A 144,179-nucleotide genomic window follows, 5' to 3' on the forward strand; every position below is an offset into this window, starting at 1 on the left:
GCTGACAATGTTCAGTGGGTGGAAGGGGCTGGGAGGGAGTAAACTGACAACGGAGGTTGGGCAGGCGGGGCTGGCGGGGCAAGCTGATAACAGAAATTCGAGGGTCTGTGAGAGGAGCTGGGGAGCACGTGGACAACAAAGGATGGGTGGGCAAGGAAACTGGGAGCACTTGGACAGCGGAGAATGGGTGGGGGATTTTCAGTTACTGTTATATTATTGCTTAAGTTGCACAGATGTATCTGCACAATTGACCTTTTGTCCTAAATTTTCGTCATGAATTTTGGCCCTTTGTCTTGAATTTTTAAAGTCCCTGCCGAGAATTTGCGTCAATGTCAATTGGTCACCTTACCACCCACCAGTGGCGTAGCGTGGGGGGTGCAGGGGGGGCCGGCCGCACCGGGCGCAACATCTGGGGGGGGGGGGGGGGGGCGCGCTCGCACTCGCGAGTGCTAAAATCCACGGGTTAGTGGGCGCAAATTACTTGCCTTGCCCCGGGTGCTGACAACCCACGCTACGCCACTGCCACCCACTCCCTCCCTCCCTCACGATGTAGCATGAATGTCATAGTTTAAGCTCTTCGGCGCCTCAAATATAGCGCCAAGCACTACAAAAATGCTTATTTGAAATACAATGGAGGAAGTTAGACGCGGTAAAATAAGCATGGACTTATATGGCAGATTTATGCTGAAATTCGATTTCGGTTGTTGGTGCACATCAGTCCTCTTATGACACAGTTTAGACGTGCAGGCTTCTTTCAGATGGGCCCTTGGATCTGAAATGTTTAAGTCCTCGGCGCCCAGGTGAGAAATATCAGGCATGCCTTTCTGTGAGGCGCAGCGTATCTCTGCACCCTCCTAGTGGCGAAATTCAAGTTCAAGGCGCCTCAAGAAAGGTGTGAGTTGACCTCGTAGCTCGAAAAGTTCATGTTCAATGAAAAATAACTGAAGTGATGATCAGGCTAGGAGCAGCAGGTGCTTTCACTTCTAGGGAAAGACAAGATACGCCTTTGAACGCAAGGTGAATAATAGTCCCCGCTTTAAATAATCAACGCGTGAGAAAATGGCGTAAATGCTGTTTACACACTGGAAGTGCACAGGAGGCGGAAGTTCACATTTACTTTCTAGGAACACTTCAAAATTTCCAATGGCCTTTACTCCACCATTAGTTTGTAGTATGGCCTCGTGCTGGCGGGGTTTGGGTTCGCTTTCCAGGAGTGTAGGAAGCTGCTCATATTATGTCTTTGAATGGTCAGTGTAGGATGCATGCTTCGACGCCATTGAGGCGAGGCTACGTTTACCCAAGGACAGCATGATTCTGGCTTGGCTACCTTCATTGCACACTATCTCGCGCAGCCCACAAGGATGGACAGGCCTGCTTGATGAGGCCAATTAAGGTTCACACCTGTATGAGCCCTAGGCACACATTACTTATGGATTCTACTCCTGCTTCTGAGGTATATATGTCACAGAGAATTGTGATTCGGTTAGATTGCGAGGGCTGCATATGATAATCTGATTTGCCAAGATGCAACTCTTTATCCATATCAGATGATGTGACTGGCCTTGCATTCACTATAACTCAGACAGAAGAGCCAAGATTCAGAGCCAATGTCCAAAGCTGGACAGTACAGAATCGTGAACATTGGGCACAATCAGTGTGCTAAGGGACAGTTTAATGGATGACTTCTTATGCATTTATAACATGTTTTTGAACACACAAAACCATGGAGGTAAATTACCTGTTGCACAAAAAGCTTGCTAGCAAAATGTTTGGACAAAATAGTTTGAGAACTTGAGTGATTACTAAAATGATACTTTGGGCAACCAGTCATAGTTTACCAAGAAAAGTTGTGTTTTTTATGTCCTGCTTTATGATGTTTCATCTATCCTAAGTATGATTTTGCTAAAATGGAGTCTAATAAAGAATTTACTTATAGGGGAACTTAGCTTGCCCTCTTCTTCCATTTGTCTGTTGTTGTCATTCACATTTTTCTTCTGCCCACTACAGCATACAAATCTGAGAAGTGGGTAAGACCACATCAGCCATTGGTTAAATTCATTGTAAGTGACAGCATTCTGCTCTTTCGCAAGAACACTTCTACATGCAAAGCAGCTCCCTTCAGTGCCAGGAACTACAACAACAATTTATGCTGTTTTGACAATAAAAAAAATGTAGGTTTTAGCCATTTTTGAAAAAACATTTGAAAGGGACTGACTGCTCCCTAACAATAGCAGTTTATAAAAAATAAAAATAAAAACTCAAGGCAAAACATACATTGACAAAGCCAATAAACTGGAAGCCATTGCCAGACCTTCTGGCTTGCAATGTTTATTTTCATTCTGTGTTCTATCGCTTTTTCCTGTTCCTCATCAACACATAGGCCCTCATTATGACATTGGCGGTAAATCCCACTTACCGCCACGCTGACTGCTGCCAACATATCGCCGCAGCAGCGGATATCCGTTCACCATATTATGACACACACCAATCCATCACTAATCAGCCAAATATACAATTCCACCAGCCCAAAGGTCAGTGATAAACTGGCGGTATCAAAACCCACACTGTTACGCCAACAGAACTATGCCCACCACATTATGACCTACGAGTCACCACGGCGGACATTCAATGGCGGTAAACCATTGGCGGTACATACCGCTGCGCTCAAAATACACACACAAACAAAACACCATTATATTGGTCAATTTAAATAACACACACCTGACACCCATACACACACCATACCCATGCACCCAAACCACTATAAAAACACACACCCACATTACCCACAACCGTTTACGACTACAAATAAATGCCAACAGACTGACATCACGACCACAAACAAGACCAGACCCACACACCACCATCACCTATACGCCACCTACGCACCTTACATCACACACCCTAACACATCACCCTACAAAACCTCCCCCACATCACTCAACACCCATGGCACCACAACGACACCCCAGATTCTCTGAGGAGGAGCTAAGGGTCACGGTGGAAGAATTCATCTGGGTAGAGCCCCAGGTGGTTGGAGCACAGGTCTAGTAAATATCCATTGCTAGGAAGATGGCGCTATGGCAGAGGATCGTGGACAGGGTCAATGCCGTGGGACAGCACCCAAGAACCAGGGACGACATCAGGAAGCAGAGGAACGACCTACAGGGGAAGTACGATCCTTTGCAGCAAGACACCAACTAGCTGTACAGAGGACTGGCGGTGGACCCCCGCCTCCTCCACCACAACTAACAACATGGGAGGAGCAAGTCTTTGCAATCATGCATCCTGAGGTACTGGCTGGAGGACTGGACTCTGGTAAGCCAACTCTCTATTTCTATTACCCCCCTACCTGCATGCCATCACATACCCCACCCTCACTCCCATCACATCATCACATACCACACTCCCCACCATCACATCTCACTCATCCCAATGCCAAGCCCTACATGTCATACCATTGCATGGACATCACTCACAGACCTGCATGGACACCTATCACTGAAACATGCACACTAGAGATAATCAGCTAGCCCACCACATAACTCACACAAGTGAAAGCTGCCAGGGCAAATACAACCAAACAGGGCAAGCCACCCATGCATCATGTGTCACGCACAGAAACAATAACACTGCATTTACAGCGCCAATGACACTGGAGAAAAGGTGCCAGCAACTTCCAGTCCCCCCAAAGAAGAGGCCCACAGTGATGACAGCAACTCTGGTTGCATGGATCTGATGATCAACCTTGCCAATCAGGGACCTCTGAACAGTCGGTTACCCAGCCACAGTCACACACCACCACAGAGCTTCCCACCTGAGGAAACACCACCACAGCACCTACCCAGCATACCCATGCCTCTGTCCCCAGGACACGTCAATCAGCAGTGTGTCCACCACTACAGGGACCCCAGGGCACACCTCTCACCCAAGACAATCAGGGACCTGGGGTCAGTGGGCACACGGTTCAGGGGACAGATGCACAGGACAACAGGGAAACTGGGAGGAGTGCTGTGCGCCAGGGGGAGGACAGACCCAGGGAACCAACTCTCCAGAAGGCACTCACCGAGACCCTGGGAGTACACCAACATTCCCAGGATACGCTGGGCCAGATCCTGTTAGCAGACGTGGCCAACATTATGAGGGAGGCAGTCTTACAGCAGTGGGCCCCTGCCACTAGCCAGAATACTAAACTGCCCTCCACCTCCGCTGCCGCTAGTGGACAGGAGGCCCGGCCACAGGACCAACAGGCCACCAGCAGCCCTCCACCTGCAGAAGGAGGACCACCCCGCAAACATTCCCTGCGATCCAGGCAGAAGCCAAAGACTATTGCCAAGGCCCCGCCAGGAAATAAGACTCTCCTGATTGTCACCCTGTCCACATTGAACTGCCATTGCCCCCCTCCCCATGTCCCCTTGGACAATGCACCTGTGCTACAAATAGACATCATCACCCCAGCCAAGTATGGAGTATGTCAAATGATTTAAGTAGGTACTCGTTTAACAAGGTTCAAACATTGTAAATCAACTGTACTGTAACGTGCACATAGGACAGACCTGTAGTTGGCTGCAGTGAACACACCAGGAGAGATAGTGGGGCACCAACGTTTTGAGTATTCAAAAGGGTACAGTGAGTGGGCATAGAAGTGGGAAATCACAGTCTGCCAGGGACAATGTGAAACAAACAATAACATTGAAATGTGAAGTTACACTGTCTTACCTGTGTGTCATTGGACGTATTGTTGAATCACTGCAGTTCTGTTGTCCTCATCCTCTGCCTCCTCATCCTCACTGTCCACAGGGTCCACTGCTGCCACACGGCCACTTACAGCCTCCTCCTCCTGCAGGAAAGGCACATGGCATCTCAAGGCAAGGTTATGCAACACGCCACAATTATCTGTAGACCTTCTTGGGTGAGTAGCAGCCATGGAGGCACCGAAACCTGGCCTTCAGGAAGCCAAAGATACGTTCTATAATTCTTCTTGTACGCCCATGTGCCTCATTGTAACATTCCTCTGCCCTTGTCCTGGGAATCCTCACAGGGGTCAGTAGCCATGATAAGTTAGGGTAACCCAAGTCACCTGCAAATATTGAGGGATAACATTTAGCAACACACTATCCTATATGGCCCTCACCATACCCATACAGCAACATCCATTGGGTAGGAACCAGGGCTCACCTATTAGCCACACCCTGTGCCTCTGCAGTTGGGCCATCACATTTAGGATGCTGCTATTCCTCAGGATAAAGGCATCATGCAAAGACCCAGGATACTTAGCATTGATGTGGGAGATGTACTGGTCCGCCAGGCACACCCTCTGGACATTCATTGAGTGAAAAGTCTTTCGATTTCTGAACACCTGTTCATTTTGCCGGGGTTGGGGGGCAAATGCAATATGTGTTCCATCAATTGCCCCATTGATGTTGGGGATATGTCTCATTGCATAGAAGTCAGCCTTCATTGTGGCCATATCCTCCACCTGGGGGAAAACAATGTAGCTGCACATTTGTTTAATCAGGGCATCTAACACTCGTCACCACTATTGAGAACATTGGCTGTGAAACTCCTGCTGCCAAGCCCACTGTCACTTGGAAAGAACCAGTTGCCAAGAAATGGAGCACAGATAGCACTTGCACAAGAGGGGGGATCCCAGTGGGGTGACGGATAGCAGATATCTGGTCAGGCTCCATTTCGGCACACAGCTCTGTGATTGTGGCCCTGTCAAGTCTATAGGTGAGGATAACGTGCCTGTCCTCCAGTGTTGCAATTCCACCAGGGGTCTGTACACAGGGGTATGTCTCCATCTTCTATTCAACTGCAGCGGTAGCAATCTATGGGGCAAAAGAGTAAGGAGCCGGTCACATACTGTACATTGTATCTACAACAGTACAATGCATGAAGTTAATTTGAAATGTATAAGTGGCATCTGTCCTGTATGTACAATTGTGAACTGTGACACAGTTATAATACAGAGCCTGCCTCACCGCCCCCCCCCCCCTGAAATGGCGTTCGCCTGTCCTGTGTGGAGGGACAGGTGGAAGTGAGGTAATTCCGCTGACGTTGTGCGCCATTGTGGGAGCCAGTCGGGAACCGCTGTGCAATACCTCGTTTGATAATATTGGGCCCTATGGGGCAGAGTGGCCAATGGTGATGTACACCAGTGATGAGGGTATACATCGCTGCGGACGTCACCGACATTTTCTATTTGTTCACTCACTTGCTACCTGACCTTCAACAGGAGAGAACCTACACTGCATGTGCTGCTGTGACCTGTGTCTGGAACCTACCATGGTGCGTGTGACTGGGGAAAGGGCCCCTGCCTTCACCTCAGAGGAGTTGGAGAGACTGGTGGATGGGGTCCTACCCCAGTACGGACTGCTGTATGGGCCTCCAGACCAACAGGCGAGTACACTGTGAGCACAATGCATAGGGCATGAATGCATAGAGTGGTGTGTGTGAAGGCCTCGTGTTGGGGGGGTTAGTTGATGTCACCAGGGCGGCGTGCTGCTTGTGTGCTGGGCCAGGTCTGTGCAAATGGGGATTGGAAGGGGTATGGTGGGCCACGAGTGTAAACAGCAAGATGGTCTGACTAATACCGTTCCCTGTGTGTATTTCCTCTGCAGGTCAGCGCCCATCAAAAGAAGGGTATATGGCGTACCATTGCCAAGGGCGTGCGGAACCTGGGGGGTCTACAGCAGGCAGAGCACCCACTGTCGGAAACGGTGCGAGGACTGGAGACGCTGGGCACGGCAGATGCCCAGCTGGGATGGCCTCCCAACGAGGAAGGGGTGCCCGTTGAAACCTGACCTCCCCTAATGGCCCGCATACTGGCAGTGGCCTATCCAGAGCTGGATGGGCGGTTGAGGGCATCACAGCAGCCACAAGGGGGTGAGTACAGTGCCCATCATTACTATCTACGCCTGGTGGGGTGGTATCCGGGTGGGGGATGTGTGTCTGTGGGTGCCCCTAGGCCAGGCCTGAGGTTGCAGAGTAGGTCCCATGTTGGCCAGGGTTCTGATGTGATAGTCCTCCTACCTAGCTTGTAGGCATCTGATAGTCCATCTACCTAGCTTGTAGGCATCCACTACTGGGCAGGGCTGAGTGGGTCCCAGGTATGCTGCAGTTGGCGGTATGTGTCCCTCCCCATGCCCTGATGACTAGCATTGTTACTGGTAGTGCATTGCATAGTGTGTAGGCCTATTCCCTGTGTGTGAGGGTGCTGTGTACGCCAATGGTGGTGTTGGTGCAGCCATTGACCAAGTGTATCCTTTGTCTCTCTCTCCCCTCTTTGTTTGGTCATCCAGTCTTTACGTGTATTTGCATCATCTGGCAGAGGAGCAGAGGCACCAGCGACGGAGGGAGCTGCACTCCACAGGACTCAAGAGGCAGAGTCCACCGACGCTTAGGGCACCAGTGGGACGGAGGGTGAGGGGAGCACTACGGTGGAGACTGGAGGGGACAGTTCAGGCAAAGATACCTCCTCCAATGGAAGCTCCCTAGTGGGGGCAGGCACCTCTGTGACCACCTCAGGTTAAGGTATATCCGCCACCCCCGTACCAGAACTGCCCTCCCAGCAGCCCCTCATTGAGTTGGCAGTGCCCACTCAGCCAGTAGGGTGGGCATCTCCTTCACCCCAGGCACCTCAGGCCCTGCACTAGTTAGCCCTGCTGCCCTACGTGAGGAAGCTATTGAGATCCATCTCTGTTGGGCAGTCAACCATTGTGAATGCTATCCAGGGGCTGGCAGCCCAAATGTAACAGACTAATGCATTTCTGGAGGGCATTCACACTGGCTTGGCGGCCCAACAGAGATCAATGCAGGCTCTGAGAGCAGCCATTGTCCCGGTTTCCACCCTCCAACTTCCTCTACCCAATCCCATTCCCCTCAACCCCAACCTATCCCAAGCACACAGGCAGACGAGCATGCACACAAGACAACACACAAGAGTGGCACAGACAAACACAAGGACAACACATCATCCCACAGGCACTCACACAAACACCATCCAGTTGTAGACATACCAACATCCACTGCCTCCACTGTGTCCCTGTTCTTCTCCTCCTCCTCCACCTCCCTCCCAGTTGTGTCTACACTCACACCTGCATGCACTACATCCACATCCACTACCGCCATAACCAGCACACCTATCAGAACACACACCTCACTGGCAGTCACCACCAAAACAGCATTGCACACGCCCCCTGTGTCCTCTCCCACTGTATCTGTCCATCCCAATCTCAAGATACACAAACGCAAGCACTCAGACACCCAACAGCCATCCACCTCACAACAGCATCCAGCCAATGCATCTGCACCCAGACACAGCAGAAAGACACCTCCCACAACCACTCACTCTTTCTCCACTCCCATACCTTCTCCCTTTCCCCGCCCCAATGTCACTAAGCAGCTTTTACTCTCCACCATCGACTTCTTACCTACCCCTCCCCACCCGAACTTCACGTCTGGCCAGGGTGGTGAAAACTCAGGCAAGCACCTCAGCCACCCAGTCCATGGGCCCAGTAGTGTCCACACCCACTTGAGTGGGAAAGGATCCGGGGCACCAGGCTGCCTCACGGAAAGGATGCCTGCCCCAAGTGCTGCTAGGAAGAGCAAGGAGCCACCCCAGCTGCTGCCAGGAAGGGCAAGGAGCCAGCCCCAGCTGCTGCCAGGAAGGGCAAGGAGCCAGCCCCAGCTGCTGCCAGGAAGGGCAAGGAGCCGGCCCCAGCTACTGCCAGGAAGGGCAAGGAGCCATCCAGGAAGGGCAAGGAGCCATCCCCAGATGTTGCCTGGAAGGGCAAGGAGCCAGCCCCAGCTGCTGCCAGGAAGGGCAAGGAGCCAGCCCCAGCTGCTGCCAGGAAGGGCAAGGGACCTGCACCAGCAGGCAGGGGGCCTGGTGCAGGGACTCACTTGGAGCCTCCACCACCAACCATGGTTGTGCAGCCATCCGAGGCTGCAGGGGATAGGCAGGAGCTTCCTCCCACAACCACCACACGCAGCAGCACCACCAGCAGCAGCGGGCAGCCATCCGAGAATGCAGGGGATGGGCAGGAGCTTCTCCCACAACCACCACCACCACCAGCAGTGGGCAGCCGTCCAAAGCTGCAGGAGATGGGCAAGAGCTTTCCCCCCACAAACACTGCCAGCAGCAGCAGCACCACCAGCAGTGGGCAGCCGTCCGAGGAGGCAGGAGATGGACATGAACTTTCTCCCACAACCACCGCCAGCAGCAGCACCACCACTGAGCAACCATCACCGCCAGCAGATATTCTGTAGACCTGCCTCCATGGGCTGTTGTGCAGCCTACCCCCTGCAAATCCTGTGGGAATGGCACCCAGTTAAGAGACTGTGACCTTGCTCTCCCCAAGATCTGCATCACAGGGCACGGTGCCCCCTCCAGAACCAGTGGGGAAGCCACCCACTCACCCCATTCTCCCCAGGATGAAAATCACAGGGTACGATGCCCCCTCCAGAACCAGCGGAGAAGCCACCCACTCACCCCACCCTCTCCAGGATGAAGATCACAGGGCACGGTGCCCTCTCCAGAACCAGTGGGGAAGCCACCCACTCACCCCATCCTCCCCAGGATGAAGATCACAGGGCAAGATGCCCTCTCCAGAACCAGTAGGGAGTCACCCACTCACCCCATCCTCCCCAGGATGAAGGTCACAGGGCACGATGCCCCCTCCAGAGCATGTGGGCAAGTCACCCACTTGAGACTGTGGCCTTGCACTCCCAAGGACAGAGCAATGAGCATTTTGCCCCTTCTAGGACCAGTGGTGGTGTTCCATCTGCCGAGGGAGGTGCCTCCCCCTTCCTCGTTCCCCGTCCCGCCGAGGTGCCTGACTATTTTCCAAATGATGCCCCTGTTCTCTCCTTGTGTTGTGGCAGGAGACTAGTGGGGCCTTGGACTTTGTCACGTGGCCCTGTAGCCCATGCACATTGAGAACTGGGCATTGTCCCTTGAATTGTACATATGTATATACGTTTAGATTTGATGTACGTATTTCTACTGTATTTATATTATTACACTAACTTTCATCTATCCTGTAGACCTTGCATTATTCCTGAGGGGTACAGGGTAAATATGTTTTCTTACTGCATCTGAAGGTGTGTTTGGGGTGGGGAGGGTGTGTTGCGTGTGTGTGTCACTCTTTTTCCTCCCCCCTCCCCTGTGTGCTAGGTGGCTGTACTCACTGTGGTCGTTGGTGTTCGTGGTGGAGCAGGACGTGTTAAAAAAAATATATATATATTTGCAGCTCGGATTCCATGGGGGTGTGGTTGTTGCCTGTGTCTCCAATGGTGAGCCCTTTCTCTTCTGTGCAGTGTTTCCACCAGGCTTTTGATGTCGTTGGTACCGCCCCAGAAAAAGTGGAAGATTGGGCTGTCATAATACGGTGGGTGAAACATGGTCTTCGGCCTGCCTGTAGGCGGCTACCACCAAGGTAGCTGTTGTTTACACCCTGGCGGTCGGTGTGGTAAAGTGGCTGTCTATCTGAGCTCTCTCTGCCATGGTCATAATTTAGCAGTAATTACTGCCGGCCTGTTGGCGGTATTACCGCCTCTCTCACCGACCGCCAGGGTTGTAATATGGGCCATAATCACTTCAATTTTCAAATCCCCTCTTTCTGTGGCACCAGAGCTGGAATTTGTCATGCAAATGGTCCTTTGTATTCCCTTTTGAGAGCATCCATCACCTCTTCTGGCTAATTGTGCCACTTTGACTGTTTCTTGGTGTTCCTAGAGTTTTACTATTTGCAGTCCTACGAACGTTATGGAAATTGACTTGATAAACCGTAACACAGTGTCTATCTTCAAATACATAGTTACTTGTCAGGTTATGTGATTAACTATGGAGATACATAAGATGGATGATAAGGCCGTCATTCTGCAGTCCATACTGCTTAACCTCAGGCATTTGTAACCTACTGCTCTTGAAAGCTGGCAGTGTGAACTTGTAAGACTCTGTCTATTGCATGACATCCAGTAGTCCCCTAAGCGTTATGACACTCATTAAGGTGGTGAATGGGTCAGGCATGCTCCGCTCCTTGAACACAATGCAGCCAATTTAAAAGGGTGTGTATGTGCGTCTTTCCTCCAGGAAATGCACCAACCAGATACTCTGGGGCAAAACAAACTAGGAGAAAGGGTAAAGAGCACCACCCGTCCCCTCTCCCCTTACACTCTATGACATTCCCACCAGCCTAGCCTAATTGCAAAAACACTGCCCTCTTCTACCTTCTTCCACAAACTCCATCGGAACAGGTATTCATCCAGTTGTAGGATCCTTCACATGTCAACGAATCTTTATTTGAGTCACTCCCATGCAAATGTATTTTTTTCTTAAAAGCAGTCCAGTTTGGCTACCAGACATTCACCTATAATGGAGCTGCTACGGCCAAGGTATACATGTGATGATCTTGCTCCTACCTACCTCACAGAGTTCTAATTAAAAAACCGTAGAATTTGTAAATAAAAGCTCTTTAAAAATAAGCACGTGGAGCAGAAGTCCGCAAGTTAAGAGGTCACATAGGGGCATTATAGAAGCAAGACTGAAAAAATATAATTGGCATGAGTAAATCATGTCTTCTAGGCCCAAAAATAAACAATGTCCAAAGGATAGTATCGGCACAATGTATAGTAAATCGTCAGATACTTCAGACTTAATAAAAGCTGCTGCGTACCATTCCGACTCCATAATATGCAGCTCCCCCGCTGTCCGATTCATTGGTCTGTGATAACCATCACTTTGAACACATTTTCTGGCGGGCAAAACATCCGATGCTCTTGCCAACGATGTCACAAATGCATTTCACAGAACATTTGACGACCTAGAGTAGAGTCGAGAAGATCGTCGAAGAATAAACAAAAGGCAATCTCCAGTCTCCGACACTAGCCCTTCAAATGTATGACACTCCTAGTAATGCTCCATGAAGGCACAAGAGGACAACCTAGAGCTCCCCAGGCCACCGGCAACGTTGGACAGGAGATGCTGTCCCAACCTACATACATCTGCTTGCTCCCCGGGGCATGATGGGCGTTTTGTCAGTTTCTGTGAGGAGAATTACACTTTGCCACTTTGTTTAGTGGTGTAGACCCGGAATGGACAGCGTGTTTTGGCGAATTCAAATGTCGTGCCACTCATTAAGATGGGGAATGGATGACTGGGGATGTCTTTTTTTTTTTTTCCACACACGTATTTTTTATTAATGTTTTGTTGTGGGTATAACCATAGCAGAATGCTACAAACGGATAAAAGAGTATCAATATAAATATGCAATGGTGGTGGTCACACACTGTCTAAATAAGAGAAAAATAGATACACGATGGAGCGAAAAGGGGAAAGTATCCCGGGCCGACATGAAGGTTGGCGATGGACAGATAGGACAGTTGACAGGGGAGAGAAGTTGAGAAATAGAATAAACACCAAAGCACCCCAGGGTTCTATAACATCTGCAAAAATATCTGCATTAATAATTGCACTGTGCAACAATAAACAAATACACAGTAACATACAAAAATATACAGGATTTATATTTCACAAACAAATTTCAATATCACACATAATAACAAGATGTCATAAACATACTGAGGATCAAGTTTGAAAAAATGGCACAACTCGTTGCTTTTTCAACAGTGTCTCACTACTTACCATTCATTTTGACCAACAGTGTGGACTCATTTCCCCTCTCACATTATTGGATGAGGATGTTGACCTTTTCAATTGTCAACTGATGAGCAATAAGAAAGGGTTAAAAATAATTTTCAGTTGGTTATAGATTTGTACATTGATTTTTAGGGTCGAGCATGCAAGTGCTCTAGCCTGCTGTAATCTCTCTGTGGGATTTTAACCATGCCCACCGCAGGCCTATCAGTTTCGTTGGTTCCTGGGCTTGCGTTTTAAAAATTGCTTGATTTAATTTGTGAAAGGCATGCATACGTCATGCCTTTTCCGGTGTTTAGCCCTCCATGAGTGCACCAGCCAACTATTGAAAACATACAAGGCTCCATGTTTTCTGCCTGGCTTCTGGACTACTTTTTCTTTGTATTTCCTACACAGCATGATCTCGCTGGGCAGAAGTTGAGCACTTTGCATGACACAGACCATGTCACATGGATAATTGCATAACTACTGATATGTTTAACTGCTTGCAAACTTCTGTTTCCTTTTGTGTATTCCTTCACTCTCATGGCGTGGCACTTTGTCGGCTAGCTAATGTACAACTGTATTACTTTTCATTTTAAATTTATGTGGCAAGAAAATTCCAGTTAGGACTTCACAACGCTAGTAGCTCCAAGTCAAGCAAATGCGAGACCCATTGGATCGCAAATGCTCGTTTTAATATGTCTGTCTCGTTAATGGTGTTTTCCCAAGTTATATTATTTGCATTTGTATAGAGCTAAGTGGACTTGTTATTACATTGCTGTGCATTCTGGTCCCGATCCACAAACGTTTACGAGTAGGTGTGACTTACTCCTGTTGTACTCCTGACAAACTACTTCATTTGAGTAGAGTAAGCCAGGAGTACCCCAACAGTACGTCACAGCCATATCCTTATGAAGCAGGCTGTATTTCTAGCCCCGTACCTACTTTACTTACTGGTTGATGCACGTAGAGGAAGTGGCCATGAGGATGGATACCACTGGGGCCCATTGAGCCCTGATAGTTGCTATAGTTTACTACCACATCAGCAATCAAACGGGCCATCTCCATTGCTGGAGCCAGTGCCCATGGCAACCTTGCTACACTACTAGCTGGGCTCCTGGTATTTGTTAGCACGTTACAAATAATAACGAGTACTTACACCTTTGAAGTTTGATGGCCTGACCCATTACAATTTCAAGCCTACTATGGTAGGAAACGGGATCTGAAATATAAGGTATGTAACCATGAACCAACAGGATACGCACATAATTTCTTCTAAATCATACACTCACAGCAACAAACACAATCGTGCAACTGTTACCGCAGCCCAGTGGTGGCATGTGACGTGAGGAACTAACGAAATGATTAACCCTCGGGTCCTAAAATGAGTAGACTGCCATAAAAGGCAGATCCCCTGGGCCTGGTCATGATTCTGAGGCATCACCATAAATGTTTTTATGGGATGCGCACAAGACGCCACGAGCATTTCATTAAACCCTCGAAGACGTGACAAAGGCCTGAAGCCTTCCTCACCCTGCCTGTGACAGCGAAACTTCGATGCAAGCAAGCTCGTGATCAGGCCTCGTGCATGCGGTCAAGTAAAAAAAAAAAAAAAAAAAAATGCAAGCAGACTCGAGTTCTGCTCTCAGAACAGCGCCACACGCGACAGTCAGGGCAAAGGGGACGCAATTTGGGTGCATATTGAATGTGAAGACGGAATCAGCAAGTTCGCGCTTTCAGGCCAAGTACTATATTAAATGTAGCAGGTATTGTATTGGTATTTATGGAGCAATGTCCCATACCTAGCTAGACCTAAAGCACTTATTGGGTGATTAAACTGTATCACTTAGCCCTTCATACCATTGGTGAAGTTGTAAGGTACTCTGATTCGCCTCAAGCTCCTGGTCTTCATTCAGAGTAGATCTCGAAGTCAACGTGGCAGTAGCGATAGGTTTCACAAATTGAGCCATGAATTCTAATAAGACATCCAGTGCCATAGGCTGGATCTTAGGGGCCACAATGCATGCAAAAAACACCCCCCGTTGGTATTAAAATAAAGATATAAATGGGGAGCAGTGGTGTTACTGCACCTGTTGCGCTAATTCTTGGCAAACTCCAGCCTATGGATCTCCAAGTTCCCATTCTACCAATATTTACTTCTCACCTCCATATCCCTGTTCCCCTCTTGTCCCTCGCTTCATGTCCTCTTTTGTTTTCACTGCCATTGTCTCTTACTTTCCCTCTTTCGGTCTCCTCTTAAGTCTGTCCTCCTTCAGTGGTGTTAATGGGGAGGGCAAGTATGGCAGAAAAAGGAATGGGAGGGCTTCGCCCCACTTGACAAGTTGGATAGCTCATGCGTCTGAAGTTGTCTTGCCATCCTTTGTGATTTTGCATCATACATGTTAACTATATGTTGAAAAGGACTTTCTAAAGCCGTTTTACAGTTGTGGTTGCCAGAGGACTGAGTAGCACGTTGTCCCTGATTCCTTGGTCTCAGAGTGCTGCAGCCGCTGCCACAAAATGGCTGAACAGATTCTTTTGTTGGTTGGGCAGTCTAGCATTGGTGATAACGAAAACCCTAAAGGTAGCCATGAAAGGAGCACAGTTGCTGAGGAAATTATCCAATAATGGCAGACAGCCCCAAGGAATGCACTTCATCTTGACTACTTAAATCATTCCAGGGCAGAGTTCACTGTTTGACCAAAAAGACAAGAGCCATCCATTGGCGTGTCCATCAAATATGCCTAAACATCTGCAGAGAAGCCCACGGACCACATCCAGGTGGGGTGCTGGGACACCAAAACCCCAATCTCATGCCCAGTCAATTGTGTTGCAACCTGACTATGACAAATTTTGCCAGATCCCATCTGTGCTGTATAGTTTGGGCTAAAGTTCCCTGCAAATCATCTACAACTGCCAGCAGCATTTAACCAACTGACACCCATAAGAAATAAGTGTAGCAGCCTAGAAGGGAGCTGGCATTAACTGAGTGCAAAGCAAGACTAACTGTAGGAAAAATGCACTTGCCAACAGTTTCCATGAACTTTGACTCAAGGTCAGGAGGAGATGTGGAAAGGCATTAGGGTTGACTCTACTAGTGGAACTTGGACAACCAAGTTTACACATAGGTTGTTGTGCCAAAAAAAGGAGGACGCAATTGGTCTGTCTATTAGCTGGAGGCCAGAACGTGGCATTGCCCAAATCCCTACAAGGATATCTATTAAGGCCTCATTAAATGGCAGCAGAAATTCAGCAGCCTCCTCGCTAGGCTAAAGACCTCCATCAAGATATTAGTTTTGACCTCCACTGTAGGTAGCTGAGGAACTCTCCTCAGTGCCATGTCTTGGGGGAAAGACAAGACCTGGGCAAGTGCTCAGACCACTGGCATGCTGTAGTCAAGCATACCACCTGTCATATTGAGTAGAAAACTCACACTTTATTGTAGTATTTTTTTTCAGAATCAGATTTAAAAAAAAAAAACGGAAATTTAAGATATGAGCTCTACTGCTTGGTAAGGGCAAGGCATTAGTCTGTAGGGTTGTTTAAAGACTGCACCCCATAGGAACTTGGACACAGTCCAGGTCGATTAGAAGCTGGCTTGCAGTCAAAGACCACTATGGGTGTTGGACCTGGCCCTTTTTGCAGGGTTATATCCAAACCTTTCACCTTCTTCCTTCTATTTTTTTTCTGACCTGTTTTTATTGGCGTCAGGGCTCTGGGTAGTTTACCACTGCTAACCAGTGCTTAAGTGCATATGACCTCTGTCTAAGGCAGAAAGCCCACAGAAGAAAAGGCAGCCCCCACAGGAGACCCACTGGAAGTGCAACCAGGAGTCACAGGAGGAGACCACGAGGCACAAATAGAGAAGGATTCTACACTGCAGGAGAAGCACACAGAGCTGTGTCGCAGGAAGGAGTACTGGGGGCTGAGGCTACACAGAGCCTGAAGATCCCTTGGAGGGGATGCCAACAAGCCTTGGTAGCTGCAAGAAACGCAGTGGACGGGGGTACTGTCTCACACACTGTCCTGTGTAAGGGCTCACTTCCACAAAGTTGGACAGCTGGCAGAGATGACTACTCTGGACCACCACCCGTGATGCAGGATCCACACAGCCTGTCATTGTTTCAGTTGGTGCAGGGGAGTGACTCCTTCACTCCAAGGGAGATTCCTTCTTCCTTCTCATGCAGACTTAAGACTTGCTGCCCTCAGAGGATGCACAGGTGGGGAAATGTTGCAGAAGCTGGAAGGAGCCGAGGAAACAATGTTGCAAGCAGAGTCTTCGTCGTGGATGCAGATTGTCGGTTTCTGGAGGGTCCAGTCACGGTTCTAGTCGCTAAAAGTAGAGGTTGTAGGGGAGTCCTGCTGGAATCTTGCAAGTCGCATCTGAGGACCCACCCAAGAGAGATACCCTAAATAGCCCAGAAAGGGGGATTGGTCCCCATGCCAGGTGACCACCTATCATGAGGGGGGCTCTGACGTCACCTGCCTGACATGGCCACTCAGGTGTTCCCAGAGGTCCCTGCCCACCTTGGATTCAAGATGGAAAAACTCAGGGACCCTCTGGAGGAGCTCTGGGCACCACTCCTGGGGTGGTTATGGACAGGGGAACAGTCACTCCCCTTTCCATTGTCCAGTTTCCCCAACAGAGCAGGGACTGGAGGCCCCTGGACAAGTGTAGGCTGATTTATGCACAGAGGGTACCAAATGCACCCTTCAAAGCATACCAGTGGCTTGGGGAGGCTACCCTCCCAAACCATGTAACCCTTATTTCTAAAAGGGAGAGGGTATTACTAACCCCCTACTCCCTCCCCGCTTCCCAAAAGAAATCCTTTGTTCGGCCTTCCAGGGCTTGAGCTGCTCAAGCTGCAGGAGGACAGAAACCTGTCTGCAGGATGGCAGCAGATTTGGCTGCCCAGAAAACCCCAGAAGGCTGGTAGGAGCGATGCTGGGGGTCCTCTAAGGTGCCCCCAGAGTGCATGGAATCATACTACCAATGCTGGCAACAGAATCAGGGTACGTTGGATACCAAACATGCCTAGTTTCGGAGTTAACATTATGTAGCTGGACATAGGTAGTGACCTAGGTCCACTACACTCATAAAATGCCATCCCCGCACTCTCAAAGCCCAGGAAAAAGGAACTGGAGTTTGTGGGGGCACCTCTACTAGTGCAGGTAGGGGTGTGTGTGGAGGGTGGTGTGTGTGTGTGTGGAGGGTGGGGTGTGTGTGTGTGTGGAGGGTGGGGTGTGTGTGGAGGGTGGGGTGTGTGTGGAGGGTGGGGGGTGTGTGTGTGTGGAGGGTGTGTGTGTGTGGAGGGTGGGGGGTGTGTGTGTGTGGGGGGTGTGTGTGTGTGTGTGGAGGGTGTGTGTGTGTGGGGGGTGTGTGTGTGTGTGGAGGGTGGGGGGTGTGTGTGTGTGGAGGGTGGGGGGTGTGTGTGTGTGGAGGGTGGGGGGTGTGTGTGTGTGTGTGTGTGGAGGGTGGGGGGTGTGTGTGTGTGGGGGGTGTGTGTGTGTGTGTGGGGGGGGTGTGTGTGTGTGTGTGTGGAGGGTGGGGGGTGTGTGTGTGTGGGGGGTGTGTGTGGAGGGTGGGGGGTGTGTGTGTGGGGTGTGTGTGGTGTGTGGGGTGTGTGTGTGTGGTGTGTGTGGTGTGTGTGGTGTGTGTGGTGTGTGTGGTGTGTGTGGTGTGTGTGGTGTGTGTGGTGTGTGTGTGTGTGGTGTGTGGTGTGTGTGTGTGTGTGTGTGTGTGTGTGTGTGTGTGTGTGTGTGTGTGTGTGTGTGTGAACCCCCCCCCCCCCCCCCCCCCCCGTGGGCTAGGAGCAAAAACAGATAGTAGCCAGAACAAATCAAACATTCACCAAGTCACAGATCTGGGTTTACTCCATAATTTTTTTTTTGATTGTCATTCCATTCCAGTTTGGACTCAGCCATATGCAAACGGGGGCGACTTACAGTGAACTGTAGTGAAAAGGGTGCATGTACCCTTTCATGCCAGCTGCAGTGGCAGGCCTGCAGGTACACTTTGCATGGGCTCCTCATGGGCTCCTCATGGGTGCCATAATACATACTGCCATCCATGGGGATCCCCTGGTACCCGAATGCCCTGGGTACCACATACCAGGGGCTTACATGGGAGCACCACTAAGCCAAATGTGGTGTTTAAGTGGTTCAAGGAACCAAGTTTGAAGGGAAAGAGCATACTCACTGGGGTCCTGGTTAGCAGGATCCCAATGAACACAGCTAAACACACTGACAACAGGCAGAAAGTGGGGACTTTCCTACACACGGCATCACCTCCTCTGCAACCGTAAGGAACAGACCTCAACTCCCCAGTAGCAGTAAGGAACAGACACCTCACTGGCTCTAGTGACTCCTCACCTCCCTGACTCCATGCAACATCTGTTTCCTCATCCTTTTTCAAGGTATGCTACCCAGGCCCCTGTGACTCTGTGACCAGCCTGCACTCTCTCGCAAGTGACAGTGTTGGAAGCGACTCAGTCAAGACTAAGTGATAGCCCCAGTAGGAGCTATTGTGTTTCTAAGCGCTATACTAAGTTTTACTCTTTGAAAATTCATATCTTTAAGTCTATATGTTGGATTTTTGTTGTTTTACTCAGATCAATATTGGGTATTTTTCCTAAACTGGTGTGGAGTACCTTTGTGGTGTTTTCATTGTTAATGTGTGTGTGTACAAATTCTTTACACAGTGCCTCTGAGATCAGCCTGACTGCTCATTCCAAGCTACAGCAGTGGTTACCTTACCTGTGTGACTCCCTTACTCTGTTTAGAGTGCGGGTCCCTACTTGGATAGGGTGTACACCACTGTCAATTAGGAATCCCATTTCTAACATTGGTGGCCAGTGGTAAGGATAGGACTTGCATTTGTACTTGACATACAGTGATTGATGTACACTACTTCCATATCACAGACCATTATACCCCAACATACTGGTTTGAATTTTTTGCAACTCTTGAGTTTTGGCCACAATCATGTCAGTCTGGTGAACCATCAGCGGTAACTGTGGATTTGGTTTTTGAGCAGGAAAGGTTGGAAACCTATACGTTGCCTCAGCTCAAAACGCTCTGCAGGAAGTTCAAATGTCCTTTTAAAGGCCTCACTAGTAAGGAGGAGCTGCAAAAGGCAATGAGGACTTGGTTGGCAGCCAGGAAGCCTGGTGAGCACACAGAGGATGGGAATGAGGTTGTGGAGGAGGAACAAAGTCTGCGCCTGAGATGGCTGGAGGAATCGGCACTGCCAGTGGGCTGGGGCAGCCTGAATAGTGGAAGAGTTCCCTCCAGAGCTAGCAGCACTGTTTCCTCATCAGGTCTGTCTCCAGAGGATCTGGAGATTAGGCAAAGAGCTAGGACGCGCCAATTGTAATTAGCCAGGATCAAAGCAGAGGCAAACAAAAATTGCCATGGCAGGAACAGAAATAATGTTACTTTCTGAGCTGAAATTGAGTCGGACCAGAAAGCCCGAGGGCTGAGCTCAGCTCAGATGGTGACAGCAAAAGTGCCATTACTGGTATTGAAGAAAAGGTCCACATACCCAGAGACTAGGCTTCTAAGGAAGGGGGGCGGGAGGGTGACATACACCAGAGGGTTTAGACATATGAGGTAACTCCAGAGGTGTGCAGGGACCCTGAGGTGGAATGGGGAACTGGCGTGGGAAGTCATATTCCTGGTGGTGGGAGGGACATTGCAGTGGCTCTAGAAGGGAGTGACAGTTAGAAGTGTACCCTCATGGAGGAAGCCCTGATTAGGGAGTATGGAGTCACCCCAGAGGAGGGTAGGTTGACTTTGAAGTGCAGTCAGATACTGTCTCATCAGATGAGGGATGATGTGGGGTAGTTTTTCAAGGCACTGGATGGTTGGGTGAAGGGCAGTATGGTTAACACTGAGGTGCTGTAAAGTTTGATTGCTGGAGAGCATTTGTTCAGTCCCAGTTTTCCAGAGCTAAGTCAGCTCCTGGTGGAGTGTGAGTTCTGACTCCAGGGAGCTCGCACTGGAGGCATACTCCTGGGTGAGTGCCAGAGTGTCTGGGATGGCATTGGGGAGTGATCCCAAGAAGAATGGCTCACGTTTTCCTCATTAGAGTGAGGGTTGCAGTGACCCAGACAGTTCCCATGGTACTGGGGGAGAGGGGGGATGGCTGTCACAAGCATCTAACCAGTTCTGGTGTCTGGTAGCACCATTCTGGAGAGGAGGGTGCAGAAGGCCAGATGGAGAGGTGAGAGGCAGAGAGAGTCCCCCAGTAGGAGGACCAGTGGTCAGGGGTTGCCCGCTCTAGTGTCAGAGCACCTCAGGAATGACCAGAGTGATGTACTTTTGACTTGATGCTCTGTCAGTTGGACAGGGGTCAGGAGCCTTGCACTAGGCAGATTCTCACACTACACATGAGGAATGTGTTTTAAGGGGGTGTAGGGGCGGGGTATTTCTCTGGAAGTCCTGGCTTGCCAGGCACATGCTCTGCCAAAGGATACAGACCCTGGGTTGGGTGACTAGTTGCAGGAGAGCACTCCTGAACTGGTGGAAGAATTGTGCAGGGCGGCTGTCATAAGCGCCCTGACGGTTCTGGATTTCTGGGGGTACCACTTCCAAAAGGAAGGTACAAAGACACAAGAAAAGGTGAAAGGGGGGGGGATGAAACAGACTCGCCTCTCCCTCCTGTCCGGTCTAGTTGAACAGATCCTGGGTTTGAGGACCAGTCTCAGGATACCACCCCTGCACCGGTGGGAGAGAGCGAGCAGACAAAAGGTGCCAGTCACCTGAGGCTACTGCCTCCCATGCTGGGAAACCCGAGGTTAGAGAGCTCTGAAAAGCCCGAGGCTTGGCTCTTCTCTGTGACAGCTGTCAGAGGCCACTGTGTTTTGCCATCCTTGTGGACAGTTGCCCTTGGGTTGGGGGATAGGAGTCACACCCTGAGGATAGAATGGGCCACACCACTACGTGGGCCATGGTGGTACTGTCTGTCTACTTTGATACATCAGTGTGCAAAGTAAGGTTAGGTGCTGCAAAGATGGAGTCCACAGACAAGGAAAAGGATTCCTCATGGGTTAGCCTAGGGGGGCTCTGAGATTATGGACACAGGAATCCAACTGGGTTCAGAAAGGCGTAGCACTGGAACGTGCCCCTTCTGTTGTGGGCCGGGGTCAATGTTCTATTGTCCTAAGCAGGGAAGTTCATCAAGGTAATGATTGATCTGCCGTGGCTTTAGGCTGGAAGGGGCTTGTGTTGGACCTGGCCCTTTTTGCAGGGTTATCCTCAATATTTTTGCCTTGCCTTCTTCCCCCATTTGTTTCTGACCCGACTTTGTTGGCTTTAGGATTCTGAGCACTTTACCACTGCCGACAGGTGCTAAAGTGCTGTCTATCTAAATTGTATTGGTTTATCCATGATTGGCATATTTGATTTACTTGTATGTCTCCAATACAGTGTGCACCCAGGGCCTGTCAATCAATCTTACAAGTGGGCCTGCATCACCTATTGTTCCCCCGAGTAGCCCTGTAAACACGTCTCAGACCTGCCACTGCAGAGTCTGAGTGAGCAGTTTCAAACTGCCATGTCGACCTAGCAAGTGAAATCACTTGCCAGGCCCAAACCTTCCCTTTTACTACATACAAGTCACCAACTCTAGAGTAGGCTCAAGGCTGCCCCATAGGCAGGTTGCAGTGTATTTAAAAGGTAGGACATCTTCTGGTGTGTTTCACGGGTCCTGATGATTAAATACTGCTAAATTCAGTTTTCACAACTGCAAGACCCATCTCTCCCACAGGGTAACACGAGACTGAAATACCTTTTACATGTAATTTCCCATAATTTAAAAAAAGTTGGTTTTTGAATTCTAAGTTGTATAATGTCACTTTTAGAAAGTGGGCATTTTCTTGCTTAACCATTCTCCTCCTCCGCCCGTCAGCTGAATATAATTCTGGGTCAGGATGACAGTTGGGCTGCTTGTGCATTCCCTCTAGACAGTCACACAAAGGGAGCTGAGGTGTGCCCTGCATATGCTGATGGCCCATCACCCAACTGATGCATCTTCCTGATCTAGAGTGATGGGAGGAGCTGACACTTGACCTGATTACGGCAGTGCCTGTCCTCACACAAAGCAGTCTCTAAACCCCTTGAGTGTGTGGGGCGAGGGCAAGGCAGAGACGTGTACGTTACAAAGGACTCTTCTTTGAAGTTTGCCTACTTTGAAGACAGAACTGAGTAGAAGTACTAGACCTCTGACACCACATAGAACACTTCTGGACTGAGGACATTCTGCCAGGAAGAAGAGCTGGATGCTGTAGGAGAGACTGCCACTCTGCCTGTTGTGTTGGCCTGCTGATTCTGTTCTACATCCTGCTTTCCAAGTTTCTCCAAGAGCTTGAACTGACTACTTCCGGTCAAGAAGTCTCAGGGCCATCACAGACTTCACCTGCCAACACCTGGGCTCTCTTGCTGAGAGTCCTGACTTGCTCCAGAGATCACTTCCAAGGGCCAAGGAACTGGGTTTTGCACCACTTGGCAACTAAGAAATTGAGCTCTTCGACTCAGTCAACTCCAGAACAACTTCAGAACCGGCGCTGCTTTCCGACTCAGTGCTGCAGCCTACATTGGAGCTATGTTCCTCACTGAGTGCACCGACAGCGACTTCCACAGCAGGTCCGCCACACCTCCAAAGTACCTCTACAGCATGAGTACCAAGTGCCATGTCACCAACACCTGACACCCGACTCAGCTGCAGCACCTGTGGCCCCATGGCGTAATCGTGACACCACAAGTTCAACACCTCACATGTTGACTTGCTGGATTAATTAACTCCCATCTTGTCATAAGGAACTGAAGCCTCACCACTGACACCGCATCACCTCCCCTGCAACCGTAAGCAACCAACAAATCCCCCCCCACCCGCTCTCTCTAGAAGTAAGAAACAGACGCCTCACGTCCCTGGTAGCCGTAAGGAACCATCCACTGATGCCTTACCTTCCCAACTCTGTGCACCATTCTGGTTTCCTCATCATTTTCCAAAGTACTGTATGTGGGACCCATGAGACTCCATGACCGGCCCGCACTCCCTCGCAAATGGTGTCGGATTGTAGGAAGTGGCTCTGTCAAAACGTAATAGCCCTAGTTGGAACTATTGTGTTTAAGCACTATACTGAGATTTAATCTTTGAAAATTAGTATCCTTACATGTGTATGTCGGATCTTTGTTGTTTTGTTCTTGTTTTAATCAGATGAATATTGGTTATTTTTCTAAACAAATACTTTACACATTACCTCTGAGATAAGCCCGACTGCTCATGCCAAGCTACCAAGGGGGTGAGCAGTGGTTATCTTAGCTGTTTGATTCCCTTACCCTGACTAGAGTGAAGGTCCGTACTTAGACAGGGTGCAAACCACTGCCGACTAGAGAGCCCATTTTGTAACAATGGGCATCAGCTTCTCTACTAGCACTTATGAGAAAGGAACCAATGCAGAGTGGGGTGCCAGAATCAAAGCCTGCACCAAGCTAGGTCGGAACCCCATGCTGGCTAAAGGGGTACAGATGGCACGAGGGCTTATCAGCTGACAGGGTCCCAACTAAAGGCCTTAGTGGACCTCTGGGGCCCAAAAGCCACACCAGAGGGAGCCGGAACATGCCAAATATAGGCAGCATGGCCTTCTTAAATGCTTCTATTTGCTGCAACATCACAGAAGGACCTGGAAACTCGGGTTGCATCAAGAGAGAACTATGAATCGGCTCCTCAGGAGTGGGACCATGAGGCACGTTCACACCCTTGTGCTCAGTCTGGAGCTGGAGAGTGGCAGATTCCTGCTTCAGTTTCTGAAGCTTCCATTTAGACTTACCCAAACACTTCGACTGTGATGAGAATCTGTCATAAGAACGACTTCAAGAGCAGAAAAGGATTTTCCCTTCAAATCTGTGAGTAGTGCCTTCTGATTGGCAACGCTGAGTTTTACCCTGCAGCCCAAAAATGTCCTTCAGATTTATCTGGGCTCATTTGCTGCAGGCTCTGGAGTTGTGCACCAGCCAAGGGTCCCACAGACCTGGAGGTGCGGGTGGGTGTGTCAAAGACAAGAGGAGTACGCGCCAAATCCACATCTGAGGGTGCTGAATGACAGGATCGGCTGTCCAGGTTTTGCCTGCCACTAATATATGTCCTTGCTAGTCACTTCCTGAGCGGAACAACGTTGGCCAAAAAACGCACACCGCCACTTATCAGCGTGCCAAAGAACTGCTTTTAAACTTACAGATCCAGTCTGACACCTTGGGAATATTCAAAATGTGAGGAATTTGTGGTTAGTAGTCATCTGGAATTTTTAGGCAGTTCCCTGTAAGAAAAAGGACTCCAAAACCATTACAAAATATTTAGCTTTTTAGTCCCATCTCTGATTTCCCCTCAACATCCACTTACCGCTATCCAACTTACACCCTCCACACCTCACAGTTCTATACTTTTTTTTTTTCTTTCCAAAATTCAATCACTGGACACAAGGAGGCTAAAAGGTGAAACCTACCATGGAGTCACTTGCTTGATGGACTGACGGTTTCTTTATCCTTCAAGAGTCTGGAACAGAATATAACGGGTGTATTAATCGGAGTAACACACTGGATAGAAGATGATCTTAGGATTCAACAGACCGTAAATAAAGGTTCCTGAAGATGACATCCCTCCTAGAGACTGCAAATGAGGATCCCTGGAGACAAGGGAATCCCAGTTACTGCGGTAAGAGAGCTCTGGAGAAAAGAGGTGGACTCAGAACAGAAGAAAGGAGTGCTGAAAAGGGTAATTGATAGAGCTAAGCTGTCATAAATCTTTAGGTGGATCCTGCTAGAGTGCCCAAGGTGTTGGGATGCAAAAGATCTATTTTCATCTGACCAATATCTTGCAATGGATTCAAAAATTGCAAATAGTCATGCAAGTGAAGATCACACTTAGTCTCTTATGATTAGGGGAGTAGGAGAGTATTATGAAGTAAAATTAAGGAACCCTAGTGTAAATAATCCTCATGCATACCAGTGTGACATGCCTCAAGTGCCTAAATCAGATCAAGTCAAGCAAAAGACTTGAATAGCGAGAACTATAGGCAGTGTCAATGCTTGCTAATACAGACAATACTTACAACAATAAATATATCAATGCAAGCTCCACTTGTCGGTCCTGAGGCGTGGTTTCAGACAGGTGCCCAGATATATATTGTAAGGAAATGGCTCCCTGTTGCAGTTACCCCACACTTTTTGCCTGATACTGATGCTAACTTGACTGATAAATGTGCTGGGACCCTGCTAACCAGGCCCCAGCACCAGTGTTCTTTCACCTAAAATGTACCATTGTCTCCACAATTGGCACAACCCTGGCACCCGGGTAAGTCCCTTGTAACTGGTACCCCTGGTACCAAGGGCCCTGATGCCAGGGAAGGTCTCTAAGGGCTGCAGCATGTCTTATGCCACCCAAGGGACCCCTCACTCAGCCCAGACACACTGCTTGCCAGCTTGTGTGTGCTGGTGGGGAGAAAATGACTAAGTCGACATGGCACTCCCCTCAGGGTGCCATGCCAACCTCACACTGCCTGTGGCATAGGTAAGTCACCCCTCTCGCAGGCCTTACAGCCCTAAGGCAGGGTGCACTATACCACAGGTGAGGGCATAGGTGCATGAGCACTATGCCCCTACAGTGTCTAAGCAAAACCTTAGACATTGTAAGTGCAGGGTAGCCATAAGAGTATATGGTCTGGGAGTCTGTCAAAAACGAACTCCACAGCTCCATAATGGCTACACTGAATACTGGGAAGTTTGGTATCAAACTTCCCAGAATAATAAACCCACACTGATGCCAGTGTTGGATTTATTAAAAAAATACACACAGAGGGCATCTTAGAGATGCCCCCTGTATTTTACCCAATTGTTCAGTGCAGGACTGACTGGTCTGTGCCAGCCTGCTGCTGAGAGACGAGTTTCTGACCCCATGCGGTGAGAGCCTTTGTGCTCTCTGAGGACAGAAACAAAGCCTGCTCTGGGTGGAGGTGCTTCACACCTCCCCCCTGCAGGAACTGTAACACCTAGCAGTGAGCCTCAAACGCTCAGGCTTCGTGATACAATGCCCCAGGGCACTCCAGCTAGTGGAGATGCCCGCCCCCTGGACACAGCCCCCACTTTTGGCGGCAAGTCCAGGAGAGATAATGAGAAAAACAAGGAGGAGTCACTGGCCAGTCAGGACAGCCCCTAAGGTGTCCTGAGCTGAGGTGACTGACTTTTAGAAATCCTCCATCTTAATTTTGGAGGATTCACCCAATAGGAATAGGGATGTGCCCCCCCTCCCCTCAGGGAGGAGGCACAAAGAGGGTGTAGCCACCCTCAAGGACAGTAGCCATTGGCTACTGCCCTCCCAGACCTAAACACACCCCTAAATTCAGTATTTAGGGACTCCCCAGAACCAAGGAACTCAGATTCCTGCAACCTAAGAAGAAGAGGACTGCTAAGCTGAAAAACCCTGCAGAGAAGACGGAGACACCAACTGCTTTGGCCCCAGATCTACCGGCCTGTCTCCCCACTTCTAAAGACACTGCTCCAGCAACGCTCTCCCCAGGGACCAGCGACCTCTGAATCCTCAGAGGACTGCCCTGCATCTAGAAGGACCAAGAACTCCAGAGGACAGCGGCCCTGTTCACCAAAGACTGCAACTTTGAAACAAAGAAGCAACTTTGAAACAACTTGCGTTTCCCGCCGGAAGCACGAGACTTGCTACTCTGCACCCGACGCCCCCGGGTCCACTTGTGGAGAACAATCACTTCAGGGAGGACTCCCCGGCAACTGCGAGACTGAGTAGCCAGAGTTGCCCCCCCTGAGCCCCCACAGCGACACCTGCAGAGGGAATCCAGAGGCTCCCCCTGACCACGACTGCCTGCTTCTAAGATCCGACGCCTGGTAAAGACTCTGCACCCGCAGCCCCCAGGGCCTGAAGGATCCAACCTCCAGTGCAGGAGCGACCCCCAGGTGGCCCTCTCCCTTGCCCGGGTGGTGGCTACCCCGAGGAGCCCTCTTCCCTGCCTGCATCGCTGAAGAGACCCCTTGGTCTCCCATTGAAACCTATTGAAACCCCGACGCGTTTGCACACTGCACCCGGCCGCCCCGTGCTGCTGAGGGTGTACTTTCTGTGTGGACTTGTGTCCCCCCCGGTGCCCTACAAAACCTCCATGGTCTGCCCCCCGAAGACGGAGGTACTTACCTGCTGGCAGACTGGAACCGGCGCACCCCCTTCTCCATTGAAGCCTATGCGTTTTGGTCACCACTTTGACCTCTGCACCTGACCGGCCCTTAGCTGCTGGTGTGGTAACTTTGGGGTTGCTCTGAACCCCCAACGGTGGGCTACCTTGGGCCCAAACTTGAACCCTGTAGGTGGTTTACTTACCTGCAAAAACTAACAAACTCTTACTCCCCCCAGGAACTGTTGAAAATTGCACTGTCTAGTTTTAAAATAGCTATATGTGAAAAGTATATATGCTATTTTGCTAATTCAAAGTTCCTAAAGTACCTACCTGCAATACCTTTCATTTAAAGTATTACATGTAAATCTTGAACCTGTGGTTCTTAAAATAAACTAAGAAAATATATTTTTCTATACAAAAACCTATTGGCCTGGAATTGTCTTTGAGTGTGTGTTCCCCATTTATTGCTTGTGTGTGTGTGTACACAACAAATGCTTAACACTACTCCTTTGATAAGCCTACTGCTCGACCACACTACCACAAAATAGAGCATTAGTATCATCTCTTTTTGCCACTATCTTACCTCTAAGGGGAACCCTTGGACTCTGTGCATACTATTCCTTACTTTGAAATAGTGCATACAGAGACAACTTCCTACATATATATTGTGCTTTGATACCACAACAATGATGGTGTGTACTGTACTAATGCAAAATAACAATGAGCAGACAAGACACGGTCACATAGGAGGTGTAACAAAGACATTTATTACAGAAGGACACCACAAATTACAGTAGTAGAGAAAATCCATGGAGGCCAGCAAGCACCTCACCAACCATGTCGCAAAACCCCAAATCACCTTCCACACTTCACATTTTCATCTGACATTTCCATCCCACCCATCCATGCTTCTGTGCACTTATACAAAAAAAGGCCAGTCAGAACAACTCAAATTGTAACAAGAACTGGGTTTGGATTCAGAAATGCATTTCCTAAAATGTAGGGGGAAAATAAAAATGAGAACTGAATAAGCATTAAAAAGGGTTACATTTCAAGGTCAACGTGGGAAAGTACTGCCTTTAATAAGCTGGGGTCCACAGTGTTTGGTTTCTCTTCTCCAAGCAAAAAAGCTGGCATACAAAATAAATCTGTACTCCAAAATGTCGCTGCTTCCGATGAGAAAGATTTCCGATAGAATTTTCTCATTAGCAAATAACCATACTCTCTTCTTTGATGCCAACATCATAAACCGATGACTGTCTAAAAAGCTTACTCCCAGGCATTGCTTTTTCAATCATCTCTACTTATCACTATCTTTTAAATGTGTTAAAAACATGGATTTCTTTTCAACAAAGATGAAGCCACATGCATGGCACTGAATTCTTGGGCACTTACACCAATCAGACTGTTTTATAGTAAAATTAAAGGGCATGCTTTTATCGTTTATTTTACTTGCAACTTATGTCCTGAAGTACTAGAAGTAGACTCTGGCTGTAGAAGAAATTTTTGAAGTAATTTGTTTAAATCACAATTTTTGATTTTTCTATCTATGATTATTCAACTTACTTTGGAACACTTCCGTTGATATATTCACAAATCCAAAAGCAACATAATCCAGTAGAATATTCCTCTCTCTTTGTGAAAAATGTATTCAAACTATCATTTGGTGCTGGTGAAGTAAGGGAGTACATTAAGTAACTTCCAAAAAAGTTAACAGAACAGCATAGCATTAAACGCCAGTAGGCTATTATGATTGTCAAAAACCCCTCTACCAGAGTGAAAGGACACAGCCACAAACAAAGACCAATTCCATTAAAGATGGCCTTAAACGACGAGGTGAGCTCAAGGCAAGAGTTCTAACGATCTTCAAACACTGCGTACACTAAGTGAAGAATGTTCTAATATTAACCGATGAAAACAGAGATGGTTGTCAAAGTGCCAATAATGGTGGTATAGATCTTTTCCTCGGACATTCCGATGCAGAATGTCAGAGCAGAAGATCTATACCACCATTATTGGCACTTTGACCCCCACTGTCTTCAAAAGGAGTAATTCAACATTCCAAAGTTATATTTGACGTTAATGCTTATTTATCTCACTGCACAGCTTGAGTTGTGCTTTTTCCCCCCATCAAAGTTAAAATCCATTATCCATATACTTAGAATCGTTTGCAATTGCTCTTAGTTCAATGTAGCACCAAGTTTTAAAATTCACCACTAAATTCAAACCACCTCCCCGCCCATAAAAAAAAAGTTTGGGTAGTAAACAGGGCTTCTTCTGCGCTTCTAGGGAGAATAGTGGTAAGCCAAGCCATCCTCCTCATGATAATTACATTTGTAACTCAAATAATCACTAATGATAATAACTTAATGACTCAATAATGAAGATGGCTCATTTATCATCCCACCCTTGAATTACAGCAGAATTTGCAAAACAATTCAATGTAGGCGCTGCTCCATGTTCATTCAAAATGGTTCAGCTATGATTTAGGAGACATTGCCAATGTATTATTTCGCAGTGTTGTCTGCTGCATTTATCATTAAAAAAGGCTCAGCACAACTCCTTTAACTGTTCCCATATATTCCAGTTATGGCACCGCAGTACATAGGCAAAAATCAATTTTCGGTTCACTACTACTTACACTGAGCAGTGTAGAAATAGATTCAAATAAGGAAAGGCAGGGTCATAAGAAACTCAAGACTTGCAATAGTCTTCGAGGCTACAACTAGAATTCAGAAAGAAAATCGTTTGCCAGAGATGCACAAGCAGAGCCTGTTCAAGAAATGAGCTTAGATCTGCTGAAGAGTGCAATTATTTGGACTACTGTTTGATTATAGTGCCCGGTGAGACTACTATACAGGATGGAGCTTCAATACACCCACGCAATTTGAAGATGGACAGAATATTTTATGAGTGCAGAATAAAGAAAGTTTGAGGCACCTTTTTACAACTTTTTAAAAGATCTCATGTGTCTGTTTTTGCAGTGTCAAACATGTCATTGTTTCTACGTAGACACTAATATACACTTTTATCGATTTTTAAAAATGAAAGCCTGCTGCATTTTTATATGTAATTAGGGCCCAGCCGTTGATGCCAAAAATAAGCAACACCCAACATTGTAGATTTAGTCCATTTCTTGGTGATAAATCTATGTGTCGCTGCTGCAGAATATTTCTCGGGTTCTGAGTGCTGTAAGAGCTCAGGAAATGCAAATGATTTAGCAGTTGGTGTGCATTTTGAAAATCTTGTCATATGCAATTATTAAAGAGAAAACAAACAGCATTATCTGACGCGTGTGTAGAGGGCTTGCTTTCACGTTTACCAGAAAGCTGTCTTTGGAACGGCTAAGGCAGTAGACCGCTAAGCCAAAAAACAGATGTATTGAGTCACTACCTGCTTATAGCTTTTTTGGAAAATACTCGTCTCTTTCTTCCGTTTTTTTTTTTTTTTTTTTTTTTTTAAAAGAACAGTAGAAGTAGTAGGATGTACATTTTAATTGATAAAAATACACAATGGCAGCCGGATCTGCTCTTGCAACTCTTAAGACAGCAAACAGTCAAAATTGCTATAGGCACAGTGATCAGACGCAGAGCATCAGAAGTCCAGCACAATGTGCCAACTCAACTGGATTGCTCAGTCCTTTTGGTTTTCTTCGGACTGGTCGCTTCTTCTGCTGACGTCTTTTCGCCACGTCTTTTCCTAAGGCCTTTTACTTTCCTTGTCTGCAATTTCGCCAGGTCCTGCTTCTGCATATGGATTCGACCATAGGTTGTTCCAAACGTGTCACGAGATATATTTTTCTTCTTCTTGGCCTGCAGCAAAAAAAAAAAAAAAAAAAAAAAGGAAAATGCGTAAGTGGCCTCAAGAGAAATTGCTTTGTAGAGCTGACACAGGCTACACGCCTCAAAGTGATGCATTTGAAACATGCAGATACGTATAGCGGTTATGGTAAGGATACTTTATAAGTGTTTGAACTACGTAACAGCCTAGGGAGAATTGAGGAGTCTCGAAGTGGGGAAAGCATGAATGTGGCATGGCTGCTAAAACATTTTACTTGACAGGTGCTTGTGACACTAGGGGGCAGTCATTCCACATCTGGGAATTTACCATCAAATCCTCTTTCACAAATACACAGCACCTTTCGGTAGCATGCCTAGAACTTTCCATTACTTGACTGACAATATGCCAGCCAGGAAACTTCCACTAATGAGCATTTTGTTGCGATGTGCATTGTAAAGTTTGTTTCCTGACTAATTTATTTTTTCATGATAAGCACTGTTCTCTAAGGCAGATTGAGCTAAATTAAAACCCACATTCATCTAAGTTTAAAACTTCTAGCTTGCAAGTGCTACAAAAGACACCTGCTAACAAGTTTGGAACAAGCCTTTGCAATGCAATGGGTCTCACATTTGCTGAAGTTAGAGCTACTGGTGTTGTAAATTCATAACAGCTTTTCTTGCCACATAAACTGGTCAACCCCGTCTCATAATTCTGTCTGTTCCTGCCGCATAATTCCAGCAGCTCTGCATATAACTTAAAGCACTTCCATTTACCTGCTTCAAAAAATGAAAATTTTCTCATTTAGCATCCTAATTTAAATCTGCCATGCTAATTCCAACAGAATACCCATTTCACCATCCCACCATCAGAGCTGCTGGCTGGCTAACACAATTACCACAAAACAAGACAGCCACTGAGGAGTAACAAGACAAACTAGAAGGGCCACTCAAACATATCAAGAGTGTTCAAACAGTTATGGTGTAATAAAAACGTTATGTTGGCCAGAATCATGGTCATAATTGCAATAAAGAGATTAATAAAACATACAATTATCATAATAGCCCCCCCCCAAAAAAAAACAGAATACACTTTTGGCATTAGGGTGTAATGCTCAGAACAGCCCCTAAAGGACACCACAATAAAAATAGCATTTGTAAGAAACATGTACATGTAACCATATATTTAGCCCCTAGAGGGCATAAACACACAAAAAGGAATTCACCAAAAGTAATGCAGTGTAACCACATATTTATCCACTAGAGGGCTTAGTGCATTATAAATGTTCAGGGTTAGCAGGTCTACTGAAATGATATTACAAACAAGACCCTTAAAACACAAACTGCTCTCAGCTGTAAAACAAAAGTTCCAGTCATGGGAGAGATTAAAGAGACACTGAATGGTGGGAGGGGTTATTATTTTGGGGTCCATACTAACCTAGTGTGGGTACTCAGATGATCGAGAGAGTATTGTGCTGAACATTTTGAAGGTGGTCCCATTGTCCTAGGACCACCACAGGCTGAGTTATGAGGAGCAAAAATGTTTTGTAAAAGTAAGCCGTGAGGAGCATCATGAGATAACAGAGTGCAACAAATGTAGAATGTTAGCTGCAATGCTCAGAGCAGCCCTAGGGGACACCACAATACAAATAGCAGTTATAAGAAGCATGGTCATGTAACCATATAATTATCCCCTAGAGGGCATAACCACATGCAAACAGAATGGCAGAAAGTAATGCAGTGCAACCATATTTTTAGTCCCTAGAGAGCATAATGTACTACACATTTTCAGGCCTAGCAAGCCTACTGCAATACTAAGGCCCTTAGAACACAAACTATCCCAAGAGGTAGAACAAAAGTTTCAGCCGTAAGAGCTTAAAAAAGGTACTGAATGGTGGAAGGGGTTATTATTTTGGGGTCCCCAGTAACCTAGTGTGGGGACCCAGAGATGGCCTAAAAAGAAAGTGTTTTGCTGAACGTTTTAGTTGTGGTCCCATTGTCCTAGGACCACCACAGGCTGAGTTGTGGTCAAGAATGTTTTGAAAAAGAATGCTTGCAATGTACTGTACTGTTGGGGGGAGTTTTTCCTAACTGCTGTAAATATTGTAGTATCAGCTCTCCCGCTTTGCCGGAAAGCCACCTTGCGGATTTCTTTTTTTTTGTTTTTTGTTTTAGCAAAGCACTTTATCAATTACAGGTGTTTTTGGGAAAGCTATGGAGAGCGAAGGGGAGAGGCAAAAGAAATGACGGTGATTAGGTAACAGTGTGACCAATGTGACCACTGCTCCAATTTCGCCAATGGAGTTTGCGCGGTTAGTGCTGTGAACGCCATGGAGCACGAAGGGGAGAGACAAAAGAAAAAATAAAATTGTCCACACTGAAGCATATTGGCGATCGTGCAATTGTCCATGTAACAGGGTCAGTCTGTAAGGCGTTAACAAAACGTAAAGCATTCACCGATGACAGAGGGAGTTTTAAAAGGCAATCCCACGAATGAGTGAAAGTGATTGGCGTGGTTAACCCACAGATAGATAACAGGTTGGAAACCGCATGTGCGCTAGACCTAAAAAGCACTGGGTCTGGGCTTAATGTGCCAACACAGAGAGCTTTAGGACATTACATCAAGAGACAGGTTGGAATCGCAGGATCAGACAGGGGCTGTAGAGTACTGCAACATGCAATTCAATTTCAGTGAAGGTTGAAGGATACACAGTGAGGGAGGAATACTCCACTCGGCTGAACCAAAACGTGAAAGTCTCAAGCCAACAGTGGAAAGAGGCTGATCAAAGAAAACTGATAGGCCAAAGAACGAAAAGTCCATCTACGTGCACTGTTAGCACTAGGTCCCCTTGATAGTTGCACGGTCAGAAGCTAGACCTTATAAAAAGCTGCGCTGTAAACAAAAATGCATGTACATTTTAAGTGTACACAACACGAGTGCGATCAAAACTGTAAAAGAATGTGTGTGATGGTCTGCCATTTAAGTCAGTTTTTTTAAACTGATGATCCATCTCTGGTCAACAGAGTTGCTGTGCACAAAACAGCAAAATTCACGATTTAAAAATAAGTTCATTTTCAATAAATAACTGGCACAATCAGAAAAATATTCTATATGGTCACCCAGATGCCAGTCGTGGTTCAGAATGCTATATTGTTTGCCTAAATGTCCGGGCTCGTGATGGTGTGATAAAGAGCAAAATCGATAGTTAAGGCAATGGTTTGCCCTTTAAATAGTTTGCATTGTTATGGTTAATGTTACAGCAATAAATATTAAAAGGTTTTAGCATAGGTTGTTTTGGATGGCTGAACATAGTTTAGAAAAGTAAACTACTATTGATTATACAGTGTGAAGCTCAAGAAATGTTTGTCACCTTATCACGATTGTTAGATTTGTTTTAATAGGTTTCATCTAAATATTTTTTTTTAAAAACACAGCTGGCCTGACTTCACTTTACAAGTTAGTAATTTTGGAGCATTTGAAGAAGAGGGTTTCATTCTGCGTATATCCAACTGATAACTAAGATCAAAAACGTAAACCATCCGTCACAAACCCTAAACCGCATATGGGGAGCACTCAAAAGCAGGGGGATACCATCAGTGGCGTAGCGTGGGGGGTGCCGGCCGCACCGGGCGCAACATCTTGGAAGAGACTCGAGTGCTAAAATCCACGGGTTAGGGGGCGCAAATTACTTGCCTTGCCCCGGGTGCTGACAACCCACGCTACGCCACTGGATACCATAAAGGAAGCCCAAGTTTCACTGTTCAAGTGATATAAATATACATGCTCTGACAAAGCCAGTGGGTCTCGTTCTACTGGGTGCTGGCCTTTTGGCTTTTTCTCCCTCAGAGGCTGCCATATATGTGAGCAAACGCATATCGACTATCTTGTAAAGGAGGGTTTGATTTTTTTTTTTTTTTTTTTTTTTACACACACAAGATAGCTGTGTTATTTATGATGGCTAGGTTGTTCTGGAGTTCCAATAAACAAAAACGACATCACAAGATGGCCGCCGCATATGAGCGTGCATGCACTGCACCTATTTTGGAATGGGTTGGTCTTTCCCAAAGCTTGAGGCACAGGAAGTTGGGAGAGGATGGGGTGCTATTCTATTTAGTACTGTGAGAGTGGAACAAATATAGTGATAGCGGAAGCGCAGTGAGGAGGTGATCAGAGATCAGCATCTAACAACAGTACTCGAAATATCCTGGCTTTAAGGGCAGCCCACCCAGCCAATGGTAACTTAAAAAATAAACAGCAGACAATAGCTGAAGGGGGCTAAACTACAGTCCACACTTTTGTACTTTATGCACGTATGTTTGTATGTGAAGGTGCACTGGTAATATCAGGTCTCCAACAAAGGGCAACAGCTGTCTTAACAAGACTTAACAAGGGATGGGAGCCCTTATATTCACCTTCTCCCTGGCATTCCAGAGATGCCCATCCAGTGCTTTGAGCCAGAGGTTTCTGGTGCACTTATTTTTGAGGACCAGCATTTTTTTTTCTGCCTCAAGCATTTACTGCAACCAAAAGACACATATGGAAAAGACAGAGGAAGAGAAAACGAAAAAGCGTCACAAAGAAAGGAGAAAGCTACAAGAGTGAGCTGAAGGGGGAAGGGAATGGCTGCAAATGGAATAAAGAGGCCCAAGACTGCTTTAGGATTACGGTACCTCAGTATTCCGTGCCTGCATATTTAATTGCAGCAGTGGCGTGTTTCAGAGGAGAGCTTTTGGCACCGGGACGTTTTTATTAACAAAATAAAAAAAACTTTTTTTTTTTTTTTAAAGCACTGGATCTATCTAAACCTATTGCACCTGCAATCCGGTTTGAGCATAAAATCACGCAGGCAAGATTTGTTTCTCAAACCTCATCAACTCACTCACGAGCAACTCGCCTCATCTCTTTCCAAATCCTTCCCTCCTATAATGCCAACACAGCAGCACGCAATCTCAAAGCATGGATCACTGAATGCACCGACACTCTAGACACCCCCCAACCCCCATCCTCCTCTGGCTGACATCGGCCAAATACATACCTAGGAAAGCAAACTGGTTTGCCACTAAACTCCAAGAATCAATGTGCACCAGCAGAGTTAGTGAAAAAAGGGGAGGAACAGCCAAACCAGCGAAGACCTCGCCTCCTTCACAGCCGCTACCACCGCTCACCATGAATCATCAAGAATGCACTCCGGGATCGCATCAAATCCTCTACACACAACTCTAAGGAACTCTTCTCAGTCATCAACGAATTCACAAACTCTCCTCTCCAAAGGCACCAGCATCCACCCCGTCACAGGACGGGTGTGAAACTCGCCACCTTTTCCACTGCAATATCCAGGATTTCTACGACAGCTTCCTCCCAGAAAATCCTGGCACTGGAACCTGCGGCCGGCCCCCCCACCCCTAGGCCATCCACAGCTGGCCCACACTTACCACTGAGGTCACAATCAGCATCATGAACAGCATCCAAGCCCCCAAAGACCCCTGCTCCCACCACATATACATCAGAGCTAGCACTTCCATCGGCCAAAGCTCCAAAACACAATGAACTACTCTACCAACACTTGGACCTTCCCAGAGGACTTGAGAAACACCAAAATATGCCCTCTCCTGAAGACCCCTTCGGCCAACCCATCAGAACGAAATAATTTCCGGCCCATCTCTCTGCTATCCTACCCCACTAAAGTACTGTAGAAAGCAATCAACGCACAGCTACGGAATTTAATCGAGGCTAACAAATCCCTGGACAGCTCCCAGTCTTGTTTCCGCAGCAACCACAGCACGGAGACAGCCCTCCTGGCAGCCACCGATGAAATCCGATTACTCCTAGACCGCAGCACTCATACTCCTTGACCTCTCAGCAGCCTTCGACATGGTCTCCCACAGCACTCTATGCACCAGAATCCACGACATAGGAATCCGCAGAAGAGCCCTGGAATGGATACACTACTTCCTCTCCAGAAGGACTCAGAGGGTCAGACTCACACCCTATAAATCCAGACCCCACAGGAGTAAACTGTGGAGTCCCCGAAGGATCCTCACTGTGTCCCACACTGTTCAATGTATACATGGCCCCTCCCGCAGCTATCGTCAGAAACCACAATATGAACATAGCGTCATATGTCGATGACGCAAAACTCATCATTTCCCTCACATGGCCAAAAGGAACTTCCACTCAGGAATGGAAGCTATCGCCACCTGGATGAGAGAAAGCTGCTTCAAGCTTAACTCCGACAAGACTGAGCTCATCATCTTAGGAAGCGCCACCTCAGCTTGAAACAACTTCTGGTGGCCCACATCCCTTAGGAAGAATCTAAAGACGTGGCTCTTCAGATGAGGGCCACTCCCCTCCAAGCACCTGGAGACCCTCACAGGTGAGTAGCCGCACTATACAATAATTAATTGAAACCAGCCGTTTGCGAGTGTTTTGTATGACCTGTCATCAAGACATGTTTTTCACAGTACTTCACAAAACAAATATTCACAGGCAGCACAATAAAATAAACTAAGATGACATATTTTCATAGGCAAATGATATATTTTGCCTAGCCGCAGGACCAGCATGTTCAGAGGTTAAGGCCATTAACCCCACCTGAGACCGACTTATTCTGGGGAAAGGTAGGGTCTGAAGACAGTCAAAGCAGAGGTGTTTTTGATCTGCACAGATGGAGAGGGTGTTCTGAAGCATAGATGCTTGGACCAAGGAAGCCGTCATTCCCAACCTAGAAATCCTAAAGGATCGCACAGCCAGTGAACAGTTTCAAGGCCTAATCAAGCTGGGGGCCCAGAATTTCTTACAGAAATTTGTACGACTGAACCACAGCTACAGTGCACTTGACGAGAGGGGCACTATTAATGGAATGTTCTTTGGCTTTCAGCACGAGTCAGATGAGCAGAAGAGGTGAGAGGCCTCTACGTTCTGAACTTCGTTGCAGGTTGAATAACTGAACTGAAGTACTAAGCAAGACAATTGAGGAAAATAGGCTATTCCCACCTTTATCAAATGGTAAAAACATTGAAGAAATGAAACAGAAAAATACAGTGTGTACAATCACCCTAAACTGGTGTTGTAAGAACAAATGAAAGCCCAGAAGACTCCACGTTTCTGACTCCGGGTCCGTAAGTCAGAAAGAGAAGAGGTTGTTGCCTCAATCATGCCAAGGATTTTTCACAGCACTGGCAGCAACTGCTCTTTTTGAAGGACTGTATTTTGTAAAGTAAGACCTCAGAAGCAGAGAACTGAGGAGTGTGTTAGGAGTGCCTCACTGTGTACAGAAGCAAATTGAACGCATGAAGTGTGGACGACCTACAATTTAGAATTCACCTTTCATAAACACACTCGCGTTTATCACTGAGCACCTCTCCAGTTTAAAATTTATTTTTAAGTCAGTTAACAGTCCTCAAAGAACCTAACACTAGCCAATGTGGTTCCTTTACTGGGTTGAGCCTGAGAGAGATTGGTTCCCTAAAATATATTATAGAATGATTAAAATCTACATTTTCAAACTCAAGCAACCAATAATTTTTCTGTTATTTGACTGTTGTTCTGAAAAGCAGCCATCTTTTCTATCCACAACTCTCCAAAATGTTTTGGAGTGTACTTTGTAAAGAAAAGGGTGCATAAATATTTGTGTTCTTTTGGGGAAGCCCACTCCTAGCACCTGATCATAACTAATTCCAAGGAAGGACTGAAATTAAAACTAAAGATTTTTAAAAATAATTAAACAGCTCAGGTATTTTGTTCCCAACACAAATTATTCAATTATCTGCACTAGGGAGAGTTTCTCAAAAATATGAACAACATAATCCTAAAAAGAAAAGTAATAAAGGGCTTGGGCCTCCGAGGGGGGTCTCTCCGTTAATTAAAATGGACCTACCAAGAATTTTAGAAGCAGAACCTACACGCTGTCAAATAAAGAAAGCCTATACTTTCAAAAAGAAGCCATGCGATAAATTTGTCTACCACACCAATTACCCTGTGAATAAACCAAAACGCTTGGCAGAAAGTGTGCTGGTGTAAATTAAGACAACCACTTCCCAAACAATCACAGTTCAAAATAAAAATCCCAAGTTTCCATCTCCATTGGTCACCTGGTCAACTGTCACAATAACACTTTACTGCTTGAATTACGGCAGTATGTGGGAACCTAAACATGATTTCCCTGTAGACAATTTACACTGAAAAAAATCCCTAAGTCAACATCCCAATTACTACTTCCCCTGCTACAACACGAGTTAAAAATAATGTTTACAATCTTCTAATTTACAAAGGAAAATGTTGTAAGGTCAGTGCAGCCTTCTTAACAGTCACTGTCACTTCAAAAGTATGAAAACACAGGCACTTCGGTGCTTGCAAACTATACCTTAAGAGTTTTCGGACGCTTCATAGCCAGTTTATAAAGATCATCTGATGCCAAATGAGTCCTTCTCATAATAAAGTCAAAGGAAGGTCCAATTTCTTCAAGTTCAATCCTCGGTGTCCTACAGCCAGATTTCTTCAACAGTACTCTAGGAGAAATATAGCAAAGAAATGATATACACACGAACAAGGACAGTTTCCAAACGAAACTATTGTCTCATGTCTTTTTCAGATTGAGTCACAAAACCCACTTTGACATAATGCACACTAGATAAACGTTGGGTTGACAAAAGTTATAGGAAAAACCGACTTAGAAGCACTGCAACTCCCAGAAGTGATTGCTTTGTTAACATAGTACATCACAAGTGGCAAATAATACCACAAGGTTGTAAAAGACAACACAATCATTTTACATTTAGACACTAAGATAAAAGATTCAAATTAACTGAAAACTGCGCATTTAATTTGAGGAATTCCAATATTGGTATCAGTTACACCCTATGAAATCAGAGGTGCTGATGTCTGCGGTTAGGTAGACAAGCGTGTTTAAGCTCTGACAAAATCAAGGTTATCCGAATACCCCTTTTACTAGTGCTCGAACTTACTGATATCAACTAACGATTAAGACCCAAAGTGAAGTCATATCATATTGGGCAAAAATGTCCATTAACAATCCGTGGTAATAGAGAAGATGTGATCAAGCCCTGAATAAATATAAACTGAAACCCAGCAGAAAAAGAACTTCAACAATTATGGCATCCTAAATTCACTGATTAAATCTGGAGGACCAACAGTTAATACCATGAGGAGATATTTACTTGTAGCTCCGCATAAAAATCTTTCCGTCCATTGCTGTGAAATGTAGAACGTGCTCTAAACCAGCCAATCGAATATTCGGAACTGTTGGACCTCTGAAGAAATCTGAAAAGAAAATTATGTAACATTGATCTCAAGTTCCTATGAAGGTCCAACAAGGTTTAACAATGCAAAGCTGGGACCCCGATTAACAGGTTAGAAATTTGTGTCAGAATACTCAGAACAATGTTAAAATCCTTTGGTGGCAGGCGTATGCCTGCAAGTGACAACAGGTGCAATAGGCCATCAAAATGACAACTACCAGATGCTTCACCCTCACAACCCGTAGGAAAGAGTAAAATTAAGTTGAAATTAATTTCAAGTAGCCACAAAACTGAGAAATAGTCTATCACATCTTGTATAGATGTTTGAGCATGCTGTCATGTCTAAAAGCCAGCTAACTGGTATCTTACCAATAAGAAGGCTTTTTAACCTTCTGTAGTCTTCGGTTGCTTCAAATGTGTCTCCAGCAAATATTAGCATGGGCTTTGTACCTTCTGGACATTTACTGTTCTGGAAGAAAATTCAAAATGTACTGAAGTAACAACTTAGTGACTTTGCACAATTTAGTTCCCAAACCACTCTGTGAAAGGTCACCCTTCTACACGGATTCCCCACGTAGTGAATGGGTTCTACACAATATTAAGCGGTCATTAGCAGGCACCTGGAAACTTCTGGCTACAAAGTGCCTCACTGGCTATCCAAATAAGCATGTGGAAAGACAGAAAGTGTTGTTTACTCTTAAATCACTAGCCTTTATCCAACTCAAGGGAACAGGGATGGAAATCCTATCGGACTAATTCAATGAGACATGAACTACTGTATTCTGGGAATTATTGAAAGCTAACTGTTTTGTTGATACCGTCCAGCAACTGACAACAGTGACTGACACGTGCACAATTCGCAGTCTGTCTTGTGGCCAATGATTTGATAGTTTGAGCTGAAAATACACCAAACCCCCTGAGAGGCTGCCTGACTAATATCCATATTTGGATGTTTCAATAATGCATTCATGTGAATGCCGGCAAGACAAAATTAAAGTAACCTGGGCAAACAGTAAAAAGAAAAAAAAAAAACACACACACACACACACACACACACACACACACTTACTTTACTACCTTCTCAAGTAAACCAGACTTCTACTACCCAACCAAATCTCTACAGGGGCATCTTAGATTTAAAACTTAGGGTTGTGCTGCAAAGCTTTACATATGCATTTTTCTAATCTCCAAATTCCTAGCAGGGGTAGAAAACTTCAATGTGTTGGCAAATTTCCTCTTCCAAATAGCATCACTAGATCTGTGATCATGTACCCGTGGAATGGTCACCAAACATGTTCAATCTGCAGCTCCCTTGACCTATTTTCCGTTGTCTGTGACTCCCCATTATGTTACTTTTTTTTGGCTGGAATGCCGGGAACGTGGGTTGGGGGGCAAGGGGGCGGGTAAGAATGTAAGCCCAGCCTAGGGAGTACTTTGTTTCTCCCTGAAAATAATTGGGATGAAGCTGATTAAGGTATTGCTATTATAGATATAACAAAATAAAAATATAAAATATGTTTAATAAAAAAAAACAAAAAAAAACACTTTAATTGGCTGAGTCAGAAACAATACTTTTCAGCACTGGGGTCTGCATGCCATATGGAATATATATATTTTTTTAATGTGTTTTAAAAAATTGCTTTTGGGGCACCGTAGTATATGCAATTAGCAGGAGGCCTCCCAGTTATGAATAGCTGCCATCCTCACCCTCCGTTACTACTACTGTATCAAAACATTCTGTTCTGTAGTAACTACTGGAAAAAAGGAAAAAAAACAAAAAAAAAAAAAAACACTTTAATTTGCCGAGTCAGAAACAATACTTTTCAGCACTGGGGTCTGCAGGCCATATGGAATATATATATTTTTTTAATGTGTTTTAAAAAATTGCTTTTGGGGCACCGTAGTATATGCAATTAGCAGGAGGCCTCCCAGTTATGAATAGCTGCCATCCTCACCCTCCGTTACTACTACTGTATCAAAACATATTCTGTTCTGTAGTAACTACTGGGAAAAAAAAAAAAAACTGGACAAGCCAGTCTTTTCTTTCACTTTGAAGATTTAAGCCATTTACTGCCACTATTTTATTTTCTGCTTTGCCACCACGATTGCATAACATAACACTGTTCATTAAGATTAAGGCCAATACTATGTGGGTGATGTGTATATGATGCTGAAGGACACCATTCACCAGTTAAAAGGTTTTCTCTGGCTATTTTATTATTATGCTGTAGGATGAAAAGACAATCACCTGCCCATTATAAGGATTATTGTATTGTAATAGTATTTATATAACGCTTACTACCTCTGACGAGGTGTCGAAGCACTTTTCGGCAAGTAGCACGCTACTCCGGAACCCAACAAGAATTAGTGATGGATTAGTATCAGGAAATAAGAGTACAGTTTTAGTATTAGTATGAGTTAATTTGAGCCGCGGATATGAGTGTGTGTGTTAGACTGACTGGAGTAATGGAAGGGTGGAGGAGGAAAGACATCCAGAAGTGTTAATTGGAAGTATATCCCTCATTTACTCATCCCAAAGGCTTGGGATGAGTAAAGGGGGATTGAGAAGGAAAGTCTGTGGAAGGGTTGGGGAGATCATGGTAGTAGAGTGAGGTTTGGTGAGTTAGATGTGGAAGCAGGGGGAAGAGCTTAGGCAGAGTTATTTAGGAGATTAAAGTAATAGAATGGATTTGGGATGAGTCAGAGTGGGAATGGAGGATAGATTGATAGAGACATGACATATGATGATGGGTAGAGAAGTGTGATAAGATGAGCAGGGATGCGTAGATATCTAGTATAACAACCCACCCAGGAGCCATGCAATGACCCACGAACATGCCAAGCACAGAACATACACACATACATATATTATACACACGCACACACGAATATACACACATGTACATACAATACATAATTGGAACCATGGGTAAATAAACTTAGTAACAATATATATTTTCTAAAGTACTAAACATAACTAGAAATATACACATAATCAGAAAAAATATTTATCAACATAGGCATATGCTGTCCATAGTTGTTTGAATATGGTAGTTATGAAGGAAAGAGCCAACTTTTGAGTAGTTTTTTTGTATAGATACAACATTGTGCCATCATTTTGCATTAAAGAGGGAGGGCGTGTTGGATTTTGTTTTAATGTTATAGCAAGACATCACTAGTGATGATTTTGCAAGGCACAATGTTCACTTTGATTGAGCTGGTATTTGCTGCGACATCTCTTCTCTCTGGACATCTGCCTAAAAGCAGTGTTCCAAATACGGAGTTCACTTAGCTTGCAAGATTTATTGCACTCCACGTTCAGCGTAATCATTTTCAAAGTGCTGTGCCTATTCTGCCATCTGGTGGCTACAGCCATATTTCCAATGTCAATAAATAACGTTCTTGTGAAACAAACAGCAGGCTAATAGAGGCAGGCCTTGAAGGCGAGAAAAGCAGGTCATACAATTGGGTGCGATTATGTTGCCTAGATCTTGTAATCACTAATTTAGGCATGGTTGTTGGCTTGTTGACTCTTGTTTTAATTATTCAATTTTTATGGCAGCGGAGAGCATGCCAAGAGGAAGTTGTTAGAAGGAAAATAAAGATAGATCTTGGTCTAATAACTGCAAAAATTAGGGAATAAAAAGTGAATGAGACATGATAGGCATGCGAGAGTTAAGAAAACAAGGGAGATGAAGGAAACAATAGCTGGAGTTCTGTCCGGGAATATACCGAGTGTGTGAATTATGCGAGATGAGTGAGTGGTGTGGGCTGCGACTTTGCAGATGGGGGAGAGAAAGCTCAATGGATCGTGGCCAGGGCAGGGGGGTTGAACATGCTAGTCTGGCGTCTGGCAAGTGAGCAGAAGGCTTGAAAACCCAAAGACGATATGAGAAACGCGACAAAAGAAAAAAACAAAACAATCTTGTGGGGGAGGGGGGTTTGGCGGGCAGATGCAAGGTGAGATAATAGACTGTAATTTTAAACAACTTTTTCCATCGTAGTTTGGGCTAATCAAAAAACAGCGGCTACCATCAACGGCCCAATCATCCCATGCTGAGTTCAAGCCACAAACTGGTGTTGTGTGAGTGCTTTTAAGTAAGGCTTACTGTGGCTCCCAAACTGTGCGCGGCACCCGGCCTAGTTTTGATGGCACAGATTGGGAACCACTATTATACATGAAAAACAACCTGATGTAGCTAACAGAGGAAGTCCCTGCAGCCAAAAAAAAAATCCAAGGCGGAACAAATCCAATGTACTAAGAATTCCTGCTTACATATAAACCCCTCTAAAGTTAGTTAAACTTGCTGATTGAACTCACCCAATTGCTTATTTCATAATTAAATACTTTTTCCTAGAAGGTTGCTGCACACTCACCACAGGCAAGACCACTACCTGCATGGAGATCGTCGAAAGGCTTGAGTGCCCTCACTAACCTTGCTGCAAGTTGATCGTGTTTAGTTGGTGGAAGGCTTGGGATAAGTGCTAGAGAACGCACCATTCCCAGGCAATGTGCTACAGTCTCAGACTCTGTTGGCCAGGTATGCGCACACAGGAACCACTTCGAAACCCCGAATTGCTTAATTGATCAGCACCAAACGTGGTGTTAAAGCGGAACGTTATTGAGAAAGCGAGTTTTTGTTGGTTTGTTGTCATCTGGTACAGTAGTTTGAGATATAAGCATGCTAGACACTTGCAGAGCGGGCTTTAAAGCAACACTTTCGGATATCTATGCTGTTTAGTGGTCACAGATATGTGAGCCCAGGAATTTAAATAAATAAAATTAACAGAAGCTAGCGATTTTGCTCCCGTTGTCCTTTTTGGTGGATATGCGGCATGAAGTATGGTACCGCAGACCGGAGAAATCTGATTGGCTGCCACCTGAGAAAACATTTGCGTATAACAGCCGTTACAAAATGTGGGGCACAGTCCTCTGTCCAACCCACTCAAAAAAGGCAATATAAGGGGTAAGACTAGACACAAGGGAATCACAAGCCAAGGCATGATTCAAATTCTGAAGCTTGCCTCAAATTCGCATATCCAAAATAAATACATAGCGAGCTGGCCACAGGTCAAGAGCTCTGTGAGTTATCCCTTAGGGAAAGCTGTTTTTGAGCATGCCATGGCTCTGCTCACAACTCCCAGATGGATTTGAAAATTAAGTACATAAAAAAAATAAAATGAAATTCATTCGAAAAAAAACTTAAAAACTGAGGTTTGGTTCTGACTCAAATGGGGACAAGCCACTGAAATTCACAAGTCATGGTTATGAACACACTACAATACTCACAGCTCCCACAATGATTAAAACACCAATTTGACAACTGCACACAAAAAAATAATAAAGGACACCTTAAAGGAACATGGTGGAAGGCAAGAGTTATGGAATGTGTTACATGCTTTGATAACCATACTGAGTGAATGTCCATGGTTTTTCACATTTGAGTCAGAAACAAACTTCGTTTCTAACTTTTTTTAACCTGTGGGAAAGGAAATGTAAAAAAAAAATAAAAAAAGAATTTTAGGGGACTATTTCTAAGCTTGCATAAAATGAGGAAAAACATACTTCTTGATTGGAAACAGCCAAGTACGAAACTAAACAGGATGTTCCACAAAACACAATCACTTACACAGAAGCAAAAAACACACTAACAACTTGTTGGTGTACCCTTTTCCTATTCACAAAAGGGGGATTTGGGTGTACGAAGGTAAACATTTAAGGTGGCGCCGGACAGTGCTTTCTTTAAATGCTAAAGAAGCAGTCTGCAGTCCTGTTATTTTGCTCCCTAGCGTTGGCTTTACAGTGGTGCTACCAGAGCAGCTGCAACTGGGGCTGTGTTTAGAAATAATATAAATAACTTACTGGTTTAGAAGCACCTGCTGCAGAGTTCGTGTGTCCAGCAGTTTTCAGGCAAAAAAAAGAAAAAAAAAAAAAAACAAGTAGTTTTATCTAGTTGCAGTTTTGCCTCATCATAAAGTAGGGCAGAGGGTTAATGTGCCTCATGCAGATCACAGAACCGTACTTTGTGGACAGCTCAGTGGGTTACTACTTGTCACAGATTTTGTTGTTACTTGCAGTTCATAAGTTACAATACTGATATAGGACAGTGACCTATGAAAAGTTAATCGAAGAGCAGCATGCAAACTGCAAGGTATAGGTCAGGACATTGTTTCTCTCCCATTCCTTCATTATCCTAATGTTTATAAAAAGAAGGTTTGAGTAGAACTACATTCTTAATCACTTCAGTATGGGTGTCGGCCACTAGCCGACACCCACACTACCTCCCTAGTGCGGGTCACGATCAGTGGCCAAGAAAAATCCTCACACCGGAGGATTTTTATTTGAAAAAACCCCGGGAGACACAGAAGATCTTCCATGTCTCCAGCCCCCCACACCCACCAGCTCGTGTGTGACTTCAGCACGTCACAAGGCGCTCTGACATCACTATCTGTTTTCACCACTGGAGCAGGAAGAGGCCTTGTGGCCGCTTCCTAGTCCAGTGCGGAAAAATGGGCCCAAACAGGCCTTCCCGACATTCAAGAAGGCCTCGTTTGAAAGGGGAGATTCTCCCATTTCAAATGAGGCCTTCCTGAACCGTTTTCCTGACCCTTGATAGAAAACTCTCAATGGGCTGGCAAGGGGGCATTTATTTAAAAAAAAAAAAAAAAAAAGTTAAAAGGTAAATTGACAGGGGGTCACCCGTGAGCAGGGTGACCTCCTGTGGGGGCATTCCTTATTTAAAATAGTTGACTGGTTTTCCTGAGGGCCACTACGGACCCTAAGGAAACCATACAGCTAGTAAAATAAATATATCTATAGATCTATCTATATAGCGAATCCTTGTCAACGCATGTGCTGTTTCCCTGGGGGCTGCGTTCGTCCCCCAGGAAAACCACACCCACCTATAAAAGTGATATCTCTATCTATTTGCCACCAGTTCACATGCAGTTGCAGTTTGCGTCTTCAAAAGCAATGCACATACTTCAACTGTTTCAGCTGTAGCTTTTAGGCAGCAATAAAGACCAAGAAAGTCTTGCTATTATATATCTGCTACAAAAGGATCTGACTTGTGTCTAGTGGCAGTTTTGATACCATAAAGTAGCGCAGAACGTTTATATGCCTACTGCAAAGATTAAATCTGTATTTTATGTAAATAGCTGATTAGTCAAGTGAGCCATAACCTGCGCTATAATGCAAATTAAATGTTATGAGCGGGTGGGGGAAGGGGTGGGGTGTTGTAGGAGCTATGGAGAGATGAAGGGCACTTTTGATGTGTGGTAGTGAGGGAATCGGAGGAGGATGTCATGGGAGTGGGAGCACCAATAATGATTGTTGGACTGGGCGCTAAAGACCAACAATTGGTATGTGACAAGGTGAAGTAGTAGTGTCTTGAAAGAATGTGCTGATTGAGGGGGAAAAGCTAAGGTAAGGTGACCTCTACTGTTGCACGCATATCTCACTCACACACACCCCCACACACACCCAACCATCAATTTGTGACTGTCTTTGTGGGCTAGTGTTTTAGAGCGACAGTTTAGCCAGTAGCAGAGATGGCATCTCATTGGATGACTGCTGCTCAAGCCCTCACTCTGGTTATACAGGACATCTCTGATGTAGGATCAGAGACTAAGACAGCAGATACTGAGACAGCATCTGAGGGATAGGACAATGGCGCAGACTCTAGGAGTGATTTTTCAGTCAGAGGAGTCCCAATCGATAACTCCTCTTCCAGTGATTATGAGGGAGGTGATTAGGACAGTCCTGCTATCCCTTCACAAGCACAGTCTGTGCAGTGGGACAATAGCAGGTTAGCCCAACCCGGAGAGCAGGTGCAAGCGGCAGCAAGCAGAGAGAAAGTGCTTTCTTGGGAGCTCCCCAATTAATTTCAGCCCCAAATTCTACCACCGAAATCGTATTGTAGAGACAACAAAATGATCTACCACAAAACGACCTGGTTTGTAAGGCAGGCACCCGCATTTGTGGTACTGGGCTTGGCAGCCATATAGGGAAACCTACCAAACACAGACATTTCTGTAAAGTAGACATCCGGGGGAGTCCAGAGGTGTGACTTATGTGGATTCCCCAAAGTTTTCTTACCCAGAACACCCTGCAAATATGAAATGTTGAACAAAAACTCAGTTTTCCCTTGTATTTCTGTCACACAAACTACATGAATATGCTGGGATCCAAAAAATTCCTACCACCCTGTGTTTCCTCTCCTGATAAAAACACTACCCCACTTAAACGCCTGTACCTAGTGCCTGTGTCAGGAATGGATCACCTCAGGGTCAACAGTCGCCCTCATGTAAGGACCAACATTGACCGTTGTGTGATCTATTCCTGTTGCGGGCACTGGGTCTACCCACACAAGTGAGGTACCATTTTTATCAGGAGACTTGGGGGAATTCTGGGTGGGAGAAAATGTGTGGCTCCCCTCAGATTCCAGAACCTTTTGTCACCGAAACGTGAGGAAAGTTATTATTTTTTTTTGTGCTAAATACTGAGGTTTGCAAGGTATTCTGGGTAACAGAACGTGGTGAAAGCACCACAAGTTACCCCATCCTGGGTTGCCCTAGGTGTCTAGTTTTTAAAAATGCACGTTTGAGAGGTTTTCCTATGTATCAGCTGAGGTAGAGACCAAATCCACAGCTAGGTACTTTCCCAAAAAAAACAGTTTTCAATGTAAAAATCTGATGTGTCTGTTGCGTTTTGGGGCACTTTTCTGCCGCGGGCACTAGGCCTACCCAAACAAGTGAGGTACCATTTTCATCAGAAGACTTTGGGGAATGCTGAGTGGAAGGAACTTTGTGCCTAATGTAGGAAGTTGGCTCTGTATGTGCTATTTCAAAGTAAGGAATAGCATGCACAGAGTCCAAGGGTTCCCCTTAGAGGTAAAATAGTGGTAAAAATAGATAATACTAATGCTCTATTTTGTGGTAGTGTGGTCGAGCAGTAGGCTTATCCAAGGAGTAGTGTTAAGCATTTGTTGTACATACACATAGACAATAAATGAGGTACACACACTCAGAGACAAATCCAGCCAATAGGTTTTTATATAGAAAAATATCTTTTCTTAATTTATTTTAAGAACCACAGGTTCAAATTCTACATGTAATATCTCATTCGAAAGGTATTGCAGGTAAGTACTTTAGGAACTTCAAATCATCAAAATTGCATGTATACTTTTCAAGTTATTCACAAATAGCTGTTTTAAAAGTGGACACTTAGTGCAATTTTCACAGTTCCTAGGGGAGGTAAGTATTTGTTAGTTTTACCAGGTAAGTAAGGCACTTACAGGGCTTAGTTCTTGGTCCAAGGTAGCCCACCGTTGGGGGTTCAGAGCAACCCCAAAGTCACCACACCAGCAGCTCAGGGCCGGTCAGGTGCAGAGTTCAAAGTGGTGCCCAAAACACATAGGCTAGAAGGGAGAGAAGGGGGGTGCCCCGGTTCCGGTCTGCTAGCAGGTGAGTACCCGCGTCTTCGGAGGGCAGACCAGGGGGGTTTTGTAGGGCACCGGGGGGGACACAAGCCCACACAGAAATTTCACCCTCAGCAGCGCGGGGGCGGCCGGGTGCAGTGTAGAAACAAGCGTCGGGTTTGTAATGGAAGTCAATGGGAGATCTCGGGATCTCTTCAGCGCTGCAGGCAGGCAAGGGGGGGGGTTCCTCGGGGAAACCTCCACTTGGGCAAGGGAGAGGGACTCCTGGGGGTCACTTCTCCAGTGAAAGTCCGGTCCTTCAGGTCCTGGGGGCTGCGGGTGCAGGGTCTCTCCCAGGTGTCGGGACTTTGGTTTCAAAGAGTCGCGGTCAGGGGAAGCCTCGGGATTCCCTCTGCAGGCGGCGCTGTGGGGGCTCAGGGGGGACAGGTTTTTGTACTCACAGTCTTAGAGTAGTCCTGGGGTCCCTCCTGAGGGGTTGGATCGCCACCAGCCGAGTCGGGGTCGCCGGGTGCAGTGTTGCAAGTCTCACGCTTCTTGCGGGGAGCTTGCAGGGTTCTTTAAAGCTGCTGGAAACAAAGTTGCAGCTTTTCTTGGAGCAGGTCCGCTGTCCTCGGGAGTTTCTTGTCTTTTCGAAGCAGGGGCAGTCCTCAGAGGATGTCGAGGTCGCTGGTCCCTTTGGAAGGCGTCGCTGGAGCAGGATCTTTGGAAGGCAGGAGACAGGCCGGTGAGTTTCTGGAGCCAAGGCAGTTGTCGTCTTCTGGTCTTCCTCTGCAGGGGTTTTCAGCTAGGCAGTCCTTCTTCTTGTAGTTGCAGGAATCTAATTTTCTAGGGTTCAGGGTAGCCCTTAAATACTAAATTTAAGGGCGTGTTTAGGTCTGGGGGGTTAGTAGCCAATGGCTACTAGCCCTGAGGGTGGGTACACCCTCTTTGTGCCCCCTCCCAAGGGGAGGGGGTCACAATCCTAACCCTATTGGGGGAATCCTCCATCTGCAAGATGGAGGATTTCTAAAAGTCAGAGTCACCTCAGCTCAGGACACCTTAGGGGCTGTCCTGACTGGCCAGTGACTCCTCCTTGTTGCTTTCTTTGTTCCCTCCAGCCTTGCCGCCAAAAGTGGGGGCCGTGGCCGGAGGGGGCGGGCAACTCCACTAAGCTGGAGTGCCCTGCTGGGCTGTGACAAAGGGGTGAGCCTTTGAGGCTCACCGCCAGGTGTTACAGCTCCTGCCTGGGGGAGGTGTTAGCATCTCCACCCAGTGCAGGCTTTGTTACTGGCCTCAGAGTGACAAAGGCACTCTCCCCATGGGGCCAGCAACATGTCTCTAGTGTGGCAGGCTGCTGGAACCAGTCAGCCTACACAGATAGTCGGATAGGTTTCAGGGGGCACCTCTAAGGTGCCCTCTGGGGTGTATTTTACAATAAAATGTACACTGGCATCAGTGTGCATTTATTGTGCTGAGAAGTTTGATACCAAACTTCCCAGTTTTCAGTGTAGCCATTATGGTGCTGTGGAGTTCGTGTTTGACAGACTCCCAGACCATATACTCTTATGGCTACCCTGCACTTACAATGTCTAAGGTTTTGTTTAGACACTGTAGGGGTACCATGCTCATGCACTGGTACCCTCACCTATGGTATAGTGCACCCTGCCTTAGGGCTGTAAGGCCTGCTAGAGGGGTGTCTTACCTATACTGCATAGGCAGTGAGAGGCTGGCATGGCACCCTGAGGGGAGTGCCATGTCGACTTACTCGTTTTGTCCTCACTAGCACACACAAGCTGGCAAGCAGTGTGTCTGTGCTGAGTGAGAGGTCTCCAGGGTGGCATAAGACATGCTGCAGCCCTTAGAGACCTTCCTTGGTATCAGGGCCCTTGGTACTAGAAGTACCAGTTACAAGGGACTTATCTGGATGCCAGGGTCTGCCAATTGTGGATACAAAAGTACAGGTTAGGGAAAGAACACTGGTGCTGGGGCCTGGTTAGCAGGCCTCAGCACACTTTCAATTGTAAACATAGCATCAGCAAAGGCAAAAAGTCAGGGGGCAACCATGCCAAGGAGGCATTTCCTTACACAACCCCCCCCCAAACGAAAGAGGATGAGACTAACCTTTCCCAAGAGAGTCTTCATTTTCTAAGTGGAAGAACCTGGAAAGGCCATCTGCATTGGCATGGGCAGTCCCAGGTCTGTGTTCCACTATAAAGTCCATTCCCTGTAGGGAGATGGACCACCTCAACAGTTTAGGATTTTCACCTTTCATTTGCATCAGCCATTTGAGAGGTCTGTGGTCAGTTTGAACTAGGAAGTGAGTCCCAAAGAGGTATGGTCTCAGCTTCTTCAGGGACCAAACCACAGCAAAGGCCTCCCTCTCAATGGCACTCCAACGCTGCTCCCTGGGGAGTAACCTCCTGCTAATGAAAGCAACAGGCTGGTCAAGGCCATCATCATTTGTTTGGGACAAAACTGCCCCTATCCCATGTTCAGAGGCATCAGTCTGCACAATGAACTGCTTAGAATAATCTGGAGCTTTGAGAACTGGTGCTGAGCACATTGCCTGTTTCAGGGTGTCAAAGGCCTGTTGGCATTCCACAGTCCAGTTCACTTTCTTGGGCATTTTCTTGGAGGTGAGTTCAGTGAGGGCTGTCACAATGGATCCATATCCCTTCACAAACCTCCTGTAATACCCAGTCAAGCCAAGGAATGCCCTGACTTGAGTCTGGGTTTTTGGAGCTACCCAGTCCAGAATAGTCTGGATCTTGGGTTGGAGTGGCTGAACTTGGCCTCCACCTACAAGGTGTCCCAAGTAAACCACAGTTCCCTGCCCTATCTGGCATTTGGATGCCTTGATAGAGAGGCCTGCAGATTGCAGAGCCTTCAAAACCTTCCTCAGGTGGACCAGGTGATCCTGCCAGGTGGAGCTAAAGACAGCAATATCATCAAGATAAGCTGTGCTAAAGGACTCCAAGCCAGCAAGGACTTGATTCACCAACCTTTGGAAGGTGGCAGGGGCATTCTTTAAACCAAAGGGCATAACAGTAAACTGATAATGCCCATCAGGTGTGGAGAATGCTGTCTTTTCTTTTGCTCCAGGTGCCATTTTTATTTGCCAGTACCCTGCTGTCAAGTCAAAGGTACTTAGAAATTTGGCAGCACCTAATTTATCAATGAGCTCATCAGCTCTTGGAATTGGATGGGCATCTGTCTTGGTGACAGAATTGAGCCCTCTGTAGTCCACACAAAACCTCATCTCTTTCTTTCCATCTTTGGTGTGAGGTTTGGGGACTAAGACCACTGGGCTAGCCCAGGGGCTGTCAGAGCGCTCAATGACTCCCAATTCCAGCATCTTGTGGACTTCCACCTTGATGCTTTCCTTAACATGGTCAGACTGTCTAAAGATTTTGTTCTTGACAGGCATGCTGTCTCCTGTGTCCACATCATGGGTACACAGGTGTGTCTGACCAGGGGTTAAGGAGAAGAGTTCAGGAAACTGTTGTAGGACTCTCCTACAATCAGCTTGCTGTTGGCCAGAGAGGGTGTCTGAGTAGATCACTCCATCTACTGTACCATCTTTTGGGTCTGATGACAGAAGATCAGGGAGAGGTTCACTCTCTGCCTCCTGATCCTCATCTGTTACCATCAACAGATTGACATCAGCCCTGTCGTGGAAGAGCTTAAGGCGGTTTACATGGATCACCCTCTTGGGGCTCCTGCTTGTGCCCAGGTCCACCAAGTAGGTGACCTGACTCTTCCTCTCTAGTACTGGGTAAGGGCCACTCCATTTGTCCTGGAGTGCCCTGGGAGCCACAGGCTCCAGAACCCAGACTTTCTGCCCTGGTTGGAACTCAACCAGTGCAGCCTTTTGGTCATACCAAAACTTCTGGAGTTGTTGGCTGGCCTCAAGGTTTTTGGTTGCCTTTTCCATGTACTCTGCCATTCTAGAGCGAAGGCCAAGTACATAGTCCACTATGTCCTGTTTAGGCTCATGGAGAGGTCTCTCCCAGCCTTCTTTAACAAGGGCAAGTGGTCCCCTTACAGGATGACCAAACAGAAGTTCAAAGGGCGAGAATCCTACTCCCTTCTGTGGTACCTCCCTGTAAGCGAAAAGCAGACATGGCAGGAGGACATCCCATCTCCTTTTGAGTTTTTCTGGGAGCCCCATGATCATGCCTTTTAATGTCTTGTTGAATCTCTCAACTAAGCCATTAGTTTGTGGATGGTAGGGTGTAGTGAATTTATAAGTCACTCCACACTCATTCCACATGTGCTTTAGGTATGCTGACATGAAGTTGGTACCTCTGTCAGACACCACCTCCTTAGGGAAACCCACTCTGGTAAAGATACCAATGAGGGCCTTGGCTACTGCAGGGGCAGTAGTCGACCTAAGGGGAATAGCTTCAGGATACCTGGTAGCATGATCCACTACTACCAGGATGTACATATTTCCTGAGGCTGTGGGAGGTTCTAGTGGACCAACTATGTCCACACCCACTCTTTCAAAGGGCACCCCCACCACAGGAAGTGGAATGAGGGGGGCCTTTGGATGCCCACCTGTCTTACCACTGGCTTGACAGGTGGGGCAGGAGAGGCAAAACTCCTTAACCATGTTGGACATATTGGGCCAGTAGAAGTGGTTGACTAACCTCTCCCACGTCTTGGTTTGTCCCAAATGTCCAGCAAGGGGAATGTCATGGGCCAATGTTAGGATGAACTCTCTGAACAGCTGAGGCACTACCACTCTCCTAGTGGCACCAGGTTTGGGGTCTCTGGCCTCAGTGTACAGGAGTCCATCTTCCCAATAGACCCTATGCGTTCCATTTTTCTTGCCTTTGGACTCTTCAGCAGCTTGCTGCCTAAGGCCTTCAAGAGAGGGACAGGTTTCTTGTCCCTTACACAGCTCCTCCCTTGAGGGTCCCCCTGGGCCTAAGAGCTCAACCTGGTAAGGTTCAAGCTCCAAAGGCCCAGTTCCCTCAGAGGGCAGAACTTCTTCCTGAGAAGAGAGGTTCCCTTTCTTTTGCTGTGTTGCAGTTGGTTTCCCAACTGACTTTCCTGTTCTCTTGGTAGGCTGGGCCATTCTTCCAGACTCCAGCTCTACTTGTTCACCCTGTGCCTTGCACTGTGCTCTTGTTTTCACACACACCAGTTCAGGGATACCCAGCATTGCTGCATGGGTTTTTAGTTCTACCTCAGCCCATGCTGAGGACTCCAGGTCATTTCCAAGCAGACAGTCCACTGGGATATTTGAGGAGACCACCACCTGTTTCAGGCCATTGACCCCTCCCCATTCTAAAGTAACCATTGCCATGGGATGTACTTTTCTCTGATTGTCAGCGTTGGTGACTGTGTAAGTTTTTCCAGTCAGGTATTGGCCAGGGGAAACCAGTTTCTCTGTCACCATGGTGACACTGGCACCTGTATCCCTCAGGCCCTCTATTCTAGTCCCATTAATTAAGAGTTGCTGTCTGTATTTTTGCATGTTAGGCGGCCAGACAGCTAGTGTGGCTAAATCCACCCCACCCTCAGAAACTAGAGTAGCTTCAGTGTGGACCCTGATTTGCTCTGGGCACACTGTTGATCCCACTTGGAGACTAGCCATACCAGTGTTACCTGGATGGGAGTTTGGAGTGGAACCTTTCTTGGGACAGGCCTTGTCTCCAGTTTGGTGTCCATGCTGTTTACAGCTATGACACCAGGCCTTTTTGGGATCAAAGTTTTTACCCTTGTACCCATTGTTTTGTGAAGAGGCTCTGGGCCCACCCTCCTGTGCAGGTTTTTGGGGGCCTGTAGAAGACTCTTTACTATTTTTAGTTTTGGTTGTCTCATCACCCTTCTGCTGGGGAGTCTTTGTGACCCCTTTCTTTTGGTCACCCCCTGTTGAAGTCTTGGACACCCTAGTCTTGACCCAATGGTCCGCCTTCTTTCCCAATTCTTGGGGAGAAATTGGTCCTAGGTCTACCAGATGCTGATGCAGTTTATCATTGAAACAATTACTTAACAGGTGTTCTTTCACAAATAAATTGTACAGCCCGTCATAATTACTTACACCACTGCCTTGAATCCAACCATCTAGTGTTTTCACTGAGTAGTCTACAAAGTCAACCCAGGTCTGGCTCGAGGATTTTTGAGCCCCCCTGAATCTAATCCTATACTCCTCAGTGGAGAATCCAAAGCCCTCAATCAGGGTACCCTTCATGAGGTCATAAGATTCTGCATCTTGTCCAGAGAGTGTGAGGAGTCTATCCCTACACTTTCCTGTGAACATTTCCCAAAGGAGAGCACCCCAGTGAGATCTGTTCACTTTTCTGGTTACACAAGCCCTCTCAAAAGCTGTGAACCATTTGGTGATGTCATCACCATCTTCATATTTAGTTACAATCCCTTTAGGGATTTTCAACATGTCAGGAGAATCTCTGACCCTATTTATGTTGCTGCCACCATTGATGGGTCCTAGGCCCATCTCTTGTCTTTCCCTCTCTATGGCTAGGATCTGTCTTTCCAAAGCCAATCTTTTGGCCATCCTGGCTAACTGGATGTCCTCTTCACTGGGGTTATCCTCAGTGATTTCAGAGGTGTTGGTCTCTCCTGTGAGGGAACCAGCATCTCTGACTATTATTTTTGGAGTCAGGGTTTGAGGGACCCTGTTCTCCCTAGATAGGACTGGTAGGGGGGAATTGTCCTCCAAGTCACTATCCTCTTCCTCTGAGTTGCCACCCTCAGAGGGGTTGGCCTTTTCAAACTCTGCCAAAAGCTCCTGGAGCTGTATTTTGGTAGGTTTGGGGCCCATTGTTATTTTCTTTATTTTACAGAGTGACCTTAGCTCCCTCATCTTAAGATGGAGGTAAGGTGTGGTGTCGAGTTCCACCACAGTCACATCTGTGCTAGACATTTTGCTTCTAAAAGTTGGAATACTTTTTAAGAATCTACAACTGGTTCTAGAATCTAATTCAAACTTTTACAAACTTTTAAACTCTAAAAGAAATGCTAAACAGGATCTAACACAAGGCCCTAGCAGGTCTTTTAAGAATTTAGAAAACTTTTCAAATTGCAAAAATCAATTTCTAATGACAATTTTGGAATTTGTCGTGTGATCAGGTATTGGCTGAGTAGTCCAGCAAATGCAAAGTCTTGTACCCCACCGCTGATCCACCAATGTAGGAAGTTGGCTCTGTATGTGCTATTTCAAAGTAAGGAATAGCATGCACAGAGTCCAAGGGTTCCCCTTAGAGGTAAAATAGTGGTAAAAATAGATAATACTAATGCTCTATTTTGTGGTAGTGTGGTCGAGCAGTAGGCTTATCCAAGGAGTAGTGTTAAGCATTTGTTGTACATACACATAGACAATAAATGAGGTACACACACTCAGAGACAAATCCAGCCAATAGGTTTTTATATAGAAAAATATCTTTTCTTAATTTATTTTAAGAACCACAGGTTCAAATTCTACATGTAATATCTCATTCGAAAGGTATTGCAGGTAAGTACTTTAGGAACTTCAAATCATCAAAATTGCATGTATACTTTTCAAGTTATTCACAAATAGCTGTTTTAAAAGTGGACACTTAGTGCAATTTTCACAGTTCCTAGGGGAGGTAAGTATTTGTTAGTTTTACCAGGTAAGTAAGGCACTTACAGGGCTTAGTTCTTGGTCCAAGGTAGCCCACCGTTGGGGGTTCAGAGCAACCCCAAAGTCACCACACCAGCAGCTCAGGGCCGGTCAGGTGCAGAGTTCAAAGTGGTGCCCAAAACACATAGGCTAGAAGGGAGAGAAGGGGGGTGCCCCGGTTCCGGTCTGCTAGCAGGTGAGTACCCGCGTCTTCGGAGGGCAGACCAGGGGGGTTTTGTAGGGCACCGGGGGGGACACAAGCCCACACAGAAATTTCACCCTCAGCAGCGCGGGGGCGGCCGGGTGCAGTGTAGAAACAAGCGTCGGGTTTGTAATGGAAGTCAATGGGAGATCTCGGGATCTCTTCAGCGCTGCAGGCAGGCAAGGGGGGGGTTCCTCGGGGAAACCTCCACTTGGGCAAGGGAGAGGGACTCCTGGGGGTCACTTCTCCAGTGAAAGTCCGGTCCTTCAGGTCCTGGGGGCTGCGGGTGCAGGGTCTCTCCCAGGTGTCGGGACTTTGGTTTCAAAGAGTCGCGGTCAGGGGAAGCCTCGGGATTCCCTCTGCAGGCGGCGCTGTGGGGGCTCAGGGGGGACAGGTTTTTGTACTCACAGTCTTAGAGTAGTCCTGGGGTCCCTCCTGAGGGGTTGGATCGCCACCAGCCGAGTCGGGGTCGCCGGGTGCAGTGTTGCAAGTCTCACGCTTCTTGCGGGGAGCTTGCAGGGTTCTTTAAAGCTGCTGGAAACAAAGTTGCAGCTTTTCTTGGAGCAGGTCCGCTGTCCTCGGGAGTTTCTTGTCTTTTCGAAGCAGGGGCAGTCCTCAGAGGATGTCGAGGTCGCTGGTCCCTTTGGAAGGCGTCGCTGGAGCAGGATCTTTGGAAGGCAGGAGACAGGCCGGTGAGTTTCTGGAGCCAAGGCAGTTGTCGTCTTCTGGTCTTCCTCTGCAGGGGTTTTCAGCTAGGCAGTCCTTCTTCTTGTAGTTGCAGGAATCTAATTTTCTAGGGTTCAGGGTAGCCCTTAAATACTAAATTTAAGGGCGTGTTTAGGTCTGGGGGGTTAGTAGCCAATGGCTACTAGCCCTGAGGGTGGGTACACCCTCTTTGTGCCCCCTCCCAAGGGGAGGGGGTCACAATCCTAACCCTATTGGGGGAATCCTCCATCTGCAAGATGGAGGATTTCTAAAAGTCAGAGTCACCTCAGCTCAGGACACCTTAGGGGCTGTCCTGACTGGCCAGTGACTCCTCCTTGTTGCTTTCTTTGTTCCCTCCAGCCTTGCCGCCAAAAGTGGGGGCCGTGGCCGGAGGGGGCGGGCAACTCCACTAAGCTGGAGTGCCCTGCTGGGCTGTGACAAAGGGGTGAGCCTTTGAGGCTCACCGCCAGGTGTTCCAGCTCCTGCCTGGGGGAGGTGTTAGCATCTCCACCCAGTGCAGGCTTTGTTACTGGCCTCAGAGTGACAAAGGCACTCTCCCCATGGGGCCAGCAACATGTCTCTAGTGTGGCAGGCTGCTGGAACCAGTCAGCCTACACAGATAGTCGGATAGGTTTCAGGGGGCACCTCTAAGGTGCCCTCTGGGGTGTATTTTACAATAAAATGTACACTGGCATCAGTGTGCATTTATTGTGCTGAGAAGTTTGATACCAAACTTCCCAGTTTTCAGTGTAGCCATTATGGTGCTGTGGAGTTCGTGTTTGACAGACTCCCAGACCATATACTCTTATGGCTACCCTGCACTTACAATGTCTAAGGTTTTGTTTAGACACTGTAGGGGTACCATGCTCATGCACTGGTACCCTCACCTATGGTATAGTGCACCCTGCCTTAGGGCTGTAAGGCCTGCTAGAGGGGTGTCTTACCTATACTGCATAGGCAGTGAGAGGCTGGCATGGCACCCTGAGGGGAGTGCCATGTCGACTTACTCGTTTTGTCCTCACTAGCACACACAAGCTGGCAAGCAGTGTGTCTGTGCTGAGTGAGAGGTCTCCAGGGTGGCATAAGACATGCTGCAGCCCTTAGAGACCTTCCTTGGTATCAGGGCCCTTGGTACTAGAAGTACCAGTTACAAGGGACTTATCTGGATGCCAGGGTCTGCCAATTGTGGATACAAAAGTACAGGTTAGGGAAAGAACACTGGTGCTGGGGCCTGGTTAGCAGGCCTCAGCACACTTTCAATTGTAAACATAGCATCAGCAAAGGCAAAAAGTCAGGGGGCAACCATGCCAAGGAGGCATTTCCTTACACTCCCCTCAGAATCCAGAACTTTGCAGCACCGAAATCTGAGGGAAGTGGTTTTTTTTGGCCAAATGTTGAGGTTTGCAAAGGATTATGGGTAACAGAACCTGGTGCGAGCCCCACAAGTCACCCCATTCTGAATTCCCCCAAGTGTTTAGTTTCCAAAAATATATAGGTTTGCTAGGTTTCTCTAGGTGCCGGCTGAGCTAGAGGCCAAAATCCACAGCTAGGCACGTCCGATTTTAATGTAAAAATCGGATGTGCCCATGTTGCGTTTCCGGTCGTTGGCATTACGCCTACCCACACAAGTGATGTACCATTTTCATGAGGAGACTTGCCCCTTGTCTTCCTCATAATTTTACCTTCCAAATATAAGAAAAGAAAAAAAAAAAAGTCTATTCGAGAAATGCCCTGTAATTCACATGTTAGAATGGGCACCCCGGAATTCAGAGTTGTGCAAATAACCACTGCTTCTCAGCACTATCTTGTACCCATTTTGGAAGTACAAAGGTACCCTTGATACCTATTATATTTCAGCAAATGAATTGCTGTATACCCAGTATAGAATGAAAACCCATTGTATGGTGCAGCTCATTTATTGGCTCTGGGTACCAAGGGTTCTTGATGAACCTACAAGCCCTATATAGCCCTGCAACTAGAAGAGTCCAGCAGACGTAACAGTATATTGCTTTAAAAAAATCTGACATCGCAGGTAAAAGAGTAAAACGTGGAGAAAAATGGCTGTTTTTTTCATCTCGACTTCAATTTTTTTTTATTTCCGCTGTTATTTTCTTAAGGAAACCAGTGTAGGATCTACACAAATGACCCCTTGCTGACTTCAGAATTGTTTCTACTTTTCAGACATGTTTAGCTTTCCAGGATCCAGAACTGGTTTCACACCCATTTCTGTCACTAACCAGAAGGAGGCTGAAACAAAAAGAAAAAAATTATATATATATATATATATATATATATATATATATATATATATATATATATATATATATATATATTTGTCTATTATTTTTAACACTATGAAGCAGATGTTTAGAAACCTTGGTATCTAAATGTTAAGTTATGTATCGGGAACAATGGTGGACTATAGTAGGCCATGGCCTATAGAAGCTATTTTTATTCTAAACTCTATTTAATGCCAGTGTGAAAGTATAATGAAACAAATGCACCTTCTTTGTATAATTTAATGTGTAACTTTTATGACCCATGGTCGAATAAAAGTATATATATATACCTTGTTGAATAATCTTTTAAAACGTTTTGTATGTCAGTAAAATGCCAGTTTTTGTATGAAAATAAAATGCCTGTTAAATATTATATATATATATAAAAAAAATCGGGTATGTCCCAGTAAAATGCCTAGATTGTTTTGAAAAAAAATGTGTTTTTCTGATTTAAGTCTGTGAAGATGGTGATTTTATCACCAGAAACCCTTTGTTGATGCCATTATCAGGGGGAAAAACCACAAGCCTTCTACTGCAGCCCTTTCCCCCCCCCCCCATTTAAAAAAAACAAAAAGAAAAAAACTTTTACAAAAACTAAATTTTCGCTGTATTTTGCCTAATTTCTTGGTCTCCTTCAGGGGAACCCTCTAGAATTCTGGGTACCTCTAGAATCCCTAGGATGTTGAAAAAAATAAAAACCCAAGTATTTGCAATGCAACGGATCTCGTATTCCTCCAAGTTAGAGCTATTAGGACTTTTCTTGCCTCATTGAATGAAAAAAAAGAAGAAAAAAAAAGTGGGATTGCCGTGCTTCAGTTCACTCGTAATTAAACCTATCGGCAAAAATGCAATTCTCTTTGTAACAGGGTCAATGTCATGCAAAGTGCTCGACTTCTGCCCAGCGAGATCACGCTGCGAAAAAAGAAAAAAAGTAGTCCACAAACAGGACTGAAAACAGCGCGCCTCAAGAAGGGCTAACCACCGGAAAAGGCACGACGTATGCATGCCTTCACTAATGAAAGCAAGCAGATTTTAAAGGGAAGCCCACGATCCAATAAAAGACACTGAGGTGACATAGACAGGGCTCCGCGCCCTTTTCTAACTACTACAACATCTCACAAGCGATATGCATGTGCAAGCGCATGCTAGTGCAGGCTCAACCCTAAAAAAGGACGCAAATTTGGCATGCGTAGCTTATGTGGACAAAAAGTTATGAGAGCATAAGCGCGAAATGCTCCAAACAGCCCAAAAAAAAAAAATTAAAAAAAATCTTGGCACATTAAGTTGGGGGGGGGGGGGGATTAGAAGGTCTGGCAGCGAAGGGGTTTGATAAAATTAAAAAATATATATATATTTTTTTAAAGTGAAAACAATTGTTAACTTACTATACTATTTTTTTGCATTTTTGTTAATGATTTTTGAAAAATGGGCATATAGGTCAACAAACAATGAATCCCATGTGCACGGAACTAGATGGGGAAATGTGTATGTATAGTGGCGCCAGTTAAAAATATTTATTCGAATTTATGAAATTTCATTTAACAATGGTTTTAGATGTAAAGTGGCAGCTGTCCCTTGAATTCCTATTTGGAGTGTTGCGAATAAGATGGGTAAAGTGTTCATGCAGAACAAAAAGGTGAGGGTTAGGAAGAAATGTAATCAACTGCTAGATGTCTTTTTTTTTTTGTTTTTCTTACGAAAAGTTGATCTTAAAAAGGGGAAGGATAAGGGTACCTACATTTTTAAACATTGTTTATGACACTGTAACCACTAGTTAAGGTCGTGTTTAATGCAAGCTTTAAAGGCCAAACCACACATTCTTTAAGAAAATAACTTCAAGTGGCCGCTTGAACTTCTAATAGTTTAGGTAAAATTTTCTTCAAGGAAATATTTTAATTACAGAACTTTATTTTCCACTTCCTTGTAACGGTGCAAATAGTAACCAGAATTTTGCAGTTCATTTTTTGCGTTGATCATATACCAACTGAAATGAAAAAAAGGTCACTCCGGTTATGTTAAATGCAGGATAACATTTGATCTATTTAGTGTAGGCTCAGACTAAATTGCCCTGCACAATATTGGAGTTATGCAATGTTTTTCGCCTCAACGGACGGCAAATGCTGATGAAGATAAAATGCAAAACGTGGCCCCAACAAAACGAACACAGTCAGGATAACAAGAAGGCCACTTAGTGCCTCAACACCACCATTACCATGGGGAAAATTAATGACTACCCTAAGTTTTACCTTAATTTCGCTTAAAGGCACAAACTTCTCAACACCAAGTTCAATCATGTCCAGGACGTGGTAATCGAACATGCGTCCTGTTGAAGGAAAGAAAACACTTATCTTACTCCGCACAACCAAATACGGACAAGCAATTCACTGTTCTCATTACAAACACGGCTTACCAATAATTACGTTGTTTGGCCGTTTCTTGTTGTGCGAACCGAACAAAAACAAGGAACAATCAGATTTCTTTGAAAAGAACTCCTACAACAAGGAAAAATGTATAACTGTTTAAAACCGCAACAAGCCACATACTTCCCAGTGAATAGTCCGTATATTTTAGTTATGCCATGCATCTCCTTGCCTTTCAAGTGAGTGCAAGACCACATCCGCAGCCGCCGTAAATACCATGTCAAAAAGTCGTATTTACCAATAACAGACAGCTGGCAACGACAAGCCATTATGTGCGGACGTAAAATTCAAGAAGGACCTCAACAACCCCCCAACTAGCATGTCTGACAAAAGGAAATTAAAAAAATAATCTGGCCACATTCCGGAGATGTTAGAAATGCAGGTTTTCTGCACGTCTACCATTCGGCCATGCTGCACGAAACTGATGGGCTCTCAGTAGGTTTCCAAGCGTCATCTTCGCATTATTGCGCATAAATCGGCACACATCTGTAAATGGCTCAGGTTTTCAGTACGGAAAAAAGAATTTAGAATATTACTTAAATCAAACTCGTTTTAGAGCTTCTAAGTAAGGCCTTTCAATTTTATAAGGTTTACATTTTTTTGGTGAGTAATCTCGATTTCTTTTTATTTTTTTTTATTTTACAAGATCATGGAATGGTCTCAATTCAATACTGCTGCACCTGTAAAATAAGCGCTTGAGCTCATAATCTAACTGCAAGACTCATTACAAGTCTGCAGCACAGTTGAAGAGTTGGAGCATTTATGGTGGTGTATGACATGCTTGTTCCAAGCAATCTCCAGCTCACACCCCAAACATTATGGTGCCTCTAGCTGCAAACTAGACTTTATGCGCTCCTAACTAATCCACAGCTCGAAACCAAGCACCACCAGTTTTCCCAGCTGATGGCTGGGTCTAAAACTATCTTGCTCAGTTCCCAGCTCTGACCCTCCATCCACTGGACTCCCAGCGTTACTGAGCTGTGACTCTAACCAGACATTTCAACTGTAATCCTGACCTTGCCAGGCTCTCTAGCCGCAATCTAGACTGGGCTGAGAATGCAAGCTGCAAACCTGACACTGAGGCTCAACTGGAATCCATACGCTGCTGCGACTCCCAGCTGCAAATCAAACACAGCAGAGGGTCCAAGCTCCAAATCGGACAATTCTGGGATTCCTGGTTCCACATAAGACACTGAGGCTCCCGGATCGAAATAAAGAAATGCTGAGACTAAGCACAACTCCAGACCCTGCAGTCTCCCAGCTCCAAATCCAAATCCAGACACTCCTGCACTCTTCCCACATGTCCATATGCTCAACTCAACACAGCAGACCTTCAAGCTGATAGTGCTAGATTCTGTCCAGAAATGATCTTTAAGCCATTACCTACTATTCAGTTGCCCACTAAACCATGTTTAACAAAACTTTACTGTGGACAAAACACCCCAAACTTACCATAGATGTTTGATCTTCAAAAGGTCTTGTGATGTTTTTTCTGGTGGAAAAGAGAGTTACATGAGATCCATCCGCAAGAACACAGAGAAGGCCATTAAAAACAATCAGTTGAAAGACTAGTTTTACAACACTATTAATCAGCTTGACAAGGTATCAAATGTTACTAATACATTAGGGGCATAGAAGTTAGCATGTGGCAACTTCCAAACCTTCATTTAAAAAACCTAACAGAGAAATGAACATGAAATTTAAACCGTGTACGTTGGAATTAAATCTGACACAGAGTTTGCCAGAAAAGATGTTGTGCATTTATATTCAAGTGAGTTATTGACATGAATTAACATTGAAAGCATTATTTAGCCCACAGGGGTGTGGAATTTATTAAAATATCTACTTGTCCAGGGGACAGGTTGCTTCTCAAATCTACTTGTCCTGTAAAAAGATCTACTTGTCCCTTTGGTGCCATGTAGTGTGGCGATAAATTATGGCAGCAATCTCATTACGTAAGAGCTCTGATAATAGCCTCTCTGATTATGCCAGGGCTACTACCATAGTAGGGCTTGAATACTTGCAGTTTCAATCCCTACTGTAGCAATTTCCTTATTTTGCCACCTTTCTGCAGATCTGCATACTGGGGCTGGAGGAAGCAGTAAGCAATAGTTCCAGGGCTGGAATGCCTTTGAGTCTGCAAACCTACTAACCTGCATGTTTTAAAGATTTTCACCAGCTTCTCTCTAATATTTTCCCATAATAAGATAGGTTGGACATTTACTCCTGACAATGGCAGAATTAGAACTTCTTCCAGGGTTGGGAAGAAAGTGGCCGGAGGGAAAATGAACTTGCAAATGCTCAATAGATTTTCACATGAGCAAATCTACACATGCGTATTTACCCATGCTAAAATACAGTTCACAAATATTTTATAGGGGTACGACATATACCATGGGTGCACTTTTGTGACTTTCTTTAAGAATTTTGGGCCACATGTAGGTAGGTTCAGATTTGCGACCCGTAAATTGCGAGTCAGAGCGACTCGCAATTTGTGAGTCGCAAATCCGAATGTAGGATGGTGTCCCTGACACTATTTGTGATTCGCAAGGGCTTCGCAAATGCCCACCTAGTGAATAATCATGAGGTGAGTCGTAATTTGCAACCCCCTTGCGAATAGCGGCCCTCACAGGGTTGGTGGCCTGCTGGAGACAGCAGACCACCATGTCTGTGACTGCTTCCTTAAAGGAAAACGAGATGCATTACAAAAACGAAAAATGAAACGTTTTCGTTTAATTTTTTCAGAGCAGGCAGTGGTCCACAGGACCACTGCCTGCTCTGAAAAAATGTTTACAGTGACATTCACAATGGAGAAGGGGTCCCATGGGGACCCCTTCCCTTTTGCGAAAGTGTTAGCACCCATTTGAAATGGTACAAACTGCGATTGGTTTGCGCCCGCGTTCACGGTCACAAAACAATCCTACATTGCACTGCGAGTCGCAATTAGGAAGGGAACACCCCTTCCTAATTGCGAGTCGCAAACCCGTTTTGCGATTCGGTAACCAAGTTACTGAATCGCAAAACTGGGTTTGTGCATCGCAATGTGCTTTTTGCACGTCGCAAACAGCGAAAGTCGCTGTTTGCAACATGCAAAAAGCTACCTACATGTGGGTCTTGGTCCCTAATTAGGTCTGGTGTTAACAAAGACATTTTGTTTTTATTAAACTTCTATTTCTCTCTCTTTCCGCTGGCTTTACTGTGAGTGATCGCATTCTGCTCTTCCACAAGGAGCATATTGGCACACAAAGTAGTTTTGTTCAGTGTCAGGAACTACAGCGGCAATCAGTGACGTAACGAAACTGGAGGGTGCCCCTTTGCAAAGAACATGGAGAAGCCCCCTCTCCAGACTCACTCAGGGCAGGTGCTGTGCTGAAGGGGCCCCCTGGAGGGTGGCTGCGGGGCCTTTGTTATGCCACTGGAGGCAACGTGTGCCAGTGTTTGTTACAATACTGAGGGCCTGGTAGCTCCCACAACAATAGTGTTACAAAAGCCATGTCAAAACAAGACACGCATTGATGAAACTAAAAGACTTATAAAAATATGTCAGACCAGTTGGCTTTGTCAGTGTTTGTTTATTTTCATGCTTCCCATATTCATTTTGAAAATGGTTACACTGATTTTCCATTAGAAATATTTTTGGGAAATATTAGCATGCATCAACACATTTTACTAAATGACACTTCATTTGCATCTAATCAGAGAGCATTCTGGGAGCATTATACTTAGCCTCATAGCCTAAACTTTTCAAACATGTGTATACACGTTTTTTTTGTTGTACTGGAACCAACGTCAGTAGTGAAGTGTGACCTTAAAACATTTATTTACGGCACTCACCCTCCGCACCCCCCACCGCCACCCTCCGCACCTGGACCCCAGTCAGCACCGAAGACACAACACGCACAATGAACACCATCCACTCCGGATCCCCTACGGACCCCTGCCCACACCACATCTTCAACACGGCTGACCACATCATCGCACCCCACCACCGTGACATCGTCAACGCCTCCTTCAACACCGCCACCTTCCCGGAGTGCTGGAAACACGCCGAGATCAGTGCCCTGCTGAAGAAACCAACTGCAGACCCCTCCGACCTCAAGAACTACCGCCCCATCTCGCTCCTCCCGTTTCCTGCCAAAGTCATCGAGAAGACCGTCAACAGACAGCTAGCTGCCTTCCTCGAGACCAACGGATCCCTCGACCACTCGCAATCCGGCTTCCGAGCCAACCACAGCACGGAGACCGCCCTCATCGCAGCCACAGACGACATCAGATCCCTAATGGACAATGGGGAAACTGCGGCCCTCATCCTCCTGGACCTCTCCGCAGCGTTCGACACTGTCTGCCACCGCACCCTGGTACAGCGCCTGAACAACACCGGCATCCAGGGGAAGGCCCTGGAGTGGATCGCCTCATTCCTCGCCGGAAGAACCCAGAGAGTCCGCCTCCCCCCGTTCCGGTCAGCGGCCACCGAAGTCATCTGCGGAGTTCCACAAGGGTCATCGCTCAGCCCCACCCTCTTCAACGTCTATACGAGCCCCCTCGCAACCATCGCACGTCAACACAACCTCAAGATCATCACCTACGCCGACGACACCCAGCTGATCCTCTCCCTCACCAGCGACCCGGACGCCGCCAGAGCCAGCCTACACGAAGGGATGAAAGACGTCGCCGAATGGATGAAGAACAGCCGCCTGAAACTGAACTCAGACAAGACGGAGGTCCTCATCCTGGGATCATCACCATCCGCCTGGGACGACTCCTGGTGGCCCCCCGCCCTGGGAGCCACCCCCAAGCCAACGGACCACGCTCGCAACCTAGGCTTCATCCTGGACTCCTCCCTCTCGATGACCAGACAAGTCAACGCCGTCTCATCTTCATGCTTCAACACCCTACGCATGCTTCGAAAGATCTTCCGGTGGATCCCCACCGAGACCAGGAAGACGGTCACCCAGGCCCTCGTCACCAGTCGGCTGGACTACGGGAACGCCCTCTACGCCGGCACCGCCGCCAAACTCCAGAAGAAACTCCAACGGATCCAGAACGCCTCAGCACGACTCATCCTGGACATCCCCCGACACAGCCACATCTCCGAACACCTGAGAGACCTGCACTGGCTCCCCGTCAACAAAAGAATCACGTTCCGACTCCTCACCCACGCACACAAGGCCCTCCACGACCTGGGCCCCAAGTTCCTCAACAGCCGCCTGACCTTCCACAAGCCCACCCGCCAGCTCCGCTCCGCCAGCCTCGCTCTCGCCACCGTCCCCCGCATCCGCAGAGCCACCGCCGGAGGAAGATCCTTCTCCTACCTGGCAGCCAAGACATGGAACTCCCTCCCCATCCACCTCCGGACAACGCAAGACCATCTCGCCTTCAGGAAGCAACTCAAGACCTGGCTGTTCGAGCAGTAGCGTTTCCCCCCCCCCCCCCAGCGCCTTGAGACCCTCCGGGTGAGCAGTGCGCTATACAAATGCCTTTGATTGATTGATTGATTGAATAATGAAGGCTTTCAAATAATGAACCATAAATACAAGTTCGAACAGCATTATCTTTTGGAAACACATTACCTCAACTGCAGAGAGTTCCACTCTCTATAAACAGGCAGCCAAAGGGTTTGTGCTGCAGATGGTTGGGCCTACTTGTCCCAAGGACAAAGTAAACATAAAAACTTGTTGCCCTTGACCCCAAACAAGATGTCCCGGGCGTCGGGCGATAGGAATTCCACATCCCTGAGGCCATCCCGTGCCAAGCTGGTCTTGTTCCAGGCACACGGTTGTAGTGTGCTGGGACAAGACCAGCTCATCATGCACCCGGCCCACACCCTTCAGTCGGGGATGGAAAGGTAATCTCTTCCTGTTCCAACCCCAACCCCCCCCACAGCAATCTGATGATGTCCATGTTTTGGCCTATCTGCCTGGTTGGGGAGGGGGGGACTTTAGGGGGATGGGGATCGAAACCCACTAGGAACCAGGGATTTCATTTTCATTATGTTTTTGGCCAGCGATGCCTTAGGCAAGGGTGGCTGCCCTAGGGGCAATATTTTTTTTATATTCTCCCCCCCCCCCCCCCAACGGGGCTAGATCACCCATGTTTTTCCACTAGGGCCCCAGGGATTGTGTGTTAGTTTGTGGGCACCCCTTGTGAAAGGGTCACGCCCCTAAAGGGGGGAAATTAGTGTTGGCCATTTCTTTTAGGCCCATCTGCCCTCAAGGAGGGGAGAAACCACCAATACGCCATGTTTTTTTTTTTTGGGCCCCTTCGTTTTTTGTGCTGAGGGGCCCCCTTTGGCAAGGGTCCCCCCCTAAAGTGGGCACTGAGCTGTTGCCAATTTCTGCCCCCCCTTGGCAGCTTTCTGGGATCCTCATTGGTTTCATACCAATTTCTGTCACTAACTGGAAGGAGGCTGAAAGCACACAAAAAAAAAAAAAAAAAAAAAGTAAGAATAAAAGGGGGTATGTCCCAGTAAAATGCCAAAATTGTGTTGAAAAATTGGGTTTTCTGATTCAAGTCTGCCTGTTCCTGAAAGCTGGTGATTTTAGCACCGCAAACCTTTTGTTGATAACATTTTCAGGGAAGGGAAAAAAAAACAAAAAAAAACAATTTCCCCTGAATTTTAGCTAATTTCTTGGTCTCCTTCAGGGGAACCCAGAAACTCTGGGTACCTCTAGAATCCCTAGGATGTTGGAAAAAAAGGATGCAAATTTGGTGTGGGTAGCTTGTGGGCAAAATGTTGAGGGTCTAAGTGCGAACTGCTCCCAAATAGCCAAAAAAAGGCCTGGCATCTGAGGGGGGGGGAAGAGGCCTGGCAGCGAAGGGGTTAGTAAAATAAATAGAGATGACAAGCATATTATGAGTATTAAATGGACTCTAGTTAACCGTACCTATATTGATTTAAATGATTTATTAATGCACATTATTTCTGTGCGGAAAAATAAATGCACGTTTAAATAGTTTCTAGTATGTTGTGAACAATATTTTCAATCTAAACAATTTGCTTTGCATATTTGATTCAAATTGTAAGGTGTGCAATAGGATTTGTGGTTATGTGTATTTAGGATTTCTGAGCTAGACTAGGCCGGAATATTCTTTTTTGAAGGAGTAGAGGACAATTGCAGGTTCTCAATGGCCTGAATTGGTGAATGTCCAATTGTTTTAAAGACCAAGAACATGTTTTGATGTTAATAAATGTAAGAGCATTTGTTCTATCTGTCGAACATGACAGGAAGCTTTATTAATTTCGTATGAAACTTTTCAGCTCATCCTGTATATTGCGGGAAAAGATCCTAAAGTTGCAGTCAACAGAAAAGTATCATATTTGGCAGAACTGTATGAATTCATTGAGATGAATATACATCTTTCCTGAGGAAATTCAGAACAGTTGCAACTTGATGGTGTCAGCGGTTATCACTGGGGGTTGGTTATCGTGCGTAAGATGAGCCCACCTGGAGGACCAATCAAAAACTAGTGGACAATTCTAGTTAAAGAGAGACTTTTGAAACAGTCAGTGTGTTAGTGTCAGAGTTCTTCTTGGGTGTCCATGCTGTCACCTCCTGTCGCTCTTCAATTCTTTTGCCATATGTAATCTTTATGTTAGGAGTTTCCTTTAGTCTTATATGCCCTATATACTTATGCTGTTTAGTACTAATATGCCTAATAATTCTGAACTGCTGACTTGTCCTCTGTGCAGCCCATGTTCCTCACTGTCCTGATGCTGCTGTCTACCGATATTCCGAAACTGAACGCTCTGCTTGATTAAACTTTCCTGTCCCATGAGGAGCGGTATAATCTTTAATGTGGTTTCTCGTTTTCTTTTCAGCTTAGATGCTTACACAAGTGTATTTTTTATAGTGACTCTAGTTAGATGATTTTTTTCAAAATTATTAGTCTCTTGTTTTGCCAGCATATGTAAGCCCGCCCCCACACATGCAAGTTCAAATTCGTGTTAGAGATAAGGATGGCCCAGTCCTGAAAACGGATTGTAAATCTGCATTTTGGTTTGGTTTTTGTGCTCGCAATATTTGTATTTAGATGTATACGCGAGAGGTGTATGAGACCGCTTTGAAGTGAGTCGTAGCTGCTGAGTGAAGTGAATGTGATGTAATTTGGTCTGCGCTGGGATTGGTCGGTTAGTGACAAAAGCCACGCACTGATTTGTGGACAAGACTGCACTGCTATACGTTGACAACAGCTTGTTAAGAGGATTGTGGGTTTCCGGTTTCACAGAATGTGTTTGTGAATTAGAATCCGGTGAAAATGAAGTTTTTCAAAACTTTAAAGGAGTACAGTGCACTGAAAGGAGATGTTTTTATTCTAGTTACAGAGGGTGAGCCTACTCCACCTGAAGGAGTGTCAGTATTTGAAATAATGGAGGGAATAGGAGTTTCGGCAAGTCTTTGGGTAAACCAGTGGTTCAAAGTAACTGAGAAGTAAGGTGTCAGCTTTTCACGGTTATGGAAATTTCAATTTAAGGATATTAGAGAATCTGAGAAGGGTGTTGTATCAATCGAACCCCTTCCCGGACCTCGACAATTTGAAGCACTTGTCATTTGGGAATTAGTTGCAAGGCAGAAAGAGGCTCAGAAATTTAAAAGGAGAATGAGGAAGGCAGAAAAGAAGTTGTCAGAAGTATATGCAGTGACATTATTCCCACCAATCACATGGGAAGGTGATGGAAGTGTTCGATCTAAAGCCAAAAAGAAATCTGCAGAAGATCCAGAACAGAAGTAAGATGTACACAAAAAGGTAGCGCCACTGAAAGTTATTCAGAGGACAAATTTGTTACTCAGCTGTTGCAGAATCCTCCCCACCGTATAATGCAGATGAATCAGTAAATCAGAATGAAGTCTGGAGTACTGCCATAGCTCCAGTTGTGGAAAGTCAGGTTCCGATAACGCCACATGTACCTGATGATACTGTAGTATAGGTGCCAGAGGTTCATCCAACAGTTTCAATTATTAATACATCCCAGAATGTCATGGTTCCAGTTATGCCACATTTACTTCAGATTTCAGGAATGACTCAATTTGAGTCAACGCCTAATGCAAAGACACCTACGCAAGTTTTGAGCCACAGACAATGCCTAAGTATTCCACAGTAACAACACAACAGAAAGTTGCCCCAAATCAGTCAAGTCAGGCTTTTGGAACAGCACTAACTGGTAAAGGTAAAGGATTAATGTTCTCACCAAGTCAAACAAATTTGTCAGGACCAGATGCATTGACCGTTACACTGACAATAGGTGCTGTTGTATGCCCAGAGTAACAACAAGAGTGGTCCACAGATTTCAAAAGAGCATCAGCAATGAATTCTCCTTTTGGAACTAATACAGCAACAGAGAGGCTGAGCACTAATGTGCCAGCCATGACCCTGATGAATTCTTTTGGTTTTAACCAGACGTGATAGGGGAGGCACACTGTTGATGTGTCATGTCCCCCATGCTCTACAGGCTCATCTGTACTAGCTCAGAAGCAAGCTATGAGAGCATCCCGTACTCATCCACAGCCTATGTCGAGGTAATAACACTAGTGCATAAGGGGTAGCAGCACAACAATTATCGGACTAGTTAGAAAATCTAAGTGAAGGGTCAGGTTTGAAAAACACACCAAAGGGGAAAAAAAGACATTGAACATGGCTAGACTAAAATTGGAATTGAATGAAATGATTGAGGGAACACTTGAATTGGACAGATTGGTTTCTTACAATGAAAATGAGTAGCACTTTATGTGCAAGGACGTTACTATCCGTGGAAGATAGATTTATGAGAAATTATCTGATTTAGCGGAAAAATATGAAAGTGAGATGAATACATCTAAACAGCTAAAGAGAAGTTATAGATTATAATTTGAGTCGAGAGACACTGCAAACCTGGAACCGCATCACCTGGAATGAAAATTCATACTAAGGAATGGATTCAGAGCATTCAAACATGCTGAGCACCAGATAAATGGTAAGGCAGATGGACAAAGAAAAAGAGAACAGAAGAGAAAGTAGACTGCAACTTCAAGTGGTGTACAGCAGGCTGAGAGCTGTAAAAATAAATAAATAAATAAATGATGCTGAGAGAAATTCCGGCGGGAATTATGTCAATGTCTCATGGAGCAGAAGTGACACTGTCATTTACTAATGATTACCCAAAGTTGAGGGAGAAACCAGTGGAAACCATAAACCAGTGGAAACATACCAGAGAGGTTTGTTTAGCTTGCTAAGTGCCTGTGGGAAGATTTAAACACTTTTTTGAAATTATGGTTCCAGCAGATTTGTAGGTTGAATGTAAGCGGAGTGTTGATTGGCCAACGTGCCAAGGGATTCAATGACAGGTGCATCGTCTGAAGAGAAGTTACTACAAGGTGAATGAATTTTTGATAAAAGTCTCCCACCCAAAGGTGTTGATTGGCAGAGAACGGACCGGACAGCTCAGGAGAAAAAAGGAGTCTGTTGATGCTTATAATGAGAGATTATTGCAAGAATTCCAACAATACAGTGGGACAGAGATTTTTGAACCAAGACATAGGATTCATTTTGCGTTAAAAAAATGTTCATGGATTGAAGCCTGAAATCAGAAATATGATTCGGAATCATTTGATTTGCTGGCAGGGAAACCGTTTGATTGTAGTACGCAAAATACTGTAGTGGCGAAATTGAATTGAAGCAGAAGACACTAAAGAAGTGATGCATAATAAATCTGCCCAAGCAGCAAGTATGCAAGGAATGGTGACTTCAGGAGAAATGCAGGTAGCACAACGGCAGGGAAATATGGTGCCCCAGTTCAGAGGTAGAGGTCGTGGAATTTGAGTAGATACGAATGTCAATGTGGCTGTTGTTCAAAACAAGAAAAGAATGCTTCCTTGTCATGAGTGCAGCAATGTGACACTGGAAATGGGAGTGTCCATATAATAGTGTAAATAATTTGGTGCAAGGTGGTGGTGTTGCGCAGATGGTGGACAGTCAATTACAAAATCAAAGATTTCAAAGGCCCTGAATTCAAAGCATGAGTGTTCCTACTAGAGCAGTAGGAATGCAAGGTCCCCCAACAACAAGTACAATTCCCCCTACAAGTTCAGTCTCCCACAGCAAATGCAGATTCCACAAGTTCTAACGGCACAGCAACAGGTAATGGTTCCTCAGCAGAAAACGAACCAAAGAGCAAATGTAAATCAGTTAACTACACAATATCCCCTGATGGATTTCAGCGATGAAGTGAGTGAGGAGTCTTATAAGTGAGAGTTCAGAAGAGGATGAATGTGTGTTGGCTGCCTCTCTGGAGGTAGTTCAGCGTGGTCCTTATGTGGATGCAAGTGTCATGGGTCACGATGTTTCATTTCCGGTTGACACTGCAAAACTCGTTCCACTGTCAGATCTGCAGAAATCCCTAATGCGCCTCTTTCTGGGAGGACAGTTCAGGTAGCAGTAGCAGCAAATTAGCATTTGGTAAACCCTATTACGGAGCTCATTCCAGTTAAAATAGGAACATTTGAGAATTTGCACCTATTCTTAGTCTGTGATTCAAGCCCAGTGAGTCGGTTAGGAAGGAATTTAATAGGTAAAATAAAATGCTCCATCACTTGTACTAATGCAGGGATAGCAAATCAAATAAACAGCGATGATTAAAACTTCCAGCCCAATTAATGACATGTATCCTCTCACTTCATTGTTTCTTGCCATGACAGTCGGAGACCTGCCTGATAAATTACAAAACAAGGTAATGTTGAGAGTTTGTGATCTCTCCAGAAAAGATACTGGACTCTTACAACGTGCTGAACCAGTCAAAGTGATTGAAGCCAAATGCAGTCTTTCCCAGAACGCCATAATATAACATGACTCCAGAAGTAACTGAAGGAATTACTCCAATAATTATAGACTTTGTCGAGCGGGAGTTCTAAAAGAAGTGATGAGTAGCCCATGCAATTCTCCTATTATGGGATTGGGAAAGCCTAGTGGGAAATATCGCATAGTCCAGGATTTGAGAAAGGTGAACAAAATTGTGGTATCCTTTTGTCCCGTGGTGCCAAATCAGGCAGTAATTTTATATCAGATCCTGTGCGAAGCAGAATGGTTTTCGGTTATTGATTTGTCCAAAGCGTTCTTCTCAGTGCCCTTGCAAGAAGATAGTCCGTTCCTTTTTTTCATTCAAATTTGACAACCGTGTGTATTCCTGGTGGTGTACTCCAGAGACTTTCAAAATCTCCTTCAATGTTTAAATCAGATCTTGAAGAAGAACTTATAGTTCTTAAGTATGCCATTTATGTCTGTTTGGGTACAGTACATTGATGATTTGATGGTTGCATCCATTACACATAAAGCCTGCAGACAAGAAATAATAGCATTATTCAATTAGTTGGGCAGAATCTGAAATAAGATTCCCCCAACCAAATTACAGTATTGCCAGAAGGAAGTTAAGTATTTGGGTCACCAAACTGAGAAAGGTGCAAAGAAAGTGTCCAGAGAGAGAGGTGTGCCTTTTATGCAGATGAATCCCCTAGCTACACACAGAGGTCAGAATGTTTTTGGGCACGGTGAGCTACTGTCACCAACAGATCCCAAATGTTTTCAATAATTTATAAGCCACTGCAGAAGCTAACGCACAAGAAGTTACAGACCCAGTTCAACTTATTGAAGAATGCATGAAAGCTTTCACAGAGTTGAGAGTTTGTGTAGAGCTCTGGCCTTGGGAATGCCCGATTAGACAAAAAGTTTTTCACTGATCTGTCATGAACGTGATGGTTGTGCTCTTTTCGTTTTAACACAGTTGCATTGAGGAACGAACAGACCTGTGGTATATTTTTCCAACACATTGGATCCTGTTGCTGCAGCTTTGCCCTGCTGTTAGGGAACAAAAACAAAAAAAAAACAACAAAAAAAAAGTGCCTTCTACTGGTATAAGTATCGGTTAATGCGGAGGAATTGCAATGGGACACCCTTTAACTTTTTATGTCCCACATTCGGTTGAGGTCCATATGACCCAAACCAAAACCCAATATTTGACTAGTGCCCATCTTACTCGTTAAGGTTTGAATCTTGGCTCTTCCACTGTGACGATCAAAAGGTATTCGGTGTTGAACCCCCTACACTGTTACCCGTTAATGAGCCAAATAATGTTAATGAAATGGAACATGACTGCCATGATGTCACTAAACTATGTACCAAACCCAGACCTGATATTCAGGATACTCCTTTATAGGAGAATGATCAAGTTGTATTTGTTGATGGCTCCCATTTAGGAGACAGATAAGGTATTCTGAGGGCTAGTTAAGAAATTTGCACCATATCAGGAGTAATCAAAGCTTTGTGGCTTCAAGGAGTCGTTTCTGCCCTAATAGCTGAATTGGTTGCCCTTACAAGAGCATGCTGCATATCTGAGCAGCTCAAGGTGACAATATTCACGGATGGCCTCTATGAATTTGGTATTGTCCATGACTTTGGGCAGTTATGTCACCAGCGAGGTTTTATTACCTCTTCAGCATCACCAATTCAAAATGGTGAAAGAATTCACAGTTTATTAAATGCTTTGCACTTACCTAAGAAAATTGTGGTTGTAAAGTGCACTGCACAACAAAGATTAAATGATTACGTCTCGTTGGGCAATGCCTATGCTGACACAATTGCTAGATGCTGTGTGCTCCACTGCATCACCTTCAATGAAGAATGGAGTGGTGGAATTGACACCAGTGAGACAAATCAAAGTTTCCAAATGTCTGTTGGTGCTACCTGGGATTAAATTCAGAGATTACAGGAAGAGGTAACTGAGGAAGAACACAGAGGTTGGAGTAGAGCAGGTTGTGTCCACAGAAGATGATGATGTCTGGATTTCAAATGAAGGGAAAGTAGGGTTGTCAGATTGTTGACCTCGATGGCTAGATACTACCATGGTCAAGTTCATCTCGGCAGAGATGCAATGATTCGCACATTCAAACAGACATGGTAAAACCCCAGATTTAGGTTCATTGCAGAAGCGGTATGTCACAGATGTGTTACATGTCAACAAATTAATGTAGTAAAATGCAGTGAGCCGCATTATGAGGTCTATTTAACAGAAGGCAGTTTGATTTTGTTGAGATTCCTTTTTGTAATGGACTGAAATATGTGCTAGTTATTGTGTGCGTGTTTTCTCACTAGATAGAAGCCTAACACGTAGGAATGACAGTCTTACTGTAGCCAAGCTGCTGCTCAGGGAACTAATACCAAGGTTTGGCTTCCCGACTTCTTTGGAATCAGATCTAGGAACTCATTTTAATAATGAGATCATAAAATTGTTGTGTGCGGCACTGAACACAGAGCAAAAATTGCACTGCAGTTACAGACCAGAGGCATCTGGATTGGTGGAACAAATAAATGGAACACTGAAAGCTCAACTGGCAGAGGTTTGAGCTTCTACAACGTTAAAATGGACTGATGCATTGCTACTTGTCCTGATGAGCATGTGTAACACTCCTGACAGGATGACAGGACTGTCACCACATGAAATCCTAATGGGGCGTGCAATGAGGTTACCAGCAGTACCTGCCAATGCACTTGTGAGCATACCAAATGACTTGGTGCTGTATTTCTGCAAAGATCTGACAGATGTGGTTCACTCCGTCTCATCAGGATGAAGTAGCAACAGTTCAAATGGCTCAAGAACAGTGTCACAGCTTGAAGGCTGGCGAGGGGGTATAAAAAACATGCAAGGAAGAAGTGCCTAGAACAAAGGTGGAAAGAACCGTGTCAAGCTATGTTGGTGACACCACCTATGAAGTGTGCTGGTGTTCCGAACTGGATCCATGGAAGCTGCACACAAAGTTGTGTCCTTTTAAAAACAGAGTCTGATTCTATAAGAGTGAATGCAGAAGAAGTGGTTCAGATTGATCAAGCTGTAAGGACTGAACAAGTGGCTGAAACAGAACTTGTGCAAGATGGTAAAAATACAAGCATTCCAAATGCAGATAGAGATGCAGTAGAGCAAAGCCAACTGACTCCTGCCAAAGCAGCAAACGTTGTGAATCCAACTGCACCCGAATAGAGAACTTTAAGATGAGATTGATGGTCTGCACCCATACATGAACTGGTTGCTGATCAACTCCAAACTATAAAAGGAGCAGTTGAAGAGTCGAATCAAAGTGAAGATGGAGCTGCTGCGAAAAGAACAACATTGAAAAAAAAAAGGGCAAAGCCACAAATACTCTTCGCCTGAATGGATCTATCTAATTGCAAATGAATGGAAGAACAAGTTTATGGCCTTTTGTTTGCGGGAATGAGTGAATGAAAGGAGATAAGCAAAGCACAGCAACTCCAGTGTAGGGAATAACACCATCTAATTAGGATAAATGTCATAAGGATGAGGGATTGCTTCATTTACATGACACAAAGGGAGATTATGTGAATTCAATGAATGTGCGTGATTATTACGTATGTACACAAATTCCTTCATCAGTACAAGAAGGGATCACCTATCACAGCTTACCACTGACCTATGGCATTAGTTGCAACTTACTGTTAACATGCTTGTACAATCAAGAGATTTTCAGGTTGAGCATAGCAGCGGACAATCACTTCTTTTCCGATGCGTTGGTATCTATGTGGGCTTTTAACCACACCCATCACTATCACTCATTGATGGGCTTGTCTTACAAAAATTATTTTATGACATTGGTAAACTCTTTACCTTTGTCCCACTTTGGGGCGGTTTTGTTACCGCCTTTGGGACCGAACCTGTTGAATGGATAATCGCACGTTTGCCAATACGTTTGACTGCAAGCTAACTTTTTTCCTTGATGCTCTCTTTCGCGTTCACACTCATGACGGCTGTGGGACTTTGAATGCGCTTGTTTTTAATGCACTTTGATCGCTGGTTTTAACACCAACTACTCATGCAGAGAGGTGAGTATGTTGCTGGACAGAGGGACGCCTGCCCTGCTCCCAGCATGCATTGCAGACCCAGATGAAGTCTTAAAACAATCCAGCAGTCCAGGGGGGCTAGGGCCCTTCTATATCCTACTCTAGCTGTACACTTTAGCTTCTCTGAAGCCTTACCAATTGCATTGTGGTAGTCTTTCATGGTGAATTTACAGCTGCTAGTATTAACCATCGCAATGCTACACAGTTTGCAGACACTAGAGGGATGCAAGTCTGGGGTGACCTTGCTGGAATTCCAGCTTGCCAGCTGTGAGTGATTAACTGCCTGAACCCATTCTCAGCTCCAGCTAGCCTTTCAATGCTGCTGTTTCACGCTTTGTGCCGACTCTTAATATGTCCACGTGCCTCCTCAACGCTTTACACCTGCTCTGCATTTACTATTATACCAGCACAGGCGCAGTCTCCAGTTATACACCACTACTGCTTCTAGTGGTACACAAGTCCTGCCCCTACATCTAGACTCAGTCCTTAGCCGTAAGCAAACAGTCCCTCGGCATCCATGCTTCACTAACTCCACCTTTTTGCTAATGCAGCATTTCATCTACACAGTCGTATTATTTATAGTGATGCTGCACTGGAACTGTCTCCAGCTCTACCCTGTCCCTGGCCTTTGCCCTGGATTTGCACAGTGCCCAGCTCTGCACTGACATGCTCAGTTGTCCTGCACTGCATACTTCCTCCAGCTCTACCTGGGCAGCATCTCTCTGCCCTCTCTTGTTATCCTGTGTGCAGGGGGCTAATCTCCAGCAGCTGGCCAAGTCCATGCCCATTCCGCACGTCCTGCAATTAGGGCCTCTACAGCTGTGGGCGCTGCTGGCAGCAGGCCGCTTCCCACCCATGGAAGGGGCCCAGTGGCACTTGACGCCGTCCCAGCACAATCCGATTAATAGAGCATCACGGTCTCATTTCATCGTCTTGTGAGCCACCCCCACCATCATTAAATGGCACAAGGGAAAGCTTGCACTAGCCAGCAGCCCTGCCCATAGGCACCACGAAGAGTGCCTGCCAGAATCCCATGGCCAGACTCCCTTGTCCCAAGCCGTGTGCTGGGCGACAAAGCTTCACATCCCACCATCATATACTGCTTTTTTAAAAGGGGTTATTGCAGTCTATTTTTGGGGGTAAGGATTATTTGTGTGTGGAGAAAACTATTGCTCAAAAAGGAGGTGAAGTAGTTATGTTACGGTTTGAGCTTTTGTCTAGCGCCGTATGGCATCACAGCATAACGCTTAAAACAAGATAATGTGTGATGTATTATTAGAATTTAGCCTATTTCCATTTTTTTTTTTTTACAAGCCTGCTTTTAACAACTGGAGAACAGACAGACCTTCATTTGTGGGCCTGGATGAAGACAGTTTTAGCTGTTTAGGAGACCCCACGTCATCAGTTCCTCAAGAAAGCATAATTTTAAAAAAAAGTGCAGAAAAAAGGACCAGCTTTGGGGCACACCAGTTCAGCCATTGGCCTGCATGTTTGCCAATGCTTGAATACGCTGTCCATCAAAACAGTGGCATTTTCAGGAAAGTTTATTTATACCGTTTGCGTTCCCATTAAGAGGCTGATTTTAAAGTTTGGTGGAGAGGGTATTCCATCGCAACAGAGACCAAACTCACAGTTCACCTACCTAATTTAGCAGCGGGAAGACCTTAAGTATGGTGACAAACAGAACCTACTCCAGCTCCATTGCCAGCATATTCCTCTGACAGTCCTGCGGAGTACAGGCCACTGAAATGTAGCCATTCGACTGTCCGTCAAATTTAGAGTTATCGGTCAGATGGCTTTTTTTTTTTTTTTTTTGCAGTCTGACCGCCGGATAAAACCGGACAGTGAGGGACTATAAAAATGTTAAAATGACCCCCACACCATGCAAGAAAACGTTCATGCTGCGTGGGGGACGTTAGTTTTTACTTTTTTCACAAACAAAACCATGATGGCAGTTCCTCCCAATGTTAGCACATGTTTGCAAGACAGACTGACAGACACACACAACTACACCTGGGGGACAAGATGTCCACCAGGGTGACAGAGTGATTTACTCCATTGCCATGACTGACATTACCCCGTCCTCCACACTTTAAATCAGGCTTTTTTTTTTTTTTTTTTGGTCAAACGTGTTGTGGGCTTTTAACCACACCCGTCACTTTCACTCGTTCATGGGTTGGGATTTAAAAAAAAAATCTTTGTCATAATGCTTGTCTGTCCCTTCTTTGGTGGTTTTGTTGCAGACTGTCCCTGTTACATGGATAATTGCACGACTGCAGATACGTTTGACTGCAAGCAAACTTTCTCTGTCCTTCGTGCTAATGCTCATAATGGCCATAGCACTTTGAATCGGCTCGCTTATGTCAACTGTTTTACTTTTCATCTTTAAGTTAAGTGGCAAGAAAAGTCCAATTAGGAAATTACAACGCTAATAGCTCTAACTCAAGCAAATGCGAAACCCACTGCATTGTAAATGCTTGTTATTCTAACTGATTTAGTTTTCTTTTGTTTCCATTAATCAGCATTTCAGCAGCATTACAAAGGATAAGAACAGATATAGTAGGTGGGTTCTTTGAACTTACACTAACTTCTTGCACAGCATATGCACACTGGAATAATTTAATGTCTTCTCACACAAGTAGAAAAAGTGTTCATTAATCAAGTTGATGACACCAAATACACAAGGACCATTAGCTTTAGACTGGCAACATGTAGGGAAGCTTTGTATATACAGGCCACAATCGAAAACGGACGATAAGTTTGTAGGAACGAGTAAATGCAGACATGTGTTTTTGTTTAAGAATGTATGGGATTTTATGCTAAATGGACAAGACCCCACTGTGCCTGGTGTATATTACATTTGTGGAAACAATGCTTACAACAAGTTGCCATAAGATTGGTATGGCACATGCTATTTAGGAGGGTTTTTGTCCAAAAATATACACCTAAACATTGACAATCCAGCAAGGATTGAGAGACTTAAAATGATGTTTAGAAGAGAAGTGAGTAGTTCAGAGATTACTGGAGATAATCGTTTAGCTTTTATTCCATGAGTAGGTGTGATATTGAATGACAGAGAAGGAAGTTATCAACGATTGTAGATAAGATGTCAACTGATTTTTCAGGTGCAATGCTCCTAATGGACATGGAAATGGTTGCAGTAAGGTCAATAGCCTTGCGTTAGACATTTTTTTGACAAAAGAAGGCAGATTGTCGAATTTTGAAGTCGCAATATTGTTGCACGTACATACCTGACAAACGAGAATTCTAATCTGACAAGTGTGAAAAATGACTTGAATGACCTGAAACATTTGGGTAACAATAGGTGAGACATTTTCAAAAAGTAGGATCCTGGGTTGGAGATTTGGATGCGAGAAAGACCCTGAAACCTTTATTGAGTTTGACTGTGTGTAATTTGAATTTTACAAGATTTCTGGTAAGTGCAAAACAGCAAAAGATAGACAGAGGAGGGAAGGGATTGAAATGGAGAATATGAGAAACCTATTATAAGACTTTGAAGAGAAGTAAAAATTACTGCAGACCCAGACTTGTGTTATTAGACTATAAGATTTTGATTTGTTTCATTGAATATGAGAATGTTCTTTTGTGACTGCATAAATTGCCGTCACAGGAGGGACCGATGGAGATCAAATGCTACTAATACGTTAGTGGCATAGAAGTTAGCAAGTGGCAAATTAAAAACCTTCAATTAAAAAGCCTAAGAGAAATCAACACGAAATGCAAAATGTGTCCATTAGAAAAATGGAGGACAATGTGGCCTCCATTCGTATTTGACATGTTTGCCAGAAAAGGTGTTGTGCATTTATATTCAAGTGAGTTACTGACATGAATAAAAGCATTATTTAGTGAAATAAACAGAGATGACAAGCATATTATGAGTATTAAATGAACCTGAATCAATTGGGCGCAATAGGATTTAAGTGTATTAATTGCATTAATAGGTATTTAGACTTTCTTAGCTCAACTAGGCAGGAAGATTAATTTTTGCAGCAGTAGAGGAAAAATGCATGTTCCCTCTGCCCTGAATTAATTCTTAGGTTGTGGACATATTGGTGAATGTCCAATTGTATTAAAGACCAAGAACATGTTTCGATGTTAATAAATAGAACATTTGTTCTCGCTGTCAAACAAGATAGGAAGCTTTATTACTGTCGTATGAAAATTGTTCAACTCATCCTGTGTACTGTGGGAAAGGATCCTGCAGTTGCAATCAACAGAAAAGTATCATATTTGGCGGAACTGTATGAATTAATCGAGCTGATTTACATCTTCCCTTAGAAAATCCAGAACAGTTGCAACTTTGATGGTGTCAACAGTTACCACTGGGTGCTGGTTATTGTGTGCAAGATGAGCCCACCTGGAGGATCAATCAAAAGCTAGTGGACAATCCTACTTAGAGAGAGACTTTTGAAACAGTCAGGCAGTCGGTCAGAGTCTGGCAGAGCTCTTCTTCGGAGTCCATGCGATCACCTCCTGTCGCTCTTCAAGTCTTCGACCATATTTAATCTTTGAGTTTCCTTTAGTCTTATATGTCCCTTTTATTTCTGCTGTTCCATACTAATATGCCCAATAATTCTGAACTGCTGACTTTCCCTATGCACAGCCTATGCTCTGCACTTTCCTTGTGCTGCTGTCTAATAATGCTTCGAAACTGAATGCGCTGCTTGATGAAACTTTCCTGTCTGCTGTCTCATGAGGAGAGGTATAATCTCTAAAGTGGTTTCTCATTTCCTTTTCAGCTTTGATGATTACACCGGTGTATTTTATTTTATAGTGAGTCACCCTAATTAGATGTTTTTTTACAAATTATTTTTGTCTCTTCTTTTGTTTTGTTCGTGTGCATTAGTCCGTCTCCACACATGCAAGTCCAAATTTGTGTTAGTGATAAGGATGGCCCAGTCCTGAAAACCGATTGTAAATTTGAATTTTGTCTATTTACTGTTGCCACTGCTCTTTGCTTTGGCCACTGAACCCCTGGCTTGGGCCTGCTCGGGCATCCACTTACCTGGCCTGAAGGTAGGAGGGCACTGTCATAGGACAGCTCTGTATGTTGATGATCTTTTAATCTTCCTGAAGGATGCACATAATGAGCTAGAGGGGGCCAAGGCCATGCTAGAATACTTATGAAGGTTGTCCGTGTTATGTAGAATGTTGGGAAGTTGCTTGGCAACAGGTAGTAGAATGTAGAATTATAGTAGTATGTAAGGCAGAAGGCAGCTGCTGCTGTGATCTGCCAGGGCTGGATGTATTTATCTTCTGTCAAGAATAAAGCAGAAAACAAGAAAGGAGAAGTGTGCTTTTTATTGGCGACGAGGATGGGATTCGAACCCACGCGTGCAAAGCACAAGAGATTATGTTTCAATAATGCCAATTTCCTTTTTGCTGTAAAAATAGCTCCAACCAATGCCTCTAAATAGGTTTCAAAAGCCTCTTGCCAGTCCTCCCAAGACATACATGGTTCACCAGGAACAGGTAGAAATGTGGCTGGAGGTGCTGTAGCCTGCATTGTCAAATTCCACAGTACCTAAAATAATACACTTGTTCCTTCAAACCACCCCACAATTTACCAAAATAACAAATTAAAACAATAAAAGTAGTCGTTGTCGTCTAAGTGCTTCCACTTTGAAGAAAAAAAAAAAAAAAAAAAAAAAAAAACACCTATTGGAGAGAAAAAAAAACAAAAAAAAAAACACTTCAAAATGTAAATGTCCACAAAAAAAATTAAAAAATAATTAAAGTACAATTACCCACCACACATCGATTTCAGGAAGAGAAACAGCAAACAGAAAAAATGCTTTCTTCTTTTTCATTTGTTCCCTTCTGTAAAACACCTGTTCCAACGCTGATATGAGACCGTGCCACCATGATGTTCTTATAACGTTAATAAATCGCGCACCACACTTCCTCGTTCTCAATCGTAACGTGTTTGCGCAAACACGTTACAGCCAAACCTACGCGCAAATATGCCAACACGTTGCTATGGGTATAGCCACGTCAACACTAATAAGTTATTTCAGTGCCGACACATTGCCCTGGTGCCGAAGCATGCATACGTCACTTCCTCGTGGCTGCGGCAGACGTACGAGCGTACGTGCTAATTGACGGGGGGAAAAAAAAAAATATATCGTGCTAGCTCGCCGCTAGTTGAATTACGCCTCTGGAATCCTCACGATCTTCAAAGTACAGCAGCGTTGGCAGAGCTAACGCACGGTAAGCGACGTGCACGCTGCCAATCTCCGTGATGAAAGGCATAACAGTCTTCAGAACAAACAAAAAAAAAATTACAGCAAAATATCCTTCCTTTGTGTCCATCCAATCGATAGTATGTATGTCCTTGTCTTGGCACTCGGAAATACCACCACCTTAGATGGTCACGCCACCACAGGTACAAATTCTTGCAAAAGATGTCCAGTCCTCAAACAACCAGACTATCTCAACCGAGTGCCACTGTCCGCGTCCATATGCTGTTCTTGCTGCTGTTACACACGTCTCCTCTTCTGGACACTGCCTCAACAGCTCGTGGCCTTCACTTGTATTGTGCCAGGGCACTCACACAATTGTATCCCATCCTCGTCGCCAATAAAAAGCACACTTCTCCTTTGTTTCTTGTTTCCTGCTATATTCTTGACAGAGGATAAAGACATCCAGCCCTGGCAGATCACAGCAGCAACTGCCTTCTGCCTTACAAACTACTACAATTCTATATTCTACTACCTGTTGCCAAGCAACTTCCCATTAGTATAATTTAATTCAATAATAGGTTATTCAATGTGGGATTCAGATTAGGTGCAGTTACTTATTTGATTGCGGTGCTCCTTCAATCTGAAAGCTCAAAATTCATTTTACGTATAAATGTGGAAGAATACAATTGGTGAGACTTTGATAGCTCCAGGCTGATGTAACATATGAATTGTGAGCAAGAGTGAAACAACTTCATTTTTGGAAGAAAAAAAATCATAAGCAGATAGAGGGCTGCCATTGACGAGTGAAGAAGTAAGTAATAAATCAATGCTCCATGATAATAATTAGAAGTCTTTCAAACTCGTATTTAAATGGACTGCGACAATACACAGATCTTATTCAGGATGTAGTTCCAGAACTAGTCCGAATATGTGGAAGAGGCAATAAAATTGTATTCTCATGATTTTGTGATACAGCTACAACAGTCTTTTTTACGGTACGCCTAGTTTACAGTCCGTTTCCTCCATAATGCTGGAAGGGATACTTGAATACATTTCCTGAGCACAAAGGAAAAACATTTTTTGTAAGTCCAGGAATAGCCCAGTCTGCCTGTGCCCTTCAGGCCACATGCCTATCAGTTTCTCTTCATGCAAGTTCATTTACTCTATAGGCATAAAGAGAAAAAAGGTGGTTTAAAAGAAGGGAGGTTGTGGGCATTAGAAAGAGGAAAGCATATTCCATTTTCGTGAATATTGTGTGCTGAAATATTCCACTTTGGCCAAAATAAAAAAATAAAATAAAAAAAAAATCTTTAGGAACGCCTATTGCAAAGGCAGCGACTCATGACACTTTATGAAGAGTGGTGAAGATAATTGTCAAAATGGCTTAATGTCTTAAGAAGTAGACGTCTGATGCAGAATGTGCACAAACACCCAGTGCTGACATTCACATGGCTGGTTTGTAGATCATACCTAGAGGAATGAATATGGTGCTGAAAAGGCAGGCACTGTAGGGCAACACTACATCATCACGACTAGCATAATTAGGATTCATCCTATGTTATCTAAAGAACATCAAAGACAGCCTACCATAAAAAATCAAAACAATATGGAGGCCGACAGCCAGTGTCAGGGCAGCCACAAGTAAACTGTCTGGGTTAAAAAAAAAAAAAAACACACAACACAATCTTTCTGAATTTCTAAATGCTTCGATTGTTAAAATATTAGATATGCAAATGTCTGCCCTCGATCTAATTAATAACAAAGAAAAACAGAACTTCGGTACTGTCCTGAAAAAGCCCAAGATTAGCTACAGGTTAGCTTCCCAGTAACCAAGCAATTAAGCTCAGCAATGTTTAGCACAAAGCTTTTCCAACGGTATGGAGGGTCATGCTTTTGTGAGGTAATGTAAATAGGAAAGGTGGCACGTATGCAATACCAGCAAAGCTCCACAGACTGCAATGTGTTGGGCAAACGGGGAGATATCAAGACTGCATTTGAGTAAATCATTTTGAGGTTAAGAGGTACTACCAGCAAAGCAAAATGATTACTTTTACCCCGTAGGATACAGAAACCACTACCAGTCACCAGATGGATGAGCTTAAAACTGTACTTGCAGTAGCCTCAGAATGATTGATTAACTTTAGGTGCTTTTCAAAGCCACCGAAAAAAAGCTATGTGATCTTTTCTTTATCGTCCCTCCCTAACTCAATCAGGCTGAGACTCCCAGGGGATAAATACACACAGAGACAACCCAAAAGAGAAAATATGATTCTACCAACTCAAAACTGAGAAAAAGAAAAACGGACAATTGAACTGGACCGAACTCAGAGCAAATCCACTAACTAGGTTAGTTTGATGGCATCCCATTACAGACTTGATTCATTAGATTCCTAGTAGCTACGATTACAACATTCCTTTGATACCCTATCAAAGTTCAGTTTCGGAAATATAAAATTGGTAACACATAAATGTGCAGAAAGGATTAGAAAAAGCAATCTGCAGCCCTTTAAAGATTAGGCCCAAGAACGACGATCTTTCTCCTGGGTATAAATACCAATATTTCCCAAATAAATAGGTTTCCACAGTTGCAAGTTTGTCTAACACTGATACTTTGCTGCCACTTCTAATTAACTGGATATCTAATGCCACAGCCAGCAGTGGAAACACATTTAAATGAAAAAAGACAATGTCTACTCAGTGAAGTGCCAGTTTGTAAAAGCCATAGTCAAAGTATCCGCTTCGGTCTTGGATGATCTCACCTTACAACTTTAGGAGGAGCCAAGTTAATACAGAGGGATTCCGTTTGGAATCAACATGAAAAGCTGATCTCTATGAAAACATACTGTCCATGGCAGCAAGTGTTTTGTGTGATTTAGGTCAGGACAGAACAAATTCTATCTAATGCAAATTTTAGTGATGATATGATAAACTCAAAGTGAAGCTGCATTACTGTTAGAAAATAATTAAAAGTGAGACTAGAAAAGAAATCAAAGCTGCTCTGTTGTGTGTAGGAGTCTTCGTATGTATAAAACATGTGGTCTTTACTGAACAGGAAGGTATGGAGCACCGTACACATGGGGTTTATACTAATAGATGACTAAGGCAGAAAGAGGAGTCGGGACACCAAGAGTGAGGTGTTAAGGTGGAGCGGTGAATGGTGAAGGGTGCCGGGGTGAGGCTGTCTGGGAGGATAAGACAATTAGGGAAGCACCAGAGCTGAGAGTTTGAAAGAAGGTGCGACGAGGTGGAACTGGACCCCTATGAACAAAATCCATCCACTCCCACTCAAGGATTATTTTTTACACATATTTGACTAATGTACTACAGATCCCACAATCAATGTACACAACACTAAAATTAGGAAGCATTACTTACTTTTTATATAGAACAGCATTGGGTTTTTTCAGAGCGTACTGCAAATAGAAATGTATGTGGTTAAAAAAAAAAAAAAAAAAAAAAAAAAAAGAGGGTGGTCACATTCCAACTATTTAGTTCATTTGAGATTCTCTCCTCTCTAAGTTCGCCAGTCATCAGACACCTTGTATTTCTAGCATGCAGATAACCAGCAGGACAGCTACGGCTACTGCTTCTGCTCTCTCAATTTGCTTAACACATGCACTTGATTTTCTGTTCATTCCAAGTTCTAGTTGCCCGTATGCTAGATTCTCAATTCGTAAGCTATCATGAGGACAAACCAATCTACTGAGTGTGGCGGTTGCTCTTTCATAATTATAAAGCAAGTCTGTAGTTGCATCCCCATGAGTTGCCCCTTAATGCTTCACTAGAACTACACATCTAATAAATAAATATTAGACTGAAAACGTATTTATTTTAACCTCTCTATAAAAAAGTATGTTCAGACCATAGAAGCATCGCCACAAAAAATATTCAACTCCTGTTGAGAGTAAACTTTAATCTTAAAACACTTATTTAACTTTGTGTGATGTGAATTCATTTGCTGGCACACCAATATATTCTTTGAAATATGAGTTTATAGGCTAGGTCTTAATAAAATTACCTGGCTGTTACATTATTCAATGTCAGGACTGGAGACGTGGATTACACTATCAATCCCTTCACTTTTATCAACAGCAGCCAAGCAAGGAGACACGTACAAAAAACAACAAAAAAAACAAAAAAAAACACTTAATTTCCCCTTTTAACATTTGGGAAAGGATAACAGTTACTCAAACATTAGTAACCAATCAACAGTCTCTAGCCCAATGATAGTTCGTTGATTTTGCCACCTCCTTTTTCTTCGCTACTCCCGAAACTAAGCTAAGTGCCCCTGGTCATTTTTACTTTCTCGTTTATTGGTCATTAATGCATGATTTGCTGTGTTTTGTTGTACCTGCTGGGTCGGTTAACAGTGCGTCCGCTGAAACGCTTTCCGCTCCTCAGCGGCAGTGCCCTTTGAAGTACTTGAGGGCTGACACGGTGTGGTCCTTGGACCACTAGTTAGGCGCATAGTGCGATCTTCGCACCCTTTGTCTATGGGCTCCCATATCAGCACGCACAGTACGAAGGTGCCCAACAGTAAAGATACCAGCACTGTCGACAGGGTGTCAGATAATGTGTTTTTGTCCCCTTATGTCTGGAGCGCTATACCCCTTATCAGGGTCTGTATTATTTGCTTACGAGATAACGCCCTAATGGTAGGTTGCAAATGACACCAGCCCAGGCGGTTAGTGCCCCCTAGAAAAGCATTTGTCGTATTTGGTTTCCTGCAGGGAATTCCGTTTGACTGCCCCCCTGGGCTGCCTGAATTACCTGGCTGGGAGACCCCCACTTATTACTGCCCTCTATAACGATCTGGAACCCCCAGGGCCTATGAATCTACACTGGTGGCCCAGTAAGTACTTACCATCTGGCTGGGAGATCTACATAGGTACTTACCTCACTATGAGTGACGCAGCGGAGACCTACACAAAGGAGGAGCATGCAACTTACCTTCAATAGATGACAACTTTTGCAGAATCATGGCTGTCTCCATTTTGACTGCGGTTAAGCAGGTTGCGACTCATGGAGTACGCATGGAGAGCCGAGTAGATCTCTCCGCCCTGAAGGAAGACACTCTTGGGCTCACGCCCCCCCATTACCTCCGGGTTCTGCTAACCATCCTGCACTACCTAATCCTAAAAAAAAAACAGAAGAGGGACCCCAGCCCAGGTGTTGACATGGACGCGTTTGATAAGTTAAAGAGTGCCTTGATGGCCTGGAGCCTTCTCTCGGATTCAGATGCCCAAGTACCTAGCCCTTTGGGGCTCCAACTCCCCAATCCACCCCCCCCCCCCCCACACCTCCAACCTACCACCCCACCCAGGTACTCCTCCTTAAGACACAGACTCCCATCTGGTTTGGATGGGGACCAAGATGTGGGGTCCTGTCCTTGGCTCCCCTCTACCCAGACTCATACCTCAGAATCCCCAGCCAATGATACCCGCCCCCAGGAGACATCGGATTTCCTCGAACCAGACTTGTTACCCCTACACCTCTGCTTGGCTGAGTTGACCCCAGCAGACAAAATCATGACTTATGTTGCGGGGTGGCTCATGAAGCATCCAGATAAGGAGGTCCACAACCGCCTACGTGCGAAAGGCCCCCGCCTGACTCATGGCGATGTCCCCTGAGATTGAGGAGTGCATGGCTACTTACTTTCCTGGGAAAGTTTATGAGTGCACCCAAGAAGGGGAAATAAACAAGTCCAGGAGGGCTTGCCAGGACAAGCTTCTGGATGTTTCAGGCCTGCTCACCCATATCCTGGATACAGTGGAAGACGCCAAAGCGCCTGGCACCCTCATCTCCCGAGACATACGATCAAGCTGGGTCAAAAAAAGCTCTTATCTTTCTGGGCAACGCAAACTGGGCCATATCAACAGAAAGACTACGTTTGCTCCTCAAAGACAGACTGCGGGATTTCACCACATCAGAGGTGGGCCCAGTCGCCCAAAGGGTTATTTGGCGACCCATTTGTCCGTGAGCTGGCTGAATCTGTGCAAACCTTGTACTTGCTGGACAAACCACAAAGTCAATTAGGCGCATCTTTACCCAAAGGATTTTCTCTGGAATTGGCTGAGACTGCAGGTGCTCGATCAGCAGCTCGCAACCAGCTTCCGGCAGAGGCTACTTTCAGAAGCAAGGACAAACCTGGAATGCGTCCAAATTCGGATCCTTCCATCCTACCAGACCATATCCTAAGCAGAGGGTGTCAAGAGATGGCCACAGTGGTGATGGCATCCACAGTTCCTCTCAAGGAGAGTGTCCAGTCATCATTCCATCACCAACTGAGACAGGTTATGGATGTTTCTTCCCAAATTGGAGTCTCTCACCTCCGATGCATGGGTGTTCCAAACTGTAAAGGGGTCCCATATTGACTTTATCGTCTCACCTACCCAAAAGGAAGCATCCTTTCCCACCGGTCTCGGCCGCGGACATGGAGCTGGTAGATCCAAGAATGTCAGAATACTGCAGCAAGGCACAAATGTAGAGACTTCTCCCCATCAGGCATGCTTTCCCGGCAATATATTCTTCGAGGACAAAAGGGACGATGGCCATAGGCTGGTCATCAACTTGAAAGAGCTCAATGAATGGCTGGTTTACTGCCACTTCAAGATGGAAGGGACCCATCTTCTACAGGACCTCCTTCAACTCAATGGCTGGATGGTACGCCTCAACCTCAAGGATGCCTAATAACGGTCCAATTGTTCCCCCCTCACCATCGGTTCCTCAAATTTCAATGGCAGGGACAGACGTTCGAGATTCCGGCATCCATTTGGCCTCTTGTCTGTCCCCTGGTGCTCTACCAAGGTAATGCGTTCAGTGATCAAATTCCTCAGGCATCCGCCTTCTTGTTTGCCTTGACGACCTCCTCTTGATGGATCAGTGCCCGCAGGTTCTGCAGTCCCACCTACAGATGGCGGTCTCCCTCTTCGAGTCTCTCGGCTTCATTATCAACGGCCATAAGTCAGTCCTTAGTACCTCCCAATCAATAGTGTTCTTGGGCTTTGTGGTGGACTCTGGGCCACACTCAGCCTTCCCTCGCAGAAGGTAAACAATATCAGACACTTGTTGCGCCTGATGACGGCCAAACCATCAACTTCCCTATGCCAGATCGCGAGGGTGGAAGGTCTGCTGTCATCTTCGATCCAAGCCATTTTCCCGGACCCTCTTCACTATCATGCCCTGCAACATCTCAAAGCTGTCCATCCCCAAAAGGCCTTACTTATTCTTAGGTAGTCTCCTTTTACAGCCGAAGCATGCGAGGAGATACAGTGGTGGCTTACAAACATGGGGGCATGGAATGGCTGGCTGATATTCAGTTCCCTCCGTGACACAGTCACGAGTCCGATGCCAGCAACTCGGGATTGGGAGCGACTTGTGGGGCCTTCCCCACCAGAGGACAATGGTCATCTCACAAAACGTCCATGCCAATCATTTGCTCCGAACTCCTAGCAGGCTTGTTCGCAGTCAAGTGCTGGACCAAAACCCAGGCAAAATACTGTGTCCTGCTAAAGACGGACAATGTTGCGGCAGTAATGTACATAAACCATCTAGGGGAGCATTCGCTCCAGAGCTCTCGGATCTGGCCAGGTTCTTCTGGTAGTAATGCCTCACGCACCAGGTTTCGATGATGGCAGAACACCTCCCGGGAAAAGCCAACCAAGCCGCCCATTGGCACTCTAGACATGAGACGCGCGAGTCTCTGGCAGCTGCACCCAGTACTCTTCCAAGCTCTTCAGGGCATCTGGGGCCAGTTCTCGGTGGACATCTTTGTGAAGCACCTGAATCACCAACTTCCCAGGTACTTCAGCTGGAGATCGGATCCCTAGGCAACGGACACTTTTCCACCATTCGCCATAACACGCCTCTCAGCCCAGGTGCAGAGACAGAAGGTGGACTTGGTGCCGATACAGACGATCTGGTATCCAGTTCTATTGCAACTTTCTTGGGATTTTCCAATCCCTCTACACCTCCTTCTGGATCTCCTCAGGGATCCGGACGGGAATCTCCATCCTCCAGTGCAAGCGGGGTCTCTATCCCTTATGGCCTGGAGGATTTTAGGGAATGCTTGAAAGTCCCAGGAATTTAGAAGCAGGCTGCATCGCTCCTCTCAAAGCGAAACAATACCATCAAACACTACCAGTCAGCATGGTCATGTTGGTTGGGCAGGTGTCACTGGCGACATTAGAATCCAGTGGGGGCAAATGTTCATGTCCTAAATTTTCTGGCCTCCTTTGCTTTGGAGGGCCTGGTGTACACATCGGGCAACACCTTCAGGTCTGCAATCTCAGCGGACACACGCCGGTAGGTGATCACCCAGTGGGAGAACATCCGCTAGCGAGGAAGCTCCTGGGTGGTATCAGATTATCCCTTCTCCCGGAACCCAGGTACTCAACTTTATGGGATGTCAAAAAGGTACTCACTCTTACTGTCATGGCAGGCCAAGAAGTATCTCTTCCAAAAAGAGCTTTCAGCCAAATTAGCCACCTTATTGTGTTTCACATCTTGAGGAAGAGTATCGGATGTCCGAGCTTGGACATTACAGGTATTCACCCCTGATGGGGTTACATTCCATATTTTGAGACAAACAAAATACAATTCACAAGTTGTCTCTTAACCTGCTTTTCCAGTTCCCATAACTGTGTGTGGTCCGAGGTATGAAGTGTTTCAAGGCTATGGTGGTGGATATCTACCCACATGGTGAGAGGAAATCATTAATTGCCCTCAGGAAGCATTTTCGGGAAGTCTCCTCTCCGACCATTACTAGAAGAGTGCGCTGGGTAACGCAAGAGGCTGGCATTGGCACAAAGATATTTGGTGCTCACTCAGTCAGAGGGGCTTTGGCTTCAAAGGCTTTCTCTCTTGGGACCCGCCTCGAAGACATCCTCGATGCTTCAGATTCGACCTTCAAGAGATTTTACTTTAAACCAGTTCATAATATGGCATCGCTTGTGGTGGGGAAGCTTTAAACTAGCATAATCCTTGCCTCTAGTCCTGACCGAACGAAAACTTTCCTAGCTACTTTAAGGGAAAGTTTAAATTCTATTGAGTTCACGGAGGGGAAAATTAACTCACCCATTATGGCATGCCTAATCCCTCCCTGGGGAGGGGGATTATCTTCGTACAGGTAGGCATCCTCTCTTTCTTTATTCTCCAAAAAAGTTGTGCTTATATGGGATCATGCTTTCGGTGTTAATCTCGTCAAGAAAGTGAGAATATGGACTGTGCTTATCTTCCTTTAGAATCTCATGGGTTAAAAAAAAGACTGAGGAAGCGTTTAGTCAACTTAGGTCGCATTAAGAAAGAGGAGACAGCAACACCTATGGTGATCTATAATGGGACTCAAGACTTGATTGGTTACGGACATTTGATTTACTGTTATCCTTTCCCAAGTGTTTATGGGAAATGAAGTTTTGCTTCACTGCTGTTGATAAAAAAGTAAAGAAAGTGAAAGCATCATCCTGCATGCATGTCCTTAATAGAATTGAAACTTTGTTACGATAGCTAGGATCTTTTTTATAGTAAGTTTTCTTTTGCTGCTATCTTGGATTCCAATGTTATGATTTTTTTAAAATTCAATTTAACATGGTAGATTAAATACTTCCAAATGAAGAATAATCATCTACACTAACTTTTAACTTAGTCAAACTGAAAAATCTTATCAGATTGAAGTGCCAGCTTTATTAGCTATGCTGGTACATATTCAGATCACCTAGCATACTTACAATGTCTTTCAGAGCTTGAGTCACTGTTGAATTTGCATTTCCACCTTTGATTAGCATGGCATTCTTGATGTTTTCTACAAGTTTGGGCTCCCTCTTCTCCAGGAATCTTTTGGCCCTTTTAGTTTTAGGTTTCCTATATGGAAAAAATAGTAACCATTAACGAAAACGTAAGTTACTCTATGAGACATTCTTGCCGCCATTACTACACCCTGGAAGGGGCGGCACACAGTTTTCAGGTAACAGAAAAGTGGTCACAAGGGTTGTATGTCCGAAAAACGCATGCCGTTACTCCAGTCATTACAATGAATGTGTCTTTAACACACATTCCTTTACCACGCATATCATTATAGTGACATGCCTTAGAGAAAGCGCTGGTCTGGGAGTGGAATAATTTACTATTCCAACACCAGTCTATACAACAGTATGGAAAGCATTGGACTTTAAAGTCCAATGCTGCTTTCCCTAAAGGCATATTGTTGTAATGACATGTATGATAAAGGGATGTGTGGTAAAGATGCATCCGATGTAATGACCGCGTTGTAAGTGCAGCGCGTGGTTTGGCCCTTGCAGTAAAGGCAGTTTCTCCTCCGAAGGTGCCTAAATTACTCCGAATTGCAATATGGAATGAATAACGAATCAAGGGCTTATGAGAAGGAAGGAGCAAGAAGCATTTTCTATTTCAATCAAATGTTTAAAAAAAACCTCAGGAGGTTTGTCAGGGTAAGCAAAAGCAAGGGTTTTACCTTCAAGAAGAGCGTGTTGGAGGGGTGTGGGCACTACAATGTGCATAGAAAAACTGAATGTGGATCACCACCAGTAACTGCATTAAGGATATATTAATTTTCTCATCTAATAACCAATAGCTTATTTAGTTTAATTTGGGGGAATTAACACATACAAATTGAACAATTCACACAAATTGCATAATAAACATTAAACGGGCGGGGTGGTACAATCTAGAAAATACATAGGAAAAAAAAAGTTAAATAACATTACTGTGCTCCCGAGCATCCCTTTCAGCCTGTGTCTTAAACACCATGCCAAATATAAAAAAAAAAAAATGTGAGCGCACAAAAACAAGCAATTCGTTGTTATCCAACTGAAAAAAAAACTTAAGGCAATTTGGTGTGGTCTAAAGGCCGGTCTACAGCAAATAGCCACAATCCATTTCCTCTCGTTTGAGTGATGCTGTGAAAGAAAAAGAAAAAAAGGAAAAAAAAAAAAAAAAAAAATCCGTTTGCCTCCGTTGCAGAATGGGCCTCATGAGAGGGACAGTAATCTGAAGTTGCTCAAGCTGGAGGCGACTTGCTACGAAAGATGTTGACTTGTAAAATTGTATGCCTGAATTTTATGAAAAGAGTTCTTCTTTTTGGATAAAAATTGCGCCACAAACATTTTCTACCCCAAACTTGGTTTAAAATCAGAAACGTCTCGGTCAAACTTCCTGGTACCATTTTACAAAAATAATATGTTATAACTTAGATTTCACACGGGGCATCCAAAAGCAATATTTTTAAACATTTCTGTAATACAGCTAAGAGCACGACGTGTCACATCTGCCTTTTCTAGTGCCTGAAACTATAGCCTAGTGAGATGTGCAGGCACAGCAGCAGAACAAATAACGGGATTACTATTTCACGTATAGTGCAAATACTTACCAAACTCTACAAAACAGGCCAATGCAAATTAAACTCAAGGAATGGTAGATAGGAGGGCAACGGAATGGTGACTATAATCTACAGCAGTGGTTCCCAACCTGTGGGCCGGGGACCCCTGGGGGTTCGCGAAGCCTCCTCAGGGGGTCCGCGGCTGCTTAAAAAAGTTAATATTAGGTCCCACCTATCAGTAATGACTCCTTGGGGGTCCCTGTGTTCCAATAATGATTCAGTGTGGGTCCCCGGGCTCCAATATTGATAAAATGGGGGTCCACAGAAGTCAAAAGGTTGGGAACCACTGATCTACAGCATGTATTCATCCTTTTAGATCCAGCCCCAAAAACCTCACCCAACGTCATGAAATGTATTTATCTCATTAGTAAGTCTGCAATCGAGGTCCTCTATGAATGCCAAACAAAAGAAGTCTTGAGTCAAGAAAAAAATATATCATCATCTTCTTTGTTTCATAAGTGCGTTGTTTAGCACACTATAGTGAAAACTGTAAAATGGAGTTCTGACGTCATGCATCTTCGGTCTGCAGAGTCAACAATCACTGGTATCTTCAGTTCTTTGTGGAGCAGTTAGTATGGCAAATCACCATTTTGACCTTAAATTCAAACACTGTGCAAAGAAACAACACACAGTCAGAGAGAACAAAGAACGTCAGACTTGGAGGCAACGGGGCAAGTCCAGGATAGAAAATCATTTGGTAACTAATGCAGAGCAGTGAGGTCTGATCCCATGAGTTGCTCAGAGGGAAAGGATGCAGCACACAGAATATCACAAGAGAGTACAGGACTTGATGTCCTCAAGACTATGGAAGCTGTTGCCATAGCACTAAAAGGCCCACACTAGCTGCAAACCAAACAATGACTGAGGAGACAAGTCCCAAACCACCATTTTAAAGACCCCCACAAAGATACACCTGTAGCACCAAAACCAGGCCACTTAGTGGAAGATACTGGAAGAGCCAGGAGAATTAAAACGTTTGCAGATATGTCAATAATAAAACTCTGAGAGCCATAGGCCAAATGTTTCAGAGGGGGAGAAAATAACAGTGTAGCAGGTAGGAGATGGTCTCTTTTAAATAAGATGCACAGACGGTGCACAAAAAAAAAAATATGTACAGAGCAAGTGGGGGTTTGGGCTGGTCGAAATGTCTTTTCCCACAAACTGTAAAATATTCCAGCAAACAACCATCAATATTCTGGTGCATGCCAATACACAACCCTGCAATACCATAAGAAAGACACTGCAGGAGGCATGTCTGATTACTCCATTAGTATGCAAGACCCCACTTTCTTCTTCCACAGCACTTGGTTTTAGTTTACACTTCACAAACTTTAAATGTCTTATCACAGATGAAAGCAATCCTTCTCGACTTTGCTGTGAACGATTCCCAACCAGTATGCTTCTTACCCATATCTTAGCTGTGAACAATAAGCCCATCCTCAGATAGTGTTCATTCCAAGAGCTGAATCACTGCATCTTTCACCTAGAGCCAGTCTCTGGATCCATGGCACCAGGGTAAGACACTAGTGGGCACCACCGACAAGGAGATACTAGAATGTACCATTATGTCTCAAAGTCAGGACCTCCCCACCCATATTCCACCAACTTAACTTACAGACAAGCTCTATGAATTGCATAGCAGAAAAAAACGGCCCCAATTCAGTTGCAATCACACATACCAAACATCAAACTGCAATAAGGTTCTTCATTGAGGTTTACATCGCAGCAGTACATAGGGAGTTTTCATTCTGGTGTATATTACCTGCATCAATTGTACTAAGGTTCTAAATGGCAATGGGTTGTATAAGGAAATGCTACACTCAAAGATGGTGCCAGCAATAACATGGAATCGAATGGTAACCTGTTACTCTACACACTAAGCCCGGGACAGGAGTATTAAGACAAGCTCTTAACCCCTTCGCTGCCAGGCCTTTTCCCCCTCCTGTGCCGAGCCTTTTTTTGGCTATTTAGGCCCTCATAACTTTTTGTTAACATAAGCTACCCACGCCAAATGTAAGTCCTTTTTTTCCAACATACTAGGGATTTTAGAGGTACCCAGACTTTGTGGGTTCCCCTGAAGGAGACCAAGAAATTAGCCAAAATACAATGAAAATTTATTTTTCTAAAAAATAAAAATAAAAAAAAATAAAATATATGGGAAAAAAGGGCTGCAGAAGGCAACTTGTGTTTTTTCCCCTGAAAATGGTATCAACAAAGGGTTTGCGGTGGCAAGATCACCATCTTCCCAGCTTTTAGGAACAGGCAGACTTGAATTGGAAAACCCAATTTTTCAATACAATTTTGACATTTTACTGGGACATACCCCATTTTTACTATTTTATGTGCTTTCAGCCTCCTTCTAGTTAGTGACCAAAATGGGTGATAAAACAATGTTGGATCCCAGAAAGCTTAACATTTCTGAAAAGTAGACAAAATTCTGAATTCAGCAAGGGGTCATTTGTGCAGATCCTACAAGTGTTTCCTACAGAAAATAACAGCTAAAATAAACAAATATTGAAATTGGAGGTGAAAACAAACAGCCATTTTTCTCCGCATTTTACTCTAACTTTTTCCTGCGATGTCAGATTTTTGAAAGCAATATACCGTTACGTCAGCTGGACTGTTCTGGTTGCGGCGATATATAGGGCTTGTAGGTTCATCAAGAACTCTAGGTACCCACAGCCAATAAATGAGGTGCCCCTTGCAATGGGTTTTTATTCTATACCGGTTATACAGCAATTCATTAGCTGAAATATAAAAAGTGAAAAATAGGTATCAAGAAAACCTTTGCATTTCCAAAATGGCCACAAGATAAGGTGTTGAGAAGCAGTTATTTGCACATCTCTGAATTCCGGGATACCCATACTAGCATGTGAATTACAGGGCATTTCTCAAATAGACATCTTTTTTTTTACACACTGCCTTACATGTGGAAGGAAAATATTTAGAGAAAGACAAGGGGCAATAACACTTGTTTTGCTATTCTGTGTTCCCCCAAGTCTCCCAATAACAATGGTACCTCACTTGTGTGGGTAGGCCTAGCGCCCACGAAAGGAAATGTCTCAAAACACAAGGTGGACACATCACATTTTTTCAAAGAACACAGAGGTGTTTTTTGCAAAGTGCCTACCTGGGGTTTTTGGCCTCTAGCTCAGTCCGCACCTGGGGAAACCTAGCAAACCAGCGCATTTTTGAAAACTAGACACCTAGGGGAATCCAAGATGGGGTGACTTGTGTGGATCTGACCAGGTTCTGTTACCCAGAATCCTTTGCAAACCTCAAACTTTGACCAAAAAAAAAAAACGAACGGTTTCCTCTCATTTCGGTGACAAAGTTCTGGAATCTGAGAGGAGTCTCCCGATAAAAATGGTACCTCACTTGTGTGGGTAGGCCTAGTGCCCACAAAAGGAAGTGTCTCAAAACAAATACAAAACTACCTGTTTTTTTGCATGGGGGCACCTGTGTTTTAGGTCCTGGGCTCAGCAGCCTACTAGGGAAACCTACCAAACCCAGACATTTCTGAAAACTAGACACCGAGGGAGTCCAGTGAGGTGTGACTTGCGTGGATCCCCCAATGTTTTCTTACCCAGAATCCTCAGCAAACCTCAAATGTAGCTTTAAAAAAAAAACATTTTCCCTACATTTCTGTGTGGGATCACCACACTGGGACACATTTCATACCACCCAATGTTCCCCTCAGTCTCCCGGTAAAAATGATACCTCATTTGTGTAGGTGGGCCAAGTGCTTGTGAAAGGGAAGAACCAAAAACATGTCGATATTGAGGGGGAACAGGGGATCCAAAGGGCAGTTTGCAAAAAAACATGTTTAGGCTGACAAGTGCAGCAGAATTTTTATCGGTATAGATGAGTCAATGCTGGGAGGTAGGAATTTTGTGTATTCCTGCAGATTCCGCAAGGTTCCATTACAAAAACGTTGCAAAAATGTGTGATTTCCAGCAAAGTTGGAGGTTTGCAGGGGATTGTGGGTACAAAAATGGTGCGGGTGTATGTGAAACACACCACCCTGGAATCACCCAGATGTTTAGTTTTCAGATGTGTCTAGGTCTTGTGGATTTTTCTACATGGCAGCGTCCCAAAGTCCATAAAGTGCAGCCCTCACCATTCCGTGGATCAGGAGTAATTGCCCATTCTGCCCACTAGTGGGCAGAACAACTTTGGCCCTATTTCTTTGGGGTGGGGGTATAGCCATACCCCCACCCTCTTATTTTTGGTGAAAAAAAAAACTTCCCTGACCTCTGGTGGTATGGCCCACAGTAATGTGCCACCATGGTGAGCAACCCTTACCCAAGGGGCTGCCTCCCTAAAGAAAACACATGCATACACACACACCAATCCCTGGTGCCTAAGTGGTTTCTGCCCCCATGGGGGGGCAGATTGCCTAACAAAAATTGGCCTATCTGCCCCCAAGGGGGGCAGAAATGGCCTAAAATAAATTTGCCCCCAGCCTGCCCCCCCCCCCTGCCTACGGGGTCGCTCCCCTTGCGTGACATTGGCGCAAAACAACAACAAAAATCCCCGGTGCCTAGTGGTTTCTGCCCCCCTTGGGGGCAGATCGGCCTAATTAAAATAGACTGATCTCCCCCCCCAGGGGGGCAGAAATGGCCTAAAATAACTTCCCCCCCCCCCCCCCCCCCCCCCCCCAGGGGAACGACCCTTGCCCAAGGGGTCGCTCCCTTATGCCAATTTCCTAATAAAAAGTAAATCCCTGGTGTCTAGTGCGCGTTTTAGCATCCGGATCGCTCAGAGGCTTCAAAGGGAAGGAAATTCCTTCCCTTTGGAGCCTCTCTGGCCTCCTCCACATGATTGTTAGAGAAATGCTTCGCATGGGAGGAGGCCTCTGTGGTTGTCAGCGCGTGATCGCGTACTGACGTCACAGGTGGGGGGGGGAGGGGAAGGGATTCCCCTTCCATCCATGACCAGGGGTGTGTGGGTGGCCCATGGGAGGAGAGCTAGGTGATCTCGTCCAAGGCACCCGGGAACCAGTGCCTTGGATGAGATCACCTCGTCCAAGGCACCCAACCGGTTAAATACCTTACATTACATACATTACAATAAAATCCAAGCTAGATTAACCATGCCCTCACCAGAAACGGTACCATGTGGAGCACCATTGGGTACATCAAGGCATTTAATTTACAATGCCTACATACAACTCCTAGCACTGGTGACCCATCAGCAGGTCAAATACCACATGATCATGGATGAGACACACATGAATGCCTGAAAAACACTCAGGGTTGGGTGAAGGAGGACTAGGTGTGCCAGAACTTAAGCTTTCCTTTAAGTTCTCCTCAAACTTCCTCAATCAGGACATCAACAACAGACACTTTCAATTAATGATGTCAAAACAGTTTCTCCTTCTCCTCCAAATACCCCAAAGAAGAATTGTAATTGTAATCGTATTTATATAGCGCTTACTAACCCTGACGAGGCGTCGAAGCGCTTTTCGATGAGTAGCACGCTACTCCGGTACCCAACAAGAATTAGTGATGGATTAGTATAATTTAATAAGGAGTACAGTTTTAGTATTATTATGAGTTAATTTGAGTTGCGGATATGAGAGTTTGTTAGTTAGATTGACTGGAGTAATGGAAGGGTGGAGGAGGAAAGAAATCCAGAAGTGTTAATTGGGAGTTTCCCCTTCATTTACTCAATCCAAAGGCTTGAGATGAATAAAAGGGGGGCGGAGGGGAAAGAGGATGTGGAAGGGTTAGGGAGAGCATAGTAGCAGGGTGAGATGAATGCAGGAGAATTTAGTAGGGTTGTGTGGGAGGTCACAGAGGTAGAGTGAGGTTTGGTGAGTTAGATGTGGGGGTGGAGGGATGAGCTTAGGCAGAGATATTTAGGAGATGAAAGTGGTCGAAGGGATTTGGGATGAGTCCGAGTGAGAATGGAGGATAGTTTGATAGAGACATGACATAAGAGTGATGAGTAGATAAGTGTGATAAAAAGAGAGCAGAAATTCATAGAAACATGCCAGGCACAGAAACAACATATACACATACATACACACATATATATATATATTTATACACACACAACTATACACACACATCTGCACATACAATACATAATTAGAATCATGGGTAAAAAATACTTAGTCGTCCATCCATCATCCTGGTAAAAGGCGGGAACTCCCCCACCTACCTCGAGGGTGGACGGGGCGTGGCCCAGCGGGCGGAGCCCACAGGTGCTCCACAAAGGGAGAAACCCTCCACTCTGTGTCTCCAGCAGAGGAAGACAGAACCCGCGCGTCCCAGTCAGACACAGACCACGCTCCAGCACATCATCAGCTCACCTCCAGGAAGGATTCCAGATCCCCTCCGCCATGGGATCTCTGAGCGCACAGCCCTGCCCCGCCCCATCCCTGCTAAGCCCAAGAGCCAGGGTGGGCCGTCCTTTCCAGAAGGTGAGCTTCAACCGCGGCATCTGCCGCGTCCACATTGTACACTAGGGGTACGTGATGGGCCACGGGGGCAAAACGTCTTCAGCAACCTTGTGTGCCTCCGGCAATGTCATTGCCACTAGTGCGTTCCAGCGGAGATGTCCTCGCGCCCCTGCGCATCAACAACTCACCACGCTAGTCGGCGGCAAACGCAGTGGGGTCGCCTTGGAAAGCTGTCCATCATCCTGGCAAGAGGCGGGAATTCCCCTACCTACTTCGAGGGTGGACGGGGCGTGGCTCAGCGGGCGGAGCTTACAGGTGCTCCACGAAGGGAGAACCTTCTACTCTGTGTCTCCAGGAGAGGAAGACAGAACCCCGCGCGTCACAGTCAGACACAGACCACGCTCCAGCACACCATCAGTTCACCTCCAGGAAGGACTCCAGATCTTCCTCTGCTATGGGATCTCTGAGCGCACAGCCGTGCTTCATCCTTGCCAAGCCCAAGAGTTAGGGTGGCTTGTCCTTTCCAGAAGCTGAGCTTCGACTGCGGCACCTGCTACGATTATGATTGTAAGTGCTTCCTTTGAGGTTTAGTTTCTGTAAAATGAGCATCGTGGCCTACACAACCGGAGTATTTTCTACGAGTATGTCAGTAAGCGTTACCTAGCATGTTTTATACGCCCCGTTTATATTCTACACTAAGGGTACGTGATGGTCCACGGGGTAAACGTCTCCAGCAACCTTGTGTGCCTTTGGCAATGTTATTGTTACTAGTGCGTCTTTGTGGAGATGTCCTCGTGCTTCTGAGCATTAACAACGCACCACCGGAATCGGCGGTAAACGCAGTGGGGTCGTTTTGGAAAGCTGTCCATCATCCTGGTAAAAGGCGGGAATTCCTTTACCTACTTCGAGGGTGGACGGGGTGTGGTTCAGCGGGCGGAGCTTACAGGTGCTTTATAAAGGGAGAACCTTCTACTCTGTGTCTCCAGGAGAGGAAGATAAAAAAAATTACCACAACTCTGAGACTGCCCCACAACCCTGTCTACGTAGGGACCCCCCAAAAAATTAATTCACAAACTAGAAATTAGGGTGCCAAAATCTGCCTGACCCTGGTGCCAGTCACCAGCAACACGATTCCAAACAATAACAAATAGATGTACCTAAGCTTCAACAAAAAGGCCGCTAGCAGGCCACAGAAAACCTCCCATCTGCTACAGACTCATAATGGAAGTAATACTAACCTACAGTATTTTCTGGGATAGACTTGGACTGCCAACAGTTATGCAAACAGCCAATATCATACAGAAAGTGCTAACCTGTGGGGAAAAGATGTCACAGTTTTCAATTTATAACAAAGGAACATGCATAACCAGACAGGCCTTGCTAACCAGACAACCTTTAAGCCGGTTATCGTCAAAGACTTGTGAACAATACCAATACTTACAGTGGGCTTTATGCCTGTGTATTGCTTACCACTGGATGACTTTGTTACTCATTTGCTTGCTCCTTATCCAAAGGCTTTTCTTCCTCTTCTTAAGTATGTCTCTTTCCAGAGGCACTGCTTTTTGAGCATCCTTTTGATTCGATGAGTTATCCTTCCACTGCTTACTTTTCAGAGAACTACTTTTTTCTTTTAGCAGTCCATGGCAGTGTATGTGTTCTTACTCTCTCCATGTACTGCTTTCCCTCTCACACCCCTTCCTCACGCTCTCTGTACTGTCCCTTCCACTCCCAAGCGCCTCCTTTTCTTCGTCCCTCTACAACTCTGTATATTATTCAGGTACATTTAAAAAATATATATATACATACACACACACACATTTATTTTTCAAATTACTGCTCGAAGATTAGCAGCCAACATCTTGGAATAGCAAATAAATAAAAAAAATTGTCAGATCTGTCATGTCATATGCCCACCAATACCAGTGGGTAAGTCAGCACACTGGGCTGCCATTACAGACACACACCAAGCATATAGTCTATCGTGCTTTTTCAGAAGGAGCCCTTATTTCTTTCACAGACAGCCACCAAGTACAGGGCGAGGGTAACTTTCTGATCCCGTGTCCTCATTGATGTCTGCAATGTTTTCTGACACATTAGACCGCATGAAAGCATTAAAAGTTCTGGAAACTCATACAGGCTTTAACTATAAACTCAGGATAGATCCCCTTACTCTTGAGAGAGTGGGTGAGCCAGCAAATTAACAGGGAAAGTAGATCCAGTCTTGCTTTGCTCTTAGAACCTGTGCATGAGCTAAGCCCTGAAACTGTTTGCTCTGTAAATCATACAATAAACATCACATAAAATATGACAGTCTTCTAAATTAAAACATTTATTTCTTCAGCATGCAGAAGCTTTGGCATTTATATGTCACATTACAGCACAGCATTAAGTACTTACTAAAAGTGAATGTTTTTAAACATGAACTTAAAACCATTCCTGCCCCCACCCTGGTAACAGGGCCATTAGTCAACTAAGAGGCAAGACAGTTGTCATGTGAACCCTGTAGGTGCCTACATTGTTAGAGTAATAGCAACATTATAGTCTAATAATTCAAACACAACAGGTTTCTGTATAGCTTGTATTCTAAACCCACATATTTGAAAGTGCCTTCATTTGCAATAATGAAAAAAAGGGGGTTCGTAAAATAAAAGATTTGCCTTTGGTTAGCCCAGAAAGCTACAATTAATCCAGGTTTTCTGGTTTCACTTTGAACAAATTTGCCTCTCCCTCTTACCTCAAATGGTAATACTTTGTTTTTACCTTTTTGTGCACAAGTATAGAGCAATGGTGAGAGGCACAAACCACATGAAAGCTCAGCTCTTTCTGGTTTTGAGATTCCAAAAGGACCTCCAGCTAAGCCAGACCCAGGTTTTAGGTTTGAGCCTGGTCTGTGCTTTAATTTCAGTGGCTCAACCACTTCCAATTCTTGACAATCGTACACATCTTATTAGGTTGGGAATTAACTACTTCGTTACAGAACTGGTCACATGTTGAGCTACCCAGGACTAAATCAAGCACAAAGTTAAAAGTGATGTCTGTGAGAGCTACATCATTCTCGTTAAAAAAAAAAAAAAGACTTAAACCCCAAACCCCTATGAGATTTCAGACAATTAGTCCAAGAAATTTGTATCTACTGAATTAAACTACAACTGAAAAATCTAAAAGTGATCTGATTTTGTTGACAGTTGACCTTACCGCAGCAAACTGACTTCCAGCTCCAAAAAATGTAGTCACATTACCCCAATATTAGCAGACCTACACAGACTACCACTGGAGACAAGAATCAAGTTCAAACTCATTAAATCAATCAAAGATTTGTAGAGCGCAGTTAATCACCTATATGGTCACAGGGTGCTGTATGTGGGTGTGCTGCTCAGTCGTAGAGCCAGATCTTGAGGTCCTTCCTGAACTGCTACAGTGATGCAGTCTGCCTGAGCTTGAGAGGTAGTGTGTTCCATGTCCGGGCTGCTAGGTAGGAGAAGAATCCTCCTCCTGCCGTACTTTTCTGGATCTTGGGGATGGCTGCAAGGGGCGAGCTGGGAGGAACAGAAACCTCTATTGGGTAAGTAGAAGGTGAGCCGCTGGTTGAGGTATGCCTGTCGTATGTTGTGCAGTGCCTTGTAGGAGTTGATCAGGAGTTTGTATGTGATGTGCTTGTTGACTGGGAGTCAGTGTAGGTCTCTTAGGTGGGAGAAGATGCGGCCATGTCGGCGATGTCCTGGATGAGTCTAGCTGCTGCATTCTGGTCTCTTTGTAGTCTTGATTGAAGTTTCTTGGTGATGGCAGCAAAGAGTGCATTGCTGTAGTCCAGTTTGCTAGTGATGAGTGCATGGGTGACTGTTTTTTCCTCATATCGGGGGAGGGGGGGAGGGGAACGCATTTGAAAATCTTCCACAGGAGTTGGAGGGCGTGGAAGCATGGCGAAGAGACGCTGTTGACTTGGCGGGTCATCAATAGAGAGGAGTCCAGTATGATGCCTAGGTTGAGTGCATGGTCAGTGGGTGTTACCCAGAGCAGTAGGCCACCAGGAGTCGTTTCAGGCAGAAAGGGTGGAGCCGATCACTAGGATCTCTGTCTTGTCTGAGTTGAGCTTAAGACAGCTGGCCTCCATCCAGGTGAAGACTGCTCTCATACTGTTGTGGGAATGCCTCTCGGCTTGAGCAGAGTCCGTGGGTAGGGAGAGGATCAGTTGGGTGTTGTCAGCATAGAAGACTATGCTTTAAGTCTATCCAACTGCAACAACTTAATCATGGAAAATCCTCAGAAGCAAAATAAATGTTAATGCCGCAAGAAGGTGAACCAGAGCAGCACCTTCAATATGGAACTAGCACTCCCGCAAACTAAGCAACCAGGAAAACATACTACAGTTCAGCAAACAATTGATTACCTTTTTGTTCAACTTTTTTTGTATTTCATAATACTCTACAAAGATTCTTCACCTTCATTACATTAAAAAAAAAAAAAAACTTTGCAGCAACAAAGTCATAATTACTATATGTACTACTGCTTCTTAACATGCTTTCGCATACAAATTTCAGTTTTCTGTAATGCGGTTCGGTTTAAACCATCTGATCTCGCACTCACCCTCTGCTAAGACAAGTGATGTGAAGAAAATATAACAGTGATAAACTAAAAACCCAGTAAAGAGTCTAAGCCTTTTAGACTTTAACAATTGTGCTGCAGATTAAGCTAAGGCTGACAGACCTAACTACTTTGACTGTAACTTCTCCTAACTTCAGTCGACTAAAGTAACTCCACATGATAAATCTATGCATTGTCCTGTTACTGCTCAAGAATTACCCTCTATTTAATCTTAGAACATTTTTATGAACTCTACCCAAACTTGCTAATGCCCTAAAGCACTAACACTGTTGATATGCACAGAAGGTCGTGGATAAATGCTTTGTTAGTGGTGAGACAACTGGGTCTTCTTTGCAACGAGAGGACAAAGAAGCAACCAGAAGTCTAAAAGGATCCAACTAAAGGAACTGACATATGTAGGTATAATCAAGTCAATGTGAGTCAACTTAAAAGACCATCCTCACACAAACTACACTTAGTCGGGCACAGGAGGGGAAGACATGGAGGAATGGGGGGGGGGGGGGGGGTTAGATAAGGGACACGACAACCATAACTAACACAAGGCAGCACCATACGACTCTAGCTCATCAGTTTTAGCCAATAATAATTGACAAACAGCACATGGGGGGAGGGAAAAAAGGAGCACAGAGGCTGGGGCCATTTCCGACCCCTAAGATATGATGGGAGCCGAACAACACCAGAACTGCCGAATATTAGGAGCCCTTAGGAAGTATGATATAACAGTTGTGAAGTTGTTAAGAAATGTATCATAAATCAAACCAATAAAAATCTGTTAAAAAAAAAGAAAAAGAAAGACCACCATCCTCACACAAGTGCACAAAACCAAGGCATGCACAGAAGGGCTCATCAAACCAACACTCACATCAGTAACACCAAACAGTCTGCAGCTTTAACTCCCAGCGTGCCTGTTACGAGCTGGTCTCGTCCTCTGCCACAGTTCCTGTGTGGAGAGGACAAGACCAGCTCGTCTTGCACCTGGCCAAGGGTGGGCCTTCCCCCCCCCCCTACACACACACACCTCTCAGTGATGTCTGATGACGACAGCACGCTATCGCACATTGAACTCAGAGGTCACCTCCCATCGGCAATCATGAACCAATCAGGCTGCAGAAATGTCCACTAAGCACCAGGGCGTGTGTGGTGTGTCTATTTGGCAAGGGGCGCTCCTGAGGGGCAGGGGGGTGGGCGGCAAATAATAATTAGGCCTTTTCTGAACCTACTAGACACCAGGAAATATATATATTTTTTTTCACATCAGTTTCACATAATGGGAGCGACCCCTTAGGCAAGAGTCGCTCCCCTGGGGGGGCAAATTTATTTTAGGCCATTTCTGTCGCCTATTTTAATTAGGCCAATCTGCTTTCAAGGGGGGGCAGAAAACACTAGGCATCTGGGATTTTTATTTTTTATGTTATGGGGAGCTGCTCCCTAGGCAAGGGTCGCTCCCCTGGGGGACAAATTTATTTTAAATCATTTCTGCCCCCATCGGCCTATTTCTACTTAGGCACCAGGGAATGGTGTGTGTTTTTTTTTTTTGGGGGGGGGGGGGGGGGGGGTGGGGGGGCCTGGACAGGGTCGCTCCCCATGGTGGCACATAAATGTTGGCCATTTCTGACCCCCTATGGGGTAGATCGGCTGATTTTTTTTAAGGCCCATCGGCCCCCACCCCAAATAAATGGGGACAAAGTTGTTCTGCCAGGGAATTAAAAAAAAAAAAAAAAAAACAAGTGGAGTGGTGGCTACCAACCAATATGGACATGGTTATGCCCCCACCCCAACTGAAGCTCTCCCCTGCAAACTAAAACATCTTATCCCATGGCAAGCAAGAGGACATTTGATTATTCTGGGCTTTGGTTTTACATTTGGGCCACGAGAGCTTGTCTAACTCTCAAAATCGTCCCACTTGGAGTGGTGAGGGCTGCACTTTTGGACTTTGGGACGCTGTGATGTAGCAAAATCTATGAGACCTAGACACATCATAAAACTTAACATCTGGGTGAGTCCAGTGTGGTGTGCTTCACACACACACCCGGCACCATTTTCCTACCCACAATTCCCTGCAAACCTCCAACTTTGCTTGAAATCACACATTTTTGCGATGAAACCTTCCAGAATATGCAGAAATCCACAAAATTCCTACCACTCAGCATTGTCGCATCTGTAACTATAGAATTCTGCCCCACTTGTCAGCTTAAAAACATTTTTTTCCAAACTGCCCTTTTGGACCCACTTTGGTTCACCCTTATTTGCAACATGTTTTTGGCTCTTCCCTGTCACAGCATTTGGCTCACCCACACAAGTGAGATATCATTGTTACTGGGAGACTGAGGGGGAACGTTGGGTGGTAGGAAATTTGTGCGGTGATCCCACACAGAAATGTGGGAAAAAGGTGATTTTATTTTAGATGGTTTGCTGAGGATTCTGGGTAAAAAATAAAAATAAAAAAAATAAATAAATAAAAAAAACACACTGGGAGATCCACGCAAATCACACCTCCGTGGACTCGCTCGGGAGTCTAGGTTTCAGAACTTTTTGGGTTTGGTAGGTTTACCTAGATGGCTGCTGAGCCCAGGACCAAAAACACAGGTGCCCCCTGCAAAAACATTTAGTTTTGCATTTGATAATTTTCATGTATCCACATTATGTTTTGGGGCATTTCCTTTACAGGGCACTGGTAGATGGAGGTTTGTGGCTCCCCTCAGATTACAGAACTTTGCAGCACTGAAATGTGAGGAAGATTTTTGCCAAGTTTTTAGGTTTGCTAAGGATTCTGGCTAACAGAACCTGGTGGGAGCCCCACAAATCACCCCATTCTGAATTCTCCTAGGTGTTTAGTATTCAAAAATGTATAGGTTGCCAGGTTTCCCTAGGTACCGGCTGAGCTAGAGGCCAAAATCCACAGCTAGGCACTTTCCAAAAAACACGCTAGATTTCAATGTAAAAATGGGATGTGTCCATGTTTTTCCTGTAGCGGGCATTAGGCTTACCTACACAAGTCATGTACCATTTTTATCGGGAGACTTGGGGGAACACAGAATAGCAGAACAAAAGTTCTTCCCCCTTCTCTTTCTCTACATTGTTTCCTAACAAATGTAAGGCAGTGTGTAACAAATATGCCTATTTGAGAAATGCCCTGTAATTCACATGGTAGTATGGGGACCCTGAAATTCAGGGATGTGCAGATAACCACTGCTACTCAACACCTTATCTTGTGCCCATTTAGGAAATACCAAGGATTCCTTGATACCTATTTTTCACTCTTTACATTTCACCAAATGAATTGCTGTATACAATGAAAACCCACTGCCAGGTGCAGATCCTTTATTGGCTCTGGGTACCTAGCGTTCTTGATGAACCTACAAGCCCTATATATCGCTGCAACCAGAAGAGTCAAGCTGACGTAATGGTATATTCCGTTTGAAAATTTGACATCGCAGTTAAAAGTTAGAGTAAAACGTGGAGAAAAATGGCTGGGTTTTTTCACCTCAATTTCAATATATATTTTTTTTTTATATCAGCTGTTATTTTCTGTAGGAAAACCTTGTAGGATCTACAAGAATGACCCCTCGCTGAATTCTGAATTTTGTCTACTTTTCAGAAATGTTTAGCTTTCCGGGATCCAGCATTGGTTTCACATTCGTTTCTGTCACTAACTGGAAGGAGGATAAAAGCACACAAAAATAGTAAAAATGAGGTATGTCCCAGTAAAACGCCAAAATAGTGTTGAAAAATGTGGTTTTCTGATTCAAGACTGCCTGTTCCTGAAAGCTGGGAAGATGGTGATTTTAGCACCGCAAACCCTCTGTTGATGCGGAGGGGGGGGGTGGGGGAGGAGAGGACACAAGCCTTTTTCTGCAGCCCTTTCGCCCCCCCACCTTTTTTTTTTTACTTTTTGCTGTATTTTGGCTAATTTCTTGGTCTCCTCAAGGGGAGCCCACAAGCTATGGGTACCTACAGAATTCCTAGGATGTTGGGAACATTAAAAAAAAAAAAAAAAAAAAGACAAATTTGGCGTGGGTAGCTTACGTGACAAAAAGTTGTGAATGCCTAAGTGCAAACCTCCCCAAATAGGCAAAAAAAAAAAAGTCCTAGCACCTGAGGGGGGTGGGAGGAAGAGGCCCCAGGCAGGGAATAGGGTTCCAAGAGATCACACAGTGAAACAAACAAAAACAACTTACTCGAGGGTGCCAACATTAGAAGTAAACACTTCTTACACAACTTTAATTTTCGCGACACATGTATTAAGTAAAACGTAAATGTTCGGGGGGGGGGGGTGGGGCAAGAATAATAGAAAAGGCATCCAACTGATGTAGAAAAATATTCGCCAAAAAAAAAAAAAAAACGCTTTCTGAAATAAGGAGTATTACCACACACCAACATTTTCCATCTCCGAATTAAGTAATTCATCCATTCTTGAGGTTTTCGTTTAAGTTGGGAATTTGTAGTAATGCATTTGTGAGCAAACAAACGGCAAGTATCCGAATGGAAAGAATACATGAGGACTGATTCGGGTACACATACCAGAATCAGACACATTTAAAGTTCTAGGTTACTCCTTAAAATTATGATGCATGAACCTTACAAACAGTGCTCCTCCCAGAAAACATGAGTTGTGACACGTTGCTGCCCAAAGCAAACATTGCACTCAAAAACACAAGGTATGTAATCGCAATAACAGCAGCCTTCCCTCCCGGACCATGTCAGTGAGCAGAGCACATAGCACTTACACTACACGGTCCAACGCTGAGGGCATGATGACAATTTAGCTTCCGTCTCGGTAGTTACTGGAGAGACCTGCGCACGTGTAGAAAACCAAAATGCAGCTTTCCGACGCTTGAAGAAAACCTGCGCGCCGTCGCTGAGCAATGACGTCAAGTCACGAATTCTTAAACCAGTCGTTTCGTTGAGGCGGCTACAGCAGCCAACAACTGCAAACCCGTTTAAAGATGGCAGTTGGTTCAGGTTGTGTTGTCAAAACTAAACTCCTTACGTTTTCTCTTCGGGAGCACTATTGCTGTGTCAATTAATTCAATAAAGCCGCATTTAGAGTAATATTACTGTTATTGCAAGCAAACGTTTTTTAATTTGTCGGGGTGGCTTTAGAACAGGCTCGTTATCTCACACAAAACGCGATTTATTTCGAATTTGTTTATAATTTTTCCTAGTTTGGGTAAAAAAATGTATTTACAAATGAGAGAAACACACTGCTTTCAATGAGTCTAGGTCGTCCTTGTTGTTAGGGGCTCTCTGAATTGGTTGGTCTACCTTTTCAAGATGGCCGTCAAAAAGATACCTTATTACTGGCGGCCACGGTGCTGAAACTGGAACTTAACCCCTTCGCTGCCAGGCATTTTCCCCCCTCCTGTGCCAGCCTTTTTTTGGGGGGCTTTTTGGGGCAGTTCGCGCTTAGGCCTTCATAACTTTTTGTTCCCATAAGCTACCCACGCCAAATTTACGTCCTTTTTTCCCCAACACCCTAGGGATTCTAGAGGTACCTAGACTTTGTGGGTTCCCCAGAAGGATGCCAATAAATTAGCCAAAATACAGTGAAAATTTCTTTTTTTCAAAAAAATGGGGAAAAGGGGCTGCAGAAGAAGGCTTGTGTTTTTTTCCCTGAAAATGGCATCAACAAAGGGTTTGCAGTGCTAAAATCACCAGCTTCCCAGCTTTCAGGAACAGGCAGACTTGAATCAGAAAACCCAATTTTTCAACACAATTTTGGCATTTTACTGGGACATACCCCATTTTTACGATTTTTTTGTGCTTTCAGCCTCCTTCCAGTCAGTGACAGAAATGGGCATGAAACCAATGCTGGATCCCAGAAGCCGCAACATTTCTGAAAAGTAGAAAAAATTCTGAATTCAGCAAGGGGTAATTTGTGTAGATCCTACAAGGGTTTCCTACAGAAAATAACAACTGGAAAAAAAAAAATTGAAATTGAGGTGAAAAAATCCGCAATTTTTCTCTACGTTTTACTCTGTAACTTTTCCCTGCAATGTCAGATTTTTTAAAGCAATATACCGTTACGTCTGCTGGACTCTTCTGGTTGTGGAGATATATAGGGCTTGTAGGTTCATCAAGAACTCTAGGTACCCAGAGCCAATAAATGACCTGCACCCTGCAGTGGGTTTTCATTCTATACCGGGTATACAGCAATTAATTTGCTGATGTATAAAGTGTAAAAAATAGCTATCAAGAAAACCTTTGTATTTCCAAAATGGGCACAAGATAAGGTGTTGAGGAGCAGTGGATATTTGCACATCTCTGAATTCCGGGGTGCCCATACTAGCATGTGAATTACAGGGCATTTCTCAAATAGACGTCTTTTTTACACACTCTTATATTTGGAAGGAAAAAATGTAGAGAAAGACAAGAGGCAATAACACTTGTTTTGCTATTCTATGTTCCCCAAAGTCTCCCGATACAAATGATACCTCACTTGTGTGGGTAGGCCTAGCGCCCGCGACAGGAAATGCCCCAAAACACAACGTGTACACATCCCATTTTTTGAAAGAAAACAGAGGTGTTTTTTGCCAAGTGTCTACCTGTAGATTTTGGCCCCTAGCTCAGCCGGCACCTTGGGAAACCTACCAAACCTGTGCATTTTTGATAACTAGAGACCTAGGGGAATCCAAGATGGGGTGACTTGTGGGGCTCTGAATAAGGTTCTGTTACCCAGAATCCTTTGCAAACCTCAAAATTTGGCTTAAAAAAACACATTTTCCTCACATTTTGGTGACAGAAAGTTCTGGAATCAGAGAGAAGCCACAAATTTCCTTCCACCCAGCGTTCCACCAAGTCTCCCGATAAAAATTATACCTCACTTGTGTGGGTAGGCCTAGCGCCCGCAACAGGAAATGCCCAAAAACGCAACGTGGACACATCAAATTTTTTTAAAGAAAACAGAGGTGTTTTTGCAAAGTGCCTACCTGTAGATTTTGGCCTCTAACTCAGCCGGCACCTAGGGAAACCTACCAAACCTGTGCATTTTTTAAAACTAGAGACCTAGGGGAATCCAAGATGGGGTGACTTGTGGGGCTCTGACCAGGTTCTGTTACCCAGAATCCTTTGCAAACCTCAAAAGTTGGCTAAAAAAACACATTTTCCTCACATTTCGGTGACAGAAAGTTCTGGAATCTGAGAGGAGCCACAAATTTCCTTCCACCCAGCGTTCCCCCAAGTCTCCCGATAAAAATGATACCTCACTTGTGTGGGTTGGCCTAGCGCCCGCAACAGGAAATGCCCCAAAACACAACGTGGACACTTCACATTTTTTGAAAGAAAACAGAGGTGTTTTTTGCAAAGTGCCTATCTGTAGATTTTGGCCTCTAGCTCAGCCGGCACCTAGGGAAACCTACCAAACCTGTGCATTTTTGAAAACTAGAGACCTAGGGGAATCCAAGATGGGGTGACTTGTGGGGCTCTGACCAGGTTCTGTTACCCAGAATCATTTGCAAACCTCAAAATGTGGCTAAAAAAACACATTTTCCTCACATTTCGGTGACAGAAAGTTCTGGAATCTGAGAGGAGCCACAAATTTCCTTCCACCCAGCGTTCCCCCAAGTCTCCCGATAAAAATGATACCTCACTTGTGTGGGTAGCCCTATCGCCCGCAACAGGAAATGCCCCAAAACGCAACGTGGACACATCACATTTTTTTAAAGAAAACAGAGGTGTTTTTTGCAAAGTGCCTATCTGTAGATTTTGGCCCCTAACTCAGCCGGCACATAGGGAAACCTACCAAACCTGTGCATTTTTTTAAACTAGAGACCTAGGGGAATCCAAGATGGGGTGACTTGTGGGGCTCTGACCAGGTTCTGTTACCCAGAATCCTTTACAAACCTCAAAATTTGGCTAAAAAAACACATTTTCCTCACATTTCGGTGACAGAAAGTTCTGGAATCTGAGAGGAGCCACAAATTTCCTTCCACCCAGCGTTCCCCCAAGTCTCCCGATAAAAATGATACCTCACTTGTGTGGGTAGGCCTAGCGCCCGCAACAGGAAATGCCCCAAAATGCAACGTGGACACATCACATTTTTTGAAAGAAAACAGAGGTGTTTTTTGCAAAGTGCCTATCTGTAGATTTTGGCCCCTAACTCAGCCGGCACCTAGGGAAACCTACCAAACCTGTGCATTTTTTTAAAACTAGAGACCTAGGGGAATCCAAGATGGGGTGACTTGTGGGGCTCTGACCAGGTTCTGTTACCCAGAATCCTTTACAAACCTCAAAATTTGGCTAAAAAAACACATTTTCCTCACATTTCGGTGACAGAAAGTTCTGGAATCTGAGAGGAGCCACAAATTTCCTTCCACCCAGCATTCCCCCAAGTCTCCCGATAGAAAATGATACCTCACTTGTGTGGGTAGGCCTAGCGCCCGCAACAGGAAATGCCCCAAAACGCAACGTGGACACATCACATTTTTTTAAAGAAAACAGAGGTGTTTTTTGCAAAGTGCCTATCTGTAGATTTTGGCCTCTAGCTCAGCCGGCACCTAGGGAAACCTACCAAACCTGTGCATTTTTGAAAACTAGAGACCTAGGGGAATCCAAGATGGGGTGACTTGTGGGGCTCTGACCAGGTTCTGTTACCCAGAATCATTTGCAAACCTCAAAATGTGGCTAAAAAAACACATTTTCCTCACATTTCGGTGACAGAAAGTTCTGGAATCTGAGAGGAGCCACAAATTTCCTTCCACCCAGCGTTCCCCCAAGTCTCCCGATAAAAATGGTACCTCACTTGTGCGGGTAGGCCTAGCGCCCACAAAAGGAAATGGCCCAAAACACAACATGGACACATCACATTTTTTCACAGAAAACAGTGCCTACCTTTGGATTTTGGCCTCTAGCTCAGCCGGCACCTGGGTAAACCTAGCAAACCAGCACATTTCTGAAAACTAGACACCTAGGGGCATCCAAGATGGGGTGACTTGTGGGGCTCTGACCAGGTTCTGTTATCCAGAATCCTTTGCAAACCTCAAATATTTGGCCAAAAAAACACTTTTTCCTCTCATTTCGGTGACAGAAAGTTCTAGAATCTGAGAGGAGCCACAAATGTCCTTCCACCCAGCGTTCCCCCAAGTCTCCCAATAAAAATGGTACCTCACTTGTGTGGATGGACCTAGCGCCCACGAAAGGAAAGGGCCCAAAACACAACGTGGACACATCACATTTTTTCACAGAAAACACGGGTGTTTTTTGCAAAGTGCCTACCTGTGGATTTTGGCCTCTAGCTCAGCCGGCCCCAGTAGGGGGCAGAAATGGCCTAAAATAAATTTGCCCCCCCACCCCCCTGGGGAGCGACCCTTTCCTACGGGGTCGCTCCCCTTGCATGATGGCGCAAAAAAAAAGATCCCTGGTGCCTAGTGGTTTCTGCCCCCCTTCGGGGCAGATTGACCTAAAATCTGCCAATCTGCCCTCAAAGCGGGCAGAAATGGCCTAAATAACATTTGCCCCTCCAGGAGAGCGACCCTTGCCTAAGAAGTCGCTCCCCATCTCTAAAAAAAAAAAAAAAAAAAAAAAAACTAAAACAAATTTGCCCTGGCGCCTAGATCTGCCTAATAACAATAGGCCGATCTGCCGCCAGGGCGGTCAGAAATGGCCTAAAATAAATGTACCCCCCCCCGGGGAGCGACCCTTGACTACAAGGTCGCTCCCCTTGCGTGACGGCGCAAAAAAAAAGTTCCATGGTGCGTAGTGGTTTCTGCCCCTAAAATCGGCCGATCTGCCCCCAAAGCGGGCAGAAATGGCCTAAATACAATTAGCCCCTCCAGGGGAGCGACCCTTGCCTAAGGGGTCGGTCCCCATCTCTAAAAAAACAAACAAACAAAAAAAAAAAAATGGACCTGGCGCCTAGAGGTTTCTGCCCCCCCTGGGGGCAGATCGGCCTAATAACCTAATAACAATAGACCGATCTGGCCCCGGGGGGCAGAAATGGCATAAAATAAATTTACCCCCCGCCCCCCCGGGTAGTGACCCTTGCCTACAATGTCGCTCCCCTTGCGTGCAGGTCGCTCCCCATCTCTAAAAAAAAAAAAAAAAAGAATTTGCCCTGGCGCCTAGAGGTTTCTGCCCCCCCTTGCCTAAGGGGACGCTCCCCATCTGTAAAACAATTACAACAAAAAAAATCCCCGGTGCCTAGTGGTTTCTGCCCCCCTTGGGGGCAGATTGACCTAATTAAAATAGGCTGATCTGCCCCCATGGGGGCAGAAATGGCCTAAAATAAATTTGCCCCCCAGGGGAACGACCCTTGCCTAAGGGGTCGCTCCCCTTACGTGAAAAACAAACAACAACAAAAAACTCTTTGGTGTCTAGTGGTTTCTGCCCCCATTGGGGGCAGATTGGCCTCATAAAAATAGGCCAATCTGCCCCCAAGGGTGGCAGAAATGGCCTAAATATAATTTGCCCCCTATGGGAGCGACCCTTGCCTAAGGGGTCGCTCCCCACACCTAGAACAAAAAACAAAACAAAAAAAACAAAATTATCCCTGGTGCCTAGAGGTTTCTGCCCCCCCCTGGGGGGGCCATGTCGGCCTGATAATAGGCTGATCTGAAGGCCTAAAAAAAAATGCCCCCCCCCCACGGGAGCGACCCTTGCCCAAGGGGTCGCTCCCTCATAACAATTTCCCAAAAAACAACAACATCCCTGGTGTCTAGTGGGCGTTTCAAAAGCCGGATTGCAAACAATCCTGCTTTTGAAACGCTTGGAGAGACTTCAAAGGGAAGGAAATACATTTCCTTCCCTTTGAAGCCTCTCCGGGCCTCCCCCACGTGATCGAAAGAGAAATGCAAAGCATTTCTCTTTCGATCGCGCTGGAAGCTGAGCTTCCAGCGCGATGGGGGAGGCTCTGTGATTGTCAGCGCGCGTTCGCACGCTGACGTCACGGGGGGGAGTCGGAGGGGATGGGCTTCCCCTTCCATCCCTGACTTGGGGGGGAACCCCACAGAGGGAGCGCTAGCGCTCCCTCTGGGCTCTGTGACCAGGACGTAATGATTACGTCCTGGGCACAGCAGCACTGTGCCTCAGGACGTAACCATTACGTCCTGGGCACAGAACCGGTTAAGGATTGTCCTCGTACACACAAGCCAGACTCTGTCTTCTAGAGAAAAAAAACATGTAAAACCCAATAGGTCTTGCTTTAATGTGATTGCAGCATTTACTTGGCACCTGCTACTCCTATGTGGGGCGATTAAGTACGTAAGTAGCACCCCACATTATACTGTATTGGCGCCGTGTGGCATACGGCACAGGTGCACAAGCTGATTAATAATGACATGGACACTCTGGCTACTGTTACACGCTAACTTTGTGTCACATGGGGGTCACTCTTTTTATTCACTCCCCTACATGGCCATGCAACCAGACTATGTCGGCTCTTTGGTGGGGTTTGCACAGTAAACATTCACTTGGGCTAAGTTGTCACAAACCTCTCCATAAATGCACCTGTTGGTGCACCTCAGCGTGTTCCACCTATTGAGCACCATGAACACTACATTGCTCCTTATTCTTGAAATGAAAACTGAACAACAGAACATAAACAGTGTGAAAGCTGAAATTATTGCTAATGATTTTTATGTGTTTTGGATTATGAATCCACATAGAATTTGACTAACATGGAAAATAATGTGTGACATGGAAAATGTGCCCACTTAAGTGGCCGTCATTTATCACACATTAATCCCTATTAAATGCTTATTAATTTTAATTGAGTTTTTCCCAGCGTTGATGTCAGAAAGTCTAGATTTTATTAAAGACACGGAGGCAAGTATTAAGCCTTACTTTTCAATGTTTATTAAATAGCAGCCAAGAACTACAGATCCCAGAAACCCTGGGACAAAAAAACTACAGAACAACATCACAATGGGGCTGACCAATCACACAACAAGCCCCCTGATAACAATCTTAACTGAGAGCATGAAGTCCTCTTTTCTTGTGAAAGTCAGTCAAAAGAAGAATCCGAGAGGAACCATAAAACCACATATAGAGTCATGATAGGGGAGAGGAAATCCTTGCAGAAATCCATGAAGAGCTGAGAGGAACCACAAGAGGGCCAGACATTCCATGCGAAGATTCCAGGCCATGAGCGGCGGGAAGACGATCAACTGGAAGCGGTGGTACTGTTTGCAGACGTGGCCACTGCAAGAAAGAACAGGGAGGGTTAAAGAGATGTGGTGGGATAATACTCACCTCCGTGTCTTTAATAAAATCTAGCCTTTCTGACACCAAGGCTAGGAAAATCTCAATTTTATTACAAGACCGGAGGCTCATATTGTGCTTGTTTAAAGCAATGAGATAACAGTGTCCAATGGATGATCAATAGGTTTACAATAGAAGGTTCTAAACGTACTAACGTTTGACCAATCTGCAGATCTGAGGATATCATGCAAACTAGCCCCTGCCCAAAAGGCACAAGAAGCCGCAGCTCCTCTTACTGAGTGGGCACCATAAGAGAGGAAAGGAACACCAGCCAAGGACATTAGCCATTGCCTAACATACATATTGCTCGTTGAGCCCAGTTTAAGAGCACAGAAAGACAAAAGCAAAAGAACTTAGGAAGAAAGTCATAGGATCAGGGCGCTCACAGTGTGTCCCAAAGTAACATTGCTACTAGTATGCGGCACGGTGCTCCTGGCAGAAGGATCTTCCCAAATCCTCCAATGTTTCCAAGGAAACTCGCAATGCTAGAGAAAAGAAGTCAGGGCACTCATGAATCCATGGTATTGTGTATAATCTTCATTTGAACAATGCCAGTTGTTACATATGAAAAACAAGTCCGTTCAATAGTCCTTCTTGTATTTACAGTTTATATGGCAATCAAAGCCTATATACTTGAAGCAGCAAATCTTGAAAATATTGAAAATACATAATATGTAGAAGTACAGCAACTGTTCATGCAGCAAACACAGCCAACACGTGTTTCATCCTGCGAGAAAATTTGTTCTCATAAGGACTTCGTCAGGGCTGAAAATAAATGAAAGCAATGACTATACATTAAGTATGTCAATCAGAATATGTCAGAGCAGAACACGACCAATTTCCAAACGTGACATTGGTGAGCATAGGCGAACATGTCAAATGTGACTTCTGTGCCCAAAAAATTACAATCAGATTGAAATAATTCAAAGTCTCATACACAGATGAGAAGCCAACATGTATTATAGAGGAAGCCCAAGTCAGTTTGGGCAATAGAGCCCTCCACTAAAATATCAAAATTCAGCTATAAAGTGCCCAAGGTCAATGCAACACCCGATGTGCACGTCTCTATAAAGTTGGCAAATACCGGCACCAAACCGTACAGAGTGTCAACGTGATAAGGAGAGTCGAAAGGAGTGTCACGATAATCCGCAGAAAAACATAAACAGAAAGGGGAAGAGGGGGAGAAAGCCCCTGGTAAGTCAACAAGTTCGTTAGGACATACCTTAGCTTATAATAAAATACATTGAATAGGGAAAGTCTTTGCGCGAAAAGCTGCAGTGTCTACGGGAATAACAAAAGAGCAACAACTATAATTAAAACTATCACTAAATATCCGTATTCAAAAAGAAAAACACCCAGTAAAGTAAAGCTTAGGACAGTAAGCCTCCACTGACCTTCAAAACCATATATTAGTCCAACCTCATCGAAGTGTGATTGAAGTGATCACAGTTCCTTATCTATGATAAAGTAAATCGAGCGTATGGTAAGTGACAAAAGGTAATTCAATCTTTCCCGAGGGAACTAAATAATATGTCAGAGTAGAATCAAGAAGAAAAGTTAAAACCCGGTTTGCACACACGCTCACTCACCTAACTGATGCTGCAAATATTAGTAGTGGGAGAGAACGCGGACCGATCGTCACGCGGCGTTCCCAGTCTAAGATTCAACGTCGGAAACTACCGGCTGGAGAAAATGTTATTTAAACCATCAGCGCGTACGCGTAAGTCACACCCATGGAAAGAGGACTGGATTAAGGACTGTGGGCGCCATCTTAGAGGGATAATAATGTAGGTTGCAAAGAGGAGTATATTCAAAATGCGAGCCTTAACTATGGGATGTCAGGCCCCTCATAAACGGAAATCCCCAAGAGCCATCCACAGGGAAATGGGCTAGATAGTAATAGTGAACCGAGTCCAGCATGATAATAATAAAACATCAAACGACCGTGAAAAAACCCATCATTGACCAACTCCACTAGCCCGATTGCAAATAAATATATAGCCAAGGATTAGCGAGAGAAAAAATAAATAAAATTGAGAATAGAAAAGACAGAGTAAATGAGGCGTGTCACGATTGTAGATCATGCCATCTGTGTGAATATTATAACCACTTAGTCTGATAGTTTATAACCCATGTTTTTTTGGTGTGCTTATACGTGATGATAAAGTATATATAATATGATGGAAATACCACCCTTTGAGTATAATAAAGTTGCGTTTGTGACAGTGGTAGTTAAGCAAAAATTATATTTTCACAATTCAAGTGACAGAACGACATGTAATGTCTATAGAGACAACCAAACCTGCAATGATATCATAATCACTTAACTGAGTGATGGGATATAAAATTTCATAGGAAATAGCACAACAACCAAAGTAATATTAGAGAAATGACTAGATCCCTAGTCAGAGAACCAGATCTAATACATATAGCAACTTTGGTCACAGTAAAAAGGGGACAGAGTAATGAGAAATTCAACTTTTACATTGTGATTAGTTACCATCAGTTGTGTTAATGCAGTTAATTAGTCAGAATTTGTATAGAGAGTCAAACTTCATACATTTAAGAACGGTTACCAACATGTAACTCAATCTCCCAAGTAATACTCCATCTCAAAGTTGGTATTCAGACCATCCTCAACCCCTCTGAGTTTGAGGATCCAGTAGCATTCTTTTTTCCTGAGGGCTAGCTCTCTATTGCCCCCTCTAGGATCTCTATTAACCAGGTCAAATCCAAAGAACTCAAATCCAACCGAGTTTATACGTTTTGGACAGTATCGCAGTATCTTTGGATTTGACCTGGTTAATAGAGATCCTAGAGGGGGCAATAGAGAGCTAGCCCTCAGGAAAAAAGAATGCTACTGGATCCTCAAACTCAGAGGGGTTGAGGATGGTCTGAATACCAACTTTGAGATGGAGTATTACTTGGGAGATTGAGTTACATGTTGGTAACCGTTCTTAAATGTATGAAGTTTGACTCTCTATACAAATTCTGACTAATTAACTGCATTAACACAACTGATGGTAACTAATCACAATGTAAAAGTTGAATTTCTCATTACTCTGTCCCCTTTTTACTGTGACCAAAGTTGCTATATGTATTAGATCTGGTTCTCTGACTAGGGATCTAGTCATTTCTCTAATATTACTTTGGTTGTTGTGCTATTTCCTATGAAATTTTATATCCCATCACTCAGTTAAGTGATTATGATATCATTGCAGGTTTGGTTGTCTCTATAGACATTACATGTCGTTCTGTCACTTGAATTGTGAAAATATAATTTTTGCTTAACTACCACTGTCACAAACGCAACTTTATTATACTCAAAGGGTGGTATTTCCATCATATTATATATACTTTATCATCACGTATAAGCACACCAAAAAAACATGGGTTATAAACTATCAGACTAAGTGGTTATAATATTCACACAGATGGCATGATCTACAATCGTGACACGCCTCATTTACTCTGTCTTTTCTATTCTCAATTTTATTTATTTTTTCTCTCGCTAATCCTTGGCTATATATTTATTTGCAATCGGGCTAGTGGAGTTGGTCAATGATGGGTTTTTTCACGGTCGTTTGATGTTTTATTATTATCATGCTGGACTCGGTTCACTATTACTATCTAGCCCATTTCCCTGTGGATGGCTCTTGGGGATTTCCGTTTATGAGGGGCCTGACATCCCATAGTTAAGGCTCGCATTTTGAATATACTCCTCTTTGCAACCTACATTATTATCCCTCTAAGATGGCGCCCACAGTCCTTAATCCAGTCCTCTTTCCATGGGTGTGACTTACGCGTACGCGCTGATGGTTTAAATAACATTTTCTCCAGCCGGTAGTTTCCGACGTTGAATCTTAGACTGGGAACGCCGCGTGACGATCGGTCCGCGTTCTCTCCCACTACTAATATTTGCAGCATCAGTTAGGTGAGTGAGCGTGTGTGCAAACCGGGTTTTAACTTTTCTTCTTGATTCTACTCTGACATATTATTTAGTTCCCTCGGGAAAGATTGAATTACCTTTTGTCACTTACCATACGCTCGATTTACTTTATCATAGATAAGGAACTGTGATCACTTCAATCACACTTCGATGAGGTTGGACTAATATATGGTTTTGAAGGTCAGTGGAGGCTTACTGTCCTAAGCTTTACTTTACTGGGTGTTTTTCTTTTTGAATACGGATATTTAGTGATAGTTTTAATTATAGTTGTTGCTCTTTTGTTATTCCCGTAGACACTGCAGCTTTTCGCGCAAAGACTTTCCCTATTCAATGTATTTTATTATAAGCTAAGGTATGTCCTAACGAACTTGTTGACTTACCAGGGGCTTTCTCCCCCTCTTCCCCTTTCTGTTTATGTTTTTCTGCGGATTATCGTGACACTCCTTTCGACTCTCCTTATCACGTTGACACTCTGTACGGTTTGGTGCCGGTATTTGCCAACTTTATAGAGACGTGCACATCGGGTGTTGCATTGACCTTGGGCACTTTATAGCTGAATTTTGATATTTTAGTGGAGGGCTCTATTGCCCAAACTGACTTGGGCTTCCTCTATAATACATGTTGGCTTCTCATCTGTGTATGAGACTTTGAATTATTTCAATCTGATTGTAATTTTTTGGGCACAGAAGTCACATTTGACATGTTCGCCTATGCTCACCAATGTCACGTTTGGAAATTGGTCGTGTTCTGCTCTGACATATTCTGATTGACATACTTAATGTATAGTCATTGCTTTCATTTATTTTCAGCCCTGACGAAGTCCTTATGAGAACAAATTTTCTCGCAGGATGAAACACGTGTTGGCTGTGTTTGCTGCATGAACAGTTGCTGTACTTCTACATATTATGTATTTTCAATATTTTCAAGATTTGCTGCTTCAAGTATATAGGCTTTGATTGCCATATAAACTGTAAATACAAGAAGGACTATTGAACGGACTTGTTTTTCATATGTAACAACTGGCATTGTTCAAATGAAGATTATACACAATACCATGGATTCATGAGTGCCCTGACTTCTTTTCTCCAGTTTAAGAGCACCTCCGGGTCCATTTGAGAGCCCTCCATTTTTGCCTCCTCGGCCAGATCAAAAATCCTAGTCAGAGGACCAACTAGGTCTAGAAGTCTGTCCTGGCAGTTCGACAAGGCATGATCAACCCCTTTTTTGGGATCCTTCCTAAATTTAGTAAAAAATAGCAACGTATTGGGATCAATAGCAGGGGTATCAGCCACCTTAAAGGGAAGGGACCGTCTAGGACATTCTGACTTTAATTTGTTTCCAGATGTCTTATCTAACACATGTCTGAGGTAAAAGGAGACGTAGTCTGAAGCATGATTGGAAGGAAACCATTCCGACGAAATAGGATGGAGAATTGACGTAGGGTTAAACATGGGCTCACCATCGTGATCCACCCAATCATCGGACACTAAATGAGGGAATCTTACAGAAGGAGAAATTTTACGCCTTTTCTCCGAAGGCCAATCATCGTATATATCATTATTTACAGTGTCTTGTAAGACATCGTCCCCATCACTGTCCATGTCCCTTATATGCAAAATGTTAAGGGGGAGGAAGGGAGTCCCGAATAACTCGCCTCTCGGGATGGAGGCCCAAACTTGACAGAAATGCCTTTGGAAGGAACATATGGGGGTGCCACACGTTTCTTCCCTCTCTTGGGAGGGTTATCCTTGGGGTTCTGTAGCACTGTAGATGTGGAGGCTTCTAATTTTTTTGAAATATCCAACATGGATACTGAGACCGCATGTTTGGCAGAATCCTTGATAAAGGATTTTAAATTGTCCTTCATGGACTGTGTCTGTTCATCCCCAGACATAATTATAGTGTAGAAATGGGAAATAATTGAAAAAAGTTGGAGCTAAAATTGAAATATAAATTTGAATTAGGAAAACACAGGAAAAACATGTTAAACAAGCAAAAAAACAGAACCTGAGGAGTTAAAAATAACCTGAATGAGGGAAGGGAGGGTCTAACAGGGAAAGGGGCTGGCTGGGGGCGTGGAATGGGCGGGACCCGGGTAAACCAAAGGGAGACAGGAAAGCCCTCACCGATAGAGGCAGTGAAGTACTGAGAAGTAGAAGCCAGCAGGCAACACCGTTCCGCTCCAACACAGCTGACAAGAAGCAGAGGATTGAGGAATGACGCAAGGTAAGAATACCTCAAAACTGAAGAAGGCGAGCGTTAACGAACGTTCTATTTGGGCTGCACGCGTGCATGATAAGGGAGGATGCGCAAAAACGCGCTTAAAACAAAACCAAAGCACGATAAGAGAGCACAAATAACATAAACATTTGAAATGCATACAATAAAAATAAACAATTAGACAGAATAAAATATATAACAACAGCAAGCAGAGTACTAATCTTGACTGCGAGCAGCAAGAAAAGAGGACTTGATGCTCTCAGTCAAGATTGTTATCAGGGGGCTATCTGTGTGATTTGTCAGCCCCATTGTGATGTCGTTCAGTAGTTTTTCCCCCAGGGTTTCTGGGATTGGTAGTTCTTGGCTGCTATTTAATAAAGCATGAAAAGTAAGGTATAATATGAGCCTCCGGTCTTGTAATAAAATTGAAGTGCCTATGTTTGGGTTGTTGTAGTAATGTGTTATAATAATGATTTTACATTATTTATTTGCTTTATTAATTGTAGGCCTTAACTTAGTGAAGTTTTGGACCTAGTTTGCACAAGCCCCACATTAAGCTGTTCTGTTCAAATACAATTTGTGGAAATGTATGTCTAGAGAAATCAATTCATGTATTGTTTTCCACTGAGTTGACCAAATGTTAGCAGATGTCATTAACTTTCTCATGAGCACTGCTTGCTAGAAGATCTTGTACTAGTAGCTGATACAATGTATAATTTGATGCATGAGAAAGCGGTATTACCAGCAGCTAACAATGGATTCACTGACTGGAGTACGGGTGGATACAAAAATGTTACCTGACGAGCCTGCTGGCGGGAACAGGAGAAGAGGAGCCAATCATTGACATGTGAAAGACAGTTTAGTTATATCTTAGATTGGGAAATGAGTCCTTGTTGGACTAATTGTGGACATATGATTTTTTTGGCTAATGGCAACGTGGGAAGTTCTTTAGATGATTTTAACTTAGCCTGGCTGCACAGAGAGAAGTGAGCCCATTCCTACTTTGATTTCCTCCGTAGAGGATTCTATCTTTAACTTTATTGGTTAGACTTCTGATGCTGAATGCTGATCCCTTAGATACTGTTTCCTAAATAGTTCGGATAGCTTAGAGTCCCCATTTCTGAACCATTCCTTTTCAATGCCCCTTTTCTGATGCTGACTGAACTGATGTCCAAATGACGAAGATAATCGCAGCTTTCTGATCCGTATGAGGAGAGGTATAACAAAATGCTATTGTTCTTGTTGTAAGTTTGTTTTTTTAGTTTCTAGGTACCAACCGCTATTTTGATAGAGCCATAGCTAGATGTTTTCCAAATTTATGTTGACTAAATTGTTTTGCATGAAATCCAAACATGCTATTCTAATCAGAAGGTTATAAAGGGAGACCCTAAAGTGTTAACAGGTCGCTATCAATAGATGATTAATGTTGCTCAGTTGCTAAATCTAGATGTATGGTATTTCTATTGCACACTTATATTTGCTATTGATTTGTATTGTTTCTTTAGTGATCAATGTGCTAAAGAAATTGAGATTCTTTAGAAGATTTGGTCAACCGGTGTTCTTGTATGTATAACAGCTGGTGTTGAGACTAATTTACGTGACATTAGCATTGTTAATATATGGAAATAAACATTCTAACTTTCCTTAAAGATGTGGTTATTCATGGCCAAATGGGTCATGGTGTGTGAAGATTTCTGACTCCAAAGGTATTTGATGTTGTTTATTGATGTTGTTGAAGTAATTGCATTGTATTTGAGATTTATGGTGGAATCACCCTAAGCATAGTCAAAAGATCCATCAAACCTCTAACGTGCCCCCTTCAAAATGAACCATAAAGAACCAAATAAGGACCAACGCATTAACAGAAATGGTAGCAGAGTAGGATGGTTTTCCTCTTTGGGGTGCCATCATAAAGTTTTCCGTATGATTACATCTCCTTAAGAGGCCATCATAAAGAAAGGTTACGTATTTTGCTCTCTAGAAATGATAGCAGGGTAGGACGGTTTGTCTCCTTAAGAGCCGAGCATAAAGTCCTTTTTTACATTTAGAAATGTAAAAAGAGTTGGATGGATAGTCTCCTTTAGAGATCAAAATAATTTGCAGATTCAGTAAGAGAAATTGGTGAAAGTTAAGAGTTTCAGATTCAATGATACAAAGTGGAGAGAAAATGTTTCCCTAAGAACCTACTATGAGTTTCCCATAACCTTGGAGCTTACTAATGCTTGTTGGAGGATGTTCCCGGCATTTTCAGTGACAGTTTGAATAAAATAGGTTTTGCGCTTGCACAGCTTAAGCAAATCGCAGGTGAATTGTAATGTTTATGAGGGTTTTGGGAGTCTGCATACTCCACATGAAGTTGTGTAGGGAGTTTACATACTCCAAAAAGAAGTTGTTGAAGGAGTTTGTGTATTTCAAAGTATGAGAGTAGGGAAGTCGTTGAACTTCACATATGTGTGGCGTTTTGTGCTCCGATACTGTCCATGTGGTTGTTGGTATACGGACCATGCATGGTCTAAGACGCCGAGAGTACTGAATAAGTGTATGAGACACTTGGTTGATGTTGTAACTTGTCTGTTTAATAGGTCAATTGGGCGTGGTTGACAAGTCTAACGTTATTTTTTGACTGAGATTTGTCGAGTCCTATGTGCACCAGGACAGACCCAGTGATCAGTTGAGAGTGAAGTTTGTGGGTCGAATTTTGTTTGCGAGTCAGGGAAACTGAGAAAGAAGGAGTAGCTGTTAGAGAGAAAGGCCGTCAGTGAAAAATCAGTAAGGTTTCTGAAGCGATTGTGTTACCCTACCTGTAGTAAGCAGACAAACTGGGTTTTGATTTTACTTAGTGCTTTATTTTTGCTTAGTGCATTTACTTTTGTGTGAATTTCAGTTGAGGAGGGCAAGCCGAAAGACTTTGTCAGCCGCTATACGTGTGGCGTCATTAGATCCGCGCTAGGATAGATTGGTTAGTGAGAAGAGTCCCGAACTGATTGGTGAACAGCGGTGAAGCATAATTGGTTGAGAAGGTCAGCGAAAAGGATTTTGGGATCTAAAGTAAATTCCTGATTTGATAGAAAGTAGCATAAATTATCAACAATGACATTTTTCAAAGCTTTAAAGAGTGCCCAAAGATGATAAAAGTATATATGTTTATTCCAACTAGAATAGGAGATGTTACACCACCATAAGGTACACTCACCTATACTGTATTTGAAGAACAGGGTGCTGCACCTAAAATTTAATAAAAAAAAAAAAATAAAAAAAAATACTTACCTTTTTGGCTTCTCTTCCCTGCTGGCTGCACGCAGGCTCTCAGTCTGCCCTGCAGCCAATCCTGACGCTGGTCAAAGCAGCGTCAGGATTGGCTGGACGCACCCTGGCTGGGCGCTCCTAGGCAGACTGAGAGCCTGTGCAGGCTCTCTCGAGCCCGGCAACTGTTTTGCCAGGCTGGCAAGAGCCTACCGCGCATGTGTGTTTGGCCGGCCCGAGCCAGCCGGGAAACATACATGCACAGTGTTAAGCACTCGCCCTCACAGCTCCTCACCCCAGATGCCCGCCCCTTTCACAATGAGGGGATAATTTATTATCCCTTTGTTGTGAAAGTTTTGCAGCTTCTGCTGCTGGTGGGGGGAGGCGCCCCTGCCCCTCAGACAAGAGAGAGCAGAAATCCACAGAGTCTAGGGAGTCTAAAACTCTATGATGCAGCAGGATTGGGCCAGAAATGGTATCGCTGGCCACCTCCTTATTGGCTCAACTTGTGGGGTTCTGGGTGGTCTCCAGGCACTGGTTGTTCTGAGGAGGCCAACCCCAGACCGAGGCTTGAGGGTGCGACAGCAGAGGAAGAGACAAGTAGGGGTTTGAACCACCTTGGCAATGCCGGGACCTCTCGGGTACCAAATCGTCCTCCCAGGTGTGACTGCCTCCGGACAGCCCGGAGTCCACTGTTTCATTACTCAGCCCACTGTTCACTCTCTGGAAATAACATATGTTCCTTGTGACTGACTTGCCTCCCTGTCTGGCTGTGACCACTATCCCTATCACGTCTGTTACTTCCCACAAGGATGGCTTAAATGCAACCTGAACTTTCTGGCAGGATGCTGGTCACACACAAGCACTAAGTCGCCAGGGTGAAGCTGTCGGTGTGGGCTCTCCTACTTTGTAAGGTGTCCTCATTGTTGCAGGCCCTCCGAGTTTCAGACAGGTTGTAAGGTGTCGGTGCTGCACTCACCGGCGGTGATGTAGAATTACATCCTGGACTTCTCACCCTAGGCTGAGACTGTTGAAGATCCCTTCAGAGGAGAGTGTTGGGTCACACGGTACTCTCTCAAAAGTGGCACCTTCTATATTCTGCCTCTTTGCGGTGGCTATTCGGATAGTTTTTGTGATTGTCCTCATAAATCTTTCTACTTCACTGTCTGTCTGGGGCCACCATGGGGTGATGTGCTGGTGCTTTATGTTCTGTGAGACTAGGTATTCAGTCTACTCATGGCTACTGCATGGGGGACCATTGTCTATATCCAGCTCACGAATCAGACATTGCACCGCTATGATCTCCATCTTAGGAATCACTTTGGTTACAGAACGGGGAGGCTACCATTTCCACCTCTGGGTATCTGAAGAAGTCATCCATCACTACTATCATGTGCGTGCCATCTGGGAGGCATTTGAAATTTGCACTCGCCTGCTGCCATGGGGCGGTGGGGCCTTCTTACGTGATGACGGGTCCTATAGTGTCCGGGGGATTGTTGGCTGAGCTTGCGGCGCATTCTCTTGCTGTGGTTTCCACACTCTGGTCCAGCCCAGGGAACCATACTTTGAAGCAGAGCCTGCTTTTGGTTTTGACCATCCCCTGATGAGTCCTATGGGCCAATTAGATGGCCTGTTGTCGTCGGCTGTGAGATAGGACTAGTCTGTGGCCTCTCATCAGGCACCCTTAAGCTGTCACCGATAGCTCGTGTCTCACGTGGTATAGACTCTCCAGGGTCAGCCTGGCCTCTTCAGTTCGCCGTGCCAAATGGGTTTGGAGAATCTTCCAGTCGTTAGTTCGTATGGCAGTGATTACTAATTAGAGACAATTATCCTGTTTGGTAGGGAGCACAACGTTCCTCAGTGACATCGGGAGAGGTTTGGCATGGTCGAATACTAGCCTAAAATACTCTTCCGTGTCATGTGCATCCTAGGATTCTTGAGTGTTGGCCGGTCTTGCATGCCAGGACAGGAAATCTGCTGGGTAACATGTGCCAGGCCATTACACAATTGAAAAATCGACTTCCTGCAGTTGCAGGATTCACTTGTCGATCCACAGAGGTGAATTTGAGGCTGATCCTTGAAAAAGTAGCATTAGCGGTTTGTGGTCGGTATACTCGGAAGGGATGTTCATATAGGTATACATAGAAATGGTGACACCCCCATTGGATCACAGTTGCCTCCCTCTCGATTTGAGAATACCTCTGCTCAGTGGGCATGAGTGTGTGGCTCACGTAGGCAACAGGGGCCCAGTTCCCCCAGACTTAGAGTTGGGTCTAGACAGCTCCACGGCCTGTGGTACTAGCATCACCTGAAAGCTCATATTCTCTTTTGGGTGAAAGTATACCAGTGTGGTGTCAGCGGATAGAACTGCTTTGGTGTTTCTGGAATGCTTTGTCCTTGTTGGTCGCCCCACACCCACGAGTTAGATGTTTTTTTGAGACCACGCAGGGGGCTGGTGAGGTCATACAGGTTCTGCATGAAGCATCACAGTACGTTATTGTGTCTAGGAAGCTTTGCACTCCGGACACTAATATTAGGGCTGGTACCTCTTAGACATTGCATACTGTATTGGGGTCAGGATGAGTGCCTTCTCCTGAGAACCAATAGTTGAAAAAACTGATGTGGTGCTGCAAGAAGTCACACTTCTGACAATGAAGAGTCAAACCTTTGCTCAGGTGCCAAGACTGCTCAAAGTCAGGTGAGGCGACACCCAAGTGTGGGCGCGTGGACCAAAATGTCATTGCTCATTTGGAGGACTCCAGACAATCTAATGAGAATGGTCCATATGATGTTCTGAAAAATGTCCTCTGCACTTGAGATTCCATAACTGAGCCTGTTGTATCTCTTAAGGCCGAGATGTGTAGAGAAGGTTGTGATCGGTTGTGATTCTGGATGGAGGGGGATCTGATGGTATCCCGATCTCAGGTCCATCTAGGAGAACCATTTGGAACCGGATAGTTCTCAAATGATGTCTTCCCTCATGGGGATGAGATGGTGTTCCCTCTTGATTACCACATTGGACACCCTCATGTCAACACAGATGCAAACAGCTCCTGGCTGTTTGGGTTTCTTTGTGATGACAAAGATTGGGGAAACCGAGGTAGTGGGCCCCACAAACTTCTCTATAATGCCAGCATATTCTAGGTGCTTAAACTCTTGCTCCACTTTGGGGCGCAGATGGAATGCCACTCTCCTGTGGCGGAGGGCTACTGGCTCGATGGAATTGTCAATGTGGAGCTTGAGTGCAGGCCCTTTTAGGCAACCCATTCCTTTGAATAATGGTGCAAACTCTAGCATCAGACTGTGGATCTCACTGCTGTGGATGTGGAAGGGGAAATGGATGAGACCTAGGTATTGAGCAGTCAAGCAGCTAATCAGAAATTCACTGCCTTCTTGAGAGATGTAGATTTTTGTTTGAGTATCGGTCTGCTTATGGCAGATACTGGTGCAGAATACGCCGGTCAGCTGGTGGGGCTGGTGAAAGCCGAAAGCGAAAACGTTTACATTGGGGCAGCTTAGTTTTTTTTTTTGGTAGTTTATGGATAATGTCCACTGCAGTAAGGTTTATCAATGCCCCTGTGTCAATCAGAGGAGTGACAGACTTTCTCTGAATGGTGACTTAGCACAAGGGGGACGTGTGGGTTGAGGTGCGGTATGGCCGTTTGGCATGTTCCATGTGGGTTGTCTCTTGACCGTCGACATCCATATTGCTTTCATCTGTGGCTTCAGGGAGGGGGTTCACTGCGCACACTTTCCTTGGGCCTCGAGACATGGTTGGTTTGGGTGTGAAGCAGCAGAGTTTGCCATAATGGTTCATTTTGCCACAGGCACTGAACTTCTTTCCTTTTGCTGGGCAGTCCCTTGGATGTGGGAAGTGACCACTGCACTACTTGCAGTGCTGTCCACCTGGGTTGGGTGTTGGTGTTTGTGTCTTGGAGTTGCAGGAGTCTTTGGTCAGGGCATTGACAGGTTCCGTCTTTATCGGCTTTTGCAGGGTCACTTCCACGTGTGCTGCTTGCGCTTTGGATAGCCCCTTGGAGTGTCCTATAGCTAAGATGTCACACATGGACATCTTGGCTACTTGCATTATTAGTTCCCACAGCTTTACAGATGCACAACCTTGGGTAAATTGTGCTCAGATTTCATTGTCTTCATCTGGTAGAGTACACCTGCTGGCCAGGTCCCGCAGCTGGGCATAGAAAATATCCACTGACTATTCTGGCAGGCTTGCTTCAGTAGGAACTATTCATAATCTGGATTTGTGAATGGTTCGAAGTGCGCTGTGAAGGTGTTTTTTTTTAGGTTGGTGTAGTTGCGAGGCAGCCATCATCTGCAATGGTTTTGTGGATTTTGTGCACTTTGGCACCACCTAGATGGAGCAGGAGTAGGCCTTTCAATTTTTCTGCTGCGTTGATAGCCACAAAGTAGATTTCCAGGTGCTCTACCCATGCTTTCCAGTGTGCGGCTTGCATAGGAGGCGGGCCATTGACCTGAAACAGTTCCAGAAGAGGAAATTAATCCATAGTGGCTAGAGTCAGCTAAACCTGTTGGGGAATAGAGGCCTTGGATGAAAGAGATGCCCTGGCAGAGGTGGGAATGGTGGCAGGCCGTAGAAGACTACCCGCACTGGGTTTGGGGCCTCCCGAATGCAGGCATGATTTGCATGTCCAGGCAATGTCATAAAGGGCTGGAGAGTGTCTCTCTGTGTAGGGTACAGTTTGCTTTAATTGCAGTGGGCCTCTGCTGGTTAATACACGCCACCTGTACCTTGAGAGGTGGGCCACGTGGCTCAGCGCTCAGGAGGCTTGGTTGGAGGCTGGCGTTGGGTGAGGGGTCGTGCGCGGCAACAGTAGGTCTCCCTGGTTGAGGAGAAAGAGCTGGACCAGCAAGGCGGCACCAGTCACCAGGGATGGGGAGTGGCTGTCTGCTGCACAAACATGCCAATAGACCCGATTCAGGCAGGAAACTCATGATTTTGAAGCCAATTTTTTTAATTTTGCCTGTCTCCCACGTAAAATTGCCTCTGCTTCAATAGAGGTAAATTAGGGAAAAAACATTTACCCGATTATTATTTAAATATTTCCAACTTTCCTCTTCTAAAAGTTGGCATGTATGCACCATGTAGGGTGTATGGAAGGATGTTGTTTTTGTTTTGAGTCTATGTGGGAAGTGTTTCCATGTTGTGCGTGATGACCACTGAGGTGCGTACATGCCAATAGATCAGATTAAGATGAGAGATTCCCAATTTTTAAAGAGAAAATTGGCTTTATTTCAGCTCTCTCTCACCTAAAATTGCATCTACTTTAATACAAGTCAGTGGGCAAAATATATTTTCCCAAATTTCTTGCAAAATCTCTTTCCTGCTTTAAAATGTTGGCATATATGTAGGTGAGGTTATCGTGTTATGGGACAGAGCACGTACAAGTGTGTTGAATGATGAAGTGTAAGAGACAAACACACAGTTTTATGGTTTTCAGTATGTTGCGAGCTTTGCTCTGCAGGTCCCTTTATGGTATTTTATATGATATAGTCTGTGTAAAGAAATGGCTCCCTGTTGCAGTTACCCCCCACTTTTTGCCTGATACTAATGCTGACTTGACTGAGAAGTGTGCTGGGACCCCGCTAACCAGGCCCCAGCACCAGTGTTCTTTCACCTAAAATGTACCATTGTTTCCACAATTGGCACAACCCTGGCACCCAGGTAAGTCCCTTGTAACTGGTACCCCTGGTAGCAAGGGCCCTGATGCCAGGGAAGGTCTCTAAGGGCTGCAGCATGTCTTATGCCACCTTAGGGACCCCTCACTCAGCACAGACACACTGCTTGCCAGCTTGTGTGTGCTAGTGGGGAGAAAATGACTAAGTCGGCATGGCACTCCCCTTAGGGTGCCATGCCAACCGCACACTGCCTATGGCATAGGTAAGTCACCCCTCTAACAGGCCTTAAAGCCCTAAGGCAGGGTGCTCTATACCACAGGTGAGGGCACAGGTGCATGAGCACTATGCCCCTACAGTGTCTAAGCAAAACCTTAGACATTGTAAGTGCAGGGTAGCCATAAGAGTATATGGTCTGGGAGCCTGTCAAAAACGAACTCCACAGCTCCAGAATGGCTACACTGAATACTGGGACGTATGGTATCAAACTTCTCAGAATAATAAACCCACACTGATGCCAGTGTTGGATTTATAAAAACAATGCACACAGAGGGCATCTTAGAGATGCCCCCAGTATTTTACCCAATTGCTCAGTGCAGGACTGACTGGTCTGTGCCAGCCTGCTGCTGAGAGACGAGTTTCCGACCCCATGTGGTGAGGGCCTTTGTGCTCTCTGAGGACAGAAACAAAGCCTGCTCTGGGTGAGGTGCTTCACACCTCCCCCCTGCAGGAACTGTAACACCGAGCAGTGAGCCTCAAAGTATCTGGCTTCGTGTTACAATGCCCCAGGGCACTCCAGCTAGTGGAGATGCCCGCCCCCTGGACACAGCCCCCACTTTTGGCGGCAAGTCCAGGAGAGATAATGAGAAAAACAAGGAGGAGTCACTGGCCAGTCAGGACAGCCCCTAAGGTGTCCTGAGCTGAGGTGACTCTGAATTTTAGAAATCCTCCATCTTGCAGATGGAGGATTCCCCCAATAGGATTAGGGATGTGCCCCCCTCCCCTCAGGGAGGAGGCACAAAGAGGGTGTAGCCACCCTCAGGGCTAGTAGCCATTGGCTACTAACCCCCCAGACCTAAACACACCCCTAAATTGAGTATATAGGGGCTCCAAGAACACAGCAAGAAAGATTCCTGCAACCTAAGACGTAGAGGACTGCTGAACTGAAAACCTGCAGAGAAGACGGAGACATAAACTGCTTTGGCCCCAGCTCTACCAGCCTGTCTCCCCACTTCTAAAGACACTGCTCCAGCGACGCGTTCCCAGGGTCCAGCAACCTCTGAAGCCTCAGAGGACTACCCTGCATCTAGAAGGACCAAGAACTCCCGAGGACAGCGGCTCTGTTCACCAAAGACTGCAACTTTGCAACAAAGAAGCAACTTTGAAACAACACACGTTTCCCGCCTGAAGCTTGAGACTTTGCACTCTGCACCCGACGCCCCCGGCTCGACCTGTGGAGAACAAACACCACAGGGAGGACTCCCCAGTGACTACGAGACCGTGAGTAGCCGGAGTTGACCCCCCTGAGCCCCCACAGCGAGGCCTGCAGAGGGAATCCCAAGGCTCCCCCTGACCGTGACTGCCTGCTTCAAAGACCCGACACCTGGTAAAGACTCTGCACCCGCAGCCCCCAGGACCTGAAGGATCCGACCTCCAGTGCAGGAGCGACCCCCAGGTGGCCCTCTCCCTTGCCCAGGTGGTGGCTACCCTGAGGAGCCCCCCCCTTGCCTGCCTGCATCGCTGAAGAGACCCTTTGGTCTCCCATTGATTTCTATTGTGAACCCGACGCTTGTTTGCACACTGCACCCGGCCACCCCCGTGCCGCTGAGGGTGTACTTTCTGTGTGGACTTGTGTCCCCTCTGGTGCCCTACAAAACCCCCCTGGTCTGCCCTCCGAAGACGCGGGTACTTACCTGCTGGCAGACTGGAACCGGGGCACCCCCTTGTCCATTGAAGCCTATGCGTTTTGGGCACCACTTTGACCTCTGCACCTGATTGGCCCTGAGCTGCTGGTGTGGTAACTTTGGGGTTGCCCTGAACCCCCAATGGTGGGCTACCTTGGACCTAAACTTGAACCCCATAGGTGGTTTACTTACCTGCAAAAACTAACAAAAACTTACCTCCCCCAGGAACTGTTGAAAATTGCACTGTCTAGTTTTAAAATAGCTATATGTCATTTATGTGAAAACTGTATATGCTATTTTGCTAATTCAAAGTTCCTAAAGTTCCTAAGTGAAGTACCTTTCATTTAAAGTATTACTTGTAAATCTTGAACCTGTGGTTCTTAAAATAAACTAAGAAAAGATATTTTTCTATACAAAAACCTATTGGCCTGGAATTGTCTCTGAGTGTGTGTTCCTCATTTATTGCTTGTGTGTGTACAACAAATGTGTAACACTACCCTCTGATAAGCCTACTGCTCGACCACACTACCACAAAATAGAGCATTAGAATTATCTCTTTTTGCCACTATCTTACCTCTAAGGGGAACCCTTGGACTCTGTGCATTCTATTCTTTACTTTGAAATAGTACATACAGAGCCAACTTCCTACATTGGTGGCAGCGGTGGGATACAAGACTTTGCATTTGCTGGACTACTCAGCCAATACCTGATCACACGACTAAATTCCAAAAATTGTCATTAGAAACTGATTTTTGAAATTTTAGCTATTTTTCTAAATTTTTAAAAGTCCTGCTAGGGCCTTGTGTTAGGCCCTGTTAGCATTTCTTTTAGAGTTTAAAAGTTTTGTAAAAGTTTGAATTAAGTTCTAGAGATAGTTTTAGATTCTTAAAAAGTATTCCAACTTTTAGAAACATAGGGGGTCATTACAACCCTGGTGGATGGCGTAAAACCAGCGGTAAAACCGCCAACAGACTGGCGGTCTTACCTTGGTGTATTATGACCATGGCGGTTACCGCCATGGTCATCCGCCAGTTTTCCGTCCCGCCCGCCAGGGAGGAGACGACCGCCGGGCTGGAGACCCGGGTCTCCAGCCCGGCGGCCGTCAGTATACCGCCGGCGGTGTTTGGACCCGGCTTACCGCCGTGGATTTTCAGCGGTTTCAACCGCCATGAAATCCATGGCGGTAAGCACTATCAGTGCCAGGGAATTCCTTCCCTGGCACTGATAGGGGTCTCCCCCACCCCCACCCGACTCCCTCCCCTACACCCCCCACCACCCCTGCCACCCCCCAAAGGTGGCAGGGCCCCCCTGCCCACCCCGACCCCCAACATAACATTACTCACACACACCCGACACGCATGCAGGCACCACCAACACACACACGCACACACCCCGACATACATGCCTACATCCACACACACAGTCATACACGCACACCCACATTCAAACATACACGCACACATCCATACAGACATACCCACAGACATACACGCACTCCTTCCCATACACACAACAACCCCGCAAGCATACACGCACTCACACCACCCTCTACATACACACACGCACACCCCCATGCACGCACACAACACCCAACACCCCCACCCCCTCCCCTAACGGACGATCGACTTACCTGGTCCGTCGATCCTCCGGGAGGGGACGGAAGCCATGGGGGCAGCTCCGCGACACCACACCGCCAACACAACACCGCCGCGCCAAATCACAGGACGTGATTCTGTGGGCGTTGTTCTGTTGACGTGGCGGTGGAGGTGAAGCAACCTCCACTTCCCCGCCGCACGTCACTATGGCTGTTGGCAGCTCTCCGTCGGAATACCGACGGAGGGCAGCCAACAGTCATAATACGCCGAGCGGCAAACCGCCTGCACAGGTGGTCTTCTGCACGGCGGTCCCTCGGGGGTCTTGCAAAAAGACCGCTGAGGTCGTAATGACCCCCATAATGTCTACTGCAGAAGAGACAGTGGTGGAGCTCAACCTCACACCTTACCTGCGTCTTAGGATGGCAGAGATAAGGACTCTCTGCAGAATCAAAAAAATAAAAACTGGATCAAACCCCACCAAATAACAGCTCCAGGAGCTCTTGGCAGAGTTTGCTAAAAACAACCCCTCTAATGATGCCCTCACAGAGGGCGAAGCTAGTGATGTGGAGGAGAATTTCCCCCCTCCAGTCCTAGTTAGGGAGAACAGGGTCCCTCAAACCCTGACTCCGAATGTGATAGTCAGAGATGCTGCTTCTCTCACAGGAGGGTCCAGCAACTCTGGAATCACTGAGGATAGCCTCAGTGAAGATGACCTACTGTTAGCCAGGATGGTCAAAAGATTGGCTTTAGAGAGACAGCTCCTAGCCATAGAAAGGGAAAGACAAGAGATGGGTTTTGGTCCCATCAATGGTGGCAGCAACATAAATAGGGTCAGAGATTCTCCTGACATGTTGAAAATCCCAAAAGGGATTGTAACTAAATATGAAGATGGTGATGACATCACCAAATGGTTTACAGCTTTTGAGAGGGCTTGTGCAACCAGAAAAGTAAACAGATCTCACTGGGATGCTCTCCTTTGGGAAATGTTCACTGGAAAGTGTAGGGATAGACTCCTCACACTCTCTGGTAAAGATGCAGAATCTTATGACCTCATGAAGGCTACCCTGATTGAGGGCTTTGGATTCTCCACTGAGGAGTACAGGATTAGGTTCAGGGGGGCTCAAAAATCCTCGAGCCAGACCTGGGTTGATTTTGTAGACTACTCAGTGAAAACACTGGATGGTTGGGTAACTGGAAATGAAGTGCATGACTATGTTGGGCTTTATAATTTGTTTATGAAAGAACACATTTTAAGTAACTGCTTCAATGAAAAGTTGCATCAGTATCTGGTAGACCTAGGTCCAATTTCTCCCCAAGAATTGGGAAAGAAGGCAGACCACTGGGTCAAGATTAGGGTAACCAAAACTTCCACTGGGGGTGACCAAAAGAAAGGGGTTACAAAGCCTCCCCATGAGAAAGTGGGTGACACTAGAAATAAAGAAAAAGAGTCCTCTGTAGGCCCCCAAAAACCAGACCAGGTGGGTAGGCCCCGAGACACAACCCAAAACAAAGGTGGGTACCAGGGTAAGAGCTGGGATGCCACTAAGGCATGGTGCCATAACTGTAGACAGACAGGGCACCACACCAAGGACACTTCTTGTCCCAAAAACAAACGCCCTAGCAAAATCCCAGGGGTGACCGGTGTAGCCATTGGGGATGACTCCTCAGATGAGGAGGTCTTCATAGCCTTCAACTGGAAAAAGGGCCCAACAGGTGAGTTGGAGATTCCAGAGGGAAGTAGAGACTTCCACCACCTACTGGTGAATGGAATCCCAGCCACTGCCCTGAGAGACACTTGTGCCAGTCACACTATTGTGCATGACAGGCTGGTGTTCTCAAACCAGTACATCCCAGGTGAGACTGCCAGAGTAAGTGTTAGCCCAGACAGGGTCACTGATAGGCCTGTGGCTTTTGTGCCCATAGAAGTGGGTGGGACTTTTAGGTGGAGAAGGGTGATAGTCAGTACAGACCTCCCCCTTGATTGTCTCCTTGGAAATGACTACCCAGAGGTTAGTCAGAGCCCAAGAGAGGAACTGGTCCAGTGCCAGTCCTCTCCCAAGGATTCTGGAGGTCCTGCCCCTGCAGTAACTGCAAGCAGTCCCCAGAAGAAAGAGAAACGAAAACAGTGTAGGAAGGGTGGACAACCTTTAGCCAAGGTTCCAGCAAGCCAAGGTGATTCTGCTCCAGTAGGGGAGAACTCCAAAAGTGGCACTGGTAAAGTCCAACCTGACCCACAAGAAGTCCTGGCTAGTCAGGCAACTGTTAAACCTAAGTGGGTGGCTCCTCAGCTAACAGAAGAAAGAGTGGAAGAAGGGTGTTTACTACAAGATGTCGTAACCCCCCACTCTAATACAGCAAACAGGCACCCTGAACTCAAAGAAGCCTGTAACTTAGCCCCTTCCCTTGTAGGTGAAGAGCTAAAGGTGTGGTTCTGGGCACTGACAGCTGTCAGTGGCCTCTGCTGGGTGTTAGCCTTTATGGCTGCACTATCCTTGGCATGGTGGTCTGACCCCATGCCAAATAGCAAGTTAGGCCCCCTGACCCTGTTGGTCATCGTGGGGTTACTCCAGCTCTGGGTAACCTCTTTAGGTAAGCTAGGGGTGACCCTGGCTAAGATAAGATTAGCAGAGGTGGATACCTCTAACCCCAAAATAGAGAGAATGGGTGGAGACATTAAAAGCACAGACAAGAGGCAATTCAGACTAGGTCCTATCACTGTGGAAGTGGGTCAGTTCCCCAGAGGGAATGACCTGAACAGGAGGATGTAAGGCAGAGTAGGCCCTGCAACAAACCAGCCTATTTCCTCTACTCTTCCTCGCCTGACAGACTAGGAAGACTCTCCCAGCTTTGGCTGAGTCTCCTGGCCTGTGGGCTGGGGGAGGGGGGGCTTGTGTAAAGAAATGGCTCCCTGTTGCAGTTACCCCCCACTTTTTGCCTGATACTGATGCTGACTTGACTGAGAAGTTTGCTGGTACCCCGCTAACCAGGCCCCAGCACCAATGTTCTTTCACCTAAAATGTACCATTGTTTCCACAATTGGCACAACCCTGGCACCCAGGTAAGTCCCTTGTAACTGGTACCCCTGGTACCAAGGGCCCTGATGCCAGGGAAGGTCTCTAAGGGCTGCAGCATGTCTTATGCCATCCTAGGGACCCCTCACTCAGCACAGACACACTGCTTGCCAGCTTGTGTGTGCGAGTGGGGAGAAAATGACTAAGTCGACATGGGACTCCCCTCAGGGTGCCATGCCAACCTCACACTGCCTATGGCATAGGTAAGTCACCCCTCTAACAGGCCTTAAAGCCCTAAGGCAGGGTGCACTATACCACAGGTGAGGGCATAGGTGCATGAGCACTATGCCACTACAGTGTCTAAGCAAAACCTTAGACATTGTAAGTGCAGGGTAGCCATAAGAGTATATGGTCTGGGAGCCTGTCAAAAACGAACTCCACAGCTCCATAATGGCTACACTGAATACTGGGAAGTTTGGTATCAAACTTCTCAGAATAATAAACCCACACTGATGCCAGTGTTGGATTGATAAAAAAAAAATGCACACAGAGGGCATCTTAGAGATGCCCCCTGTATTTTACCCAATTGTTCAGTGCAGGACTGACTGGTGTGTGCCAGCCTGCTGCTGAGTGACGAGTTTCTGACCCCATGTGGTGAGGGCCTTTGTGCTCTCTGAGGACAGAAACAAAGCCTGCTCTGGGTGGAGGTGCTTCACACCTCCCCCCTGCAGGAACTGTAACACCTAGCAGTGAGCCTCAAAGGCTCAGGCTTTGTGTTACAATGCCCCAGGGCACTCCAGCTAGTGGAGATGCCCGCCCCCTGGACACAGCCCCCACTTTTGGCGGCAAGTCCAGGAGAGATAATGAGAAAAACAAGGAGGAGTCACTGGCCAGTCAGGACAGCCCCTAAGGTGTCCTGAGCTGAGGTGACTCTGACTTTTAGAAATCCTCCATCTTGCAGATGGAGGATTCCCCCAATAGGATTAGGGATGTGCCCCCCTCCCCTCAGGGAGGAGGCACAAAGAGGGTGTAGCCACCCTCAGGGCTAGTAGCCATTGGCTATTAACCCCCCAGACCTAAACACACCCCTTAATTCAGTATTTAGGGGCTCCCAGAACACAGCAAGATAGAGTCCTGCAACCTACGAAGAAGAGGACTGCTGAACTGAAAACCTGCAGAGAAGACGGAGACACAAACTGCTTTGGCCCCAGCTATACCAGCCTGTCTCCCCACTTCTAAAGACACTGCTCCAGCGACGCGTTTCCAGGGTCCAGCAACCTCTGAAGCCTCAGAGGACTACCCTGCATCTAGAAGGACCAAGAACTCCCGAGGAGAGCGGCTCTGTTCACCAAAGACTGCAACTTTGCAACAAAGAAGCAACTTTGAAACAACACACGTTTCCCGCCGGAAGCGTGAGACTTTGCACTCTGCACCCGACGCCCCCGGCTCGACTTGTGGAGAACAAACACCACAGGGAGGACTCCCCGGCGACTACGAGACCGTGAGTAGCCACAGTTGACCCTCCTGAGCCCCCACAGCGATGCCTGCAGAGGGAATCCCAAGGCTCCCCCTGACCGCGACTGCCTGCTTCAAAGACCCGTCACCTGGTAAAGACTCTGCACCCGCAGCCCCCAGGACCTGAAGGATCCGACCTCCAGTGCAGGAGCGACCCCCAGGTGGCCTTCTCCCTTGCCCAGGTGGTGGCTACCCCGAGGAGCACCCCCCTTGCCTGCCTGCATCGCTGAAGAGACCCCTTGGTCTCCCATTGATTTCTATTGCGAACCCGACGCTTGTTTGCACACTGCACCCGGCCGCCCCCGTTCCGCTGAGGGTGTACTTTCTGTGTGGACTTGTGTCCTCCCCGGTGCCCTACAAAACCCCCCTGGTCTGCCCTCCGAAGACGCGGGTACTTACCTGCTGGCAGACTGGAACCGGGGCACCCCCTTCTCCATTGAAGCCCATGCGTTTTGGGCACCACTTTGACCTCTGCACCTGACCGGCCCTGAGCTGCTGGTGTGGTAACTTTGGGGTTGCCCTGAACCCCTAATGGTGGGCTACCTTGGACCCAAACTTGAACCCCGTAGGTGGTTTACTTACCTGCACAAACTAACAAACACTTACCTCCCCCAGGAAGTGTTGAAAATTGCACTGTGTCTAGTTTTAAAATAGCTATATGTCATTTATGTGAAAACTGTATATGCTATTTTGCTAATTCAAAGTTCCTAAAGTTCCTCAGTGAAGTACCTTTCATTTAAAGTATTACTTGTAAATCTTGAACCTGTGGTTCTTAAAATAAACTAAGAAAATATATTTTTCTATACAAAAAGCTATTGGCCTGGAATTGTCTCTGAGTGTGTGTTCCTGATTTATTGCTTGTGTGTGTACAACAAATGCTTAACACTACCCTCTGATAAGCCTACTGCTCG

The 144,179-nt window shown here is 45.4% G+C and overlaps 1 protein-coding gene across 1 annotated transcript; it reads right to left on the reverse strand.

Annotated features, from left to right (window-relative positions):
* Positions 1-28,578: 28,578 nt before the first annotated feature.
* On the reverse strand, positions 28,579-112,854 carry RPF2 (ribosome production factor 2 homolog). Its single transcript, XM_069234605.1, has 10 exons — positions 112,712-112,854; positions 95,307-95,439; positions 88,957-88,994; positions 64,958-64,997; positions 63,496-63,577; positions 63,332-63,408; positions 41,238-41,337; positions 40,788-40,890; positions 39,974-40,118; positions 28,579-31,646 (listed from the first exon to the last, which is right to left on the reverse strand). The coding sequence occupies exons 1-10, from the start codon at positions 112,735-112,737 to the stop codon at positions 31,455-31,457; spliced, it is 936 nt and encodes a 311-aa protein (XP_069090706.1). The 5' UTR covers positions 112,738-112,854; the 3' UTR covers positions 28,579-31,454.
* Positions 112,855-144,179: the final 31,325 nt, after the last annotated feature.

The sequence above is a fragment of the Pleurodeles waltl genome, chromosome 5 (assembly GCF_031143425.1).
Source record: "Pleurodeles waltl isolate 20211129_DDA chromosome 5, aPleWal1.hap1.20221129, whole genome shotgun sequence".
NCBI classification, from domain to species: domain Eukaryota; kingdom Metazoa; phylum Chordata; class Amphibia; order Caudata; family Salamandridae; genus Pleurodeles; species Pleurodeles waltl.

Coding starts and splice junctions, on each gene's coding strand:
- RPF2 (XM_069234605.1), bottom strand. CDS start 112,737: ATGCCCTCAGCGTTGGACCGTGTAGT. Junction 88,995..95,306: donor CTCAAGCTCTGAAAGACATT/GTAAGTATGCTA, acceptor TTCTATTTGCAG/TACGCTCTGAAAAAACCCAA. Junction 40,119..40,787: donor ATTTTTATGCGGAGCTACAA/GTAAATATCTCC, acceptor TATTTCTCCTAG/AGTACTGTTGAAGAAATCTG.